At 43.7% G+C, this 144,179-nt stretch overlaps 6 protein-coding genes across 7 annotated transcripts in view; all 6 read left to right on the forward strand.

Moving 5' to 3' along the window:
• The first annotated feature begins 26,063 nt into the window (after positions 1-26,063).
• LOC116374874 (RNA-binding Raly-like protein) lies at positions 26,064-97,735 on the forward strand. Its single transcript, XM_031831022.1, has 7 exons — positions 26,064-26,368; positions 54,612-54,687; positions 86,744-86,794; positions 94,613-94,782; positions 95,094-95,207; positions 95,853-96,004; positions 96,601-97,735. Exons 1-7 carry the CDS (start codon positions 26,329-26,331, stop codon positions 96,637-96,639), a joined length of 642 nt encoding a protein of 213 aa, XP_031686882.1. The 5' UTR covers positions 26,064-26,328; the 3' UTR covers positions 96,640-97,735.
• A 3,647-nt stretch (positions 97,736-101,382) lies between these two features.
• Positions 101,383-103,624, forward strand: LOC109895369 (5-hydroxyisourate hydrolase). Its single transcript, XM_020489010.2, has 4 exons — positions 101,383-101,634; positions 101,960-102,099; positions 102,376-102,511; positions 102,743-103,624. The coding sequence occupies exons 1-4, from the start codon at positions 101,560-101,562 to the stop codon at positions 102,830-102,832; spliced, it is 441 nt and encodes a 146-aa protein (XP_020344599.1). The 5' UTR covers positions 101,383-101,559; the 3' UTR covers positions 102,833-103,624.
• Positions 103,625-103,756: 132 nt separating this feature from the next.
• On the forward strand, positions 103,757-111,703 carry LOC109895368 (programmed cell death protein 5-like). Of its 2 annotated transcripts, XM_020489008.2 has the most exons (7): positions 103,757-103,951; positions 108,264-108,293; positions 109,053-109,096; positions 109,400-109,461; positions 109,586-109,677; positions 110,477-110,548; positions 110,622-111,703. In XM_020489008.2, exons 1-7 carry the CDS (start codon positions 103,886-103,888, stop codon positions 110,664-110,666), a joined length of 411 nt encoding a protein of 136 aa, XP_020344597.1. In that variant the 5' UTR covers positions 103,757-103,885; the 3' UTR covers positions 110,667-111,703. The 2 variants fall into 2 exon arrangements, with proteins under 2 accessions (XP_020344597.1, XP_020344598.1); XM_020489009.2 differs by lacking the exon at positions 108,264-108,293 and having other exon boundaries at positions 103,758-103,951.
• Positions 111,704-112,071: 368 nt separating this feature from the next.
• On the forward strand, positions 112,072-115,750 carry LOC109894990 (diphosphomevalonate decarboxylase). The gene is made up of 10 exons (XM_020488646.2): positions 112,072-112,272; positions 112,552-112,622; positions 112,732-112,846; positions 112,961-113,107; positions 113,309-113,508; positions 113,631-113,705; positions 113,781-113,999; positions 114,765-114,880; positions 114,955-115,063; positions 115,351-115,750. The coding sequence occupies exons 1-10, from the start codon at positions 112,197-112,199 to the stop codon at positions 115,429-115,431; spliced, it is 1,209 nt and encodes a 402-aa protein (XP_020344235.2). The 5' UTR covers positions 112,072-112,196; the 3' UTR covers positions 115,432-115,750.
• A 3,979-nt stretch (positions 115,751-119,729) lies between these two features.
• On the forward strand, positions 119,730-122,703 carry cyba (cytochrome b-245, alpha polypeptide). The gene is made up of 6 exons (XM_020489007.2): positions 119,730-119,981; positions 120,405-120,474; positions 120,641-120,715; positions 120,883-120,966; positions 121,196-121,277; positions 121,687-122,703. The coding sequence occupies exons 1-6, from the start codon at positions 119,924-119,926 to the stop codon at positions 121,882-121,884; spliced, it is 567 nt and encodes a 188-aa protein (XP_020344596.1). The 5' UTR covers positions 119,730-119,923; the 3' UTR covers positions 121,885-122,703.
• An 834-nt stretch (positions 122,704-123,537) lies between these two features.
• The window catches only part of LOC109895233 (transcription factor 25-like), a 40,619-nt gene continuing 19,977 nt past the window's right edge, over positions 123,538-144,179 (forward strand). Inside the window, exons 1-14 of the mRNA XM_031831024.1 lie at positions 123,538-123,902; positions 124,327-124,464; positions 124,612-124,680; positions 124,890-125,011; positions 125,147-125,212; positions 125,298-125,380; positions 134,079-134,209; positions 134,896-134,995; positions 135,959-136,052; positions 136,196-136,288; positions 139,571-139,676; positions 139,822-139,981; positions 140,618-140,705; positions 140,882-141,040. Of these exons, the coding sequence (XP_031686884.1) occupies positions 123,681-123,902; positions 124,327-124,464; positions 124,612-124,680; positions 124,890-125,011; positions 125,147-125,212; positions 125,298-125,380; positions 134,079-134,209; positions 134,896-134,995; positions 135,959-136,052; positions 136,196-136,288; positions 139,571-139,676; positions 139,822-139,981; positions 140,618-140,705; positions 140,882-141,040 (1,631 nt within the window). The 5' untranslated portion in view covers positions 123,538-123,680. The remainder of the gene's footprint in view (positions 123,903-124,326; positions 124,465-124,611; positions 124,681-124,889; positions 125,012-125,146; positions 125,213-125,297; positions 125,381-134,078; positions 134,210-134,895; positions 134,996-135,958; positions 136,053-136,195; positions 136,289-139,570; positions 139,677-139,821; positions 139,982-140,617; positions 140,706-140,881; positions 141,041-144,179) is intronic.

A 144,179-nucleotide genomic window follows, 5' to 3' on the forward strand; every position in this document is an offset into this window, starting at 1 on the left:
TCCTCCTGTCACTCTTTCCATTACTCCTCATGTCACTCTTTCCATTACTCCTCCTGTCACTCTTTCCATTACTCCTCCTGTCACTCTTTCCATTACTCCTCCTGTCACTCTTTCCATTACTCCTCCTGTCACTCTTTCCATTACTCCTCCTGTCACTCTTTCCATTACTCCTCCTGTCACTATTTTCTCATTTTCATTTTTCATATTTTCAATACCCCTTATCCTTTTATCTGATTGTATGTTGATTCCTGTTATACTGTAGACACACTATTCTACAGCAAACATACAAACACTCACAACTCCCCATATTCATCCCACCACTCTCCTCATACATCCCTCTCTATTCAGACTGTTGCAGACTGATCACTAGAAACACACTGCGATTTCGGACGTCTGAAGAGGTCCTGAGAACGTCAATATATGCCTTCCTCGGCACTCACCCCAAAAAATGTAGGCGATTGTCCAGCACTGAGCAAACTGGTGATGCTCGGAGCCAGAGCACACTGTTTAGACCACTGCGCTATGGCAGTTCACAATGCTCTAGCAAGCCGCAAGAATACTGTAAATACTGGTGTTACCTGATAGTAATAGTGCATTGTTTTTAATGATTTTGTTTTAAGCCTTCACCAAACCATAGCCCTAACCGTAACCACTCAGAATGAAAACCTAAACGAAACCCTTTGAGTTGTTTCTGTTTTAACTCTGTTGCCACACGGAAATAATTAATAAAAAATAGACATTCATCCAATAATACGTCAAATATTGAAGGGAAACTATGAGATATTTTTGCTATATTCACCCTCCTTTACAGTGAGTTCTAGTAAGGGCTCCTCATGCGTAGTGTGGACACACTGCAGCTGACCTTGACAGTGCTGAGATCACTTACAGCAGGGAGAGAAGGAGTGGATCGTTAGGTTGTGGCGAGAATAGAGACGCGTCAGAGAGGATGACGGTGTAAAACTATTAAACCAGGCAGGTGGAAAAGCTTCGACAGTGGGCAGATGTAACTGAGCAACCTTCAACTTGATGAGAGACAAAAAGGGAGAGAGAGTGTGTGTGTGTGTGTGAGTGTGTGTGTGTGTGTGTGTGTGTGTGTGTGTGTGTGTGTGTGTGTGTGTGTGTGTGTGTGTGTGTGTGTGTGTGTGTGTGTGTGTGTGTGTGTGTGTGCGTGCGTGCATGCGTGCGTGTGTGCGTGCATGTGTGTGTGTGTGGTAAAGGACCATGTGTGTTTCATTGCCGTAGTTGCACTGTCAGGTCAACATAGACCTGGATCTCATTCACATTACATTCCTGTTCAGTTACTCTGCAGGCATTCTTATCCAGAGCAACTAACCGTATGAGTCATGCACAGAACAAGCAGCCAACACAAGCAGAAACCCTTGGGACAAACTTGATTAAATAAATGCAAAAACGCTATGCCTAAAAATGTGCAATACAAACACAAATGTTTAGGATATAGCTTGATGCGGTATATGGTTTTAATTTGATAAGTGTTAAAGCCAGTATCATACATGTAGTTTCCGTGTCCTTTCCGTGTGCTTTCACAAGTATGCTCTTTAGAACACACAAATCCCTCCATCCATAAGCATGTTCATTTCCAACATTGTTCGGCGACCGAGAGCCTCTTCCACATAATCAGCGCTTTGATTTATTTTGCATAGACAGAGATGATCATTAGTTTGTGATGGTGGCAGCAAATTGGACTTACAAGACACCTAATATCTTCCTCCCACTTAGAAAAACAATTTTCCTGCTTATTATATTAGTGGGCCGCACTTCTCCCCAGCTAATCATCCTTCTCTTCTTCTGCACAGAGAGAGTGAAAAAGAGAGAGATAAAGTGGGAAAGGAGAGAGATGAGCCGGCAGATTCAGATAATCACTTCTGCTACGAGGATTAGAGAGATTCTTCTCTTTCAGAGCTGCTGTCTCAGTGGATCAGTGTGTGTGTGTGTGTGTGTGTGTGTGTGTGTGTGTGTGTGTGTGTGTGTGTGTGTGTGTGTGTGTGTGTGTGTGTGTGTGTGTGTGTCTGCGTGTGTATGTGTGCCTCTGTGTATGTGTGCATCTGTGTGTGAGTTCCTCAGTGTGTGATTCCCTGTGAGCCACTGTGTAGGGACATATCCCTTACACTCTGAAAAACAACTCACTAATTGCATTTGACCTCTAATTGTCTGTGTATGCAGATGAAACCCATCAAATATCTATTCAATTTGGCTGTATATTGTTTTCCCTTTCTCCCACATAGTGTCTCTTTCTCTCTGTTCCTCTCCTCCTCTCTCCCTCCGTTCTGATTTTCATCAGGCTCTGTGGCCGTGGCGCTGGTTGTTAGAGATGTCTGGTTAGAGTGTTATCGTCCTGGCCGGGAGGGAGAGCCTACCAGGCTCTGGCGTGACAGAGAGAGAGACAGGGCTGCGGAGGATGATAAATGGGGGTGTCAGTGAACGCTACTCTGTTCTAAAGCGTTCTCCGCTGCCTCTGTCTCATTAGACCCAGCCAGCCCTCTGTCGCGACCAAGAAGGTGCTAATGCAAAGTTAACTGCCTCTCCTTCTCTCAAATCAAACCAAATCAAATTGTATTGGTCACATACACATATTTGCAGATGTTATCGCAGGTGCAGCAAAATAATTGTGTTTCTAACTCCAACTGTGCAGTAATACCTAGCAATACAAAACAATACACATAATTCCCCCCAAATTTTATTAAGAAATATCTCCATCTCTCTCCACGCCAAAACATAGTTTCATCTGCCTGCCTCCCCCTAGCTAACTTGTCATCACATTAAACAATTTTCTTTAAATGATGGATTCTACACTGAGGGACCTAGCTGGGTCTGGCTCGGCTGGAGCCAGACTTTGTTCAGCACATCATAAGTTTGGAAAGTGTTGTTGGACAGTCTGACTGTCCCATATCCCAGGGTGCATCACCACAATGCCTGCAGGACTCTGATCAAAATCACCTTGAACATTAACATGCATCCATCTATTCAGTATATAACCATATATACATGTCATGTGTTTGTAGCATAACTTCAGATGTCAGTCCCGCTGTGCTGCAGTGGGGTTTGTCCATATGCTATACTCTGTAACCCTGTTTATCTTACTTGAGTAATCACTGATCTAACATGATTGGATGGGTGAAAGGCAGAGTTCCATTACAGGTTTTACAGACCCAGTCTTGTCAGATCAGTGATCAGTCAAAGGAAGGGGGAAGGAATGATGCACTTAGGATGTATTCAAGAAGGGCCATTGTCTTATTAATGACAGTGTAGTGAGTGCTGCAGTATGGAGGGTGAAACAGCCCTACAGGACTGCAGTTAATATGCAGTGCAGGTTTGCGTGTACAGTGTAGTGGGCTGTACTGGAGGTACGGTAGTGTTGACTGTGGAGTGAATGGGAGGTTGGGTTGGATCACTTGGTTAGAGCTTTCTAGTGGAATGAAAGCTTGGCTGCAGTCCTTCTCCCATTAGCCCTTCCAACACTCACTGCTGCCACGGTTACCCAACATCCCGTCCCCCGCTCTTTGATCAAGTGGCGTCAATCTCAAACACACACACAGTCAAACACACATACGACCCTCTCGCCCAGACAAGTTTTAACAGATGGTTGGTCATGGCTTAGAGACCCAGACTCTGACTCTCTGTCCACTTGAGATGGCAACTCCACTTGAGATGGCAACCGGACATAATGAGACTCTCGCACACAGAACACCAGCCAGAGAGATGACAGAGGTTCACAGACAGAAAGTGGGGGGTGGAGGGAGAGAGAGAGAGAGAGAGAAAGAAAAAGCAGGAGACACAGGCAGACAGAGCGAGATAGAAACGGAGAGAATGTGTGAGAGAGCAGTAAAAGTTAATGGGTGAGGAAGAGAGAGAAAGAGAATGTAAGGAGGAGTGAAAGAGAGAGAAAGGGAAGAGAAATGAAAGAGAAAGGTAGTCAATGATAATGTATGAGCTGCCTTTTCTGATCTGTAGCAGCTGGGAGGGGAGTAGTGGTGCATTTAAAGAGAAGATTATTATGTCAAGACTCAGTAATACCTCTGTGAACACTCAACTTCAGTTTGTGTGTGTGGGGGGGGTGCATGTGATTACTTTTTTACTTCTGTGTGTGTGTGTGTGTGTGTGTGTGTGTGTGTGTGTGTGTGTGTGTGTGTGTGTGTGTGTGTGTGTGTGTGTGTGTGTGTGTGTGTGTGTGTGTGTGTGTGTGTGTGAGTGTGGGTATGTGTGACTGGCTCTGATTTCCCCTATGATGAGAATAGATGCGTCCAGACATAGCAAGCACCACTGCCCTCCCTTTTCTACTCCCTGGCCATATTACCTCCCTCAATCCCTCCCTTTCCCCTACTCTTTGGCCTTGTTCCTCAGTGCTCGCTCTCCTTCCCCCTCACTCCTCTATATTTTTCTCTTTCCCTTGTGCCTCTCTCTTTCTCTCCACTTTCTTTCTACTCCACACTACCTCTGAGTTAACATGCCAATTCTCCTCCTCTCTCCCTATCCTTCACCTTCCTCTCCCTCTATCTTTTAACTCTGTCTCACTGCCTCTCCAACTCTCTCCCCCACTCACACTCTGTCTCACCTTCTCCCAATGCCTGTTCCTTTTTTGCCTCTCTTCCTTTGTTTCCTACCCCTCTCTATTTCTTCCCCCACCACGCCCACCTCTCGCTCCAACCCCCCGATGCTCCAAGTCGATGTCACAAACTAAAATGTGTGTAACTGACCACTGAGGTTCTGAACAATAATTACTCTAGCTACCCTCACTGAGCCTCACTGAGTCAGATGTTGGGCTTGTAGGGCCTTGGATTTCACTGTTTGACTGACATGGAAAAGAAAGAAGTTAAAAACAATGACATACTGTCCTACTGTGTTATTTTGTTTTTCCATGTAAAATAGTGACCTCGTAGCAGTAATAAGGGCAGAAAAGTTGCAGGAGGCATGCAGGTTCAGGTGCAAAAGGGCTTTTTTTTACAGGTGACGATGCTGATCTAGCCTTTTAAATATATATATACTATCTTGTTAATAATACTTCAATGAAAATAAAATAAAAGCAGTGATCCACTATACCGATAGCAACGCTAGCTTCACCATCATGTTGGTGCTAGCAAGCAGGCTAAAGAGTGCTAGGTATCAACAACCAATCCAGTAGGGGCTGGAAACAGTGAGCTTTGATTGGTCAATAGCAACGCGATCTTGTGGAGTACACAACAAAAGTTCAGCTTTCCCCAACTTTGGTCCCGCCCTGTTCACACTACTGCCCAACTGCCCCCAGCCTGCTTCACTTCCCTTCTTTGAAAATCAATGGGGCTCCGTTGTTTCATCTCCTCCAACGTGCTAAATGGATTTCTGCCGTAACTTTTGGAACGTGCCATTGAACTTTGACTGGTGCCGGACATTTAACACTGAGGACACAGCAAACAAACACATTGGATGAAAAATTTATTATGCGAATGTTCTTGTGCGCTATAAATATTGCTCACACTCAGAGGAGAGGAAATTATATATTTATTTTTCCTTTATTTAACTAGGCAAGTCAGTTAAGAACAAATTCTTATTTTCAATGACGGTCTAAGAACACTGGGTTAACTGCCTGTTCAGGGGCAGAACAACAGATTTGTACCTTGTCAGCTCAGGGATTTGAACTTGCAAACTTTCAGTTACTAGTCCAACGTTCTAACCACTAGGCTACCCCTAACTTACAACAACATAGTGTTGGCCTACCAAACATGAAACAAAAATGTCTAAAATGTTGTAGTAAACAGTAAGGGAATGCGATGGTTTAATGTGATTATTGTAATATTATATGGAATATTTAACAAACAGCATAAAACATTTTCAATACGGAAACAAAGCACTCTCAATTGGCGGGAGATCGGAGAGTGCACTAGTGGAGAGACAGGTCTAGTGAGTCTTCACCACACTCCAGTGATGCAGTAGGCTATGGTTGTGCCTGTGTATGTGAAGAGAGAGTTTATTGAAGTGTGTGTGTGTGTGTGTGTGTGTGTGTGTGTGTGTGTGTGTGTGTGTGTGTGTGTGTGTGTGTGTGTGTGTGTGTGTGTGTGTGTGTGTGTGTGTGTGTGTGTGTGTGTGTGTGTTACTGCACAATGATTAGTGTGTCTTTGTTTGTTGAAGAGCATTATTTAGTCACCCATGTAAATCCTGATGGGTAATTACATGGATTAGAATGGCTCTTTCAGAGTGCTGGTGGAGATGGGCCTTAAAGGTAAGGTAGCATAAATGTAACAACATGTAACATATGGAGTTGCATTAGAATACTCATCAAAAGTCCCAATGCAAAGTTACACCTCACTTTTCTATTTTTCGAAGAATGTCGAAGTCATGCCGGAAAAAACATTTGCGGGGTGTAACGTAGTATGGAGGACCCAGCAAGCCAGCGTATTCGCTATAATGTAAACTCGGACAAAAATAACTTCAAACGTATAACTTCAAATTAAACCAAATCATTTGCACTCATGACTACTGGTTTCAATGACATTTTCTGACAACTTACAAGCAAACCAGAAGCTAGCCAGAAGCTAGCCAGTTTACTGGCTAACGTTAGTATTCAGCTAACCACGGATTGTGGTCAACAGTTATCCTTTAGCTCGAAAATCTATCGCCAGTTTTGTACAACGTGACCCTATTTTTCTCTCCATATCCCTGGATTTCAACCGCAAGCTCTGGACATTTACACCTGGATCTCGCAGCTAGCTAGCTGCAATTCCGTGTGACTATTGGCTTACGTCGTTCCCGGAGCAAACATCAATTATTCCGGAGCTAGCCAGCTGAAGAGTTCCATCAGCCACTCCTGGGCTACAATGACCTATCCGGACCCGTTTTACAGCCGATGCGGAGCCCCACCGGGCCTTCAGGCCTGGACTACCGACATTATCTGCCCGAGGGAGTTATCCAACTGGCCCCTCCGTCGCGACGTTACCTGAAAGCCCATCTGCGGCCCGCTAATCGTTAGCTGTCTTATCGGCTGCTATCTGAATAGATCTATTGGACAATTTTTCTTGGGTCACTATAACTATATCTATTTTGCCAATTGGATTGATCCCCTCTACCACACAGAACCGCACTAATCTACCGATGGAAACGCACGAGGTGGCTAAAAACATCCTATGCTAGCTTGCTTGCTACCGATGGCCCGACTAGCTGTCTGAACCGCCGTGACCCCAACCAACCTCACAACTCACTGGACCCTTATGATCACTAGGCTAAGCATGCCTTTCCTTAATGTCAATATGCCTTGTCCATTGCTGTTCTGGTAAGTGTTTATTGGCTTATTTCACTGTTGAGCCTCTAGCCCTGCTCATGATACCTTATCCAACCTTTCAGTTCCACCACCCACACATGCGATGACATCACCTGGTTTCAATGATGTTTCTAGAGACAATATCTCTCTCATCATCACTCAATACCTAGGTTTACCTCCACTGTATTCACATCCTACCATACCTTTGTCTGTACATTATACCTTGAAGCTATTTTATTGCCTCCAGAAACCTCCTTTTACTCTCTGTTCCGGACGTTCTAGACGACCAATTCTCATAGCTTTTAGCCGTACCCTTATCCTACTCCTCCCCTGTTCCTCTGGTGATGGAGAGGTGAATCCAGGCACTCCTATTCCCCAGGCGCTCTCTTTTGATGACTTCTGTAACTGTAATAGCCTTGGTTTCATGCATGTTAACATTAGAAGCCTCCTCCCTAAGTTAGATTTATTCACTGCTTTAGCACACTCTGCCAACCCGGATGTTCTAGCCGTGTCTGAATCCTGGCTCAGAAAGACCAGCCAAAATTCTGAAATCTTCATCCCTAACTACAACATTTTCAGACAAGATAGAACGGCCAAAGGGGGCAGTGTTGCAATCTACTGCAGAGATAGCCTGCAGAGTTCTGTCCTACTATCCAGGTCTGTACCCAAACAATTTGAACTTCTACTTTTAAAAATCCACCTCTCTAAAAACAAGTCTCTCACTGTTGCCGAATTCTGTAGACCACCCTCTGCCCCCAGCTGTGTTCTGGACACCATATGTGAACTGATTGCCCCTCATCTATCTTCAGAGCGGCAGCGTAGCCTAGTGGTTAGAGCATTGGACTAGTAACCGGAAGGTTGCGAGTTCAAACCCCCGAGCTGACATGGTACAAATCTGCCGTTCTGCCCCTGAACAGGCAGTTAACCCACTGTTCCCAGGCCGTCATTGAAAATAAGAATGTGTTCTTAACTGACTTGCCTGGTTAAATAAAGGTCAAATAAAAAAGAGCTCGTGCTGCTAGGCGACCTAAACTGGGATATGCTTAACACCCCAGCCATCCTACAATCTAAGCTTGATGCCCTAAATCTCACACACATTATCAATGAACCTACCAGGTACCACCCCAAAGCTGTAAACACGGGCACCCTCATAGATATCATCCTAACCAACTTGCTCTCTAAATACACCTCTGCTGTTTTCAACCAAGATCTCAGCGATCACTGCCTCATTGCCTGCATCCGTAATGGGTCAGCGGTCAAACGACCTCCACTCATCACTATCAAATGCTCCCTGAAACACTTCAGGGAGCAGGCCTTTCTAATCGACCTGGCCGTGGTACCCTGGAAGGATATTGACCTCATCCCGTCAGTAGAGGATGCCTAGTTTTTAAATGCCTTCCTCACCATAAATAAGCATGCCCCATTCTCTCCAGACCTGACTGCCCTTAACCAACACAAAAACATCATATGGCGTTCTGCATTAGCATCGAACAGCCCCCGTGATATGCAACTTTTCATGGAAAACCAATATACACAGGCAGTTAGAAAAGCCATGTCTACCTTTTCAAGCAGAAATTTGCTTCCTGCAACACAAACTCAAAAAAGTTCCGGGACACTGTAAAGTCCATGGAGAATAAGAACATCTCCTCCCAGCTGCCACCTGCACTGAGGATAGGAAACACTATCACTACCGATAAATCCACTATAATTGAGAATTTCAATAAGCATTTTTCTACGGCTGGCCATGCTTTCCACCTGGCTACCCCTACCCCGGTCAACAGCACTGCACCCCCCACAGCAACTCGCCCAAGCCTTCCCCATTTCTCCTTCTCCCAAATCCAGTCAGCTGATGTTCTGAAAGAGCTGGAAAATCTGGACCCCTACAAATCAGCTGGGCTAGACAATCTGGACCCTTTCTTTCTAAAATGATCTGCCGAAATTGTTGCAACCCCTATTACTAGTCTGTTCAACTTCTCTTTCGTGTCGTCTGAGATTCCCAAAGATTGGAAAGCAGCTGTGGTCATCCCCCTCTTCAAAGGGGGAGACACTCTTGACCCAAACTGCTTCAGACCTATATCTATCCTACGCTGCCTTTCTAAGGTCTTCGAAAGCCAAGTCAACAAACAGATTACCGATCATTTCGAATCCCACCATACCTTCTTCGCTATGCAATCTGGTTTCCGAGCTGGTCATTGGTGCACCTCAGCCACACTCAAGGTCCTAAATGATATCTTAACTGCCATCGATAAGAAACCGTGGCCAAGGCTTTCGACTGTGTCAATCACCACATCCTCATCGGCAGACTTGATAGCCTTGGTTTCTCAAATGATTGCCTCGCCTGGTTCACCAACTACTTCTCTGATAGAGTTCAGTGTTTCAAATCAGAGGGCCTGTTGTCCGGGCCTCTGGCAGTCTCTATGGGGGTGCCTCAGGGTTCAATTCTTGGACTGACTCTCGTCTCTGTATACATCAATGATGTCGCTCTTGCTGCTGGTGAGTCTCTGATCCACCTCTACACGGACAACACCATTCTGTATACTTTTGGCCCTTCTTTGGACACTGTGTTAACAACCCTGCAGACGAGCTTCAATGCCATACAACTCTCCTTCCGTGGCCTCCAATGGCTCTTAAATACAAGTAAAACTAAATGCATGCTCTTCAACCGATCGCTGCCTGCACCTGCCCGCCCGTCCAACATCACTACTCTGGACGGTTCTGACTTAGAATATGTAGACAACTACAAATACCTAGGTGTCTGGTTATACTGATAACTCTCCTTCCAGACTCACAAAAAACATCTCCAATCCAAAGTTAAATCTAGAATTGGCTTCCTATTTCGCAACACAGCATCTTTCACTCATGCTGCCAAACATACCCTTGTAAAATTGACCATCCTTACCGATCCTCGACTTCGGCGATGTCATTTACAAAATAGCCTCCAATACCCTACTCAATAAATTGGATGCAGTCTATCACAGTGCCATCCGTTTTGTCACCAAAGCCCCATATACTACCCACCACTGCGACCTGTACGCTCTCGTTGGCTGGCCCTCACTTCATACTCGGCGCCAAACCCACTGGCTCCAGGTCATCTACAAGACCCTGCTAGGTAAAGTCCCCCCTTATCTCAGCTCGCTGGTCACCATAGCAGCACCCACCTGTAGCACGCGCTCCAGCAGGTATATCTCTCTGGTCACCCCCAAAACCAATTCTTCCTTTGGCCGCCTCTCCTTCCAGTTCTCTGCTGCCAATGACTGGAACGAACTACAAACATCTCTGAAACTGGAAACACATCTCCCTCACTAGCTTTAAGCATCAGCTGTCAGAGCAGCTCACAGATTACTGCACCTGTACATAGCCCATCTATAATTTAGCCCAAAAAACTATCTCCCCCCTACTGTATTTATTTATTTATTTTGCTCATTTTCACCTGATTATTTATATCTCTATCTTGCACATTCTTCCACTGCAAATCTACCATTCCAGTGTTTTACTTGCTATATTGTATTTACTTCACCACCATGGCTTTTTTTGCCTTTACCTCCCTTATCTCACCTCATTTGCTCACATTGTATATAGACTTATTTTTCTACTGTATTATTGACTGTATGTTTGTGTCATGACGTTGGCCTGGGGGTAGGTTTATGACAGTCATAAATACCTCTTCCCCCCTTTTTCCTCTCTCTACTCTACTGATGTTACATTTGCAAAACGCTTGGTTAACATAGAGATTCTGGGAACGTCAGAAGGTGGGGGGAAATTAACTATATTCTGGTAATCCGACCAATTGAACATATGCGGTGGTACATAATGAATATGATGTCAGTTCGGTTGTCATCTGAGACATTCTCATCAATGATAAGATGACATAGACTCTACAGTGGAAAGTCTACACATCAGAGTTATCGGATTCACATGGAATTGTTGTTCAAATTAAATGTTTGAATATGAAATTATTCGTGATGGGATGAAATGTGATTTTAGCTTCTAAAATGTGAGATTTGGGTTTTCATAAGGTAGGGCTCTGCTCAATCAGTGGCCCGCCCCTGTGAAGGGACATGGGCTATAAAACTTTTCAAGCACGCCCTCCTCTCCCTTCCTATATAAAGCCTTGACGACAATATAAACTCCTGTTCCCATGATGTGAGGACGACGGTCCGATGTCAGAATGGTTCAGATAATAACTACAGAACGAAGCCAACATCAGCGTGAGCTTTGGTTGCGAATGGTATGAACTTTGAACTCTTATTCACTACAGAAGTGATACCTCCTAGCCGTTGAGTTAGCAACAGCAGCTGCAAACGCAGGTTAGGAAGGAACATAAAGAGTATACTGTCTATCACGCAAGGATATTACTACAACATATCCAATTACCAGTAGAGACATTATTCAAAGGACAAAGGACTCGGTTGGGCAACACAGCCTTCCATCTACCACCAACCTACCGAAGCGCAGCTCAGAGTAAATATTTATTGCATTTTCCTTTTCCAAATGGGCGTTCATTTAGAATGCATAAGATACTGTATTTACGATTGCACAGCTTCGCCCTTTGTTCCTCAGTCTTCCCGCTCTTTCACTCAAACCCCACCCCTTTTCTTTTGTGTAACAAGCTGTCATATCTGTTCCGCCCACTAGAGACGTTTTCCTTTATGATGTCATTTGTAATCAAGTTATGATTTAATTATGTGTATGTGTAATTCTGTGTGATTAGTTAGGTATTTAGTAAATAAATAATTAAACCCAATTTTGTATTGCTGATTCAACTTGTTAGCCAGGTTTCGTGCAGATAACCAAGAATTTACAACTTTCAGATGAGACTGAATTAAGATGACGATTAATATTGACTGCTATTGATGTAAAATATTACTAGGTCTTTAAGAGTTTATTCGGAAGATAACAGCTCTATAAATATTATTTTGTGGTGCCCCGACTCTCTAGTTAAATACATTTACATGATTAGCTCAATCGGGTAATATTAATTGGGGCGGCAGTGTAGCCTAGTGGTTAGAGCATTGGACTAGTAACCGAAAGGTTGCAAGTTCAAATCCCCGAGCTGACAAGGTACAAAATCTGTCGTTCTGCCCTTGAACAGGCAGTTAACCCACTGTTCCTAGGGCGTCATTGAAAATAAGAATTTGTTCTTAACTGACTTGCCTAGTAAAACAAAAGGTTACATTTTTTTTTTTTATAACGTAGAAATTATTTTATAGAATAGCATGTCATATCACTTAATCCGGCATAGCCAAAGACACAACATTTGTTTTACTCCATGTGTAACTCTGTGTTGTTGTATGTGTCGAACTGCTTTACTGTATCTTGGCCAGGTTGCAATTGTAAATGAGAACTTGTTCTCAACTTGCCTACCTGGTTAAATAAAGGTGAAATACATTATTATTATTTTTTAAAAACGTTATTAATTTATTGTTACAAATCAGCTTGGAAGGTTGCTAGCTAACTAGTCTGCCAGTGTTAGCCCTATTAGCTTAGCACTGTGTGAGTCAGCCAGTTGCTATCAACACCTAGCTTACAGCTACATTAAAGTAAAGTTTTGAAAATAAATTAATGCCATCTAACCAGTTATCAAATAATGTTACCAGTATATACAGTTATCTTAGCCAGCAAACCAGCCAGCTAAAGTTAGTTATTTTAGCCTGCTAGCTAGCCTAGCCAGCTAACTAGGCTAGCTAGCCAACCACCACAGTCGACATTGCTAAGTCGTTAGCCAGAGAACAACCACAGATGGGGTTAGCTATAAATATCTTGAAACAACTAGTCTAGCACAGGCAGGAACCCACAGAACACAACAAAAAAGCCAGCAGATATAAAGTACAGAGGGACTTCAGAAGGAGCATCTGCTAGCTGATCCAATAGCGATATTATGACGTAAATCCACATAGAATTTACCCGGTTTATCTCCGTCACTGCTGACACTCACAATGTACTGGTAGGTCTGTAGGATATAGAGGTTACAGGCTTCACATTCGTGATCGGCACAGCACCTGGTTTCAGTCAGAGTCTAATTCCGAATCCTGCCTTCCACTGGTTATACTAAGCCATCGAAAGTCCTCCGGGGTGAAATGAGCATTGCATACAGTAGATGTGTGCATGGTTCCCATTCTCCAATCTGCTCGTTTCAACCGGACAAACCATTCCGACTTCAAAGCTTGCTACTCGTTTTTGGGCCACAAATAAGTAGTAACCCAGTCCTTGTGGGTATAACTGCACTATGTGGGTATTACTGCACTAGTTACAAACAACAAAACTACTACAACACTCACTCGCTCGTCTTCCACTATCAAATGCACAGGAGAGAAAGTTGCAGTTTTCCTGCATTCATTTATATGGTTTCTTCTTTGTGGATGTACATTGTAGTTCACCAGCGCCAACACTTGGTTTGGAATGTAATTACATGCTAGCATGGCTAGTAGTGAACATTAGTCAGCTGGGATTAGCTAGTTAGCAACGGTTCTTCATATGACTTTGAGAATTAGTTATTTGTGGGTAGTTCCAACAATATCTACTACAAACTATGTTTGTAGTTATAGGTAACTATATAGATTGTGACTACAACTAAGTTACTAAGTCTTTGACCAAACTGTGTTGTTACATTGGTGAGTAAAAACTCCTGCTTCATACCCTTTAATACCTGTGTGTGTGTGTGTGTTTACCACTTCCCTCCCAAACCACAACCCCAAGTCATGAGCAAACAAACCCAACTGTTATCATACGGATCAGTAGAAATCAGAGGTTTTCTTACGGCTTTACAAAGTGTTATTAATTGTTGACAACAACAGCCTCTCTGCCTAAAGTCAGTCTACTCTGTGTTGACTTTTTAATAGACTAATTAAATACCTAGATGAAAGCCTCTACCCTGGGACCATCAGCGCTACATTCTACAGGCCTGTATACACAACAGTACACTAAACAAAGGAACAACTATTAACGATGCTGATGGTTACAGATGGATTCAGTTGATTTTGGTGTTAATGGTTATGATGATTGTAAACACAGGCCTAAGTGATATTAATGATGCAGGGAGCTACAGCAGAAGTATTTATCCTAGGCTCAGCCTCCATGGATTGATTTATACAGTATATGTATGTATGTGTGTGTGTGTGTGTGTGTGTGTGTGTGTGTGTGTGTGTGTGTGTGTGTGTGTGTGTGTGTGCACGTGTGCAAGATTGCTTGCCTATATCTGCATGGATGCATGTACATACAGTGCCTTCAGAAGGTATTTACACCCCTTGACTTTTTCCATATTTTGTTGTGTTACAAATTGGGATTAAAATTGATTTAATTGTGTATTTTTTTTCAATGATCTACACGAAATACTCTATAATGTCAAAGTGGAAGAAAAATTATATATATTTTTTAAGATGAATGAAACTGAAACACTAATATATCTTGATTAGATAAGTATTCAACCTCCTCAGTCAATACATGTTAGAATGACCTTTGACAGCGATTACAGCTGTGAGTCTTTTTGTGTAAGTCTCTAAGAGCTTTGCACATCTCGATTGTACAATATTTGTCTATTGTTTTTTTTTTATTGTTCAAGGTCTGTCAAGTTGGTTGTTGATCATTGCTAGACAGTCTTGCCATATATTTTCAAGATTTTAAGTCAAAACTGTAACTAGTCCACGCAGGAACATTCAATGTCGTCTTGGTAAGCAACTCCGGTGTATATTTGATCTTGTGTTTTAGGTTATTGTCCAACTGGTTGTCCTAGTGGTACTCAGTGATGTGTTGTGTTAGATTTGCCCTGAACATAATGCTTTGCATTCAGGATAAAAGTGTATTTCTTTGCCACATTTTTTGCAGTATTGCTTTAGTGCCTTATTGCAAACAGGATGCATGTTTTAGAATATTTTTTATTCTGTACATCCTCAATTTTCTCCTATCACAGCCATTAAACTCTGTAACTGTTTTAATGTCACCATTGGCCTCATGCTGAAATCCCTGAGCGGTTTCCTTCCTCTCCGGCAACTGAGTTAAGAAGGACACCTGTATCTTTGTAGTAACTGGGGATATTGATACACCAAGTCTAATTAATAACCTCACCATGATCAAAGGGATATTCAATGTCTGCTTTTTTACCCATCTACCAATAGGTTCCCTTCTTTGTGAAAACCTCCCTGGTCTTTGTGCGTGAATCTTGAAATACACTACTCGACTGAGGGACCTTACAGATAATTGTATACGGTGGGGTACAGTGATGGGGTAATCATTCAAAAATCATGTTAACCACTATTATTTCACACAGAGCAGTAGCAGTGTGTGGGTAAAATCACTGGGGAAGCCAAGCCAGTAAAAAGGCCATATTACACCCTCTATTGTGATAATTGTGTTGTTTGCTCTATAACCCATTCGTTCATACGCCACTGTGATACACCATAAGGCCGAGACAACAAAAAGACAGTCACACAGAGGAGGAATAGATGTGTTTCTTCACAAAACCGGAGAGCAACATCTGTCCGGGGATGTCCACAAAGCAATTGCCTGTAACAAACAGTTACAGTGGGGCAAAAAAGTATTTAGTCAGCCACCAATTGTGCAAGTTCTTCCACTTAAAAAGATGAGAGAGGCCTGTAATTTTCATCATAGGTACACTTCAACTATGACAGACAAAATGAGAAACAAAATCCAGAAAATCACATTGTAGGATTTTTAATGAATTTATTTGCAAGTTATGGTGGAAAATAAGTATTTAGTCAGCCACCGATTGTGCAAGTTCTCCCACAAGACATGGAGTGGTGGGCCACCAGAAAGCCGGTGATGTCCATCGCCGAATGCTGCCCGAACAAGGAGAGGAGCCGACTTCGATGGAAGTCATGACAGTACCCCCCCCTTGACACGCGGCTCCAGCGGCGCGCCGACACCGGCCTCAAGGACACCCCGGAGGACGAGGCGCAGGGCGATCCGGCCGGCGACGGTGAAACTCCCGTAGCAGTTCAGGATCCAAAACATCTGCAACCAGAACCCAGCACCTCTCCTCCGGACCATACCCCTCCCACTTCACAAGGTACTGAAGGCCCCCCACCCGACGCCTCGAATCCAGGATGGAATGAATGATGTACGTCCAGGGCCCTTCGATGTCCAAATGGGGTGGAGGAACCTCCCGCACCTCAGATTCCTGCAGCAGACCAGCCACCACAGGCCTGAGGAGAGACACATGGAACGAGGGGTTAATGCGATAATCAGAGGGCAGCTGTAATCTGTAACATACCTCGTTCCCCTCCTCAGGTGCGAACACTGGGGTCTCACTGCGGTGACGGTCCCCGCTGGCTTTCTGGGGACACCGCAGGAGTCTCGGTCTGACGCTGATGCCATAGTGCCAGTACCGGCTGGTACCCCAATACGCACTGAAAGGGGGAGAGGTTAGTGGAGGAGTGGCGAAGCGAGGTCTGTGCCATCTTGGCCCAGGGCACGAACGCTGCCCACTCCCCCAGCCGGTCCTGGCAATAGGACCCAGAAACCTGCCCACATCCTGGTTGACTCTCTACCTGCCCGTTGCTCTCGGGGTGAAAACCTGAGGTAAGGCTGATTGAGACCCCCAGACATTCCATGAACGCCTTCCAAACTCTCGACGTGAACTGGGGACCCCAATCCGACACTATCCTCAGGCACCCCGTAGTGCCGGAATACGTGTTTAAACAGGGCCTCCACAATCTGTAGGGCTGTTGGGAGACCAGGCAGAGGGAGGAGACGGCAGGACTTAGAAAAACGATCCACAACGACCAGGATCGTGGTGTTTCCCTGTGAAGGAGGAAGATCTGTTAGCAAATCCACTGACAGATGTGACCAAGGTTGTTGTGGAACGGGTAAGGGATGTAACTTACCTCTGGGCAGGTGTCTCGGAGCCTTACACTGGGCACACACCTTGCAGGAGAGACATAAACCCTCACTTCCTTAGCCAAAGTGGGCCACCAGTACTTCCCAGTCAGACAGTGCATCGCCCGACCAATCCCCGAATGACCAGAGGAGGGAGACATGTGGGCCCAATAGATCAACTGGTCACGGACAGCAGACGGAACATACATACGCCAAACGGGACACTGGAGGGGGCGGGCTCTGTACCCCACGCCTGCTCAATGTTCTCATCCAGATCCCACACGACCGGCGCTACCAGGCAGGAGGCCGGGAGTATGGGAGTCTGATCCATGGGCCGCTCCTCTGTGTCATACAGCTGGGACAGTGCGTCTGCCTTCTTGTTCTGGGAACCTGGTCTGTAGGACAGGGTAAACACAAAATGGGTAAAGAACATGGCCCACCTTGCCTGACGAGGATTCAGTCTTCTCGCTGCCCGGATGTACTCCAGGTTGCGGTGGTCAGTTCAGATGAGGAAAGGGTATTTAGCCCCCTCAAGCCAAGGTCTCTACGCTTTCAATGCCTTAACCACAGCCAACAACTCCTGGTCCCCCACATCATAGTTACGCTCCGCTGGGCTGAACTTCTTCGAGAAGAAAGCACAGGGGCAGAGTTTCGATGGCGTGCCAGAGCGCTGTGAGAGCACTGCTCCTATCCCAGCCTCGGATGCGTCCACCTCCACTATGAATGCCAAAGAGGGATCCGGATGGGCCAGCACAGGAGCTGAAGTAAACAGATCTCTTAGCTGCCCAAAAGCCCTGTCCGCCTCAGCTGACCACTGCAACCTTACAGGACCCCTTTCAGCAGTGAGGTAATGGGCGCAGCCACCTGGCCAAAACCCCAGATAAATCTCCGGTAGTAATTGGCAAACCCTAAAAATCGCTGCACCTCCTTAACCGTGGTGGGAGTTGGTCAATTACGCACAGCTGCAATGCGGTCACTCTCCATCTCCACCCCTGATGTGGAAATACGATGCCCTAGGAAGGAGACGGCCTGCTGAAAGAACAGGCATTTCTCAGCCTTGACATACATGTCATGCTCCATCAGTCGTCCAAGTACCTTGCGCACCAAGGACACATGCTAGGCGCGTGTAGCAGAGTAAATCTGAATGTCATCGATATACACCACTACACCCTGCCCGTGCAGGTCCCTGAAAATCTTGTCTACAAAGGATTGGAAGACTGATGGAGCATTCATCAACCCGTACTCATAATGCCCTGTGGTGGTACTGAACGCTGTCTTCCACTCGTTTCCCTCCCTGATACGCACCAGTTATAATTCTACGTTAAATGTATACATAATTTAGTCATTATTCATAAAAAATCCCATAACAATCCACACTTTGATTAAATATTAAAAATCACACCTATTTTTATTAGAAATTATCCAAAATCAAACTAATAGCTACCAATATATGTAATTACATTGACTGTTCTAGGCCTAAATCAGAATCATAACTCTTCTTATCAGGATTTTTGTTACAATCTTCATCAAAGAAACAGTCTAAACATCAAAACAAGGAAACCTAAACATCAAAAATTGTCTCATTAAACATAGGCTCCTCATAATTAAAAGACACAGAGCCTTCTCCTAGGCCTGGAAGTCTGTATTCTTCATCCCACTGGTCAGAGCTCGGAATCGGTCCGTATCTCACCATCTATTTCGTCATTGATTTCTTCAGAGTCCTAGAAATGAGAAGCTTTCTTACAACATCCGCACAAAACTAACACAGTCACACAGGTGAAGGTTGTGCAAAACACAGTGATCATGAAATGTTGTCGTTTCATAGACACACTATCAAACCTATTTGTTAGAGCATTATCTACTCCAGTTCTCTGCCAGGGCCCTGGTCACTGATCTGTCTGGAGTTGTGTTATCAGGGATGAAATTACAACATTCTGCTCCGAACCTCATACACCCCCCAACCTTTTCAGCCAGTAACATATCCAAGGCTATTCTATTCTGTCATCCCATCAACCTAGTTGCAGCTGTTATCGCCAGAAGATGCTTGATTCCAATCCAGAACCAATCAGGTAACCCCCTTGGAACTCCAATGCTATCAATGTAAACTCTAGGGTCAAAAGATCCTGACGGAGCACTCCTTCTCTATCTTCTACCTGGCTCTGGGTAAGGGTGAAGGGCATGCCTAACTGCACTAGTGCACAACTACCGGTCCAATTGGTGGGCAGGTTAGGCCAAAGCTTCATACCTCCACACTTTAAGCCTTTTCATCTGCCCGTCAAGTCCTTCATTGTCTTGTCGGTTGTAACATTCTCTGTCCTATTGCATGTTCTTACTTCCCCTACATCCCATCCGTGTGTGATGTAGCGAGCCATACAATAATAATGTCCTCCTGTAACTGTGAAATGGGGAATCTGGATCTCCTGGGTACATGGGGATATAGATAATGCAGATCAATGCAACTGTCATTGTCTGGCTTCCCTGCCTTCATGAACAGCTTTACCATTCAGGCCATTCCCCTCAGTGTATCAATTCCATCAGATGGAAAGGGAATGGTTATCAACTGAGGTTTTGCTGTGGCACAGGCCTAACATTCTTCTTTCGCTACTGATCTGGCTGTATACTGAATCCATTCTAACAATAGGTTAGATTCCCAATAACCCGTTTCCACCTCAATCACTTCCTTCAGATCTTTTGTCTGCAATATCCGCACCGGCCCTTGGCTTTGGACGACTCTGCTGTCAGTATCTGTTTTGTCTGGGACTCTGCTTGTATTCTGGCTGACTATAGTGCTATCATCTGCCTAACTTCTTCTACCCGGAATGGCACTAGGGTGTTAACTGAAACCTTTACCTTCACTACACTCCCTGTTTATCCAAATCAAGTGATCTTTTATGCTGTGTCCTATCCTAGGCCCCCCTAGGCCCCGTCCTATCCTAGACCACAACTTACCCATCCCCCCTTTGATACCTGGCTCTGCCCAGGTAACAACCTGGGCAACAATCTCTAAACAATGACTTAGGTAAGATTAGTAAATTATCCTTATCTCTAACATTATCATGTAGGAGCGCCCCTTTCATTCTCCACATGTCCAATTCTCCCTTGAGCGTCTGTTCATGTCTATCCTGTATCAATTCTTTGTCACTCCTATCTATCTCATTTCCTGGCCCCCCTTCTCCAACTTCTCCTCTCTGCTCTTAAACCTTCAAGGTCTCAGCAGTTCAGGGGAGGGCGCCTCCGTCTGCCTTTTCCCCTATCTGTCTGTAGCTCTTTCTCATAACAGTCAGTAACAACTATGTGTTGTTTCCAAATATTAACTAAGTGTCTCACTGTTTGGCTTTATCTGAACTCATGGAAAAAACATGTCTTTGGTGGTAATTTCTAAATCCTTACATAGGTTATTTAAGGTTATTTCGATCCTATCAATAATCCTGAATCACCACAGATGTCATATATCCCTGTCCATTTAAATAAAAATCTTCTAATGATCAAATGAAGCCAAAACGAATGCTAACCATATCATATCGTTTCTGTACTAATGAAATTTCTCCTTCAGGAGTCCACTGTATTTTATCTAACAATAACATCAATAATTTAATATATGTTGCATAGTGTGGGATACAGTATCTACAGTAATTTACCATCCCTAAGAACTGCAACTTATTTATTTTCATTAATAATTTTAATACTTATAAAATCACTATTTTTCTATCTCAATGTATTTTCCTGCCCCATTGGCTTAAAGTATGTCCTGTCGAAACCTCAAAAGGACCATATCTTTCCTATTTACTATATATTATAGGATTTCTGTTCCTGTTGTAATACCAAATCAACAGTAGCCAATTCGAAACCTTCACAGTCAGTGTTTACAACAGAATCCTGAACCTCTTCCTCTTCCTCACTAGAGTTTATTCCCCCGCTCCCCATAATTTGTCCTGCCTCAATTCCACTTTCTCCTCTGTGTTTCAAACTACAATTATGTCAAAGAGCTATAAACTCCATCATAATTCAGTTACCTTAAAACCAGTATCACAAATTCATTATCCAAATGGCCGTCCCCTGAGGCTGATCAGACCACAAGGGAAAGCCATGATAAAGGTCAAAGGTTATACTACCCTTTTACAGTCTTGTTCCATACTATATTAGACATATTAACCTTTTGCGTGTAGGGGGCAGTATTTTCGTTTTTGGCAAAAAAACGTACCCATTTGAAACTGCCTATTTCTCAGCCCCAGAAACGAGAATATGCATATAATTGTCTGATTAGGATAGAAAACACTCTAAAGTTTCCAAAACTGTCAAAATATTGTCTGTGAGTATAACAGAACTGATATTGCAGGCGAAAACCTGAGGAAAATGCAATCAGGAAGTGCCTCTTATATTGAAACCTCTCTGTTCCTATGCATGCCTATCCACAATTTAAAGGGATATCAACCAGATTCCTTTTTCTCTGGCTTCCCTAAGGTGTCAACAGTCTTTAGACATAGTTTCAGGCTTTTATTTAGAAAAATGAGCGAGAATGATCACATTGCGTAAGTGAATAGGTGGGGGCTCTCAGTTTGAGTTTTCTGCAACAGAGTAAAGCGGCCATTGTTTATCCCTGTCCTATTGAAAAACCTACCCTCCCGGTTGATATATTATCGATTATATATTTTAAAAACAACCCGAGGATTGATTATAAAAAACGTTTGACATGTTTCTGTGGACATTATGGATATTATTTGGAATTTTCGTCTGCGTTGTCATGACCGCTCTTTCCTGTGGATTTCTGAACATAACGCGACAAACACACAGAGGTATTTTGGATATAAAAAAATATTTATGGAACAAAAGGAACATTGAGACTCCCAGTTGTGTAACTGGGAGTCTCGTGAGTGAAAAAACCCGAAGATCATCAAAGGTAAACGATTCATTTGATTGCTTTTCTGATTTTCGTGACCTGATGCTAAGTGTACTTAATGTTTTGTCATGCGATCGATAAACTTACACAAACGCTTGGATTGCTTTCGCGGTAAAACATAATTTCAAAATCTGAGATGACAGGTGGATTAACAAAAGGCTAAGATGTGTTTTGCAATATTGCACTTGTGATTTCATGAATATGAATATTTTTAGTAATATTATTTGACCGGGACGCTATGCTATTCAGCGGTTGCTGATGACAATTATCCCGCTTAAAGGATGGGTAGCGTCAAGAAGTTAAAGAACCCTTTATCTAGAGAATTCACGTGTTTAATTAAAACTCAGGAAACAAAACTTCTAATATTTCCTATGTGAGTGTACCCCTTTAAGATATCATGTCTCTTAGAAAATGGAAATGTACTCCCTCCAATCATTAGTTTTAAATTTCCTCAATGTTTCATGTAACTCATTCAGTCTTTCTCCATATAGTCTCCCCAAAATGATTGATAGGAATACCCTGCCATTAGACACACACAACTGTGATAAATGTGCACTGTCCCTTTAAAATAAAATAAACTCAGCCTGCAATCGACTTTGCGGACCTTTCATTGTTCCCTCAGAGTGAATGGAAACAGATTATAATGTTAGTATATCTTAACTTCCTGTTAAATTTCACTGGTGTTACCTGAACAATCAAACCAAAATCAATAACCGGGAACTATTACAAAACTTTTACGATACATCTATTCAGACCTCCCTCTCTTATAGCCAAATATAGCACAGTGAGCGCCACCAACCAGTGATGCCCAGCTAGCAATTTTGTTGCTAAATTTAGCATCTTTTCAGACTCCCCCGACAAATGTAGCTACTTTTAAAAATGTGTTTGGAACTTTTAGCAACTTTTGAAGCGTGACTCAAAGCTATAATGCACACATTTTCCATCTAAATGACACAAACAATTTTGTCTGTCACCCTCAGTCACAACATCATTAATTGCCTGGCTGCAAAAGTGCATTGTTAGTGATGTCAGCAACAGGCGCTCAGCCGGTGCCCAGGCCGCAGCAACTTCAGCGAATTGCAAATCATTGTTGGCTGACTGCAGCAGCAGTAGTACGGGTTCGACAAGCCAAACCCAATGAATATAGTTGGTCACATATGTTTGATCTTGAACAGAACTTAGAACATCAACCAACATCTCTCCATCTAAATTGTACTGCCAAAAGTACAGAAAAGATTGGGAGTCTGTACCTGAACAACTGTCAAATCCATTTGACTAACGTTATTGTATATTCTATGTAATGACGCAGTTTTACATTATCAAGCAATGATATCACAACGTCATTTAGCAACAAATCAACCTTCCTCCAGCAATTTACCCTGAAAATTAGTTGACAACACTGCAACCAACCCTCTTGTTCCTGCCTCTAGGAAAAAATATACCCCCTACTCCAACTGAGTTCTGCTTTAATTCTATCGTAAGAGTAAAACCAAACTTTCCAACTTTCTCTACTCCAAAATTGAAAAGTACCATGTACTTCACTAAATGTATAATGTATGTGTCACGTTCTGACCTTAGTTCTTTTGTTATGTCTTTGTTTTAGTATGGTCAGGGCGTGAGTTGGGTGGGTTGTCTATGTCCTGAGCTGTCAGAGTCTCCCGCCTGTCCTGAGCTGCCAGAGTCTCCCGCCTGTCCTGAGCTGCCAGAGGCTTCCGCCCGTCCTGAGCTGCCAGAGTCTCTTGCCTGTCCTGAGCTGCCAGAGTCTCTCGCCTGTCCTGAGCTGCCAGAGTCTCCCGCCTGTCCTGAGCTGCCAAAGTCTCCCGCCTGTCCTGAGCTGCCAGAGTCTCCCGCCTGTCCTGAGCTACCAGAGTCGCCCGTCTGTCCTGAGCTGCCAGAGTCGCCTGTCTGTCCTGAGCTGCCAGAGTCGCCCGTCTCTCCTGAGATGCCAGAGTCTCCCGCCTGTACTGAGCTGCCAGAGTCACCCGTCTGTCCTGAGCTGCCAGAGTCTCCCGCCTGTCCTGAGCTGCCAGAGTCGCCCGTCTGTCCTGAGCTGCCAGAGTCGCCCGTCTGTCCTGAGCTGCCAGAGCCGTCCGTTACTCCGGTGCTGCCGGAATCGCCCTTCACTCCGGAGCTGCCGGAATCGCCCGTCACTCCGGCGCTGCCGGAATCGCCCTTCACTCCGGAGCTGCAGGAGTCTCCCGCCTGTCCGGTGCTGCCGGAATCTCCCGTCCATTCGGGACCCGTTCCAGTCTCCTCCAGATACTAGAGCTCGGGAGGGGCTCTCCCTGTCCTATCTTATCTCTCCAGAGTTACAGCCAGATCGGTTCAAACATAGGTTAATGCTACCTTTCATTCTCTTTCTACACCCACAAACATTCCTTTCTTCCTAGATCTATGCTATATAACCCCTTCCTAATGAACAAACATTATTTAACACTACTAGAAAGACAGGTTGGAATTCTGTTAGTTATAATTCTACGTTAAATGTATACATCATTTAGTCATTATTCATTAAAAAAATCCCATAACACGCGCTCAAAACACAGAACATAACAAAAGTAAAGCGCTTAATAAAACACCACAAAAACATGAAACAATTACACACAAACATGATGGGAAACAGAGGGTTAAATACAAGTAGATTGATTGGGGAAATGAAAAACCAGGTGTGTATGGAACAAAACAAAACAAATGGATATCTGAAAAATGGAGCGGTGATGGCTAGAAAGCCGGTGATGGCTAGAAAGCCGGTGATGGCTAGAAAGCCGGTGATGGCTAGAAAGCCAGTGATGTCCATCGCTGAACGACGCCCGAACAAGGAGAGGAGCCGACTTCGGCGGAAGTCGTGACAATCACTCCAGTGTTAATTTGCTAAATTGTAATTACTTCACTACTGTTGGCCTATTTATTTATTGCCTTACCTCCTTACTCCATTTGCAGACATTGTATATAGATTTATATATAGATTGTGTTATTGACAGTACTTTTGTTGATCCCATGTGTAACTCTGTGTTGTTGTTTTTTGTCACACTGCTTTGCTTTATCTTGGCCAGGTCGCAGTTGTAAATGAGAACTTGTTCACAACTGGTCTATCTGGTTAAATAAAGGTGAAATATTTGTTTTATTTGATTAAATTGTGTTTCTGTTGTTGAGTAAATGACTGGTTAATCAAGTGGAGGGAAACAAACACCAGAGGTCTGCTATACCTGTCTGTAATCTCTATCTCCTCACCCTAATCACATTGCACTCGAGGGACACTGCCTGTATTTATACTGTGTGTGTGTGAGTCTGTGTTCAGCATTTGATTGTGTGCATGTGTGTGTGTGTGTGTGTCTTAGCCTCAGTAGAATGACTCTGTCTTAGATAAGGCTTAATTAATGTTGCTTTCTCCACAACAGGGAGGTGAGTCCCCCCCCCCTCTCTCTATCGCTCCCTCTCCCCCTCTCTCTCCATCACTCTCTCTCCCCGCCCTCTCTCCCTCCCTCTTTCCCCTCGTACTCAAGGATCTCCACTGTTAACTCATCCAGTTGTCACCCACAACACCCACATTCTCTGAATGATGTGTGTGTGTTTGGTGCATGTGCGTGCCTGTGTATAATGCCATCCCTGTGTGATATGAGGTCAGTGCTGAGCTCCTCTCGTCATCTCTGTATTTGGCTCTGCTGTGTCCTCAGATTCATGCTCATCTCTTAGACCCCTGCTCTCCCCTGTCCCCCCTTCACTCCCTTAGCCCCCGGCTGTGGATAGAGTTACCCTCTCTTCACCACACCCTACACACACACACACACACACGCGAACACGCACACACGCACACACACACGCACACACACACACACACACACACACACACACACACACACACACACACACACACACACACACACACACACACACACACACACACACACACACACACACACACACACACTTCTTGGCAGCTCTCTCTTTGCCTGGGCAGACTCTATAAGCTCTGAGCCCCAGCCAGGCTCTTGTTGCTGTGAAAAATAAATTGACACACTCACACTAACCCCCCACCCCCCCTCCCCTGCCTGCTGGAGCTAATGGGCTAACCCAGTGCTTCCTCTCTCCACCCCCGCTGCAGAGGGACAGATGGTACATACTGTTGGTGCTGCTCTAACTGCTCTGTCATTGATTCAGTAGTAACACAGTCGTCAGTCCACAGCCTGCCTGCCTGCCTGCAGAGAGAGAGCCAAAACAGGAAGAGAGAAAGAGAGGACACAAGGAGAGAAGAAAAGAGAGTGATTGTGAGAGAGAGAAGCAGGGAAAGCGTCCAGCCATCTTTCTGTCTCCAGTCTGAAAGCCACAGACGCCCTCTTTGTTTGGCGTCCCTGATATGACCCTGTTTAAAAGTGAGCACCACCGCAGCCCACGATGTGAGTATGCCAGGCTATAGATACCACTCTATGTGTGTCTGTGTCTGTATGTTTCAGTGTGTATGTATGCATCTCCTACTCAATCTCTTTCTGCTTATACCTCCCTTCTACCTCCCTCCCTGTTTTCGTCTCTCCCCGTCTATCCCTTTCTTCACCCCCCTTTTTCTACTTTTCACTCCCCTTTCTTTCACATCTCTTTTCTCCTTCCTCTCTACTTTCTCTTGGTTTCTCTCCCACTGCCTCTCTATTCCCTAAATCCCTCCGTCCTTATTTCCCCTCTCCTTACTCTATCCCCCCTTTCTCTCTCCCTCTGGTATTTCCTCATGCCGACCCATACGCCTGGCCAGGGATAACCCTGTCTAATGGAACGAGAGACAGAAAAAGAGAGAGAGAAGGAGTGAGTGAGGCAGTGAAAGGATCCCGAGTTGAGGTGACAGGAACTCGGCTGTTTACTCTCCAAACACAGCTGAGCTTAGCCAAGGACTGGAGAGGTGTGTTTGAGAGGACGTGGGCATGATGAGAGTGTGTTATGGGTCTGTCATTTATCTGGGTGTGGGTGCTTGCGAGAGAGAGAGATAGACAGAGAGGTAGAAAGAGATCACTTATGTGTGTCCACATATATGTTATAATAATATGAGCATGGGTACATGAGATTGCATTATGACAGATGTCCGCAACTGTGATAGTGTGTTGGCCAACAGAGTGGTGTTGGATTTAGAATCTCTGAGGCATCCTGCTGTGTGCTTGACAGGCTCTCCTGCAGTGCTAGACTGTGTGAATCGATCCTGTGGTTCAGCCAAAACTAGAGCAGCCCAGTAGGAAGAATAAGGGCACAGGGTCAGCTCTCTCTCACTGGAGCAGAGAGGACAGAGCGAGAGAGTCTTCAGGACGCGAGGGCTAGAGCTGAACCTTCTACCCAGCTGAGCCTTCACTAGGGTTGTCAATAACTGTGGAGAGTGGGATTACATCGGTGCACAGGGAAAGATGCTATTTCTATTGCACGTCTTAGTAACTGCATGCGTATATGTAAAAAGAGAGAAAGGGCGAGGGGGGAGAAGACATTATTAAAAGACCACTGCAGTCAAAAACATGATTTACCTGTGTTTTATCCAGAAAATTATGTTATGGCTTTAGAAGCGTCTGATAGGCAAATTTACATAATTCGAGTCAATTGGAGGTGTAGCTGTGGATGTATTTCAAGGCCTACCTTCAAACTCTGTGCCTCTTTACTTGACATCATGGGAAAATCAAAAGAAATCAGCCAAGACCTCAGAAAAAAATTGTAAACCTCCACAAGTCTGGTTCATCCTTGGGAGCAATTTCCAAACGCCTGATAGTACCACATTCATCTGTACAAACAATAGTACACAGGTACAAACACCATGGGATCACACAGCCATCATACCGCTCAGGAAAGAGACGCGTTCTATCTCCTATAGATGAACATACTTTGGTGTGAAAATTGCAAATCAATCCCATAACAACAGCAAAGGACCATTTTTTATTTAACTAGGCAAATCAGTGAAGAACAAATTCTTATTTTCAATAACAACCTAGGAACAGTGGGTTTAACTGCCTTGTTCAGGGGCAGAGTGACAGATTTTTACCTTGTCAGCTTGGGGATTCAATCTAGCAACCTTCCAGTTACTAGTCCAACGCTCGAACCACTAGGCTACCCTGCTGACCTTGTGAAGATGCTGGAGGAAACAATTACAAAAGTATCCATATCCACAGTAAAACGAGTCCTATATCGACATAACCTGAAAGGCCGCTCTGCAAGGAAAAAGCCACTGCTCCAAAACCGCCATAAAAAAGCCAGATTGCAACTGCACATGGGTACGAATATCATACTTTTTGGAGAAATGTCCTCTGTTCTGATGAAACAAAAATATAACTGTTTGGCCATAATGACCATCATTATGTTTGGAGGAAAAACTGGGAGGCTTGCAAGCTTAAGAACACCATCCCAACCGTGAAGCACGGGGGTGGCAGAATCATGTTGTGAGGGTGCTTTGCTGCAGGAGGAACTGGTGCACTTCACAAAACAGATGGCATCATGAGAGATGGAAAATTATGTGGATATATTGAAGCAACATTTCAAGACATCAGTCAGGAAGTTAAAGCTTGGTCGCAAATGGGTCTTTCAAATGGACATGACCCCAAGCATACTTCCAAAGTTGTGGCAAAATGGCTCAAGGACAATAAAGTCAAGGTATTGGAGTGGCCATCACAAAGCCCTGACCTCAATCCTATAGAAAATTTGTGGGCAGAACTGAAAAAGCATGTGCAAGCAAGGAGGCCTACAAACCTGACTCAGTTACACCAGCTCTGTCAGGAGGAATGGACCAAAATTCACCCCACATATTGTGGGAAGCTTGTGGAAGGCTACCCGAAACGTTTGACCTAAGTTAAACAATTTAAATGCAATGCTACCAAATACTAATTGTAAACTTCTGACCCACTGGGAATGTGATGAAAGAAATAAAAGCTGAAATAAATCAATTTCTCTACTATTATTCTGACATTTCACATTCTTAAAATAAAGTGGTGATCCTAACTGACCTAAGACATGGACTTTTAACTAGGATTAAATGTCAGGAATTGTGACAAACTGAGTTTAAATGTATTTGGCTAAGGTGTATGTAAACTTCCGACTTCAACTGTATATATTTCCACACTATGATGTTGGAATGATACTGTGAAATTGTTAAAAATGATGATAATGCCATTTTAGTGTAAGAGCTGTTTGAACAGACAGTCTGCAATTTCAGCCTGTTTATGTGGGATGGCATTTTGGCCTTCCATGGTGACATCACGATGTGGTAAATTAGTTAATAGACCAATAAAAAAGATAATTCCAAACCTCTCTGCCAATAACAGCTAATTGTCAGTTTTCCCTTCCCCACTCAGACCATTCCCAGACAGTCCTAGAAAGATTCTTGCTTGAGAAATTGCCCTTTGCTAAGAAGCTATCTTTCCTTTTCACCATTTTAATTGAAAACCATCACAGTAACCAGGTTTCCATCTAACCATTTCATGCAGATGAATGACCTGATGCATAAATTCACGACAGGGATTATGGAAACAGCTCATTTCTGTGTAAAACTTCCAATGTCAACAAAACAAAATACGCTAGACAACGTGGGATATATATTTTTTGTCTGTGATATAGATTATGGACAGTTGCAGTGGAAAAGCTTTTATGCGCAAATATTGACAGAAAAGCCATAATGTCTCAGTAAACGTGCAGTCACGTGATGATGTTGTCGCCTACTACCACCACGACATGGAAAACAATGCAGTTTATAGGCAGATGAAATAATGAACATCAGAACTTCTTTCAGAACTTCGTAACTTATGGTGGATGAGCTTCGTGCAAATTTCCAAGAGATATTGAGGATAGGCTATCATTTAAATGATGCTGATGTCATGATGATCGGTGCTTGGCTGACAATTCTAAAAATAAAAAAGGATCTTGCTTTTATCCATATCATCATATTACCTACTCTGTCAAATATATCAGCTAACTTTTGTCCATAGAGCCTGCACCAAAACCAGATTGAGCAAGTATGCTATTTATCGCAACAGTTTTTGTGACAAAACCATATGTAGTGTTAAAAATGCAATGGAAACACATTCAACTAGTTTTTTCATCAGGACATGCAAACTTAGGGCTCGATTCAATTAGATCCGCTTTTTAAAAAAATACAGTTGAAGTCGGAAGCTAACATACACTTAGGTTGGAGTCATTAAAACTCGTGTTTCAACCACTCCACAACATTTTTGTCAACAAACTATATTTTTGGCAATTCGGTTAGTATGCATGAAACAAGTAATATTTCCAACAATTGTTTACAGACAGATTATTTAACTTATAATTCACTGTATCACAATTTCTTTCATTACATTCCCAGTAGGTCAGACGTTAACATACACTCAATTAGTATTTGGTAGCATTAATTTTAAATTGTTTAACTTGGGTCAAACATTTTGGGAAGCCTTCCACAAGCTTCCCAAATTATGTTGGGTGGATTTTTGCCCATTCCTCTTGACAGAGCTGGTGTAACTGAGTCAGGTTTGTAGGCCTCCTTGCTCGCACACACTTTTTCAGTTCTGCCAACACATTTCTATAGGATTGAGGTCAGGGCTTTGTGATGGCCACTCCAATACCTTGACTTTATTGTCCTTGAGCCATTTTGCCACAACTTTGGAAGTATGCTTGGGGTCATGTCCATTTGAAAGACCCATTTGCGACCAAGCTTTAACTTCCTGACTGATGTCTTGAAATGTTGCTTCAATATATCCACATAATTTTCCATCCCTCATGATGCCATCTATTTTTGTTTCATCAGACCAGAGGACATTTCTCCATGTGCAGTTGCAAACCATAGTCTGGCTTTATTATGGCGGTTTTGGAGCAGTGACTTCTTCTTTGCTGAGCGGCCTTTCCGGTTATGTCGATATAGGACTCGTTTTACTGTGGATATACATACTTTTGTACTTGTTTCCTCCAGCATCTTCACAACGTACTTTGCTGTTGTTATGGGATTGATTTGCACTTTTCACACCAAAGTACGTTCCTCTCTAGGAGACAGAACGCGTCTCCTTCCTGAGCGGTATGGTGGCTGCGTGGCCCAATGGTGTTTATACTTGCGTACTGTTTGTTCAGACGAACGTGGTACCTTCAGGCATTTGGAAATTGCTCCCAAGAATGAACCAGACTTGTAGAGGTCTACAAATTTGTCTTGGCTGATTGCTTTTGATTTTCCCATGATGTCAAGCAAAGAGGCACTGAGTTTGAAGGTAGGCCTTGATATACATCCACAGGTACACCTCCAATTGACTCAAATGATGTCAATTAGCCTATTAGAAGCTTCTAAAACTATGACATCATTTTATGAAATATTCCAAGCTGTTTAAAGGCACAGTCAACTTAGAGTCTGTGAACTTCTGATCCACTGGAATTGTGATACAGTGAATTATACGTGAAATAATCTGTCTGTAAACAATTGTTGGAAAAATTACTTGTGTCATGCACAAAGTAGATGTCCTAACCGACTTGCCAAAACTATAGTTTGTTCCAAGAAATTTGTGGAGTGGTTGAAACATGAGTTTTAATGACTCCAACCTAAGTGTATGTAAACTTCAGACTTCACATGTATTCGGCTAAGGTGTATGTTAACTTCCCGAATTCAACTGTATATACACTACCATTCAAAAGTTTGGGGTCACTTAGAAATGTCCTTGTTTTTGAAAGAGACGCATATTTTTTGTCCATTAAAATTACAGACGCCTCACTAGTCCTGAACTGGCATCTTCATTAAATTGTACCTGCAAAACACCAGTCTCAAAATCAACAGTGAAGAGGCAACTCCGGGATGCTGGCCTTCTAGGCAGAGTTGCAAAGAAGAATACATATCTCAGACTTGCCAATAAAAATAAAAGATTAAGATGGCCCGAAATAACACAGACACTGGACAGAGGAACAGCACACCTTAGTTGCCTCTTCACTGTTGACGTTGAGACTGGTGTTTTGTTCAGGACTTGTGAGGCGTCTCTTTCTCAAACTAGACACTCTAATGTACTTGTCCTCTTGCTCAGTTGTGCACCGGGGCCTCCCACTCCTCTTTCTGTTCTGGTTAGAGCCATTTTGCGCTGTTCTGTGAAGGGAATTGTACACAGCATTGTACGAGATCTTCAGTTTCTTGGCAATTTCTCCCATGGAATAGCCTTCATTTCTCAGAGCTAGAATAGACTGATGAGTTTCAGAAGAAAGTTATTTGTTTCTGGCCATTTTAAGCCTGTAATCGAACCCACAAATGCTGATGCTCCAGATACTCCTCTAGTCTATTGCTTCTTTAATTCTTTAGTGCGCGATGAGACAAGGATATCCCTACCTAGTTGTATTGCTTCTTTAATCAGGACAACAGTTTAAAACTGTGTTACCTTAATTACAAAAGGGCTTTCTTTTTTTTTTCTTTACCCCATTTTTCTCCCCAATTTCGTGGTATCCAATTGTTAGTAGTTACTGTCTTGTCTCATTGCTACAACTCCCGTACGGGCAGTCGGACTCACTATCAGACTCACAATCACAGCCAGGATTATAACCAGGGTGTCTGTAGTGATGCCTCAATCACTGGGATGCAGTGCCTTAAACCGCCGCGCCACTCTGGAGCTTTAGCCAACATCCACATGGCAGTTGTTTTGACGATGTCTTAGGTGGAACTTCATTACAGCTGTCAAATCCACAAGTGGCTCTCGGCATTATACCTAAAGCAGACATTACCATTGGCGGCACAGTGTCGAATTAACAGCCTTGTTTACAAGTTGGAACACAAGAATTTAAGATATAATCTACACCTTGATTAGGATTATAGAAATCCTCATTATTTAGTTGAATGTTTTTTTTTCAATTTAAAAGTAATTATTTCTATATATCCTATGCTTTATTATTCGAGTGGTCGCAAATGGGTCTTCCAAATGGACAATGACCTCAAGCATACTTCCAAAGTTGTGGCAACTTCTTATTCGAGTGATTTGACAGCCGACACCGCCAAAACATAGCTATACGGTCGTCCGCTACCGCAGGTTAACGCCTGATCTGATTGAATCTAGGCCTTAAGTGCAAAAGTGCCTTTATTTGGACTGTCATCACATTCAGCATTTTATCGCCTAAAAAGTCAGTTTGATTGAAACCTCTGGTGGGAAAATGCACATGTACTTTTTTTATATCCGCATTCAAATCTGTCGCCAATTGGAAGTCTAGCTAGTAAGGTACTTAATTGTTACCTAGAAATGATTCGAAATTGAGACAAAAAATAAACAGATGCATTGGACCTTTAAGGGTTGTAGAGCTTGGAACAGAGAAATACAATTGTTTAGTAAAATAACCAGAAAGCTAGAGGGGGACAGAGTGAGAGGATGAGGGAGGGAGGAAGAGTCCTCGGAGAGCGAGAAAGATAGAGAGAGATCCGGAATACCTTCGTATACTAAGCACCTGAATTTAGGACCCACTGGTCACAAACTGGTTGAATCAGCAATGTAATTTGTCAACATATTTTGACGTGGGATCTACTTGGATAATACATTGGATTTTTTTTTTTAAACATCAAGTTAAACTTGTTTTGAGGGTGATATTTCAACCACACCATTATACCATAATTGTAACCAATTTTCAACATAGACCAGCCTTGTGCCAAATATGTTGAACCTTTGAAACAACATTAGATCTTCAATGTTATATCCACTATCAGAAAAAAAACTGTAGGCTGGGCAGCACCTCCTACTGGAGAGTTGATCTACACCTATTCATTTGTTCTCCCATTCAGGGTTTTAACCAAATCCATATTTTATATTTATCACTGACTACTACCAATGTGCTAACGTGAAAATGATTATGGAGAGATCTCTTAATAGCTAAATACATTCACTGTTTGTCTATAAATTAATAATTGATATGTTAGATTCATGTCTCCACTAGAACCAGAAATATAAGACAAAGAATAGGACTAAATCAAATCAAGCTTTATTTCAAGTGCATTTAAAGTTTGATTAGATTTAGTCCTATTCTTTAACTTTTTGGTTGAGATGGAGACATGAATCCAACATATACATTATTCATCTGTAGACAAACTGGATATTGAATTGTGTTTGGTTGTCAGTGCAACCAAATATCAACATTTAAAGGAGATCTTCTGCTTGGATAGTTCCATCTGTGCCACTGACGTAGCTTTAATTCCAGTTGGTCTAATAATGTATTAACTGACATGTTTGATTCACAGCCCCATCTCAACCCAAAATCCGCAAAGTTAAAGAAAATGACTAAATTAAATCCAATCAAACTTTAAATGCAATTTAAATTAATTTAGTCATATTCTTTAAATTTGATTATTGGTTGAGATGGAAACATGAATCCAACATATAATTATTCATTAGTAGACAAACTGGAATTAAAGCCAGAATAAATCAGTGGTACAAAATACAAATCTCCTTCAAATGTTTATTTATAACCAAAAGCAATTCAATTACACTTTGAAATACTGTAAGTAGCCTATTAACATATCAACAAGTTAACAAATATGCCTATGTTGGATTCACATCTCCAACTAAACCAAAAATAAAAGTTAAGGAATAGGATTAAGCCAGTGGCCCAGAATAAACTATCCAAGCATTAGATATAATTCAAATGTTGATGTTTGGTTGCTTTGTCATCCTAACACAATTCAATATGACTTTTGTAATACAGTAAATAGTCTAAAGTTAAGACATCTTACAAACTAATGTAACAGTTTTTATTCAACCTTAAAATTAGTAACACATCCATGGTCTCATTTTAAAGTTACTGTAACTATAAATGTCTTCTTATGGCATCATATAAAGTGTGCATGTTCAAGATAGCATGCAAAGGTCGCAGGTCTGTTGAGATCTTCACAATTTCTATAATAATCTGTGCAGAGTTTTGAACAGCATTGATCACTTGCGTTAGGCCTATGTACTTTTAATGTAATCTCAACTCCAATCCAGGTCATTTGGTTGTGCTGTTAGATGAAGCACAGTGATAACACATTCATTAAGTTGCTGTATAAATACAAAACACCTGACACTGTATTCCCATTTGAACTTTGTAGTCCTTTGAAATGGTTGAAAGCGCAGTGATAACACATTTTGATAACAAGTAAACAAAAAACCTGTTTTTCCTTTGGAATTCAGTTGTGCTTTTAGATCAGGGGTAGGCAACCCTGTTCCTTGATTGCCGCAGGTACTGCAGGATTCTGTTCCAACTAGTCACCACACCAGACCAACTGAGCTAATTGATCAGTTCAGTGATTGCCTAAAATCAACACACCTTGTCGTCCAGGTCGGTTAAATCAAAAACATGAAGTGCCTGCAGAACTCCAGGACCAGGGTTGCCTACCTGTGTTTTAGATGGTTGAAAGCATAGTGATAACACATGGGGAATTCAACAAACTTCTGGCTGTCTTTTTGAGTGGGTGAATAAAGGTTGAAATCTCATTGATCAACGTCTCAACCAAATGTTACCCAAATGTTGACGTTGAAATGAGGTGGTGTGCCCTGTGGGGATACCACGTATTCTATTCTCTCCTCTTCTAATCATTTATGTTCAATGAGGTGGTGTGCCCAGTGGGGATACCACGTATTCTATTCTCTCCTCTTCTAATCATTTATGTTCAATGAGGTGGTGTGCCCAGTGGGGATACCACGTATTCTATTCTCTCCTCTTCTAATCATTTATGTTCAATGAGGTGGTGTGCCCAGTGGGGATACCACGTATTCTATTCTCTCCTCTTCTAATCATTTATGTTCAATGAGGTGGTGTGCCCAGTGGGGATACCACGTATTCTATTCTCTCCTCTTCTAATCATTTATGTTCAATGAGGTGGTGTGCCCAGTGGGGATACCACGTAATCTATTCTCTCCTCTTCTAATCATTTATGTTCAATGAGGTGGTGTGCCCAGTGGGGATACCACGTATTCTATTCTCTCCTCTTCTAATCATTTATGTTCAATGAGGTGGTGTGCCCAGTGGGGATACCACGTATTCTATTCTCTCCTCTTCTAATCATTTATGTTCAATGAGGTTTTCTTCCATTTTTAGGTTTTGGCATATTCATTCCAGCACCATACATCTCACTGCTGGTTTGCTTCTGAAGGTAAGCAGGGACAGTCCAGATGAAGCTGAAAATAAACGTGGGAAAATAAGTCATGAGGAAAAAATACATGAAAATGAACATGAAAATGATCATTAACATTAGCATCAATTGTGTGCCATGTTCATTTTTACACCACTTCCAGTCTCCCATCCAGGGACCAACCAGGACCAACTGTATAGCTTCAGAAGCAAACCAGCAGTGGGATGCAGGGTGCTATGTTGCTGGAATGAATGTGCCAAAACTTAAAAATGGAAAAAAAGCAGCAACTGAAAAAAGGCAGCAAAAGCGAAGGCCAGGGCAACATGACCAAACATAGGGGAAATTGTCAGGAAAAAGGGAGCCGTTTTATTGAATTGCGTTATCATAACAAATGTTTCACTGCAACTGTTTTTTTTGTATCCATTTACAATTCATTTTTTATTATTTCCTTGTAAAATTTTGTTTTGCTCTCAATATCATTGTTTGTGTTTGCATTACTAAGAATGTTGTTGTCGACTTCAGAAGTTTTGCTTGATATTAATGACACAAACGTAACTCACTCACTATAGTATTATACCATATAATAACACCATTAGTCTATTAAAGGTGTTTAAAGTGTCAGTCCTTAATTGAAACCTTAACAAAGTGTTCTCCCCCGCACAATTTCAGTGAAAGCTGAGGGATGGGGCTGGAGAAATGCAACCACTCTCAAATCCATAGAATACACTGTTGGGCGCAAGGACTGACCATCCATGATATCAACATATATCATTTTTAGGCTATACAGTGGTTGTTTACATTTACTTTGTTTACAAACGTTGGAGTATATCAAGCTTATATTTTGGGTTCAAATGGGGTACGATAGCTGAACTAAGAATGAATTTACAGTGCCTTCAAAAAGTATTCAAACCCCTTGACTTATTCCACATTTTGTTGTGTAACAGCCTGAATTCAAAATTGATTCAATATTTTAAAAAAGATCTGTCATATAATAACCTATGACCATAATGACAAAGTGAAAACATGTTTTTAGAAATATTTGCAAATGTATTGAAAATGAAATATAGAAATATCTAACTTACATAAGTATTCACACCCCATAATTATTCACACTGAGCCGATCCATGTCAAAATCAAATTCGGCAGTGATTACAGCTGTGAATTTTTCTGGGTAAGTCTCTAAGAGCTTTGCACACCTGGATTGTACCATTTTTGCACATTCTTCTTTTTTAAGTTCTTCAAGATCTGTCAAGTTGGGTGTTGATCTTTGCTAGACAGCCAAGTCTTGTCAGATATTTTCAAACCGATTTAAGTCAAGACTGTAACTACGCCACTCAGGAACATTCAATGCCGTCTTGGTAAGCAACTCCTGCGTATATTTGACCTTGTGTTTAAGGTTATTTTCCTGCTGAAAGGTGAATTTGTCTCTCAGTGTCTGTTGGAAAGCAGACTGAGACAGTTTTTCATCTACGATTCTGCTTGTGCTTAACTCTATTCCATTTCTTTTCATTCCCCCACAAAACTACCTAATCATTGCTGATGACAAGCATACCCATAACAGGATGCAACCACCACCATGTTTGAAAATATGAAGAGTTGTACTCAGTCATGTGTCGTGTTGCATTTGCCCAAAACATAACACTTTGTATTCAGGACATGAAGTTAATTTCTTTGACACAGTTTTTGAAGTTTTACTTTAGTGCCTTATTGCTAACAGAATGTATGTTTTGGAATATTTTCATTCTGTACAGGCTTCATTCTTTTCACTCTGTCATTTAGGTTAGTATTGTGGAGTTACTACAATGTTGTTGATCCATCCTCAGTTTTCTACTATCACAGCCATTCAACTCTGTAACTGTTTTCAAGTCACCATTGACCTAATGGTGAAATCCCTGAGCAGTTTCCTTCCTCTCCGGCAACTGAGTTAGGAAGGACGTATGTATCTTTGTAGTGACTGGGTGTATTGACACACCATCTAAAGTGTAATTTATAACTTCACCATATTCAAAGGGATGTTCAATGTCTGCTTTAAAATGTTTTACCCATTTACCAATAGGTGCCCTTCTTTATGAGGCATTGGACAACCTCCCTGGTCTTTGTTGGTGATTCTGTGTTTGAAAAGCACTAATCGACTGAGGGACCTTATAGATAATTGTATGTGTGCGGTACAGAGATGCGGTAGTCATTCAAAGGTCATGTTAAACACTATTATTGCACAAAGCGGGAGTCCATGCAACTTATTATGTGCACATTTTTATTCCTGAACTTTATTTAGGCTTGCCATAACCAGTGGTGTAAAGTACTTAAGTAAAAATACTTTAAAGTATTAATTAAGCAGTTGTTGGGTGGTATCTGTCTGTACTTTTCTTTACTATTAATATTTTTTACAACTTTTATTTTACTACATTCCTAAAGAAAATAATGTACTTTTACTCCATACATTTTCCCTGACACCCAAAAGTACTAATTAATATTTCAATGCTTAGCAGGACAGGATGGTCCAATTCACACACTTATCAAGAGAATATCCCTGGCCATCTCTACTGCCTCTGGTCTGACGGACTCACTAAATAAAAAAGTACTATGTTTGTAAATGATGTCTGAGTGTTAGAGTGTGCCCCTGGCTATCCGTAAATACAAATGAATTTTCAAAATCATGCAATCTGTTTTGCTTAATATAAGGAATTTGAAATTTGATACTTAATTCAATTTGAGCAATTACATTTACTTTTAATACTTAGGTATATTTAAAACCAAATACTTTTAGACTTTTAATCAAGTATTATTTTACTGGATAACTTTCGCTTTCGATTAAGGTATCTTTACCTTTACTTAAGTATTTTTCCACAACTGGCTATAACAATGGGGTTGAAAACTTATTGACTAAAGACATTTCAGCTTTAAATTAAAGCACATTTTTAAACATAATTCCACTGACATTTTGGGGTATTGTGTGAAGGCCAGTGACAAAAAGAATCTCAATTGAATCCATTTTAAATTCAGGCTGCAACACAACAAGATGTGGAAAAAGTCAAGGAATGTGAATACTTTCTGAAGGCTCTGTATACTCCTATATTCTTCAGGAATCAATGGGTACATATCATTCATTTATAAGTCCAAAAATGTATGTAGCAACTGTGGATTGCCCCTTTAATAGGAAGTGACCTTCATACAGCAGAACCATGGCGCAATTTCAATGTGATCCATTAACCTGCCCCCCCCCCCCCCCCCCATCTTTCCCTTGTCCCGCATTTGGGTTTTTAAGATTTGGTCACCCTAATTCCAACCGGTTAGAAACATTGCAAACAGAACAAATTCTTATTTTACAATGACGGCCTACCCCGGCTAAACCCTCCCCTAACCCGGACGACGCTTTTTTGTAAGGGTGTATGTAGTGAGAGCTGTTAGAGTAGATCCATTAGAGAAGAGGTGGTATGAATAAATAATCACAGCAGCACCAGCAGGCTCACCAGACAGACCACTGAGACTGGTCCACACCAGGGAGAGACCTACACAGCTAATATCTCTCTGAAGCTCTCAGAGGGCAGAGTGTGCGGTGTCCTTACAGCATACAGTATACATGTATATTACTAGAAAAAGTCATATGGAATGTTGAATGAAGTATGTCTAAGAATGCGGTGAGAGAGGTACGGCCAGGCAGCTTGTATCAGAAACTCAGCCGCTCCAGTGGTTCTGCTCTTTGTGTATGCTGCACTGCCATGCCCCTGAGCCAATGTGTGTGTGTGTGTGCCCATGGCTCCCTGTCTCTTTGTGAGCTGACTGACAGACTAACTGACTGATTGACTGACTGACTAATTGACTGACTGGTTGACTGACTGACTGACTGGTTGACTAACTGACTGACTGACTGACTGACTGACTCACTGACTGATTGATTGACTGACTGATTGATTGACTGACTGATTGACTACGTTCAACACTAGGGTTAATAGCTGGGGCTATTCTATGGAAAAATGGAAGTGTTATTTATTGAATCTCAATTAACATAAATGATTAAAAGAGGAGACAATAGAACAGAGGCACCACGTCGTATTTGGTTGAGACGTTGATCAATGAAATTTCAACCTTTATTTACCCACTAAAAAAGACAGGCTGAAGTTTGTTGAATTACATGTGTTATTACTATGCTTTCAACCATCTAAAGGCTCTAAAGGCTCAACCAAATTCCTGGTTTAGTTATCATCTAAATGTGTTATCACTGCGCTTTCAACCATTTAAAAGCACAACACAGTTCAAATGGGAATATAATGTCAGGTGTTTTGTATTTATACAACAACTTAATGTGTCATCACTGTGCTTCAACTAACAGCACAACCAAATGACCTGAATTGTAGTTGAGATTACATTAAAAGTGCATAGGCCTAGAGCCAGTGATCTGCACAGATTATTTTAGATTATTTTAGAAATTGTGAAGATCTCAACAGACCTGCGAACTTTGCATGCTATCTTGAACATGCACACTTTCTTTGATGACATAAGAAGACATTTATAGTTACAGTAGGCTAACCTGAAAATGTGGCCATCAATGTGTTACTCATGTCCGAAAACCATGAAAATGTCAAAATAATAAACAATTTGTGTGATTTGTTCACACGTGTCTGAAAATCATGTGGTTTATTTTATGTGATTTTTTAATGTGATGTTTTGTAAGGGCAATAAATGCAACTGTCAGGATCGCTGTGATATACCTTTCTAACCTATACTATACTATCGCTCTCTCTCTCTCTCTCTCTCTCTCTCTCTCCCCCTTTCTCTCTCTTTTAACTGTCAGGATTGCTGTGATGTACCTTCTCCACTGTCTTTCTAACCTATACTCTCTCTCTCTTTCTCTCTCCCTCTACTCCCCTTTCTCTCTCTTTCAACTGTCAGGATTGCTGTGATGTACCTTCTCTACTGTCTTTCTAACCTATACTCTCTCTCTCTCTCTCTCTCTCTCCCTCTACTCCCCTTTCTCTCTCTTTCAACTGTCAGGATTGCTGTGATGTACCTTCTCTACTGTCTTTCTAACCTATACTCTCTCTCTCTCTCCCTCTACTCCCCTTTCTCTCTCGTTCAACTGTCTCCCCCCCATCTTTTTCTCCATCCTCTCTCTCCCTCTCACGCCCACTCCCCGTCATGCTGCTTTGTTAGGCCTATTTTTATGACAGTGATGTTGGTGGTTGCTCAGCTTGTGATATCGTCAGTAAGAAACCTGTCAGCAGACTCTGATCTGAGATCAAATGGACCAGGACTCCTGTCAGAGAAAGCAGATGGGAGTGATCCAGGAAGTCAGATCTGAGAACAGCACGATGGTAGAGACTTTGCATTGTGTGTCAGCATGATATGAACAGGCAGGTGGGCTGTGCTTTAACAGTCTCGTTTGACAAACTACCCACTCTGCCACTGCAGAATGCCAGCCTCGTGTGTGTGATAGGCGGTGCCACTTGCCAAAAACACACAGGGCTCCACGCTGTGCAGGATCCCCCACAATTCATCTGTTCCTGGAGCGCACAAAACTGCCAAAATGTCACTCCACTCCACTCCACAGCTCATTGCTCTCGTTACATCATATTTTCCACATCGGGGGCTTGACTCCGGGTTTAAGAGGTCACAGTATTTGCCTGAGTAAAATACTAATAAAAAACAAAGCCTAATTCCAAGTAGGATGTTTTTGCTTATGCATATCTTCCTCTCTTCCAGGTAATGTGATTAAGCTGGCTTTAGATATGAGCATTTACCATAGCTGGTGGTGAGGCAGAGTAGAGGTCGGTGGGAGAGGCAGGAGCCAACAGTCAGTCAGAACACGGCAGTAGGGATTATGGATTTATAATCCTGTGGTTATGATTACAACTCATTTCATGTGACCTTGGTTTTGGTCACACTGACAGACAGTCACTGGCTGCAGCCGCTTGTTTGATGACGCATCTCTGTTTTAGTTTACTGGTTTCGTGGTTGATGGGATTCTATACCGAGTCCTCCACCCTTTCTGGCCTCTTTGTCATCATGTTCACAGACTTCAACACAGAGATTGTGGAGATAAACTCATGAACAAGGGATCATCAGAATCGAGGTCAATGCATTGTTCATTTTGTCAGATTAGGAACTGAATTGGAATTTGTGTGTTTTCCATGTTACATCAATAATGGGGTTGAAAAAGTGGAGTTAGTGTTTCTTACAATAGTTCTTTCCTACCCCTGCTGTTGTACTTTAATCAGAAATTCCATAAGGAATTAAATAGAAAAATATGCATAGAACATCTTGTCGATATGTAACGGCTTTCTTGTGGTGAAGGAGAGTCAGACCAAAATGCAGCGTTGTGATGATTCATGTTGTTTTTATAAAGGAAAACCTATACATGAAAAAACTACCAAAATAATGAAAATGTGAAAACCGAAACAGTCCTATCTGGTGCAAACACAGAGACAGGAACAATCACCCACAAACACACAGTGAAACCCAGGCTACCTAAATATGGTTCCCAATCAGAGACAATGACTAACACCTGCCTCTGATTGAGAACCATATCAGGCCAGACATAGAAATAGACAAACTAGACATGAAACATAGAATGCCCACTCAGCTCACACCCTGACCAACCAAAACATAGAAACATACAAAGCAAACTATGGTCAGGGTGTGACACGATGACTGTTTGTTTTTTACTGTAGACCTGTGTTCATGTTATGAAGTACCATCTCTGTAGGCTTGAAAAATCCTAGGAACTTTGCAAAAATTCACAGTTTTTTTTAGAAATCATGGTTGGAGGATTCCGGAATTTCTGCTTATTCTCTCCTGATTTCAGGAATCTTTCAACCGGAATTTCTGCAAAACCACAGAATTTTGGGGAAATTAGCGTAATTTTGCAACCCTACACGTGTTTGTGTGTCCTTCCCACATCCTGACTCTGGGTTGACTAATCTGCTTAGGGTGCCTGGCCAACTCGTGTGTGCACTGGCTGCACTGTGGTGATGGTCCTATAGCCTCATCCATGTATGTGTATGTGATCACTTTGAGTCCCTTTGAGTCTGTTAGCATCCTCCCTGGTTTTTCCTTAATAGACTCTCAATCTGTGTATGTCCTCTGTACAGGTGGGTCCTCTGTTCACAGACCCCTCAACACAAAATGCTCTTCCACCCCCATAGTGCTAATGCCCCCTCTGGAAGCCTGCCATTTAGACAACAACAACAGAACACATACGTGTCAAAAATGGACACTCTTGTCCTGTTCTATCCCCAGCAGACATTAAAAGCTTTGTGGTAGTGTTTTAGATGTTTTTAGTGTTAAGAGGCATCCTGGAATGTGTTTGGATTGAGATCACAGTGGGAAAGCTAATTGCATTGTATTGCTTTTGTTTCCTTTCATTTCTCCCTGTCATTGTTGTTGTTCCTTGAAACCAATTGAGTTTTATTGTCATATTGCATTTGACTGTGTTACAAGCCATTTATATATAGTACATGTTCTCATCGTAGCATTTGTTATGGAAGGCAAAAATACTCACATCATGTTTGACAAGCACACTTTGCATAACACCATTGTAGGTTGCCATCAGCTGAAAACATTGCAATGTCTGTTCTTACAAAATCAATAAAGATACAGAATATCTGAATAGCTAAATGCAGAGACGGAAGTGAGAAGGCGATCAGGGGCAACTTTTATCTTCAACAGGAAAAGTAAAATAAATCACTGGAGGACGTATTTTAAGAGACATGGTTTTTCTACAGTCAAAATATTACAATAGCCACAAGGCTGTTGACAACCAAAGCAGCCATGACTGCAGTTGTTTAACATAGCAGTCAATCTATTTCCTGTAGTTTTAAAATTATTAAATTTTTGTTTTATGTAATAAAGTTGTATGTAAAAAAGTATTTCTACTTCAAATGAAGCACACTTTGTTAAACTGCAGTGGGCTAAATCAGGCTCACAGTGTTTCTTGGCAAATCTACTTTGAAACAAAAGTATACACCTCACACAGATGGTTATGGTCTTAAAAGAAATAACACACCTGTACTATGTCAGATATACAGTTGAAGTGTATTACATTTTGAGATGCATCCCAATATTAGACTTTATATGCATCACAGAAGACTGAAATATAACAAAACTTTTTGATATAGAAACACCATATTAATTATGGATTTATGAAAAATATTAATAATATTCCACCCATGAAGCCGCTAGAGGGCGATTTGGTCATTTGACTGCAGGAAAGGGAAATAATGTCATTCAAATAAGTTGACTCACCCACATAAGTACACCTAGATGCACATACATTTTAAAGACATCCTCCAGAAATGTAGGAATGTTTACTGTTAAAGTGATATCCCTAGTATAAATACTGTAAAGTGCAGACACTAAAGGGTAAAACATTATTTTTTTAGTAAAATTGTGCTTTTTAGACACAACTGTAAACTTCAAGGAGTAGGGCATTCAATGAGTTGTTCTGATGGGAACCCTTGCTTGAGGAGCAGTAGAAACAAAAGAGGAATGCCCCACCCCACCACTGCAATGTCATGACTTACCTGGACCACCTATTGAGATGTGCATTTTGTTTTGTAAACATTAATGGATGCCAAGGGAAGCCAGGCTTCCCCTAAAAAAAAAAATTATCAAGAAAAAAAGATAGATCTTTCGTCTCTCTGTGTTTCATAATTTTCCTTCAATTCGCAAGAGGCTGAATGTATATCACAGGAGAAAGCGCGCCTATGTCTCTATATGTGTAGGCCATCTATCTGATGCTGTCTGGTCCAAACAAGTATGACATTGTTGCCTTCCGCAGCATTGAAGGCAAGGGAAGCCAGAGAGCGTCTGGCCTCCCCTTGACAAAAATAGTATACAAAATCTGCCAAACCGCATTGAGCTATACTGAGCGAGCTCAACTGTGAATGGTTCTGGCACACCAAAAAAAGTGTCAAGGGAAGCCAGCTTGGATTTGGCTTCCCTCCTATCAAATCCCATTGAAAGTAATTGACAGAAAATAGTTGTGTTTTTTTTATCTTCCAGTGGCTAGCTATCCAGCTAGCTAAATGTTTCTCTTTCTTAAATTAGCCTTGGATGGAGATAGGGATATGGACTTGTGGTTTTCAATAATTCTCCATACTGGCCAATGATTATAATGGTGATTCTGATCCAACCATTAATTCATACATTGTTGTACCCCTGGCCTGAGAGAATGGAAGTTCAACATGTAGCTAGTTGTAGAAGGTTAATGTTAACTAGCTAAAGTTGCCCATGAAAGGAAGTTAGGCTAGTGAGCAAGCATTTTAGCCAGGTAGCCTAGGACAACAAAAAATAAAAGCATGTACAGTCGTGGCCAAAAGTTTTGAGAATGACACAAATATAAATTTTCACAAAGTCTGCTGCCTCAGTTTGCATGATGGCAATTTGCATATACTCCAGAATGTTATGAAGAGTGATCAGATGAATTGCAATTAATTGCAATGTCCCTCTTTGTCATGCAAATTAACTGAATCTCAAAAAAACATTTCCACTGCATTTCAGCCCTGCCACAAAAGGACCAGCTGACATCATGTCAGTGATTCTCTCGTTAACACAGGTGTGAGTGTTGACGAGGCTGGAGATCACTCTGTCATGCTGATTGAGTTTGAATAACAAACTGGAAGCTTCCAAAGGAGGGTGGTGCTTGGAATCATTGTTCTTCCTCTGTCAACCAAGGTTGCCTGCAAGGAAACACGTGCCATCATCACTGCTTTGCACAAAAAGGGATTCACAGGCAAGGATATTGCTGCCAGTAAGATTGCACCTAAATCAACCATTTATCGGATCATGAAGAACTTCAAGGAGAGTGGTTCAATTGTTGTGAAGAAGGCTTCAGGGCGCCCAAGAAAGTCCAGCAAGTGCTAGGACCATCTCCTAAAGTTGATTCAGCTGCGGGATCGGGGCACCACCAGTACAGAGCTTGCTCAGGAATGGCAGCAGGCAGGTGTGAGTGTATCTGCACGCATAGTGTGGCGAAGACTTTTGGAGGATGGCCTGGTGTCAAGAAGGGCAGCAAAGAAGCCACTTCTCTCAAGGAAAAACATCAGGGACAGACTGATATTCTGAAAAAGGTACAGGGATTGGACTGCTGAGGACTGGGGTAAAGTCATTTTCTCTGATTAATCCCCTTTCCGATTGTTTGGGGCATCCGGAAAAAAGCTTGTCCGGAGAAGACAAGGTGAGCGCTACCATCAGTCCTGTGTCATGCCAACAGTAAAGCATCCTGAGACCATTCATGTGTGGGGTCACTTCTCAGCCAAGGGAGTGGACTCACTCACAATTTTGCCTAAGAACACAGCCATGAATAAAGAATGGTACCAACACATCCTCCGAGAGCAACTTCTCCCAACCATCCAGGAACAGTTTGGTGACGAACAATGCCTTTTCCAGCATGATGGAGCACCTTGCCATAAGGTAAAAGTGATAACTAAGTGGCTCGGGGTACAAAACATCAATATTTTGGGTCCATGGCCAGGAAACTCTCCAGACCTTAATCTCATTGAGAACATGTGGTCAATCCTCAAGAGGCGGGTGGACAAGCACAAACCCACAAATTCTGACAAACTCCAAGCATTGATTATGCAAGAATGGGCTGCCATCAGTCAGGATGTGGCACAGAAGTTAATTGACAGGATGCCAGGGCGGATTGCAGAGGTCTTGAAAAAGAAGGGTCAACACTGCAAATATTGACTCTTTGCACCAACTTCATGTAATTGTCAATAAAAGCCTTTGACACTTATGAAATACTTGTAATTATACTTCAGTATTCCATAGTAACATCTGACAAAAATATCTGAAGACACTGAAGCAGCAAACACTGTGAAAATTAATATTTGTGTCATTCTCAAAACCTTTGGCCATGACTGTACTGTATGACAGTCATAGACCATTCCTTCAACATGAAAGAGAGGAGGATGCCATTGGCGTTTCTCTACAAGTAGGGTGAGTCAACATGTTTCTCTACTTGCACGGATGCTCAATCACACAAACACACATGCACAGAAATCAGAACCATGGACAGCCACATCATATTGGACCAAATTATTTTTGGTATCTTTTTGTTGTCACTGTATTAGGCTAAGCATACTGTAGGTGATTTGATTATGTTGAAATGTTGAAGTTGAAATAGTGCAGGAATAGGGGAGGCAGCTTCTGTTTTCCTTGCGGCTTGCAGTAACTCTCTGTGGTTCTAAATCAATAGTTATTTAGTGGTCCGAAAATGTGGGAAACATTAACTTGCTTGACCATGCTGTAGATCATGTAACTGTCTGTTACTGTACATGCAATATGCTTTGTGGACTTCACTTGTCTTCTTATTGTCTCGGCCTTTAGGCCTATATATCACAGTCGCAAGGCATATGAATTAACAGGTTATGGGGGGGCGTGGCTTCCCTAGTTATTTTACCCAGACACCACTACTGTTTGTAAATCAGGTGATAAATGAGGTGAAAAGCTGACTGGAGTGCCACTTTAAAACATGGTTTTGTTTGTTTGGGCTAATAGCTACGGTTTCTATCTGAGCACATGGCACGTGGTAATTGTCTGCAATTCACACCTCCCGTGTAGATGCCGATTATTAGCACAACACTCCCCCAAACATTTATTTGTTCAATTTGAAGCCTTTTCCACTTCAGTCGGCAGTGTCCTTTTTTTTGTGGACAACTGTAACACTTTTGTTTAACCCAGCGTGAACTGGCAGGAATTCATCATTTGTTGATGCAATTTACCGACTTGGCAGCAGAACGCGCCCAGATAGTGCTCCCACTGATTGGCAGCTCCTGATGAGTGACAGTTGGTCTCGCTCGGAGGGAGGCGCATGCAGTGTGGTCTGCTGTATATGGCTCAGGAGTGGGGAGGACTTTTGGTATCTCAATTCAGATCCCCCCCCCCCTAATTGCTCTCTGGACTAATCAGATCAGCTCTGAAAAAGATCTGATATGAGAAGATCTGATGTGATTGGTCAAAAGACCAACCCCCAAAAATATCAGAACTGGGCTGCCTATGTAAGCACAGCCTTTTTGGTATTTTTGAGATGGCTGAGGAGTGGGTAAGATGGTTTGGTTGTCTGTAGATTGCTCAGGGGCGGGGAATATGGTTTGGTAATCTGTTAATGGTTCAGGAGCTGGGAATATAATAATATATGCCATTTTAGCAGACACTTTTATCCAAAGCGACTTACAGTTATGCGTGTATTTACCCAGTTCAGAGCCTGTCTCATTCCCCCAGCTCAGAGCCTGTCTCATTCCCCCAGCTCAGAGCCTGTCTCATTCCCCCAGCTCAGAGCCTGTCTCATTCCCCCAGCTCAGAGCCTGTCTCATTCCCCCAGCTCAGAGCCTGTCTCATTCACCCAGTTCAGAGCCTGTCTCATTCACCCAGTTCAGAGCCTGTCTCATTCCCCCAGCTCAGAGCCTGTCTCATTCCCCCATCTCAGAGCCTGTCTCATTCCCCCAGCTCAGAGCCTGTCTCATTCCCCCAGTTCAGAGCCTGTCTCATTTACCCAGTTCAGAGCCTGTCTCATTCACCCAGCTCAGAGCCTGTCTCATTCCCCAAGCTCAGAGCCTGTCTCATTCACCCAGTTCAGAGCCTGTCTCATTCACCCAGTTCAGAGCCTGTCTCATTCACCCAGTTCAGAGCATGTCTCATTCCCCAAGCTCAGAGCCTGTCTCATTCACCCAGCTCAGAGCCTGTCTCATTCCCCCAGCTCAGAGCCTGTCTCATTCCCCCAGCTCAGAGCCTGTCTCATTCCCCCAGCTCAGAGCCTGTCTCATTCACCCAGTTCAGAGCCTGTCTCATTCACCCAGTTCAGAGCCTGTCTCATTCCCCCAGCTCAGAGCCTGTCTCATTCCCCCATCTCAGAGCCTGTCTCATTCCCCCAGCTCAGAGCCTGTCTCATTCCCCCAGCTCAGAGCCTGTCTCTTTCCCCCAGCTCAGAGCCTGTCTCATTCCCCCAGTTCAGAGCCTGTCTCATTTACCCAGTTCAGAGCCTGTCTCATTCACCCAGCTCAGAGCCTGTCTCATTCCCCAAGCTCAGAGCCTGTCTCATTCACCCAGTTCAGAGCCTGTCTCATTCACCCAGTTCAGAGCCTGTCTCATTCACCCAGTTCAGAGCATGTCTCATTCCCCAAGCTCAGAGCCTGTCTCATTCACCCAGCTCAGAGCCTGTCTCATTCCCCCAGCTCAGAGCCTGTCTCATTCCCCCAGTTCAGAGCCTGTCTCATTCCCCCAGTTCAGAGCATGTCTCGTTCCCCCAGCTCAGAGCCTGTCTCATTAAACCCAGCTCAGAGCCTGTCTCGTTCCCCCAGCTCAGAGCCTGTCTCATTCCCCCAGTTCAGAGCCTGTCTCATTCCCCCAGTTCAGAGCCTGTCTCATTCCCCCAGCTCAGAGCCTGTCTCATTCCCCCAGCTCAGAGCCTGTCTCATTCCCCAAGCTCAGAGCCTGTCTCATTCCCCAAGCTCAGAGCCTGTCTCATTCACCCAGTTCAGAGCCTGTCTCATTCACCCAGTTCAGAGCCTGTCTCATTCACCCAGTTCAGAGCATGTCTCATTCACCCAGTTCAGAGCCTGTCTCATTCACCCAGTTCAGAGCCTGTCTCATTCACCCAGTTCAGAGCCTGTCTCATTCACCCAGCTCAGAGCCTGTCTCATTCCCCCAGTTCAGAGCCTGTCTCATTCACCCAGCTCAGAGCCTGTCTCATTCACCCAGCTCAGAGCCTGTCTCATTCCCCCAGCTCAGAGCCTGTCTCATTCACCCATCTCAGAGACATGAAGATCTTCTCCTCTTCTTCCCCATTCTGACTATTCTAGGTTTAACTATACGGAACCATGTGGCTTGGGAGCAGTCTTGCCCACTTAAAATGAGAACATTGAAATGATCAAAAACTATACAGGAGTTTTCTGTAGTGCAGAGTTATGGCGAGATGAGACACTGAGAGTTGCAAGATGTGAAATTGAATGAAAATGTAGCAACATACTGCTGGTTATTTGAACTTATACAACCAGGTTCATGAGAGTGATAGGTTTCCTCTAGGCGCCATGTTGGTCTACTGTACTTCAAACCACCCACTCACCACTGGTCAGGTTGCTTACGAGTCGAAAAGTATCTCAAACAGCCAAACATTGCCTGCATCCGTAATGGGTCAGCGGTCAAACGACCTCCACTCATCACTGTAAAACGCTCCCTGAAACACTTCAGCGAGCGGGCCTTTCTAATCGACCTGGCCGGGGTATCCTGGAAGGATATTGATCTCATCCCGTCAGTAGAGGATGCCTGGATATTTTTTTTAAATGCCTTCCTAACCATCTTAAATAAACATGCCCCATTCAAGAAATTTAGAACCAGGAACAGATATAGCCCTTGGTTCTCCCCAGACCTGACTGCCCTTAACCAACACAAAAACATCCTATGGCGTTCTGCATTAGCATCGAACAGCCCCCGTGATATGCAGCTGTTCAGGGAAGCTAGAAACCATTATACACAGGCAGTTAGAAAAGCCAAGGCTAGCCTTTTCAAGCAGAAATTTGCTTCCTGCAACACAAACTCAAAAAAGTTCTGGGACACTGTAAAGTCCATGGAGAATAAGAACACCTCCTCCCAGCTGCCCACTGCACTGAAGATAGGAAACACTGTCACCACTGATAAATCCACCATAATTGAGAATTTCAATAAGCATTTTTCTACGGCTGGCCATGCTTTCCACCTGGCTACTCCTACCCCGGTCAACAGCACTGCACCCCCAACAGCAACTCGCCCAAGCCTTCCCCATTTCTCCTTCTCCCAAATCCATTCAGCTGATGTTCTGAAAGAGCTGCAAAATCTGGACCCCTACAAATCAGCCGGGCTAGACAATCTGGACCCTTTCTTTCAAAAATTATCTGCCGAAATTGTTGCCACCCCTATTACTAGCCTGTTCAACCTCTCTTTCGTGTCGTCTGAGATTCCCAAAGATTGGAAAGCAGCTGCGGTCATCCCCCTCTTCAAAGGGGGGGACACTCTTGACCCAAACTGCTACAGACCTATATCTATCCTACCATGCCTTTCTAAGGTCTTCGAAAGCCAAGTCAACAAACAGATTACCGACCATTTCGAATCTCACCATACCTTCTCTGCTATGCAATCTGGTTTCAGAGCTGGTCATGGGTGCACCTCAGCCACGCTCAAGGTCCTAAACGATATCTTAACCGCCATCGATAAGAAACAATACTGTGCAGCCGTATTCATTGATCTGGCCAGGGCTTTCGACTCTGTCAATCACCACATCCTCATCGGCAGACTCGACAGCCTTGGTTTCTCAAATGATTGCCTCGCCTGGTTCACCAACTACTTCTCTGATAGAGTTCAGTGTGTCAAATCGGAGGGTCTGCTGTCCGGACCTCTGGCAGTCTCTATGGGGGTGCCACAGGGTTCAATTCTTGGACCGACTCTCTTCTCTGTATACATCAATGAGGTCGCTCTTGCTGCTGGTGAGTCTCTGATCCACCTCTACGCAGACGACACCATTCTGTATACTTCCGGCCCTTCTTTGGACACTGTGTTAACAACCCTCCAGGCAAGCTTCAATGCCATACAACTCTCCTTCCGTGGCCTCCAATTGCTCTTAAATACAAGTAAAACTAAATGCATGCTCTTCAACCGATCGCTACCTGCACCTATCCGCCTGTCCAACATCACTACTCTGGACGGCTCTGACTTAGAATACGTGGACAACTACAAATACTTAGGTGTCTGGTTAGACTGTAAACTCTCCTTCCAGACCCATATCAAACATCTCCAATCCAAAGTTAAATCTAGAATTGGCTTCCTATTTCGCAACAAAGCATCCTTCACTCATGCTGCCAAACATACCCTTGTAAAACTGACCATCCTACCAATCCTCGACTTTGGCGATGTCATTTACAAAATAGCCTCCAATACCCTACTCAACAAATTGGATGCAGTCTATCACAGTGCAATCCGTTTTGTCACCAAAGCCCCATATACTACCCACCACTGCGACCTGTATGCTCTCGTTGGCTGGCCCTCACTTCATACTCGTCGCCAAACCCACTGGCTCCATGTCATCTACAAGACCCTGCTAGGTAAAGTACCCCCTTATCTCAGCTCGCTGGTCACCATAGCATCTCCCACCTGTAGCACACGCTCCAGCAGGTATATCTCTCTAGTCACCCCCAAAACCAATTCTTTCTTTGGCCGCCTCTCCTTCCAGTTCTCTGCTGCCAATGACTGGAATGAACTACAAAAATCTCTGAAACTGGAAACACTTATCTCCCTCACTAGCTTTAAACACCAACTGTCAGAGCAGCTCACAGATTACTGCACCTGTACATAGCCCACCTATAATTTAGCCCAAACAACTACCTCTTTCCCAACTGTATTTAATTAATTTATTAATTTTACTCCTTTGCACCCCATTATTTTTATTTCTACTTTGCACATTCTTCCATTGCAAAACTACCACTCCAGTGTTTTACTTGCTATATTGTATTTACTTTGCCACCATGGCCTTTTTTGCCTTTACCTCCCTTCTCACCTCATTTGCTCACATTGTATATAGACTTGTTTATACTGTATTATTGACTGTATGTTTGTTTTACTCCATGTGTAACTCTGTGTCATTGTATCTGTCGAACTGCTTTGCTTTATCTTGGCCAGGTCGCAATTGTAAATGAGAACTTGTTCTCAACTTGCCTACCTGGTTAAATAAAGGTAAAATAAATAAATTAAAAAAAGAACACATCAACAGCCAAGTCAAAATTATTGGTACGCTAATCATGTTCTGTCCCCTGCAGACATTGAAAGCTTTGTAGTTGTATTTTTTAGCGTTGAGAGGCATCCTGCTTTGTGTTCCAATGGAGAAGGCAGTAGGGAAATCGAATTGCCATCCCTCTCTCCTGAGGCTGGTCCCCTGTAGAGCAGGATGCGTGGGCTCTGTCTGTCTGTCTGTCTGTCTGTCTGTCTGTCTGTCTGTCTGTCTGTCTGTCTGTCTGTAACGACTTTATCGTGTAATCGATTAGCTCAGTAAACAAAACATGAGGTACACTATTCCCACAGCCTTGTTCCCACAGTCACTACTGAAGCCTGTGGGGTTAATGTTATAGTGATGCATCTCAATGCTACTAATGGCTTATTCTGACTTAGTTTTGATAGGGTATAGCTGTGGGCTTGGGGGGTGGTTTCAAATGCTCTTCTAAATGTATCTTCAGAAGACATGAAATAGTTAGAAATGTCGTTCACCAAGGCATATTCCTACCAGCAGTGTGTATACTTTACTTGTTTGTGCATACTGTATCTGTCTGTAGGTGGTTGTTGACCCATGTGTGCCACTGGATGTGGACAGGAGGCAGTGGACAGCGGGGTGCCTTGTCAAAATTCTGCAGACTGAGAGCCCATACATTTCCCTGTGACAGACGGAGGGCAATTAGGCAACACAGCTCCGTTTATCAGACATGCTGTCACTGTGGGAGGCGAGGCCGGCCCTGGGCCTGAGCTCCAGAGTACTGCCACTTTGCCAGCCTGACCCACCCTGCCAACCCCACCAGGGAGAGCCCGATCCGGGCCATGAAGGTGGAGGAGACCTAGGTCACACCCAGACCCTGGAGGACAGGCAAATAGGCTTGGTCAGGATATAAAAAGGGGAGGGCAAACCTACACAAATGCGCACACACACACACACACACACACCATATGTTTCACTATCCTTGTGGGGACCTAAAATGTATTTTCATTTAAAATCCTAACCCTAAACCTTACCCCAAACCTAACCCTAACTACTAACCATAAATCTAACCCCTAACCATTATTCTAACCCTAATTGTAATCCTAACACTAAATCTAAAATAGCCTTTGTCCTCATGGGGACCTGGGAATTTTCCTTGTTTTACCATCCTTGTGGGTACTTTTGGGGTTTTCCAGTACCCACAATGATAATAATACAAGCCCACCACACACACAAAGATGCACTTCCCCATCACATCTCTCTCTCTGCAGCCAGCTCAGTCATGCTTTAGTCCCCTCTCCCATCTGTCCATATTAGAATGGCCTCTCTTCTCTTCCCTCTTCTCTGAACCACCATCCCCTCTCACACGCCATAGAGGGAGAGCTGCTCTGGCATGTGCAATAATCAAGATGGCTCCTGTATAATTGAGCCACGGGGATGGTGTGTTTGTGTGAGTGTGTATTTGTTTGTTTGTTTGTGTGTGTGTGTGTGTGTGTGTGCATGCGTGCGTGCGTGCGTGCGTGCGCAAATATGTGTGCAAGTCGGAATGACCAGTGCCATGTGTCTCAACGCCAGTGAGCTAATGTGCTGTGACAAGAGTCTCTTGATGTACAGACATGTTTGTTTCTGATGCTAAGTTGGTGCCAACAGAGACACAGTTAGTGTCAGTGTGTAGATAGACGGCATCGGTGCCAGTCTGTTTCTGCCAACCACTGTCGTTTTCATGCCACATGAAGACAACAACCAAGTCAATTGCTAGAGTAAAAACAGAAAAGATATGGTTGGTTAAAGCAGAAACAGCCTGGTATTCGTAGTGCTGGTGCGAGTTATGCCATACTGTGCCATGCCTTTTCACACCTGACTATGGTTGTGTTGTTCTTTACAGACATTAGCATGAGTGGAGAGCTGAAGTCCAGCCGTTCCAAGACCGGCAGCAAGAGACCCAGCAGCAATCCATACGGGTGAGTCTCATATCAGTTTATACACGTTCACATCACTTTAGACTGCCAACCTGCGTGTCACACACACACTCTTCTCTCTGTTATGTGTGCCCTACACCAGCACCCCTGTTGCTGTGGTAAATATCCCAGCTGGTGATTGGTTGTGGGTAAAGCATTAAGGTTGCTGCTGGGTGTGTTTGCCCCTGTTGAAAAATGGGGATAAACCAGAGACACACACACACACACATATTTGCCAATGCAATATCTGTTATCCTATATAATCATTTATACCACTCGTTTCTGATTGGCTTGAAGGATATTTTAGAGCGTGCATTATTTCCCTATAAGGCACGTTATATTTGCACGGTAGAATTAAATGGCTTTAGTTCATTCTTACATGTTCTATGTTTGAAAGCAAAAGTCGCTTTGAATACATTATTGGCATTGTTGATTTCGATTTTCCCAATAGCAAGCTAGGACTGATGGTTTAGTTGTAGCAGAATTTGGGGTGAGCTGTTGTTTACTTCTCAAGGAACATTTTCTGTTTTGAACTGTGATGTTATGCCTTGCGTAGCCTCCTGTTATGTCGACACCCTAACACAAGGCCATTGTGTTCTGGAACTGTTGCTCTTAGAAAAGATCTGTTAGGTAAACAGTATGATTGTATTATGACCTCCTATTAAGAGACATGTAGCCATTTATTCTTTGAGTTGTTCCCTGTGGAATCAGAGATGGATCTCCCATGCAGCTGCTTGATTGAAGATTTTTCTATTATACAATTAAATAGTCTCTACCTTAATCTTTGGATCAAATTTTCCACAAAAGTTTAGTTAGATAAACTAGCAAGTCTGTTTGTTTGGTTACCAAGGCAACTACTGTAGCTATCTAGTAAACTTGCTACCTACTGCAGTGGAGATTGAACACATTTCTACCTGCAAATGAACACATTTTTTAGCAGCAAATGTGTTAAATTATAGTCATGGTATAAAAGAGATAATCAAAGAGGGGCTATGCGTTCTCTGGAAAAGCATGCAACTCTGTGGAAGGTCAGTTCCACTCCGCTAACATGTTGTGGAGCACACCTTCTATCTGGGCTGTCTTAAATCAATCTGTTGATGAAGTGCATGCATGTGATTGGATCTGATTATGGTTAACTGTTAGCCATTGGATAGGCAGCGCTGCAGCTACACTAGAGTTACTGTGCTGAGATAGCTGGAGGAATATATGTCATATCAGGACAGCAATAGTATACAGTCATGTATACAGTCATGGTCAAATACTGAATATTGCCACCCTTCACAATAGAGTGAAATGAAGCAGGATGTTCTGTTTTCTCTTTTTAAAACTGTCTGGATACTATGGTGATGCCAGTATTCCCTGTCCATCCCAGGGAGCTCCAGGGATCCCCCCCAAGGATGGAAATCACCCTGGTGTATCGTTTGTGGTTATAGCAGGAATGTTCCGCCCACACCCTGCCCTTCAGGTGCCTTTAATCTGCATCACACCTCCCTCTTTCTGCACTCTACCACACCCTCTCTGTCTGACCAGCCCTGTCCCCTAACCGCTAACACTAGATTCAAGTCCACATCCCAGTTCAACCCTAGCCTCAACCACAACTCTAACCGTAACCGTAGCTTCTTGTCCAACTCCCCGTGCAACCTTAACCCTCAACCAAAACCCTTACCCTAGCTTCATGTCCACATCCTGGATTCAACCCTAACCATAGCCTCAATCACAACCCTAACCCTCAACCCGCTGTCCTCTCATACCAAAGGAGCCCCTTTTCTTCCCATGCCCACCCCCTCCCACACTACCCCAGTCCCCTCCCCCCTGCACATGTCACCCTCACCTCTCTCCAACAGAGTGGTCTCCATTGATATGGACAAGACATGTAACACACCTGGGATAACAGGCATAGACATGGCTTTGAACACAGCAAAGGCACACTTCAGTGATGGAATGTAGAAGAGAGTAAGATAGCAGAGAGACACCTGACATTCAGGCAGGCAGCATTCCCACCATGACACAGCTCATACATGTAGTCCAGTGTGACACTTCAAATAGAATGGACATCAAACACCTAGCAACACACCTGGTCACACACATCACATCATATTATAGCCTCTCTCTTTCTCTCTCTCTCTCTCTTTTAATTAAATTCAAGGGCTGTATTGGCAAAGCAATGGCTCTCTGTCTCGCTCTCTCTTGCTCTCCCTCGCTCTCTCTCATCTGTCTCACTGAAGACATTGCTCTTGAATGACCCTGACAGTGGATGGGTTTTGTCATCGTTTGTTTCCTCCAGGACTGCAGGCGGTGACAGGGGCTATGTGGCTCTGCGTGGCCCAGCTGTGGGATGAGGGATGGGGGCACAGTTTCACACTGTTTGAGGCAGAGATACAGCTGCCATTGCCCGTTCGCACCAGTGCACTGCTACAAAAGCTCACTGTACTGTTTGTCCTGTACACAGAGACTCAGGTGCTATGAAAGGCCAACAGTCTCTCTCTCTACACACATACGCTTGCACACACACACACACACACACACACACACACACACACACACACACACACACACACACACACACACACACACACACACACACACACACACACACACACACACCCACACCCACACCCACACACACACACATTCCCATGGCACACAGAGCTGGAAGTTTGAGGCAGCGCAGGGAGCATGTAAGCAGTAAATTATTGTATGAGCAAACAGCTCTTCTCTCTAATTGTGCTTTTATGGAACAGCAGATGATTTAGTTAATGAGTTTATAAAGGTTGAGGAATGTGGGCAGTATAATAAGACATCTCTGTAGTTCAGAGCCTTGAATCACTAGGATGAAACAACTGCCCAGGGGAGTGAAGACGAACTACACTCCAAATGTGTCCTTGTTTTTTGCATAGAGCCACAAATGTTGCTTATTACCTCTCCCTACTGGGAATTCACAAAATGAACATTTTCCATTTGCAATTCTAACATGTTCCATGGCATGTAACATGACTTGATAACTTGTTTCCAATACATTTGTAACGTCTTTAGGAACCACAAATGCTCCAAACTATAGCTTCTCATGTGTTTGGGAAAGCAAAGACATGTAGAATCAATTTGCATTACAATCACATTTGTTATTATGTAATTATTGTATATGCTATGAGTTTTAACATGGACATTTACAGTAATAATTCCCTGCCTTTTCATCTGAGCCCATAGGGAGTCACTGCAACTCTAAACCCTCAACACTCATCAGCACTCTTCTGTGGCCATGTAAGCATTCACTTATAAATATGAAGGTCCAGCTTGGACCCTGGAATTACACCGGCCATTACTGTCTGCTCCATTTTCCCTCAGTGGGGAGAATGAGATGAGGCAGGAGAGGAGGGTCTGACTGAATGCAGTGTGTGCTAGGCATCTGGTCATATATATTTTCACTCTGCTCTCTCTCTATGCGTTCCATTCCTCTAATGGGGCATCATCTGTGTTCATTACTAGGGGGGCTGGCCTTTGGATGGGGGGGGGGGGGTAATAATAGATCAGACCCATCTTTCACAGGCTCGGAAAGGGGAAGGGGGTCAGGGGGGTGGGCGCAAGGAGGGCATAGGGGCAGCTGCTGGGGCCGATGGCCCACTAAAATACTACACCGCCCTATTAGACTGGCTTGTTAGGGCCAGAGCTCTCTGGGAGGGCAGGGAGGGGGCACAGGGTAGGAAGGTGCCATGGGGGATTAGCGAGTGTGTTATTTGGGGATGGGGGGTGGCCAAAAAAGGGAAGTAGAGGGGGCAGAGGAGGGTAGGCATGTGGTGGGTATAATATAATATAATATCTAGTGTGATATTAGGGAGGTGAGGGTGGTCACTCCCGGGATGAGAGAGAATAAAACCTTTAGTGTAATGAGGTGTCACATAGCGCTGGGTCCTGTTACTGTTCAGCCCAGGCCTGGTGTCCAGGTTACAGTCTGATTAATAGAGTGGTGACAGGTTCTTATAGAGGCACCCAGGTGTGGAGGCTCCATTTCCCTGCAGGGACTCTGGCTGCATGGGCAACCCAGCCAAGGGCACACGCACTGGGCTACGGCTCATGACATCAGCCCCATTCCCTGGTGGTCCACAAGCCAGGGGTGTAAGGTTAATCTCTGGGATTTGTTGTCTCACTTCTCTCCCTGTGTTTGTCTAGATTATGTATGGTCCTGACTGCTAACAGGGTCAGGTTAATGGGTAAATGAGGGATCTCTGAGATCAGACAAGTGAACCATAGCAGGTGGCCCAAACATTGTACACTACACTGCTCGGACACTTGTCTTCCTCCTCCTCTGTTCCATAGATGCAGCCTTCCTACTGTAATGTTCCACATCCTTAGACTGACTGTTGTCTACAGTAACAGTCCCATTCAGTTTTGTGGGTACCAGATGTGGTAAGGAGATAAGGTCAGATAGAGGGTCTAGTTAGAGATACGGTCAGGGTCTAGTTAGAGATAAGGTCAGGGTCTAGATAGAGATAAGGTCAGGGTCTAGTTAGAGATAAGGTCAGGGTCTAGTTAGAGATAAGGTCAGGGTCAAGTTAGAGATAAGGTCAGGGTCTAGATAGAGATAAGGTCACGGTCAAGTTAGAGATAAGGTCAGGGTCTAGTTAGAGATAAGGTCAGGGTCTAGTTAGAGATAAGGTCAGGGTCTAGTTAGAGATAAGGTGAGGGTCTAGATAGAGATAAGGTGAGGGTCTAGATAGAGATAAGGTGAGGGTCTAGATAGAGATAAGGTCAGGGTCTAGATAGAGATAAGGTCAGGGTCAAGTTAGAGATAAGGTCAGGGTCTAGTTAGAGATACGGTCAGGGTCTAGTTAGAGATAAGGTCAGGGTCTAGTTAGAGATAAGGTCAGGGTCTAGATAGAGATAAGGTCAGGGTCTAGTTAGAGATAAGGTCATGGTCTAGATAGAGATAAGGTCAGGATGTAGATAGAGATAAGGTCAGGATGTAGATAGAGATAAGGTCAGGGTCAAGTTAGAGATAAGGTCAGGGTCTAGATAGAGATAAGGTCAGGATGTAGATAGAGATAAGGTCAGGGTCAAGTTAGAGATAAGGTCAGGGTCTAGTTAGAGATAAGGTCAGGGTCTAGTTAGAGATAAGGTGAGGGTCTAGTTAGAGATAAGGTCAGGGTCTAGTTAGAAATAAGGTCAGGGTCTAGATAGAGATAAGGTCAGGATCTAGTTAGAGATAAGGTCATGGTCTAGATAGAGATAAGGTCAGGATGTAGATATAGATAAGATGTGGGTCTAGTTAGAGATAAGGTCAGGGTCTAGATAGAGATAAGGTCAGGGTCGAGATAGAGATACGGTCAGGGTCTAGTTAGAGATAAGGTCAGGGTCTAGATAGAGATAGGGTCAGGATGTAGATAGTGATAAGGTCAGGGTCTAGTTAGAGATACGGTCAGGGTCTAGTTAGAGATAAGGTCAGGGTCTAGATAGAGATAAGGTCAGGGTCTAGATAGAGATAAGGTCAGGGTCTAGATAGAGATAAGGTCAGGGTCTATATAGTGATCAGGTCAGGGTCTATATAGTGCTCAGGTCAGGGTCTAGATAGAGATACGGTCAGGGTCTAGTTAGAGATAAGGCCAGGGTCTAGATAGAGATAGGGTCAGGATGTAGATAGTGATAAGGTGAGGGTCTAGATAGTGATAAGGTCAGGGTCTATATAGTGCTCAGGTCAGGGTCTAGATAGAGATACGGTCAGGGTCTAGTTAGAGATAGAGGAAGGAGGTTTCCATATGGTAATAACACTGGCCACTGGGCCAGAGAGTAGAGGCAGAGAGAGGGAATTAGAGGAACGGATGGGGTGAATGGATGGTGGGGTGGTAGGATGCAGAGATGGATGGGATGTATTGGTGGAAAGGATGGAGGAGTGGATATGGGGTGAAGGGAAGGAGGGATAAAGGGATGGAGATGGGTCTGTCCTGGGCCTGATGACTTAAGATAAGTTCAGAATGCAGTTGGGGTGACAGGCTAGGAGGTTGGCTGACCATGGTCACTTGGCTGGAGAGAATGGAACTGGCCTAAGCTATGTGTGTGTGTTTCCTTGTGCGTGTGTTTGTGAGGCCAGGGGGGTATCCATTCGTATTCTCTGTGGTCTGTGTGTGTGTACATTACCAATCCAGATGAGTTATCTGTGGTGGCCTGAGGCTTATCACTCCACAGGAGCTGGCCCTGAGCTAATGGAGTCATTCCTACCCCTACTGCTCCTCAGTCTGCCTGACACACTCATACACACCCCGGAAGAGGGAGAGGGGGAGAGGAGAGAGAGAGAGAGAGAGAGAGAGAGAGAGAGAGAGAAGAGCAATGTAGGAAATGGGGAGAGTGATAGAGGATGAGAAAAAGATAGATCAGAAGGGAGGGAGAGAGGGATGAGGAGAAAGGGGGGAGTGTGACGGGAGGTAAAGAAAGCAAGTAAGGGAGAGAGAGAGAGAGATAGAGAGAGAGAGGTGTGTGCCGTTTGCCCCCTGGCGTGAACAATCCATCTCAAATTGATCTCCCAGCTCGGCCCAGCAGGGCATTCCGAATCAATCTCAAATTGATCTCTGTGCCAGAGGTCTGGAAAACTGTCAGCGGAGCTTATCAGAAATATAGTGGTGCTGGGAGGATCTGACAGAGAAACTTATCACACTGCACAATGGGAAATGGGCTCTGAAGCCCCCAGGGCGGCAAGGGGACCCAACCAGCTCCCTGCTACACACACACTACACTGCATGCACACACACACACACACTTAAGTCAACGCGAGCACACACACACATGATACACGTTGCTAAATGTTTCTCCATACATACAGATGTATATCTTGGCCCCAAATACAAACACAAACACACACACAAACACACAGTACACTACACACTATAACCCAAAAACGCACACACCCAGGCGAAACAGACATAGAATCTCTCTCACGCACACTCCCTTTCCAACTCCACAAACCAACAGGCACATACACAACCCTGTCATCTGTACCCAACCAAAGACTACTTCCTGACAAGTTAGCAGGAGCGCTACATATGGATTTATGATGAGTCAGACAGGTGTGATTTGAGACCTGCGGGCCTTAGTGTTGCTCTGAGAGAGGCCCCGGGTGCTTCTATTGTAGTATAACATGGAATATCAAGGGAAGGCATTGCACATTAAAGCCTGAAGATGAATACGTTCATACATCTCTCATTCATCGTTATGTCAAGGACAAGAAAAGGAGAGAAAAGACAGTCTAACCTTCCTGGGTTATAACAGCTTCGGGAGACTACTTCTGCTCCTGTTTGAACACTGTCGCAACAGCACCAGAGGAGGCTGGAGGAGCTAGAGGAGGAGGAGGAGCTAGAGCTTGTTTTGTCTTTGTTGTCAGATGTGCTTAGGTCACCAGAGTGGAGCTGACATGCTTTTTAAGAGTGCATGATCAGAAACGATAACACACTGAAAATAATGTCCAGTTCAATCCAGTGAGGGAGAGAGTGATGGAGGAATTGAGTAAAAGGGCAATAGAGGGAGGGAGAGAGTGAGACAGAGGGAGTTTGAGTGTGTCAGCGTTTGAGCGGCCTGTCCTGTAAAAGCTCCCAGTCAGCACAGTGGGGTAATGGGGGTGAATGTATGTGTGTGTGTTGTTGTGTGGTGCCAGTGACCCCATCAGAGATGCCAGGACTACAGTACTGACACCAGGGAAAAATCTAACCCTACAGGCAGGCACACACACACTCACACGCTCACACACACACACACACACACACACACACACACACACACACACACACACACACACACACACACACACACACACACACACACACACACACACACACACACTCTGTCTTCTTTAATTACCAGATGCACACACAATTACCAGACGTGTGTGTGTGTGTGTGTGTGTGTGTGTGTGTGTGTGTGTGTGTGTGTGTGTGTGTGTGTGTGTGTGTGTGTGTGTGTGTGTGTGTGTGTGTGTGTGTGTGTGTGTGCATCTGGTAATTAATTCTGCAGGAAAATTAGGTTTGACCCCAGGTGATCTTTGGCCACCACAAAGGACACACACACACACACACACACACTCTGTCTCCTCAAAGTCCCCCCCCCCCCTCTCCTGCTTCACACTCCATTTATTCCCACTTACAGACCTGAGGTGCCTACCAATGAACACATAGCTGTCCTTCAGCTAACACACACACACTATGCACACTATCTGTATACCACTTGTACCCCCCGCAAAACCCCAAACACACACACTCATACACTCATATTTCTTCACAGTACATTTCCATATACAAAGGAAGAGCTGCAGTAGGGGTGGGCCATATCTGTGCCTTTAGTTCTGCTGCATTAGCCCTGAGACACTGTGCAGCTCTCTGTTAATGGCTGTTATTTGTTATCTGGCTCTGATAGCAGCAGGCCTCCTTGCTCCTCTGTATTCACAGCAGCTCTGTCTTTAAACCCACCCACCCCTTCTCTCTGTTGCTTTTTAGTCAGACTTCTCAGTGAAGGTGTGTTAGGACGTTTTGGCATTCAGTGGGTTTCTCTTAGCTCTAGGACTGCTTTTTCTCTTAGTTCTAGGACAGACTTGTGGTGTGTGTGTGTGTGTGTTCTGTGCTGTGCTGTGCGAAAGTGTATATGTATAAGACAGACAGACAGACAGACAGACAGACAGACAGACAGACAGACAGACAGACAGACAGACAGACAGACAGACAGACAGACAGACAGACAGACAGACAGACAGACAGACAGACAGACAGACAGACAGACAGATGCAGCTTAAGACCCACCCTATCAACGAATTGGCACGAGCACTAGAACAGTCTGCTGCACCCAGACTCAACCTACTAGAATCTGAAGTCAAATGTCTGCTGTTTGCTGATGATCTGGTGCTTCTATCTCCAACCAAGGAGGGCCTACAACAGCACCTAGATCTTCTGCACAGATTCTGTCAGACCTGGGCCCTGACAGTAAATCTCAGTCAGACCAAAATAATGGTGTTCCAAAAAAGGTTTCGTTCCCAGGACCACATACAAATTCCATCTAGACACCATTGCCCTAGAACACACAAACATCAGCGCCACAGGTAACTTCCACAAAGCTGTGAACAACCTGAGAGACAAGGCAAAAAGGGCCTCCTATGCCGTCAAAGGAACATAGAATTCGAAATAACAATTAGGATCTGGCAAAAAAACACTTGAATCAGTTATAGAACCCAGTGCCCTTTATGGTTGTGAGATCTGTGGTCCGCACAGCGTAAAACACCAAATAATGCATGCAGAGCAGAATTAGGCCGATACCCGCTAATTATCAAAATCCAGAAAAGAGACGTTAAATTCTTGACACATTGGAAAGAATTTACAAAAAACAGTGACTGACCCAAAATTAACCTTTAACTATGTACACTCAGTGAGCATAACCTTGCTACTGAGAAAGGCCGCCAAAGGCAGACTTGGCTCTCAAGAGAAGACAGGTTATGTGCACACTGCCCACAAAATGAGGTGGAATCTGAGCTGCACTTCCTAACCTCCTGTCAAATCTATGACCATATTAGAGACACATATTTCCCTCAGATTACACAGACCCACAAAGACTTAGAAAACAAACCCAGCCTTGATAAACTCCCATATCTATTAGGTGAAATACCACAGTGTGCCATCACCGCAACAAGATGTGTGACCTGTTGCCAGAAGAAAAGAGCAACCAGTGAAGAACAAACGTCATTATAAATACAGCCTGTATTTATGTTTATTTATTTTCCCTTTTGTACTTGAACTATTTGCACATCATTCCAACACTGTATATAGACATAACATGTCATTATTCTTTTGGAACTGTATAATGTTTACTGTGCATTTTTTATTGTTTATTTCACTTTTGTTTATTATGTATTTCACTTGCTTAGGAAATGTAAACATATGTTTCCCAGGCCAATAAAGCCCCTGAAATTAAATTAGAGAGAGAGAGAGAGAGTGTCAATAAGTTTTGGGGAGCTCTTGGCTCAGGTGGATGTCTCCTCCTGTGAGGATCTCAGACTGCAGTGTGGGGTCGACTCAGCAAATGTCACACCTGTCAATCACAGCTAAACCCCTGACAGCTCTCCTGAGGTTGCTCTGATTGACAGCTTATTATTTGCCCTAGATGTTTCCCCCCCCCTTTTTCTCCTCTAGTGTTGAGCTGATGCTTTACTGTCCTTCTTAAAGGGTCAGGAACGGAAGGAGCCGGGCTGGTTTCTGTCTTAAATAGGATGTGTCCTGTGTAGAGGGGTTCACAGATGGGCTCTCACCCTCAGCAGTTCACAGTTTTCATTCTGTGTGTGGTTAGTAAGTCAAGTTAGGAAGAGTTTTTCACTTTTCAAGTAGTGCTTTCATATTTTTGACTTGTAGTTCACTGTGACAGATTTGGACATGGTCATAGACTAGGGTTGCTAGATCATTTGAGAACAATTTAGAGTGACATGAAAAAGATAAACTCGCCTTTGTCTGGGTATGCCATATTAAAAGGGCTAGTTGGATTAATTACAGACGCCAGTTTCTGACAACCTTTTAATTTAGCGTTTTTACTTTTACAGTGACATTTTAAGGTGTCTCTAACAGAGAACATCCTGATCTCCCTGAACAGTATCCTCTGCTAGAGACAGAGATGTGGTGGGGGGAAGGACACACACACACACCCTCCACTGCCACCCCCTCTGTCACTCGTCACCTTACTACTGTCTAATGCTCCTAATTAACACTAACCATCCTAATGAATGCTGTTCATCTTTGAAACGTCCAATTACTGTTCTGCCCCTTGTTCCTGGGCTCAGACAGACCATAAAGGGACAAAGCTGTGACTGGGACTGGAGAGGAGGCTCACACACACACACTCATAATCTTCGCTGAAAATTATGAGGGTCGTGCGTCACCATGGTTACAGCGGGGTCATACTATACCTGATTATTAAAAGTCAGTTGAATGTATGATGGTTTTGGACTGAGAATGTGGTGGTTAGGAGAGAGAGGTGGGTTGTGGGGGGGGTTCTCGGGAACAAAGACCTTTAGGATGCCATCTGAGGTACATTGTTTAGGACAGACAAGCAGTCAGAGATGTTGTAGACTGTACTCCTCTTCCAGACATAGGGGGTGTTTTAGTGAGATGAATCTGGGGCTTTATCATTGTCAAATACAGTAATCATTCCACTTTCTCTTTCAGTGGAAGAGGGTACCGAAGCTCTGAGTGGCCAAAAAGCTCTCCTTCTTTGAATAAAGATGCCAACAAAGAGACTATAACTGGTCCCTCATTCGCTCTCTAGATTTAACTGTCTCTCTTCTGTGGCAATGAGCAAAAAATATTGGATTCTTTGCCAAAGTTAGATGAAATTTAGCTAAAAGTTAGATGAAATTTAGCTCAAAGTTAGATGAAATTTAGCTCAAAGTTAGCCCGAGGATGTTGTGGGTTCTGTCTGCAGATGTCCAGATGGTCTCTAGCCATGCAGTCTATACTGGCCCATCCCACACCAAACGGCCCTCCGCCTCCAGAAAGATGAATCTAGTCTGTGAAATACCAAAAGAGGAATGTCTCTGATACAAACACACACACACACATGCCTTAAGATGTACTTCCTTTGTTGCGAGTGTTTAGAGTAAAGCACCCTCTTGTTTGCAGCCTCCTGTCGGTCTCTCCTGTTTCACAAAGAGATTCGTTCAATCTATCATTTAATCTGATTACCTGCAGGTGTTTCCACCAGGAAAAGGCAGGATGGTATGCATATACCCCCCCCCCTCTCTCTCTTTCTCTTTCTCTTCCTCTCTCTCCCCCTCTGTCTCTCTCTGCCAGGAGCCTAAGTGAGTAATTATAATAATAGCGTTTGGTTGGTAATCACAGTAAACACCTGTAACCTGGGCTGATTTGAAAGGCAGATTAATGCTAATCTGTTGTTTAAACATGCCAGAGCTGTTGTTGCCCAGCATTCGTTCTCTCTCTCTAAAATATACTGTCATACACTGGACCACACTACTGCTTTGATACACACTATGGAGGGAGTCATTTGGACCTCCTGTTACCTCTTCTTCTCTCCTTTTTGATTGAATTGTTTCTCTCTTATCTTCTCTTATGTCCTCCTCTCTTCCTCATCTCCTGTTTTCTTTTTCTATTCCCCCGTTCTCTTAATATTTTACCTCTGTAAAAAGCATTTGTCACATTGATATCTCACAAATCATATTTTATTCTACTACAATTGCTCAGAGGAAGAGATTTTGTCTAACAAGTAATATGTTTTTTTCCTCAAAAAGATATGGGTCAAAATTATTGCCACCCCTGTTCCAATACCTTTCAATACCTCACCTTGCGGGGATAACGATACTGTTGTATGAGATTGGAGAACACATTGGGAGGGATCTTAGACCATTCCTCCATACAGAATCTTTACACATCCTTCATATCCTTTGCTCTTATGGACTGCCAGTTCAAACCACAGGTTTTCAATGGGGTTCATGTCCGGAGACTGAGATGGCCATTGTAAAAATGTTGATTTTACTTGGTAAAGTTCATGATATACCGTTGACCTTAACAAGGGCCCCAGGACCAGTGGAAGCAAAATAGTCCCATAACATCAAATATGAACCACCATATTTTACAGTAGGTACTGGTGTGTTTTATGTCGTCTGACCATAGCACCGGTTCCAAGTGCCAATCCCGTTTAGGCATTTACATTTGTTTGATTACATGAAAATAGAGCCCTTTGGCCACGCCCACCAGTGGTGGGTTTTACGTGGAAATAAGGATACATAAGCAGTAATAGTCCTGCTCCCTCACAACACAGTAGAGCACAGCAGTGAACGGGGAGTGACTGGTGAGATAGTAGCAGGTGAATGTCAGAGGAGCAGGGGGCTACCACTGTTAACCATCAATACTCAGACAGAGAGAGTGGACAAACACACACCCACACCACACTGGATGGTCAATCTCAGGAAACAGCAATAACCCCCCAGGGGGAGGTGTGTGTGTGCATGTGTGCACGTGTGCGTAGGTGTGTCATGTGTCCATGCTTGCTTACCTGTATTCTATGTTTAAGACCAAAACCCTACAGACAATCTCTTATCCTAAACTCTTTCCTTTGTTCCTATGTGTTCTGTCTGTCTTTCTGTCCCAGTCTCCTGTGTTCCAGTGCACAGCTGTCGGCCCTATCTGTGCTGCTCCAGGCCCAGCGTTTACTCTAGCTCCAATGCCTTATCAATGCAGCACACTCCCATTCCACTCTATCAACCTCTTTAACTTTTTTTTTTTTTTTTTTTTTTCCACCTTTATTTAACCAGGTAGGCTAGTTGAGAACAAGTTCTCATTTGCAACTGCGACCTGGCCAAGATAAAGCATAGCAGTGTGAGCATACAACAAAGAGTTACACATGGAGTAAACAATTAACAAGTCAATAACACAGTAGAAAACAAAGGGGGGGTCTATATACAATGTGTGCAAAAGGCATGAGGAGGTAGGCAAATAATTACAATTTTGCAGATTAACACTGGAGTGATAAAAGATCAGATGGTCATGTACAGGTAGAGATATTGGTGTGCAGAAGAGCAGAAAAGTAAATAAATAAAAACATTATGGGGATGAGGTAGGTGAAAAGGGTGGGCTATTTACCAATAGACTATGTACAGCTGCAGCGATCGGTTAGCTGCTCAGATAGCTGATGTTTGAAGTTGGTGAATGAGATAAAAGTCTCCAACTTCAGCGATTTTTGCAATTCGTTCCAGTCACAGGCAGCAGAGTACTGGAACGAAAGGCGTCCGAATGAGGTGTTGGCTTTAGGGATGATCAGTGAGATACACCTGCTGGAGCGCGTGCTACGGATGGGTGTTGCCATCGTGACCAGTGAGCTGAGATAAGGCGGAGCTTTACCTAGCATAGACTTGTAGATGACCTGGAGCCAGTGGGTCTGGCGACGAATATGTAGCGAGGGCCAGCCGACTAGAGCATACAAGTCGCAGTGGTGGGTGGTATAAGGTGCTTTAGTGACAAAACGGATGGCACTGTGATAGACTGCATCCAGTTTGCTGAGTAGAGTGTTGGAAGCCATTTTGTAGATGACATCGCCGAAGTCGAGGATCGGTAGGATAGTCAGTTTTACTAGGGTAAGCTTGGCGGCTTGAGTGAAGGAGGCTTTGTTGCGGAATAGAAAGCCGACTCTTGATTTGATTTTCGATTGGAGATGTTTGATATGAGTCTGGAAGGAGAGTTTGCAGTCTAGCCAGACACCTAGGTACTTATAGACGTCCACATATTCTAGGTCGGAACCATCCAGGGCGACCGGTTGAAAAGCATGCGTTTGGTTTTACTAGCGTTTAAGAGCAGTTGGAGGCCACGGAAGGAGTGTTGTATGGCATTGAAGCTTTTTTGGAGGTTAGATAGCACAGTGTCCAAAGACGGGCCGAAAGTATATAGAATGGTGTCGTCTGCGTAGAGGTGGATCAGGGAATCGCCCGCAGCAAGAGCAACATCATTGATATACACAGAGAAAAGAGTCGGCCCGAGAATTGAACCCTGTGGCACCCCCATAGAGACTGCCAGAGGACCGGACAGCATGCCCTCCGATTTGACACACTGAACTCTGTCTGCAAAGTAATTGGTGAACCAGGCAAGGCAGTCATCCGAAAAACCGAGGCTACTGAGTCTGCCGATAAGAATATGGTGATTGACAGAGTCGAAAGCCTTGGCAAGGTCGATGAAGACGGCTGCACAGTACTGTCTTTTATCGATGGCGGTTATGATGTCGTTTAGTACCTTGAGTGTGGCTGAGGTGCACCCATGACCGGCTCGGAAACCAGATTGCACAGCGGAGAAGGTACGGTGGGATTCGAGATGGTCAGTGACCTGTTTGTTGACTTGGCTTTCGAAGACCTTAGATAGGCAGGGCAGGATGGATATAGGTCTGTAACAGTTTGCTGGTCCTTCATTGAAATGGATATAGGTCTGTAACAACTTCTCTTTTAGTTGTGCTCTTCTAGTCAAACTGTGAAGAGGCATCAGTCAGGCCTACTCAGTACAGAGCAGCAGACACAGGGTGCCTTGAGGTTTCATTTCATTCACTCAGTCTGGCTCTGAGTAGCTAATGATGAATACTGCATTTATCCTGAATTAATACATCACTTGCCTCTTGTGGTGCACTCCCTTACTCTCTCAGGGATAAATTGTCTCTTCAGATCCATATCCGTGTCTCAGTCTTTTGCATCAATCATGCACTGATGTAACAGGGAGATTTGCACCATGTACTAGAAGATGCTGCTGTGATCGTCCAGACCATCCTGTATCCCTCTGCTACTGACCAGTGGGTCGGTCAGTAATGGATGTTGAGCACTAGATTACATGGCTCCCAACCCTTCCGGGTTAGGGTTTGGCTGGGGTAGGCCGTCATTGTAAATACGTATTTGTTCTTAACTGACTTGTCTAGTTAAACAAAGGTTAAATAAATAAAAACATTGTGGCGTGTTATTGATTAGGCTCTGTAGAGGTAGGTGCTGATAGCTGTCTGTTCAAGTAGTGCCTCTCTCACTGGGAGTGGCTCAGACAGAGAGATTGAAAGATTTAAGGTTATGTCTCTCTCAGGACCCAATGTCTAGAATTGTAGACATGCTGTGTCTCTGACTGTTCTCCTCAATATGGTGGGAAAATGTTTGTCTGGAGGAGGGAGGGATGAGAGAGAGTAAAGGAGAGAAGATGAGAGTGAGAGAGAGAGAGTGATTGAATGAGGGAGAGAGTAGATTAGCCTTGTCCGGAGGGTCTCCCCAGAGTGTGTCTGAAATCCCTTGCTCTTTCCCTCCTCCTCCACCCACGCCTCTCCACCTATGTCTGGGTCATACTGACCTGTAGCTACCAGTATTTAATTTTCAGTATTTAGTTTTTTCTTCCTTCTTTCTTTCGTGTTTAGTTCACATAATGTACCAGCCTTTCTGCAGCAGCATGTTTAGTTCACATAATGTACCAGCCTTTCTGCAGCAGCATGTTTAGTTCACATAATGTACCAGCCTTTCTCCAGCAGCATGTTTAGTTCACATAATGTACCAGCCTTTCTGCAGCAGCATGTTTAGTTCACATAATGTACCAGCCTTTCTGCAGCAGCATGTTTAGTTCACATAATGTACCAGCCTTTCTCCAGCAGCATGTTTAGTTCACATAATGTACCAGCCTTTCTCCAGCAACATGTTTAGTTCACATAATGTACCAGCCTTTCTCCAGCAGCATGTTTAGTTCACATAATGTACCAGCCTTTCTCCAGCAGCATGTTTAGTTCACATAATGTACCAGCCTTTCTCCAGCAGCATGTTTAGTTCACATAATGTACCAGCCTTTCTCCAGCAGCATGTTTAGTTCACATAATGTACCAGCCTTTCTCCAGCAGCATGTTTAGTCCACATAATGTACCAGCCTTTCTCCAGCAGCATGTTTAGTTCACATAATGTACCAGCCTTTCTCCAGCAGCATGTTTAGTTCACATAATGTACCAGCCTTTCTCCAGCAGCATGTTTAGTTCACATAATGTACCAGCCTTTCTCCAGCAGCATGTTTAGTTCACATAATGTACCAGCCTTTCTCCAGCAGCATGTTTAGTTCACATAATGTACCAGCCTTTCTCCAGCAGCATGTTTAGTTCACATAATGTACCAGCCTTTCTGCAGCAGCATGTTTAGTTCACATAATGTACCAGCCTTTCTGCAGCAGCATGTTTAGTTCACATAATGTACCAGCCTTTCTGCAGCAGCATGTTTAGTTCACATAATGTACCAGCCTTTCTCCAGCAGCATGTTTAGTTCACATAATGTACCAGCCTTTCTCCAGCAGCATGTTTAGTTCACATAATGTACCAGCCTTTCTCCAGCAGCATGTTTAGTTCACATAATGTACCAGCCTTTCTCCAGCAGCATGTTTAGTTCACATAATGTACCAGCCTTTCTCCAGCAGCATGTTTAGTTCACATAATGTACCAGCCTTTCTCCAGCAGCATGTTTACTTCACATAGTGTACCAGCCTTTCTCCAGCAGCATGTTTAGTTCCATCTCCTTTTACCCATTTCATCCTTCATTCTATTTCATCCTTCAGTCTATTTCATCCTTCATTGAAATAAATATCTAATTATTTTCTAAAGAGGGGACATTTATGTTCGCTTTGAGCAGGGATATCTCTTGGGTTGTGTCCACAATCCGTACTTGCATTCTAAATAGTAGGGTGATTCGGTGTTTGAAAATATTATGTTTTATTCTATGTCACATTTCGATTGAATATGCTTTAAATACAAGGATGCCGTACTCCTTTCAGGTTTGTATCTAGAATGAATTGCCTGCATGTTATTTGGGAAGAGAATCGTCTTTTCAGACCCACGTGTGTTTGACAACAGCTGATGATCAGGTAAGGGGAGTGGCTGTACCAAAATGAACATATGGCGATAAAACAATGTAATTGTACATTAGAATACACATTCTCAGTATAGATGAAGCTAGTAAGTTGATATTTGTTGCTTACTACATATATTTTTACTAAAAAGTACATTCTAAACACTATTTAGTACGATTAGTACAGTTTTAGTAAGTACAGTAGTAGGCAAGACAGATTTTGGACACGGACTGAAGTCACTCTGTAACTCAGACACAGTCAGACAGAAGCATTGAGGTTAGTGTAGTATTTAAGGAGGAATTCTTTATCCCTTAGCATGCACAGTGCCCACTGATGTTCATCTTTCTGTCTATGTTAGAGAAAGACACTGTGAGAGAGACTCTGTGAGAGAGACTCAGTGAGAGAGACTCTGTGAGAGAGACTCTGTGAGAGAGACTCAGTGAGACTCAGTGAGAAAGACTCAGTGAGAGAGACTCTGTGAGAGAGACAGTGCATATTACTATGATGACTATATGAGATACAGAGCCTCTCTGGGAGGTTTTTCTCTCTTACCATTATCAGTCCATTTCCCTTGTGGTTTGATGTATGGTGTTGGACGAGATGATGGAGATGGATAGAGGCTGAGGATATGACTGATAGAGAGAGAGCCAGGGGCAGATATACCATCTGAAAGAAGGCAGGAGAAATTGTAAGCTGCACTGGCAGCGCATGGATTCCTTTATGCTTTTTCTCTGAAATGGCAAAATAAGAGAGATATAGAGATATAACGATGAAAACAGAGATTGGAGGAAAGCCGAGAGAAAGGGGCATATGAGGTGGGGTGGGGGAGAAAGTGGTAGAGTTTAGAGAAAAACATTGAGTTGTTAAGAGGGAGAAAAATGGAGGGCATGACAAAAAGGAGAGAATTACACAGAAAGCCCAGACTGAAAACACCTTGCCTTGTATAGCTCTGCAGCTGCATGCTTAGTTTAGTTGCAGCATGGTACTGATAATAATAGTGCTGGGCAGGGTGCACAGCCAGCACCACACAGAGCACTACCAGCCTGGGCCGGTCTCTTTCCCAGGGCTCACAGTGGGGGATCAGGGGCTTATGAGGGACCATTCTTGGGCACATGGTGCAAAGTTGGAAAGGCCACAGCAGCAAAACAACAACTTAGTCCTCTGGCTGTGGCTGATGATGCGGAAATGCCCTCCCCTCCACGTTTGCTGTATCTCTGCAGCTGTCTATCTCTGTGTGTGTTTGCCTGGAGTCTCTGGCTAGAATCAACAGATTATCAGATGAGTCAGTGTGAAATAGTTTGACTCTATTAAATGTTCTGCTAATCCAACTAGAGTCCATTAGGCCTGTCCCACAGATAGATATGCTGCAGGGACCATACTTGGGGAGAGGACAGGAGCAGAGGAGAGGGGGACAAAATGAAAGGTGGATAGGAGAGGGAAAAGTAGGGAGAGAATAGGAAAGGGGAGGATTGAGAGGAGATCATAGAGAAGGGATAAGAGAGGGGAGATTCGTGGATGGGGGGCGGTGTTGGAGAGAGAAGGGTAGGGAGAAACAAACAGTGGCGAGCTCTTATCTTTGACACCCAACTCCATATAGCTCTCACTGTGCTAAATTTGGCTTTTATCATACACAGAAAATGTGTGGGTGTTAAAAAATCTTGGTTTTAAAAAAAGTGGTCAAAAGTGTTGTGAGTGTTATATATGAGGGATCCAGTGGGATTGAAATTGACACCACCTGCAGTGAATAAATGAAGTGTTATTTGAATCACAGTGGAATCAACACCACGTTACTTGAATGTGTTTACTTAATTTCCATTAACTCTCTCAGAGTGAAAAAGACATTGGATGGGCCTCATTATCTTAATTCCCAGCATGCTTTGTTGCATAGATTGTTTTGAATATTTTGTCTTAACATCAATGTTTCTGCATGCACATTGATTGATTAGTTGATCTTATACTACACAAACATAAATAATATACATTTTTATAAACTTTTCCAATCTGTGAGCGGTTGGACTTATTTCACCCGTTATTGAGATGGTTCTTCCAGTTTCGATAGTTTAGGTAGTTGTCATGACATTGGCCTGGGGGTTGGTTTATGACAGTCATAAATACTTCTTCCCCCTTTTTCCTCTCTCTACCCTACTAAGGTTACATTTGCAAAACCCTTGGTTAACATAGAGATTCTGGGAACATCAGAATGTGGGGGGGAATGAACTATATTCTGGTAATCCGAACAATTGAACATATGCAGTGGTACTTAATGAATATGATGTCAGTTCGGTTGTCATCTGAGACATTCTCATCAATGATAAGATGACATAAACACAGTGGAAAGTCTATACATCAGAGTTATCAGATTCACATTGTTGTTCAATTTAAATGTTTGAATTTGAAACTATTTGTGATGGGATGAAATGTGAGATTTGGATTTTCATAAAATAGGGCTGCTCAATCAGTGGCCCGCCCTTGTGAAGGGACAAAGGCTATAAAACTTTTCAAACACAGCCTCAACTTCCTTCCTATATAAGCTCTTGACTACAACATAACTATCTGTTCCCATGAGGTAGGATGACGATCCTATGTCAGAATGGTTCAGATAAAACTACAAGAACAAAGCCAACATCAGCATGAGCTTTGGTTGCGAATGGTATGAACTTTGAACTCTTATTCACGACAGTAGTGATACCTCCTAGCCGTTGAGTTAGCGATCGCAGCTGTAAACGCAGGTTAGGAAGCAACAGGCAGAGTATCCCATCTACCACACAACAACGTTACTACAACTTATCCAAGTGAACACCAGAGACATTCTTCAAAGGACAGAGGACTCGGTTTGGCAACACGGTCTCCCATCTACCACCAACCTACTGAAGCGCAGCTCAGAGTAAATTTTTATTGCATTTTCCTTTTCCAAATGGGCGGTAATTTAGAATGCATAAGATACTGTATTTACGATAGCACAGCTTCGCCTCTGTTCCAGTGTCCTGCTCTTTCACTCAAACACCGCCCCTTTCCCTTTGTGTAACAAGCTGTCATATCTGTTCCGCCCGCTAGGGACGTTTCCTATGACGTAAAGAATTATCCCGGTATAATTAATTATTTGTATATGTTATTCTGTGTGATTAGTTAGGTATTTAGTAAATAAATAATTAAACCCAATTTTGTATTGCTGATTCAACTTGTTAGCCAGGATTCTTGCAGATAACCAAGAATTTACAACTTTCAGAATATGAGACTGAAGTAAGATGACGAAAAATGTTGACTGCTATTGATGTAAAATATTGCTAAATCTTTAAGAGTTTATTTGGAAGATAACAGCTCTATAAATATTCTTTCGTGGTGCCCGACTCTCTAGTTAATTACATTTACCTGATTAGCTCAATCAGGTGATATTAACTATGGAGAAAGTATTTTTTAGAATAGCACGTCATAGAAATTAATCCGGCAGAGCCAAAGACACGCCAAAGACACGACATAGTCTAATTTCAAATCAAATCAAATTTTATTTGTCACATACACATGTTTAGCAGATGTTAGTGCGAGTGTAGCGAAATGCTTGTGCTTCTAGTTCCGACAATGCAGTAATAACCAACAAGTAAATCTAGCTAACAATTCCAAAACTACTACCTTATAGACACAAGTGTAAGGGGATAAAGAATATGTACATAAAGATATATGAATGAGTGATGGTACAGAGCGGCATAGGCAAGATACAGTAGATGGTATTGAGTGCAGTATATACATATGAGATGAGTATGTAAACAAAGTGGTATAGTTAAAGTGGCTAGTGATACATGTATTACATAAGGATGCAGTAGATGATATAGAGTACAGTATATACGTATACATATGAGATGAATAATGTAGGGTATGTAAACATTATATTAGGTAGCATTGTTTAAAGTGGCTAGTGATATATTTTACATCATTTCCCATCAATTCCCATTATTAAAGTGGCTGGAGTTGAGTCAGTGTGTTGGCAGCAGCCACTCAATGTTAGTGGTGGCTGTTTAACAGTCTGATGGCCTTGAGATAGAAGCTGTTTTTCAGTCTCTCGGTCCCAGCTTTGATGCACCTGTACTGACCTCGCCTTCTGGATGATAGCGGGGTGAACAGGCAGTGGCTCGGGTGGTTGTTGTCCTTGATGATCTTTATGGCCTTCCTGTGACATCGGGTGGTGTAGGTGTTCTGGAGGGCAGGTAGTTTGCCCCCGGTGATGCGTTGTGCATCACTACCCTCTGGAGAGCCTTACGGTTGTGGGCGGAGCAGTTGCCGTACCAGGCGGTGATACAGCCCGAAAGGATGCTCTCGATTGTGCATCTGTAGAAGTTTGTGAGTGCTTATGGTGACAAGCCGAATTTCTTCAGCCTCCTGAGGTTGAAAAGGCGCTGCTGCGCTTTCTTCACGATGCTGTCTGTGTGGGTGGACCAATTCAGTTTGTCTGTGATGTGTACGCCAAGGAACTTAAAACTTACTACCCTCTCCACTACTGTTCCATCGATGTGGATAGGGGGGTGTTCCCTCTGCTGTTTCCTGAAGTCCACAATCATCTCCTTAGTTTTGTTGATGTTGAGTGTGAGGTTATTTTCCTGACACCACACTCCGAGGGCCCTCACCTCCTCCCTGTAGGCCATCTCATCGTTGTTGGTAATCAAGCCTACCACTGTTGTGTCGTCCGCAAACTTGATGATTGAGTTGGAGGCGTGCGTGGCCACGCAGTCGTGGGTGAACAGGGAGTACAGGAGAGGGCTCAGAACGCACCCTTGTGGGGCCCCAGTGTTGAGGATCAGCGGGGTGGAGATGTTGTTGCCTACCCTCACCAACTGGGGGCGGCCCGTCAGGAAGTCCAGTACCCAGTTGCACAGGGCGGGGTCGAGACCCAGGGTCTCGAGCTTGATGACGAGCTTACAGGGCACTATGGTGTTAAATGCCGAGCTGTAGTCGATGAACAGCATTCTCACATAGGTATTCCTCTTGTCCAGATGGGTTAGGGCAGTGTGCAGTGTAATAATCTTCCTTGGCACTCATTCTAATGGCAGATTGTGGGTGATTAAAAGTTCCAATTGTTGGATATCTGAACTGGCTGGATTTCAATAGGAATTACAGTACCTTCAGAAAGTGTTCATACCCCTTGACTTATTCCACATTTTGTTGTGTTACAGCCTTGAAAGAATGTTTTTCCAAAATTAAAAACAGAAATATCTCATTTACATAGGTATTCACACCCCTGAGTCAATACTTTGTAGAAACACTTTCTGAAGGCACTGTGAATTACACAGCATAATATAACTTGCCAATGTGGCCTGCAAACCAGCAGTTTCAGACCACTGTGTTAGGGTAAAACTAGGCTGTCAAAGTATGATATTGTCAAAAAAAGTAATGTATTCTCATGAATAATAACATTTTTATGATAAAATATTAACTTAGGCACTCACCTGGTGAAGGCTACAGGACTGAAAGCCATCAAATGCTAAAATGATGTCTCTGTCACTAGCAAACACTGTCATGGGTGGTACTGGTCCCTAGAAAATTAACTTAATAGGCAGCCTGGGAAATTATTATACAAATAAGGCATAACCACAGGTGTTAGAATCAGCTCTTATAAAGTGTTAATTTCAGTTGGAATTTGCAACACCCATGGTGTTAGGGATCGAACACCCTCGGGGTGTTAGTTTATCAACACTCTGAAAAGTGTTACTTTAAAACTATTTTGGTGGGTTACATATACACACTAAGAAAGTGTTAAATGGAACACTGTGGGTGTTTAAAATTCTGATCTCAAATATTCTGTGTAGGAGCCTATAGAATGCACCCACTTGGACTGTGTTCAGTACTAAACTGTATACAGTGCAAAAATGTCAGTGTACTGTGCTTCACTGTGTGTACTGTGCTTCACTGTGTTTGACACTGCATGATACTCTGCCCCCTGCTGTGCACAGTCTAATCTCAGAGTGTACAGTACAGATAGTTGTGCCCCAGCCAGAGCGCAGAGGAGCCCTACTAAATCCCTCGTTTATCAACGCAGGAGCGGTCAGCACTTTTCTTTAATAGCCCTCTAAACACAGCCCCAGTGGAGAGAGAGAGAGGGACATGGGGGGGGGGGGGGTGTAAGAGAACACTCTCCCCGGTCTCTGAGGTAGTACTCAGGTAAACAGTCACACCGAAACAGTCAACAAGGGCATCACCCACCTCTCCCTTCTTCATATCCCTCTCTCCACCCCCCACCCCCCCCACCCCCCCCACCCGCCTTCTGGATTGGCACTGAGATGCCTTGACCACTCTTCTACTCTGAGATGCCTTGACCACCCTTCTACTCTGAGATGCCTTGACCACCCTTCTACTCTGAGATGCCTTGACCACCCTTCTACTCTGAGATGCCTTGACCACCCTTCTACTCTGAGATGCCTTGACCACCCTTCTACTCTGAGATGCCTTGACCACCGTTCTACTCTGAGAAACATGTGAATGTAGGAGTTTTTCCCCCCTTAAACAGCCAGCTGTAGTGTTTCCCCCAACTCTATAACCTAGCCTGCCCGTACAGCACTGGACAAGCCACGGCAGTGAGATTGATGTCTCTTACCTCCACTACATCCACGTTAGTAGCAAGAAGCGGAAATGTCCTGCACAGCCAGCAGGAAAGGCTCAGTACATCAAAGAGAAGTGTGAAGCTGGCAGAGAGCAGTGAGGAGCTACAAGCTCAGTAAAACACACCTGAGTTAAGGTTTCAGAGTGTTCCATTCCTCTATCACACTCTCCTATCTGTGTCAAACTAGAGACTTGGACTGGGCTCTCTGGACGTTCGCTTGTAAGAGTTGAGTGTGAGCATGATTGTACGTCTCTCTGACCGTGGGCAGTCATAACTCAGGGCTGATGCTCCTCCCCTGTGTTTAAGAGGCTAGTTTCATTCCCCTGCATTAGACTGATATGATTTACACCAGCACAGCACGGCTCAGGTCGGAGTGGGAACTTTATCAGAACATAAATCACCTTATACCTGCCTACTAGGGCCTCTGGGAGGAGAGGGACGAAGACAGCACTTCACAACTAATACACCAGGGAGGGAGGGGAGAGTGGGAATGAGAAAAGGGGAAGGAGAGAAGGAGGGAGGGAGGGAGAAGTGGAAGGAGGGGGAGGGAGGAGGAGGTTGAAGGAGAGAGGGAGGAAGAGGTGGGGGGAGGGAGGGAGGAGGAAGTGGAAGGAGAGAGGGAGGGAGGAGGAGGTTGAAAGAGAGAGGGAGGAAGAGGTGGAAGGTGGGGGGGAATGGAAGGAGGGAGGGAGGAGGAGGTTGAAGGAGAGAGGGAGGAAGAGGTGGGGGGAGGGAGGGAGGGAGGAGGAAGTGGAAGGAGAGAGGGAGGGAGGAGGAGGTTGAAAGAGAGAGGGAGGAAGAGGTGGAAGGTGGGGGGGGAATGGAAGGAGGGAGGGAGGAGGAGTTTGAAAGAGAGAGGGAGGATGTGGTGGAAGGTGGGGGGGTGGAAGGAGAGAGGGAGGGAGAGGTGGGAGGAAGAGAGCAAACAGTGGAAGTTCTAAGAAATTAGTCCCTTTTGGGTAGTGTCACTTGGTGGGGGTACATTTGTGTCACAATACAAATTAAATTGTTAAAACATTTCTAGCCTGTCTATGGGTAACAGGGTTGACGTGTTATGCCAGACCCACTCAGTTTTCCACCACATAACACCAGAAAATGGCCCAAAAGAGTAGAACCAGCTCACCTGCTTTTACACTAGGATCTGACTATTAGATGTTCAATGTTTCTTTAGATTTTTTTTTGAGGAATAGTTTCACCATGTTAAAACAAATAATTTCATGCAACTGTAAGGACCGACGCTGGAGATGAGAAGCAGGTACAGGGAGTCAACATTTAATATAGCACAGACATTAAACAAGACAGGAACAGCATCGGCACTGTGTAACATAACGACATACGAACATTAACCCTGAAGCATTTGTATTGTGTAGGGATATGTGAGTATATGATGTGTGTCAACAGGGGGAAGTCTCAATGCTTACCACAGACAACACCGCCACCTTCCACATCTGCACGCACACACACATGCTATGCGACCAGCAAGGGGAGATGATTTGTAGCTAGCCATGTCTAATGGATTGCCGGGGCACTCAAAAAATAATGAAAATAAATGAATCAGCCTTTAGTGACCCTGCACTGCCTTTTAACACACACACAGCTGTAACGATGTACAGTACAATGAGAGTCGGGAAGCAAGTTCAGGACGTGAATACATTTAATAAATAAACAAACCCAACAAGAAACACGAACATCGCGCCAACATGACAGAGGGAGTGACATATAAAGGGCGGGTAATCAAGGAGGTGATGGAGTCCAGGTGAGTGTCATTATGCGTAGATGCGCGTAACGATGGTGACAGGTGTGTGCCATAACTAGAGGCTGGAGGGGGAGCACACTGACAACAGCCCCTTCACTGAGCTTCCTCTCTTTCTCTTTCTCTCATGTTTCCACTCACAAACTCAGAGACCATTATGTCATTAAAGAGAACCAGTGTGTGATTGGTTTACTCAAGGTGGTTGTGTTGCTGTTGAACTAGGAAAAGAGACCCTTAATCTTAGACTTGGGACCACACAGCCACTCCACTGAATAGCAGGCTAATGATTGCTTTGCAATACTTGCAGTTAGCCACTGATTCCTTCCAAACCACTTATTGTTGAATTAGCGATTTCCAACTTGTTGTGTAATGTTTATGCCCAATGGCCGATGAGCACCGATACGTTGTATCTATAATTTCTCTTCATTATTTATCTTCATATGACAAGGATTGACAAGGATTAAAAAGGATTTGGCAGTAGTTTGTCGATTGGTTCATGATGATGACTGCTAGCTAAGATCAGTCCAATCAAAGCCACTGTAGATATAATGTGATTTGACGTCATTTTATCTGTGGCCAATGACCTTGACCCTTCTTGGATGGGCGAGCTCTCCCTTTAGACTTGGTGGTGACGTAGTGTCTCCATGAGTGACAGAACACTGAGCCAATCACGGCGCAACGCTCTGTATTTTCTGTTGGCTTGCCCCACCACCACAGAAAGCACTGAGCTAGGCTGAAACACCTGCATTTTAGAGCTGCCTCACTCAAGAAAACAAAAAAGAGACCATGTTTATTTTGCGGCTTTATTAACTAAATTATATATTTTTTGATGCTGCATTGTTGGCAAACTAATATGTGATACGTTCTTTTTTGTGCTAAATATGTGGGGCTCAAAACAGCCCCACCTGCCCTGAATGACGGGTCACCACTGTATGTGTAACAGGGTTGACGTGTTATGCTCGAACCACTCAGTTTTCACAAAACACCCAAAAATGTCCAAAAAGAGTGGAACCAGCTCACTTGCTTTTAAACTAGTATTTGACTATTAGATGTTCAATGTTACTTTTGATTAAATGATTTAGAAAGGAATAGTTTCACCATACAGTATTAAAACAAGAGTTCAGTTCACATAACAGGGTTGACATTTTTTACATTTTTACATTAACAAGAATCACTAATCACATGAAATAAATAATACTTTTCAGAAAGGACTTTGTCAGTGCAACAAAGCTTCCATTCCAGAGACCATTATGTCATTATAGAGACAATCCAGAGCGTGATTGGTTTACTCCAGTTGGTTGTGTTGCTGGATGAGTAGTGCTGAGCAATTAACCAACATTTTGCTAGGGATCTCTTTCTGAAAATACATGATATAAGTGAGTGATAGCTGGTATTCAGCAGTCATAAAAGTATGCCTTATTTACTTTGAAAAACTCCAAAATAGTGCTTTTGTCAGACAGCATAGGCAGCAGCTCTATGGAGATGAGAGGATGACTTGGAATTAAATAACAAAGTCATCAAATAAAACAAAAGTAATATGCACAACTGAAATATTTTATTAAAGTAATGTGAATAAATGATGGTTAATAAGTGATAAGCAGTAATTGGTCCTCACTACCATCATGGGACTTGTTTTATTATCTATTGTTACAGCATTCATCCCACATAACGCATAGTGCAATTAATGAAAAAATATATCATTTGAAACCGAAATCAAAAACTGTGATTTTTTTTCTTCTTCATAGAATCGAACCAAAACCAAACCGACCTCAAAAAGCACTAATCGCTCAACATTATGGTTCAGCGGGGATCCATTTTTCAGCCAGAATTTCTGGGGACCCCCCCCCCCCCCAAAATGCCGAGTGAACCCACCCACGCCAAATCTAACCTTAAACATTAAAACCTTAAAATTGGTACATTTAAAATTTTACATCAACAAATAACCTTCAATTCATTGCATAAAAAAATATATAAAAAATTGGCTACCCCATTGAAGTTCCCCCGTGACCCCACTAGGAGAATACCACTGATTTATGGTCTCACAGCAGTCATTTTGGTCATGGTGACCATTCTGGAGCAGGGAATCTGTCTTTTCACCAGGCAGGTGGTGTTGCAATCACAATGCCTCTCCGGAGTGCTCGGCTAAAAGGATGATGATACTGTAATGCACTATGTGGTCTCCTATGTTTTCAAACTGCAGAAAGGCACTAATACCTGACATGTCTGTCTGTTTGTCTCAGACTTGGTTGAAGAGTTTAGCCACTCTAATAACAGAAGATGGCTTGGATAATGGAAGAGGAAATGGAAATTGTTTTCCGTCCTGACTCTCTCTCTCTCCTCCCAGTGCTAAATGACACAGATTACCAACTAGAACATTGCTGCAGGGAGAGAAAATTATAGAGAGAAAGAGGGAGAAAGAGAGTTAGAGTGAGTCAGTCTGTCTTAGTTTTCCTGCTGTGAGAGTTTGGCAAATAGTTGTTATTTTCTTCCGCTCAAGTTCCCCATTAGGACACAGAGCCCCTCATCTGTGCCGGGGCCCGGGGCGCTGTTCTCTCTCCCGATTGCTCACGCCGTCTCTCCTCCCTGCCTGAGCACAGAACTTCTGTTGGCCGCCAGATCTGTTAGCTCATGGTGTTCTGCTGAGTACAGGGAATCTGCGGGTAGAGGTTGAGAGGTTGTGTTGTGTTCAGGTGGGTCCTATTAGCAGACTGAGTGGAAAGGTTCTGTTTGAGTTCAGTTTCAATGGTGGCTAAGTAGAACGGTTTTGTCAGGGTCTTGGAACTGGCTAAGTAGAGTGGTTTTGTTTTGGTTCAGTAGTACAATGCACATAAACCCTAATCCACACAGCCAACCCTGGACTGTGCAGACCCACACACACATTTGGACATGGAAAGAAACCTTCAACCAGAGTGTGCTCCCCTGCAGGGGATTGAGTTTCCATCATGTTGTCGTGTCTTTGGCTATGCCGGATCAAGTGATATGACATGCTATTCTATAAAATAATTTCTCCGTAATTGATATTACCTGATTGAGCTAATCATGTAAATGTAATTAACTAGAGAGTCAGGGCACCACGAAAGAATATCTATAGAGCTGTTATCTTCCGAATAAACTCTTAAAGACCTAGTAATATTTTACATCAATAGCAGTCAATATTAATCGTCATCTTAATTCAGTCTCATCTGAAAGTTGTAAATTCTTGGTTATCTGCACGAACCCTGGCTAACAAGTTGAATCAGCAATACAAAATTGGGTTTAATTATTTATTTACTAAATACCTAACTAATCACACAGAATTACACATAAACATAATTAAATCATAACTTGATTACAAATTACGTCATAAAGGAAAACGTCCCTAGCAGGCGGAACAGATATGACAGCGTGTTACACAAAAGAAAAGGGCTAGATTTGAGTGAAAGAGCGGGAAGACTGATGAACAAAGGGCGAAGCTGTGCTATCGTAAATACAGTATCTTATGCATTCTAAATTACCGCCCATTTGGAAAAGGAAAATGCAATAAATATTTACTCTGAGCTGCGCTTCGGTAGGTTGGTGGTAGATGGAAGGCCATGTTGCCCAACCGAGTCCTTTGAAGAATGCCTCCGGTTGTCAATTGGATACATTGTAGTAACGTCGTTGTGTGATAGACGGAATACTCTGTCTGTTCCTTCCTAACCCTCGTTTGCAACGGCTGTTGCTAACTCAACGGCTAGGAGGTATCACTTCTGTAGTGAATAAGAGTTCAAAGTTCATACCATTCGCAACCAAAGCTCAGGCTGATGTTGACTTCGTTCTGTAGTTATTATCTGAACCATTCTGACATCGGACCGTCGTCCTCACCTCCTCGGAACAGGAGGTTATATTGTCGTCAAGGCTTTATATAGGAAGGGAGAGGAGGGCGTGTTTGAAAAGTTTTAAAGCCCATGTCCCTTCACAGGGGCGGGCCACTGATTGAGCAGAGCCCTACCTTATGAAAACCCAAACCTCTCATTTTAGAAGCTAAAATCACATTTCATCCCATCACGAATAATTTCATATTCAAACATTTAAATTGAACAACAATTCCATGTGAAGCCGATAACTCGGATGTGTAGACTTTCCACAGTAGAGTTTATGTCATCTTATCATTGATGAGAATGTCTCAGATGACAACCGAACTGACATCATATTCATTAAGTACCACCACATATGTTCAATTGGTCGGATTACCAGAATATAGTTCATTTCCCCCCACCTTCTGATGTTCCCAGAATCTGTATGTTAACCAAGGGTTTTGCAAATGTAACATCAGTAGGGTAGAGAGAGGAAAAAGGAAGGAAGAGGTATTTATGACTGTCATAAACCTAGCCCCAGGCCAACGTCATGACAATGTTAAATAGGGATAGCTGGAAACATAGATGTCTTCCATTTCACATGAAAGGCCTACCGGTATTTAGAATAATAGAAGCCTTTCTGCAAATTGATCAGACCTCGAGCTAAATCATAAAACACAGTTGGGGAAGAGCGTGATGAGATGTAAATGTTGACACTTATTACAGATTATTTGAAGATGGCAGAATATGGAGCTCAGAAAATCCAACTGTCTTCAGACGAGGGGAGAAAACCAGAAACAGTTTGGCTGCGGGTAGCTGGAGGAGAATTCATTAGGAATTCACACACACCTCAGGTACACAAACACACACTTTTATACCAACACTGCTAGCTATCTCAACACTTCAGAGACAGGGTTGCTACATTCTGAATCACATTTACATACAGAGTGAGCAAAAGAAAGTGTGTGTGTATGAGTGTGCAGCACATCTGTCTGTGTGTCTGCGCTCATGCATGTGTGTACTGTATGTTTTTAGCTGTGAAAAAGTGTTACGTTTAGTCTCCTGCTGTACTTCCTGACATGTTTACTGATACATCACTTTCCTCCAGTCAACAGCATGATTACAGCACTGAGACTCACCAGCCCCCTGCAGAGACAGATAGGACAGAGGGGCTTTAGGTGTGTGTGTGTGTGTGTGTGTGTACGTGGGTGTGATTTTGTTTATGTGTGTCATGTGTATGTCATGCATCTGTGTGTCTGTGTGTGTCTGGTTTGATCCATCTGTTTGAGAGAATGATGAACCATGCTGATACGATCTGTATCGCCCACGTACTGTATGCTACTCACCTTGAGGTGATCATGTATTACATTTAGTAGAGGCTATGCTGATCGTTCTATTTATGCAGTGTATTCATATACGAATTAGAATGGGTACATGAGTCACCTTTCAGGCACCTATAAATACAGTTCTTCTCTGGTTTAAAGTTTTACAGAAAGCATAAGTGGAGGGTATCTGCTGTTTGTGTGTGTGTGTGTGTGTGTGTGTGTGTGTGTGTGTGTGTATGTGTGTGTGTGTGTGTGTGCGTAGACTTCAGGGCTGGGGTATCAGTGGTCAGGCAGGGATTAAACACACAGAGAAATGCTGAGCTCTATTTAACTACACACCAGCGTATGAGCTACTTACCATCAGGCTTAGTGTCACTCCTCTCTCTGCCCTGGTCTGCTCTACACACCAAACCGTATAGGGTAATCTATAAACTACAACCTACAGCAAACTCTGCCCATATATTGTAGGCAAAGGTGTGAGCAATTCGAGTCTAATCAAACACACACAGAGATGCACAAACACACACACACACACACACACACACACACACACACACACACACACACACACACAGGCACATACACAGGTGGGTGCATACACACCAACAACTGACAGTCCAACTTCACAGTAAATGAGCTGGAATATGTAGAAGCACATAGAGTGCGCAGCCTGTGGGCATTGGTGCATAACACAGGACAATTTCTATGGATTTTCCACCTTGGGTGCTGTGGCACAACAATTCCAATGTCTTTTTCCAGCTGGCTAGAAATCATGAATAGCATATTCCTTCCAGTTGCCAGAGCCCTGCTCTAACTATGTACACACTATTCCAGCAGCCTGCTTACAGAGTGGAATATCTCTGATGGCACAGTATATTTAGCTCACCTAATAAGGAACAGATCTGAAAGGCTGCTTGTATCATAGATAGATGTTGTTTGATCTCTCAGTTTTTCATCAGCCTGTCTTAACGTTCTGCTCTCACAGGGGATGGATGACTTTGTGTGTGTGTGTGTGTGTGTGTGCACGCGCATATGTGTGTGTGCCGTGCGTGTGTGCACCATGCATGCGTGTGCATGTGTGTCAGTAACACCTGTCAGTCAGCTGTGAAGATAGTTGTTAGGCTTTGTGTCATGCCACTGTCAACTCACTGTCTCTCTCACTCTCTCCATCCCCCCTCCTCTCTCTCACTCTCTCCATCCCCCCCTCCTCTCTCTATCACCCTCTCTCTCTGCAGATCTGATTATGACCTGGACTATGAGTGCTATCAGGAGGACCTCTATGACAGGTACTGTCAGCCCGCTCTGCACAGCGCCTCTCACACAAACCCTGAATGTTCAGAGTCGGACAGAGGAAAAGTCTAAAAAACACACTTAACCTTCCTTGTCTCCCCTGTCTCCTGCTGGCCCTCTCCCTCCTCCCCCTCCCCCTGTCTGTCACTGAGCTGTCAGTCATGTGTCTCTGCTAACAGAGCTGCCTGTTACTGCCCACTAATCGTACCTTGGTAAATCTTCACTCCACTCGGCCTGGCAGGTGTTTGAGGCACATGTATATGAACGAACAAACATACACACACACACATACACTACTGTTCAAAAGTTTGGGGTCACTTAGAAATGTCCTTGTTTTTGAAAGAAAATGTAAAAGATTGTCCATTAAAATAACATGAAATTGATCAGAAATACAGTGTAGACATTGTTAATGTTGTAAATGACTATTGGAGCTGGAAACGGCTGATTTTTAATGGAATATCTACATAGGCGTACAGAGGCCCATTATCAGCAACCATCACTGCTGTGTTCCAATGGCACATTGTGTTAGCTAATCAAAGTTTATCATTGTAAAAGGCTAATTGATCATTAGAAAACCATTTTGCAATTATGTTAGCACAGCTGAAAACTGTTGTGCTGATTAAAGAAGCAATAAAACTGGCCTTCTTTAGACTAGTTGAGTATTTGGAGCATCAGCATTTGTGGGTTCTATTACAGGCTCAAAATGGCCAGAAACAAATAACTTTCTTCTGGAACTCGTCAGTCGATTCTTGTTTTGAGAAATGAAGGCTACTATATGCAATAAATTACCAAGAAACTGAAGATCTCATACAACGCTGTGTACTACTCCCTTCACAGAACAGCGCAAACTGGCACTAACCAGAATAGAAAGAGGAGTGGGAGGCCCCGGTGCACAACTGAGCAAGAGGACAAGTACATTAGAGTGTCTAGTTTGAGAAACAGACTCCTCACAAGTCCTCAACTGGCAGCTTCATTAAATAGTACCCGCAAAACACCAGTCTCAATGTCAACAGTGAAGAGGCGACTCCGGGATGCTGGCCTTCTAGGCAGAGTTCCTCTGTCCAGTGTCTGTGTTATTTTGCCCATCTTAATCTTTTCTTTTTATCGGCCAGTCTGAGATCTTTTTCTTTGCAACTCTGCCTCAATGAGGGTCCCCAGTCCAGGGCCCGCTACGAGGGTCCCCAGTCCGGGGCCTGCTACGAGGATCCCCAGTCCGGGGTCGGCGGCGAGGGTCCCCGCTCCAGAGGTGCCACCAAAGTGGGGTGAGCCAGCGGTGGAGCGGGGTCTGCGTCCCGCACCTGAGGTCCCGCCGCGGATAGATGCCCACCCAGACCCTCCCCAATAGGTTTAGGTTTTGCGGCCGGAGTCCGCACCTTTGGGGGGGGATACTGTCACACCCTGATCATAGAGATCCTTTTTATGTCTCTATTTTGGTTTGGTCAGGGCGTGAGATGGGGGGGGTTCTTATTCTTATTTTCTATTTCTATGTTTTGGCCGGGGATGGTTCTTATTCAGGGACAGCTGTCTATCTATGTCTCTGATTGGGAACCATACTTAGGTACCCTATTCCCCACCTGTGTTTGTGGGAAGTTTACTTTGTTTAGGGCACATAGCCTTTGAGCTTGACAATTTGTTTTTGTATGGTTTATTGTTTTTTGTCGGCATCATTTTTATAATAAAAGAAAATGTACGCTCACGACCCTGCACCTTGGTCCTCCTCCTTCAACATCCGTGACACACACAGAGAGTTGCTGTGTGGCCTCTATAATGAAACCAGTCAGGTTGTAAGCCACTCTAACCCTAGCTGAATCTCTAATAATTATGAGTCAGCTTAAACTGTTCTAAGTGCAGCAGCTTATATTACAAGTTCCATTAAAGCTCAGGTTAGTTTTCTGTGGCTCACAGCAGAGGTTGGGCCATGGGTCAGGGTGGCTACATTACAGTAACTGAAGCATATAGAGAATTAACTGTAGGCTGGAAAACTGTCATTAAGTACCTGTTCACTTTCCAGCGGTACTGTACTGTAGATGGTACTGTGTTTTGACATGGAGCTGTGGGGTGTTTTCACTACAGCTCCAGCCGAGAGATCATGACCTCAGTTCAGATTCCAAGACAGAATTTGACAGTCAGTCCGGTTCAATACAATTAATTCAAGTTTAGTACGGCCCTGCCCAGTTCACAGTTGAATCCTGTTCAGTCCACTCCAGTCTTGCTCAATATCTTTCAGTCTAATGATCTCTGATCCTGTCTGATTCTGTCCATATCAGTCCGTTTTAGTCCAGTTCCGCATGGCTTAACCCAGGTCAGTCCTGTTCAGTCTGACTCAGTTTTGCCAAGTCCAGTTGAGTTCGGTTCTATCTGGTTCAGCATGGCTTAACCCAGCTCAGTCCCATTCAGTCTGACTCAGTTATGCCATGTCCAGTTGAGTCCGGTTCTGTCTGGTTCGTCACCCAGGTCAGTCACTCAGGTAATTGCTGTGGGAGCTCTCCACCTCCCTCAGGCACACTGAAGGTGACATGGCTCATTCATAAACACAGCACTCAGCAAATCTGAATAAAGAGTGCGCTCTCTCACACACACAAACACACACTGAACAACCTTGTTGTCCTCTGTGTGAATGCACTCTGTGTGAGGCACTCCGATGCTGTAGATGTGAGCATGCACTGAAGAGTTGAGGACGTCCTCTGTGTTTGTGTTTCTATCTTCAGTTTAAACAAACATGCAGAAAGAAAATAAGAGAGTGTAAGGAGGGTGGTTAGAGAAACAGGCTGTCAAACATAGAGATTACACCTCCATCTCTCTCTCTCTCTCTCTCTCTCTCTCTCTCACTCACACAGTATTGTACAGCTAACCTTGTGGGGACACACAATTCAGTTCCATTGAAAATCCTACTTTCCCTAACCCCTATCTCTAAACCTAACCATAACCCTAACCTGTACTCTTACCATAACCCAAAAACCTAACCTTAATCCTAACCCTAAACCTTATCTCCTGACCCTAAAACTAACCATAGCTCCTAACCCTAATCCTTAACGTAATTCTAACCCTAACTCTAATTCTAACCTTAACCCTAAACCCCCTAGAAATAGCATTTGACCTCATGGACGAACAAGGGACGAACAAAATGTCCCAAGTTGGTCAAATATTTGTTTGTTTACTATTCTTGTGGGGACTTCAAGTTAAACATGTACACACACACACACACACACACACACACACACACACACACACACACACACACACACACACACACACACACACACACACACACACACACACACACACACACACACAGTACTGTAGCTGTGAGTTGACACTGTCATCCTTTCCTTGCATTTTGTTGTTTTGCCACGCTCTGCATTTTTCTGTCTTCACAAAGGAAAAAACCCTCACCACTGATTTTCAATTTGCCTCAAACACGGTACATGATTTTGCCCTACGTGGCTGGCTAGCTCCATCGACCGCTTGTGTGTGTTAGTGTGTGTGTGTCTGCATCTGTTTGTGCGCATATGAGAAAATGTCTGCCTCTACACACACAGATAACAGCTCTAGCAGAGACAAAGCCTCTCTTATAATATCTCTTCTAATCCACACACAAACACATGCACACGCACACACACTTACACAAACACTTAAACACACTCTCGCTCTGTTTTCTCTAATCCTCACACATCCATAGTCTCTCGTTGCGTTTCACGAGCTCCTATTCTCTGAAACTACACTTCAAAGTAGTTGTAGCAGCACGCTGTCTATCTCCCTCTGCAAACTCCACTAAAGGACTTTAAACTCCCATAGGTCTTTAGTCTCCCAGCGTCTCTGCTGAAAGGCAACGGTCCCAGCCCTCTCACTACGTTGGTGGCCAGTTGATATACTTCATGCACAGTGAAGTGGCTGTATCTGGTTATATACTGGTAATACATTCTCCTGAGACAAGGGAACTGAAGTGTGAGATAGATTTCAGTAAAAGGGTAACACACGTTCCTCAACTGAACACTAAAGTATTATCTCTCTCAGCGACTTACAGCTCAATCACTGAACCCAAACTGACATCACACCTCAAGGCTTCCCAACTGGCATCCTGTTTGCAGGTGGATTAACGTGTGTTTCTCTCTCCTCAGCAGTCTACCTGGAGCCTTACTGCAGAGACGGTGGCTATCTCCACACAGCCCTGCCTGTGTAAAGGCCATTCAGGCTTACTTAGACCTGTAAATAAACACTAACCAATATGTTAATGAGTCTCTGAGCCCTGCTCTGCTGTAGGCTACACTCAGGGCACAGGAGAACAGGGCTATGGTTCCTGGGGTGGGTTTTTGGTGGTGCAGGATCTTCTTGGTGTGTATGGAGGGTGATGTGTCCTTCTCTCTCTCTTGCTTTCTTTCTTACTTTTTTTTCTCGAAACCTCCTTTTCCCCCTCCTCCTCCCTCTCAGTTTTTAAGAGCTGGAGCCAGTGCCCAGGTCTCTGTCTGTCTGGCTCTCAGCCCTAATTGCTCTCTGATGCTATAAGCAGATGCCATGTGAAAGGCATTCAGGTTGGAATGTGACTCAGTCAGTCCCACAGGATTGAATTAGGTGGCAGAGCTTATTAAGAGGTTAGGATGAAAGCCCTTAAATACTGCAGACAGGAGCCAGGTAGGCAGTCCTTAAATACTGCAGACAGGAGTCAGGTAGGCAGTCCTTAAATACTGCAGACAGGAGTCAGGTAGGCAGTCCTTAAATACTGCAGACAGGAGTCAGGTAGGCAGTCCTTAAATACTGCAGACAGGAGTCAGGTAGGCAGTCCTTAAATACTGCAGACAGGTGTCAGGTAGGCAGTCCTTAAATACTGCAGACAGGAGCCAGGTAGGCAGTCCTTAAATACTGCAGACAGGAGCCAGGTAGGCAGTCCTTGTATAAAAGTTCCTGTACTTCATTTCAGAGTGGAAGACTTTCATTAAAGCTGTGGTTATAGGGCCTACAGGTTAACATAGGTCCCAGTCAAGCCGAGACTAAATTGACTTATGGTTGTTATCTGATTGGAGTGCTGACTGTGTGGTGTGTGTGATTGGCTAGCTCTGACCCCTCGGAGGAATCTGATTGGCTGACTGTGCTCCTGTGACCCTTTTCGGGGGTCTTATTGGTTAGTTTTTAGCCTTTACCAGTAGGTTGACATGTGTCCTTCCCTCTGGCTGATGATGGATGACCAGTGAGTGGTCAGGTCTCTCCAGGGAGGTAGTGGGGGAGGAGATCAATGACTCTCTTAATCAACATGATTAAAACACCACATCTCTCTGTCACAGCCTCTGGCCTCTCCACACACACACACACACACACACATAACATACACACACACACACACATAATATACACTCTCCCATGTTTCTGTAACTGCTAAAAAGCGAGTGTGTGATACACTCTCTCCTGTCACCTGCTCCGCTGTGCTGCCAGAGAGCTTTTGATTGGCCCTGACAGAACCAATTAGATTTAGCTGTTGATAGGGATACGGAGCTAGGCGATGGGGGAACGAGGGAGGAGAGAGGGGGACTGACAGTGGAGACTGATCCAAATCTAACTTCTGTCACATAGTAGATCTCTCCCCTCCTCCTCATCTCATCTCCTTTCCCATTTTCTCCTTCAATCCCTCCATGCCTCTCCTCTCCTTCAATCACTCCATACCTCTCCTCTCCTTCCATCCCTCCATACCTCTCCTCTCCTTCCATCCCTCCCCTATCCTTCAATCCCTCCATACCTCTCCTCTCCTTCAATCCCTCCATACCTCTCCTCTCCTTCCATCCCTCCATACCTCTCCTTTAATCCCCCCATACCTCTCCTCTCCTTCAATCCCTCCATACCTCTCCTCTCCTTCCATCCCTCCATACCTCTCCTCTCCTTCAATCCCTCCATACCTCTCCTCTCCTTCAATCCCTCCATACCTCTCCTCTCCTTCAATCCCTCCATACCTCTCCTCTCCTTCAATCCCTCCATACCTCTCCTCTCCTTCAATCCCTCCATACCTCTCCTCTCCTTCAATCCCTCCCCTCTCCTTCAATCCCTCCCCTCTCCTTCAATCCCTTCATACCTCTCCTCTCCTTCAATCCCTCCATACCTCTCCTCTCCTTCAATCCCTCCATACCTCTCCTCTCCTTCAATCCCTCCCCTCTCCTTCAATCCCATCATACCTCTCCTCTCCTTCAATCCCTTCATACCTCTCCTCTCCTTCAATCCCTTCGTACCTCTCCTCTCCTTCAAACCCTCCGTACCTCTCCTCTCCTTCAAACCCTCCGTACCTCTCCTCTCTTTCAAAACCTTCGTACCTCTCCTTCAAACCCTCCGTACCTCACCTCTTCTTCTAACACTCCGTACCTCTCCTCTCCTTCAAACCATCCGTACCTCTCCTCTCCTTCAGTATGTTCAGTCATTAGTAGTCATTACACTCATTAGTCATTTGTAGTTTGTTTGTGTTTTGTCACATGATGTGGTGAGACTTCTATATCCAGTGGCACTGTTTTCTTGTAGGGTAATACTATAATGGTTGTGTGAGGAGTACCAGGGGTCTACAACCTGTAGGGTAATACTATAATGGTTGTGTGAGGAGTACCAGGGGTCTACAACCTGTAGGGTAATACTATAATGGTTGTGTGAGGAGTACCAGGGGTCTACAACCTGTAGGGTAATACTATAATGGTTGTGTGAGGTGTACCAGGGGTCTTCAACCTGTAGGGTAATACTATAATGGTTGTGTGAGGAGTACCAGGGGTCTACAACCTGTAGGGTAATACTATAATGGTTGTGTGAGGAGTACCAGGGGTCTACAACCTGTAGGGTAATACTATAATGGTTGTGTGAGGAGTACCAGGGGTCTACAACCTGTAGGGTAATACTATAATGGTTGTGTGAGGAGTACCAGGGGTCTACAACCTGTAGGGTAATACTATAATGGTTGTGTGAGGAGTACCAGGGGTCTACAACCTGTAGGGTAATACTATAATGGTTGTGTGAGGAGTACCAGGGGTCTACAACCTGTAGGGTAATACTATAATGGTTGTGTGAGGAGTACCAGGGGACTTCAACCTGTAGGGTAATACTATAATGGTTGTGTGAGGAGTACCAGGGGTCTACAACCTGTAGGGTAATACTATAATGGTTGTGTGAGGAGTACCAGGGGTCTACAACCTGTAGGGTAATACTATAATGGTTGTGTGAGGAGTACCAGGGGTCTTCAACCTGTAGGGTAATACTATAATGGTTGTGTGAGGAGTACCAGGGGTCTACAACCTGTAGGGTAATACTATAATGGTTGTGTGAGGAGTACCAGGGGTCTACAACCTGTAGGGTAATACTATAATGGTTGTGTGAGGAGTACCAGGGGTCTACAACCTGTAGGGTAATACTATAATGGTTGTGTGAGGAGTACCAGGGGTCTTCAACTTGCTCAATTTCATTCCCTATCTGAGAAATCCTCTGCCTCACCTTATCAGATACTATTTCTTATTATTTTCTCACTTGTGTACACATTCTGTATGTGTGTGTATATTTCCTCTGCTTGTCAGATCGTATTACACCATCCTGTCAACCCTCTCCCTCTGTGTCCTTCATCATAGGAGACATACATTCACAAATACACACACCCACGGACACATCCATCCAACCAGGTGATAGACATCACTGTCCATACACGCAAACACACACACATGCTTGCCTGCTCACACACTCACTCACAAACATCCTGCCACTGTACTTTTCTGACATGCGTACACATACACATCTAGTCACACTGACAATACTACACTAAGTACTAGTAGTTGGATGACAGTGTGTGTGGATGTTTCCCTCTTCAGGATGTATGACTACCAGCGCGTGCCAGCTTCCCTACCTCCCCTGTCCCAGGGACCTAGCCTGGCCAAACGACCCCGCTCCTCCTCCACTTCCTCTGGGCACAGACGCAGCCGAGACAGGCCCCCCTCCAAGAGCTCCAGAGCCCACTCCACCAGCTCCAACAGGGCCAAGTGTGAGTAAAACACACACACTCACACACTACACTCAAGATGGTTCTTTCATTACAACACTTCAATAGCAGCCTCTTTCCTTAATGGATCCTAGCCAATCAGGTCTCATTATTAGCCCAAATCAACAGAGCAGAACCAATAGGCAGTGTGTATGCTGTTCTAATACCCACCCTCATCACCTTGATAGTCCTTATTACCAACACACTCACAGAAACTTGCCTTGGATCCTTTCCTTCCTTCTCTCCCCCTCTCTCATTCTCTATATCTCTCCTCCCCCTTCTCGCTCCCTCCCTCAACCTCTCCCTACTTGTAGTGAGAATGGAGGAGCTGCAGGTCATTAAGAGGGAGCTGACTCTGATAAAGACACAGATTGACGGGCTGCTTGACAACCTGGACAGGATGGACACACAGAGGCAGGACCACACAGGTGAGACAACCAATCAGAGAAAGAGACAGAGGAGTGGACAGGTGAAATAGGAGTAAAGCATGATAGGGGAAGCCACAGTGTGTGCTTTCACCTGTCCGGTTCTTACGAATCAGTGAAGAAGAATGACAGTGAGAAGTACAGAGACGGCGAAAGAAGGCTTATAGGAGAATAAATACAAAGTCCTACAGGGAAGTGTTGTAGCTGCTGCTCTCATGTGGCCACATGGACAAACTGCACCTTTGTCCTTTCTACGACACACATACTGTACCGACAAATAAAAAAAGAAATGTGTGTGTCATCTCATCCTTTCTATATCTTATCTGTACACGTTGCCTTTGGGTGGTTGACTGATCTCATCTCCGCATTCATTTATTCCAACGTAAATTATGATCCTCCTCCACTACTGTACCTCATCTCTCCTTTCTGTCTCCCTCTCCCCTCTCCTATTTCTTTCTCTATCGCCACATCTCTCCCTCATCCTGTCATTCTTGTTCTCTCCTCTCGTCTGTCAAATCATGCATTGCAGTTGACCATCAATGGTTTAGATTGAAAGTGAGAACAGGCACACCAACACTGATCTGTCCTATAGAGGGAACTTAGTGAAAGTTCACTCCTATTCACTCCCTCTCTCTCCGTGTTTTTTAGGGTCTCCCGTGAGGGAGGGCAGCCTGGCCGGGTCACCGTACTCCCCCTCCGCCAGCAGTGGTGAGCGCTCACCCTCCCCCCTGTCCCCCCCACGCCGCTGCATCCAGAGAGAGAGCCCCGAACTGGGGGAGGCCAGCGACGATGATCACACGGTAACTGGCTTGATGTCTGTGTGTGGAGAATCTCTGAATGTGAGTGGGAGTTCTTTCTCCTTGTCTCTGAGCGACATGAGGGCCTAAGCATGTCCTATGGTTGGCTGTGATTTAGCAGCTGTCAGTGTGATTTGGCATGCAACAGAAATAGTGCTTATCTCCACACACAGAAACACACACAAACAGACACACAAACATAAATACACACAAAGAGAACACTGACAAGAGCATCAAATCCATAGCCATTTTGAGTAATAAAAACAAATCAATAGCATGACACTTGAAGATCTCATTCTGGGTTCATCTCACCCACACACAGTTCACAATCATAACTGACATTCAACTCAAACACACAAAGAAAATCTGAGAGTAAAAGCAAGAGAGAGAAAGAAAGAGAGATTGAAAATAGGACAAATGAAAGCTGGACAGGATGCTCTTACCCTGACAGATGAGTGGGTGTTTATATAGAAGACTATTATCCTCCAGACCTTCCTCATCATTGTGTATAATCACCCTGGAGAGGGGAGCCTTACCTGAACAAAACACTCTTTGGTGTTTTGACACACTGTTGCTGATTGAGCGTGTGTGTGTTACAGATGAATAACCACAGCTCTGACCCTGAGGACGAGATGTGAGGATGGAAACAGAGAAGAAACGGAGGAGCGTCAGACATAGAGGAAGAGAATATCTGTCTTGTCAAGAAGTTACCATGCCAACAACTGATTCAGAGGCCCCACTCCTGTCGAACCAACCAGTTACATTGTATTCTACATCCACATATACATCAAACAGAAATACACTACTACACACACCACTTTGTGTTCAGAGTTAGCCTCTTTAGGTTCTAAATCATCTATTCCTCCTCTCTCTGTCTGGTAAGGGCAGATATTGTATGTGTGAACAGCACACACACACAGACACACAGGCACACACACACACACACACTGTAATTACAGTTTATCAGAAATCAACTCCATGTATCTCCCTTGGCTATTCCCCACTGAGATCAGCTCACCACACACACACACACACACATTTTATCTGTAGAGTGTAATTATTAACCAGAAGAGGAAGGTGAAATAATTTCCATATTTATAATTTTCTTACGCTCTTTTTAGCACGTCTTCATATTTTCCTGAATAACATTCTGATTACCAATCCGTATAAATTTTACCTGCATATTGAGAGACTGTTTTAAAAAAAAATGAGCATACTATAGATGTCGCAATCATAGTTTTTCAGTGAGTTGAGTTATTTTGTTATCTGTATATCATATCACTACCAGAGCATGAATTCATCAGTTTATACTTGTCCATCAGTTAAACCCCCCCCCCCTTATGTCTGTGTAATGTTATCTCCCTGCTGTATTACTACCTGTCTGTATTAGGTATGAGGAGACAGTAGCCCATCTCTTCCTCTATGTACCTGGCGCTATGAGCTGAGGAGAGGCCCCAGCCCGGTCCATGTGTAATATTGTGTATTACTGTAAAACTTTACTGTATTAGGTCAGCTGTACGATTTTAATCCATCATTTTGTTTTAGTTTTTTTAATTTAATGTTTTTTAAAGCGAGAAGAAAACGATAATTGTTTTATTATAATTCTAGTGGTGTTAAATGTTTTGTTAGTTCTGTTTGTATTCATGAAGAAGCCAAGTGGAAACACTACTCACACTGTCACAGTAGTAAAGGTATTTTCATATTGATTAAAAACACCTCTGGGAGTGTTTTCTTTATCATTGTTTGTATGTGTGTGTGTGTGTGTGTGTGTGTGTGTTTGGTTTTACTATCCTTGTGGGGACCAGAAGGAAAATTTGGACAAGTGGGAACATTTCGCCAGTCCCCGCAAGAAAATAGGTTATTTTAGACATGGGGGTTAGGAGTCAGGTTTAAGTTTATGGTTTGGGGTTAAGGGTTAGGGAAAATAGGAATCAGTTGCTTGGTTCCCGTGTCTGTGTGTGTAATAAAGGGAAACAGGATCAAAGGCAATGCTGTAGTGTGTGTAACTAATGCTGACTGAACAACAAACATTGTAAAGCTCAACATCAGACACAGTGGAACGTGTAAACTGTGTGTGTACAGTATGTGAGTGTTACAGAGAGGATGGGGAGAGCAAGATGCTTTTTATCTCTCAGAATCACCTTTAGTCGCCAAGTACATTTACACAAACTCAGAATTTTACTTGATGATATGGTGCTGCAGCTGCAAGTGATAGACAACATTTAGAGACAGAATACAGACAGTGTGGTTTCAACAAGGTTTTACATACAGTACAATTGGAAAGTATTCAGACCCCTTGACTTTTTCCACATTGTGTTACTGTAACGGTTTTCTTGTGTCGAAGGAGAGGCGGACCAAAATGCGGCGTGGTTATTATTCATGCTTCTTTAATAAATAAACTATACATGAATAGACTAACAAAACCAAGAAATGTGAAAAACCAGAACAGCCCTATCTGGTGCAAACACAGAGACAGGAACAATCACCCACAAAACCCAACACCAAACAGGCTACCTAAATATGGTTCCCAATCAGAGACAATGACTAACACCTGCCTCTGATTGAGAACCATATCAGGCCAAACACAGAAACTAGACACACAACATAGAATGCCCACTCAGCTCACACCCTGACCAAACAAAACATAGAAACATACAAAGCAAACTATGGTCAGGGTGTGACAGTACCCCCCCAAGGTGCAGACTCCGGCCGCAAAAAACCTGAACCTATTGGGGAGGGTCTGGGTGGGCATCTGTCCGCGGTGGCGGCTCTGGTGCTGGACGTGGCCCCCATTGTCCGCTTCTGAGGCCTCCTAACCACGGCGACCCTTCTAAATGACCCCACTGGACAGAGGGGCGGAAGCTCGGGAGACAGAGGGGCGGAAGCTCGGGACAGAGGGGCGGAAGCTCGGGACAGAGGGGCTCTGGGCTGAGGGGCACTGGCGGCACTGGCGGATCCTGGCTGACTGGCGGATCCTGGCTGACTGGCGGCACTGGCGGATCCTGGCTGACTGGCGGCACTGGCGGATCCTGGCTGACTGGCGGCACTGGCGGATCCTGGCTGACTGGCGGCTCCTGGCTGACTGGCGGCACTGGCAGATCCTGGCGGCTCCTGGCTGACTGGCGGCTCCTGGCTGACTGGCGGCTCCTGGCTGACTGGCGGCTCCTGGCTGACTGGCAGATCCTGGCTGACTGGCGGCACTGGCAGATCCTGGCTGACTGGCGGCTCCTGGCTGACTGGCGGCACTGGCAGATCCTGGCTGACTGGCGGCTCCTGGCTGACTGGCGGCTCCTGGCTGACTGGCGGCGCTGGGCAGACGGGAGGCTCTGGCAACGCTGGAGAGGAAGGCTCTGGCAGCGCTGGACTGAGTAGCTCTGGCGCCTCTGGAATGAGGGGCTCTAGCGCCTCTGGACTGAGGGGCGGGAGCTCTGGCAGCGCCGAACAGGCGGGAGACTCCGGCTGCGCTGGAGAGGAGGAAGGCTCCGGCAGCGCTGGACAGGCGAGGCGCACTGCAGGCCTGATGCGTGGTGCTGGCACTGGTGGTACTGGGCCGAGGACACGCATGGGAAGCCTGGTGCGGGGAGCTGCCATCGGAGGGCTGGTGTGTGGAGGTGGTACTGGATAGACCGGACCGTGCAGGCGCACTGGAGCTCTTGAGCACCGAGCCTTCCCAACCTTACCCGGTTGAACTCCCTGCCAGTGCGGCGAGGTGGAATAGCCCGCACTGGGCTATGCAGGCGAACCGGGGACACCGTGCACAAGGCTGGTGCCATGTAAGCCAGCCCAAGGAGATGCACTGGGGACCAGATGCGTAGAGCCGGCTTCATGGCACTTGGCTCGATGCTCACTCTAGCCCGGGCGATACGCGGAGCTGGTATGTACCGCACCGGGCTATGCACCCGCACTGGGGACACCGTGCGCTCCACCGCATAACACGGTGCCTGCCCGGTCTCTCTCGCCCCCGGTAAGCACAGGAAGTTGGCGCAGGTCTCCTACCTGGCTTCGCCACACTTCCTGTGTGCCTCCCCCCAATACATTTTTTGGGGCTGACTCTCGGGCTTCCATCCACGCCGCCGTGCTGCCTCCTCATACCAGCGCCTCTCCACCTTCTTCGCCTCCAGCTCTTCTTTGGGGCGGCGATATTCTCCTGGCTGTGCCCAGGGTCCTTTTCCATCCTCCCATGTCCATTCCTCCTCGCACTGCACCTTGGGGCGGCGACACTCCCCTGGCTTTGCCCAGGGTCCTCTCCCTTCGACGATTTCTTCCCAAGTCCAGAAGTCTTTATATCGCTGCTCCTGCTGCCGCTGCCTGTCACCATGCCGCTTGGTCCTGTTGTGGTGGGTGATTCTGTAACGGTTTTCTTGAGTCGAAGAAGAGGCGGACCAAAACGCAGCGTGGTTATTATTCATGGTTCTTTAATAAAGAAACTATACACAAATAGACTAACAAAACCAAGAAATTTGAAAAACCTGAACAGCCCTATCTGGTGCAAACACAGAAACAGGAACAATCACCCACAAAACCCAACACCAAACAGGCTACCTAAATATGGTTCCCAATCAGAGACAATGACTAACACCTGCCTCTGATTGAGAACCATATCAGGCCAAACACAGAAACAGACAAACTAGACACACAACATAGAATGCCCACTCAGATCACACCCTGACCAAACAAAACATAGAAACATACAAAGCAAACTATGGTCAGGGTGTGACAGTTACATTACAGCCTTATTCAAAAATGGATTAAATAAAACATTTCCCTCATCACTCTACACGCAATACCCCATAACGACAAAGCAAAAACAAATGTTTGTAGTGTCAAAGCTTGTAGTGTCATACCCAAGAAGACTCGAGGCTGTAATCACTGTCAAAGGAGCTTCAACAAAGTACTGAGTAAAGCGTCTGAATAGTTATGTAAATGAAATGTTTTCGTTTTTATTTATTTTTGCTAACATTTTACAAAAACTGTTTTTGCTTTGTCATTATAGGGTATTGTGTGTTGATTGATGAGGGGAAATCTAGGTAATCAATTTTAGAATAAGGCATAACAAAATGTGGAAAAAGTCATGGGATCTGAATTCCTCTGAATGCACTGTACATTATATACATCTAGCTTCTAAACTGGATTGAAAGGGAAATAAAGCAACTCATAGAGCAGATGTTTTTAAGCTCCCCTGTGTAGAGCAGTAGGCATATGTTATTCACCCTGACTGAAACGATGTTAGGCTACACAAGTATGCTAATAATGACATTTAGGCCTACAATCCTCACTTTTATCATTATTAAGGACTTATCTAAAGTGTGCTAAAACGCACTTTGACCCAAGCCTGTTTCCAAAAATGTTAAAAGGCCAATTGTTACTGGGATGTTTGCATACTCTTAACCATTAACAAATGCTGATGTCCCTCCCAACGAGACATGTAAATTGCAACAGCAAACAGCAGCCCTAGTCATATGAATATCCTCGTGAGTTTTGAACTTGTGCTTAAAATCTGTTACAGTTAATTCACCGTAAATGCCATACTTTTCACTAGAGGGGGAAACTGGTTTGGGATGACTTTGAAAGCAGCGCACATGAGTACCAGCCGATTACAGCACATAAAGGATCATATTTTGGACGAATACACGGTAGGCTAATATATTGCTTTTGATTTTCATAAATAGTGTTTTAACCGAAATTATTGACATGTGACATTCGTTTGTCTGCAGGATTGTAATGAAATTCATGAAAATAATAAAGCGAAAGTAAAAGATGGGAAAATATAACAAATGTTGGGTTAGTTCATCTCATAGACATTAAGCGTTCAGCTAGGCCTAACTTCTATTTTAACCCAAATAATAAATAATTTATAGGCTACAGTTAGCATACAGCTTTCTGTATATAGTGTGCAAAATTACAGTAGCCAAATGTCCATAATGTTTACTCACTATGCTGTCGGTGTATACGCTGTAGTGTGCAGAGATGGCAGCTCCATACAGCCCCCTGACCACTCACGTCCTGAACACCGGGATGGGCGTCCCTGGAGCCCACATGGCCCTCAGCCTGCATCGCATGGATCCCTCCACTTCACTCTGGAACCTTCTCACCACAGGGTAACCTCACCACAGAGAGTGCTGTAGCACAAATTAACACAATAATTTCTTAGCAGCTCCATAATAATCAATATAATAGACAAATACACATTTAGTATTTGTTTGATCAATTTCAGATTCACCCCTACAGCCTCTTTCAGTAGGGCTGCATAATATTATCAAATATGAATATATACCGGTAGTAATGTTAATGAGCCAAGGCTTATTTCAGGATCACATCAAACCAATGTCCACTGTATTCAGTATTGTATATCATTTTAAATAATTTCTTCTCAGGACTACTAATGATGATGGGCGCTGCCCAGGGCTCATCACCAGAGAAACTTTCACTCCAGCAGTGTACAAGATACGCTTTGAGACGGGCCAATACTGGGGGAGTCTGGGAGAGACCTCTTTCTACCCATACGTTGAGGTTAGTTGAAGACAGTCTTCAATGCTTTTATCATAAAGAATGTGTGCATTTAAATGTATGATGGCTGGACATATAAAGTTAGACATGAATGTGTCTTTATGTCTACAGAATCAGCTTCTGTTTATTTCCATGTCAGCTCTGCGAGTGCTAACTGAACGCTAAATGTTTCGGTAGCTCCGATTGATCGGCTGAGTGGTTACTAACACATTGGTGGTCTGTGTTTATCTGCAGATAGTCTTCACCATAACGGACCACAGTCAGAAGTTCCATGTTCCTCTGCTCTGCAGCCGCTTCTCCTACACTACCTACCGGGGGAGCTAGAGAGTCTGTCACTCACCCCCACTCACCATCTCTCATCTGGGCCACATTCAGTTGTCAAACGTTGTCTAATCTCGGTTAACCCAGAACTAATGTCTTGGTAATTGTCAGATGCTTGTTCCGGGTCCATATGTGTTAAGGGAAGAGATCGGAACCGGAACGAAGAGCTCCACCCTTCTCTCTTTGCAAGTTACGGGCAAGTCTATGGTTCAAATATCCCCCTCCCCTGCTAACACCTGTGAAATCGTCATTAATCCAAATCACCTGAACTAATGCTGCTCATTATCTCACTCATCCCGTTTTATCATGCCAGATCTACAGAACCATTTATGTTTATGTAGTCTGTCCATGAGAGCGTGCCCCTGGCTGACTGTGACCCGAGACCTGTCACCTGGGCCTATTCAGGTGGTTTAAAGTCATCCTTCAGTTATTGTAGGTAGAAATGTACCTAAGAAAGCACTCTTGTGTAATACTAGTTATACTGTTATAGTTATTGAGTACAGAACACAAGAACAGTATCCTTTATGTGGTACATTTCTACCAGTAACAGTTGTTATCCTGTCATCCAAGGCTCTCAGAGATCCCAGTCATTTGTTTCACTTGCCTTTTTGGACCAATCGATGACAGCAAGCACTTAAAAAAAAATTTTGATCTGATATTAACAAAATGTCTAAGCTTTATTGGACAGTGGGGTTGTGATGTGCGCCATTTCCTTCAGAATATTGATTACCCATTTTTGTGTCCTGAAATTCATTTTGGAAAATCTAGATAGCAAAATAAACAATTACAATCTTATGTTTATGTATGACTAATTTAATTATATTTTATGTTGTAAGTGTGACTGGTTGATAGGCAGGCCTAAACCTCATTTCTACGATATCATCCTTTTGTGGCTCGATTGCTTTATTCTGGATGTATATTGGATTATTCTGAGATCGATTACATTATACTGAAGCAGGGCCCGGCCCCTAACGAAACAGTTCCACAAGACTCGTGAAGTGACAGATTTTCTTATTTTACCATTGATAAGACCTATTTTCTATCTATTCGAACACAATGGCAGACGACGAATTGGAGGCTATCAGGCGGCAACGCATGGCCGAACTGCAGTCAAAACACGGGGTAAGGAGAGCCTGAGGGGACCAAAAATGCATAGTTCCGACCATATATGAAGATCCACTGTTCAGTCTGTCGCTAGCTAGCTAGTGTTAGCCTTATAGCTCAAGTTTAGAGTATTTTAACCTATCACCATCTTTAACGAATTTTCTAATACTGTTCATTGCATGTTTGCATAGCAGCCAGATAATTCAGTACCTAGTTTACTAGCTAACGTAGTTACTTATAAGATACTGTAGATTGCTAGCTAGCTAACGTTAGCTAGTAAACTCATGCCATAGTGAGACACGAGTTATACTACCAGTAGCTAGTAAGCTATGTGATGTGATTTAATCAACATTTATGAATAGGCGAAACATACATTTAATTTATGAACAGGACAATGACTTCGGCGCTCGCGTCTCCCACTCCTCTGGGGTTGAGAATCTTGTGCCCGCTCTACCGCTCCCCTGGTGCGCGTGCATGTGCCCAGGTGTTTTGGTGCACATGTGCGAGAGTAGTGTGAATGTCCGTTTTTCAGACCTAGTTTGAAGCAATCACTGAACATCATTGTTAGTAGCCCCACCCTCTGTCTGGATTATCTAGCAAACCTGCTTGGCACTGATTTCTAAAGCTTCATTAAGCAAAACACTTTACTGAATAGATATACCTAGATTAGCCCAATATTGGACTAAATGAGCCTAAAATCACTCCTTTTAGTCCAAGGACCTTACATGTTCTATTTAGAGGCGAGTTGGCTCTGGCAGCCAAAACAGCCATCAAATCAAATTTCAAATCAAATCAAATGTATTTATATAGCCCTTCTTACATCAGCTGATATATCAAAGTGCTGTACAGAAACCCAGCCTAAAACCCCAAACAGCAAGCAATGCAGGTGTAGAAGCACAGTGGCTAGGAAAAACTCCCTAGAAATGCCAAAACCTACGAAGAAGCCTAGAGAGGAACCAGGCTATGAGGGGTGGCCAGTCCTCTTCTGGCTGTGCCGGGTGGAGATTATAACAGGACATGGCCAAGATGTTCAAATGTTTATAAATGACCAGCATTGTCAAATAATAATAATCACAGTAGTTGTTGAGAGTACAACAAGTCAGCACCTCGGGAGTAAATGTAATCTGGCTTTTCATAGATAATCATTGAGAGTATCTCTACCGCTCATGCTGTCTCTAGAGAGTTGAAAACAGCAGGTCTGGGACAGGTAGCACGTCCGGTGAACAGGTCAGGGTTCCATAGCCGCAGGCAGAACAGTTGAAACTGGAGCAGCAGCACGGCCAGGTGGACTGGGGACAGCAAGGAGTCATCATGCCAGGTAGTCCTGAGGCATGGTCCTAGGGCTCAGGTCCTCCGAGAGAGAGAGAGAATTAGAGAGAGCATACTTAAATTATTTTTTTCTCCAGGTGTTGTAAAATTGATTTTAAAGACCTTGAGAGGAGCCCAAATTATGCTAGTTCTCCATTTATAAGTAGCTAGGCATTTGGATTGATGATAAGTTGGCCTTTAAAAAAACAAAAAGTTGCAAGAAAAGACTGATTTCCTTTATAACAGTGGCGATTTTAGCATGTAAATCTTTGTGGGGCAAACTCATTATTAGAGGTTGACCGATTATGATTTTTCAACGCCGATACTGGATTATTGGAGGACCAAAAAAAGCCAATACCGATAAATCGGCAGATAAAAGAAAATATATATATATTTTTTTTTTTTCTTAAATAGATTTGAAATAATAATAATAATAATTTAAAAATATATATATATATTTTTTTTTATCTATATTTGTAATAATGACAATTATAACAATACTGAATGAACAATGGACACTTATTTTAACTTAATATAATACATCAATAAAATCAATTTAGTCTCAAATAAATAATGAAACATGTTCAATTTGGTTTAAATAATGCAAAGTGTTGGAGAAGAAAGCTGCTGCATACCACCGCTCAGTCAGACTGCTCTATCAATTCATAGACTTAATTATAATAACACACTGAAATACGAGCCTTAGGTCATTAATATGGTCAAATCCATAAACTATCATTTCGAAAACAAAACGTTTATTCTTTCAGTGAAATACGGAACCGTTCTGTATTTTATCTAACGGGTGGCATCCATTAGTCTAAATATTCCTGTTACATTGCACAACCTTCAATGTTATGTCATAATTACATAAAATTCTGCCAATTAGTTTGCAACGAGCCAGGCGGCCCAAACTGTTTCATATACCCTGACTCTGCGTGCAATGAACGCAAGAGAAGTGACACAATTTCCCTAGTTTAATATTGCCTGTTAACCTGGATTTCTTTTAACTAAATATGCCGGTTTAAAAATATATACTTTGTGTATTGATTTTAAGAAAGGCATCGATGTTTATGGTTAGGTACATTCGTACAATGATTGTGCTTTTTTTTCCCGCAAATGTGCTTTTGTTAAATCATCCCCCGTTTGGCAAAGTTAACTGTCTTTGTTAGGAAGAAATAGTCTTCACACAGTTTGCAACGAGCCAGGCGGCCCAAACTGCTGCACCTACCCTGACTCTGTTGCACAGAACGCAAGAGAAGTGACACAATTTCCCTAGTTAAAAGAAATTCATGTTACCAGGCAATATTAACTAAATATGCAGGTTTAAAAATCTATACTTGAGTATAGATTTTAAGAAAGACGTTGATGTTTATGGTTAGGTTCACATTGGTGCAACGACAGTGCTTTTTTTCCTCGAATGCTCCTGTTAAATTACCCGTTTGGTGAGGTAGGCTATGATTCAATGATAAATTAATATGCAACCTAGGACAAGCTAGATAACTACACATGGTTGATGATATTACTAGTTTAACTAGTGATTATGTTAAGATAGATTTGTTTTTTATAAGATAAGTTTAATGCTAGCTAGCAACTGACATTGGCTTCTTGCTGCACTCACATAACAGGTCAGCCTGCCACACAGTCTCCTCGTGGAGTGCAATGTAATCGGCCACAATCGGTGTCCAAAAATGGTGATTACCAATTGTTATGAAAACTTTAAATCGGCCCTAGTTAATTGGCCATTCCGATTAATCGGTCGACCTCTATTACCAACCCCTATGCTCAATATTTTCTGCTGGCTGCCCTTCCACTACAGAAAGCACTGAGCTAGGCTGAAACACCTGCATTTTGGAGCTGCCTTAGTCAAGAAAGCAGAAAAGGGACCATGTTTGTATGCAGCTTTATTAAGTCAATTTTTTTTAACATTGTTTCCAAACTGATATGTGACAAGTATAAATGCCACTGCCTGTATAGAAATAAATTGTCTCACTTTTGAAGATAGGGGGAAGATTGTTCAAGCAACACTTCCCAGTAATTGACTATGGCGACTCAATCTTCATGCATATGGCAGCCTCTGTTAAAACCTCTAGATACAGTCTACCACTAAGCCTTTCGTTTTATCATTGGTGATCATTTCTGTACACATCATTTTCTCTTATATAGTTGGGAGTCTCTGAGTAACAGAAGGACCCAACATTGGCTAATATTAATAAATAAAGCACTTCTCCAGAAACTCCCATACTACCTCATCTCACTTCTAAATAGGAAATCTGGTAAGTATAATACTCTCTCTCAAGACTGGTTGGTACTAGAGATTCCATGGGTCTCCTCTGAGTTAGGGAAGACTGATTTTAGTTACTATGCCCCTCCGTCCTGGAATGTCCTACAGGTCACTCTAAAACTTGATTCTTTGGTCCCAAAAGGTGAATTTATGGCTATAATAAAAAATGTGACAATGAAAACTGCACTGGTTTTGATTGATTGTATATATTTGTTTCTACTAACCTTTTGAATGTAACGATTGATTTGAAATGTTATAACTAACTTTGTAGTGATCATGCTGGAATTGTTGTTCACATTACTTAAACTGTTGTTCTCAGGGCACCATTGGAAATGAGACCATGGTCTCAATGAGTTCCCCTGGTTAAATAAAGGTTGATAATAAAAACATTAATTAAGGTGTGTAGTAATTTAACCTTTTATTTTTGGGGGGATTTATTATTGTTTCTCGCATATATGAAAGACACGTGACTTATGTTTCCAAAACCGTACCGCAAGTAATGCGTATTAACATCCGCAACGAGTGTCTGGGCTCTTAACAAAACTCCACCAGCCAGAAGATACTATTGTCAATAGGCGCTAAAAGTAGTTAGTGTTTATGAATGAGTTATACCTCAATATGAGTGACATGATGACAGAGATTATCAATCAAAAGATTGGGAATGGGATGGACATAGACACACTAGGAATCCTTTCATCCAACAGAGATATTGTCATTGAGTTTGAGTTGCTAATTTTTCAGAGTCTGTCTTGGAACCAAATGAGTCTGGGGGTAAGCTGCTGTACAGCTACTGTGCTGCACATTCTGTGATGGCGGTGACATGGCAAAAGGCTGTGTAATTAATGACCTGGACTGAGCAATGCAGCATGTCTGGCAGTTGTGTCTGTGCTCCTTGAGTAATGTGACCCAAGTATGTTTGCAATAAAGGAATAGCAAAATGTTTGAATGCCAGAACCATGATGTATTGTGAATGGTTTGGGACATGGTTATCAAGCTTGAGTGAAGCTTATATGTTAAACTTAAAATAAAATAAAATAAAAAGTAATATTTTGTAAGCTTTGTATAAAAATATTTTCCAGAAATCTGTAAATATTCACTTTGTATTCTACTATACTACAGTTAATTGTGTCCCACTCCCTATCCCTGTCCCTCTTGAGGTAGGCTAGGTTTGAAGGAACTGGGCAGATGTAATCAATATGGGGATGGCTCCACCCAGTCTACCAATAGGCTCTTTCAGATCAGCAAACTCCAAAGGAGTAGGGATAGGGGAGGGGGCAACGAGTTGTTTTCTGAACCACATTTTGGTTTAAACTGTTGTTCAAAGATCTAGTCTCTTCGCCAAGGGTGTGAAAAATTCACATCAATATTAGGCTGCACTTCAAGAGAGAGCAGATGTGTGCGCTCAGCATGGCTGTGTGATACAGTAGCCTGTTGGCTGGTCTGTTCTCGTGTTGTTTAAAAAGAAACATGTTTAAACAACTAAAGAAAGGAGTGGAATTTGACTGTCTCTTTTCTACCCTCCCTTCCCAGGACTCCTCAAATGACCAGCAAGGGCAGCAGGATGCCAAACAGAAGTTGGTCTTCATTATTTATCCATCTAAACTTTTATTCCCGTCATGCATTCACAACTCAGCGCTGAGTATAGCTACATTTCAGAGACACAGATGTCTCCCCTGTTGTTGGTTTAGTTCACAGTAGTTTGCTAATGTTGCATGTCTTGACCTGCACTATGTGACAGACTATGTGACAGACTATTTATAAAGCTAGTCAATGTGATAAAACAATTGGCTTCATTTACACAGGCAGCCCAATTGGGCTACATGTGTAAACGTAGCCATTGTGGCCTAACTATAATCTTCTGTACTGTCTTTTCACAGGGAAACAGAGATGAGGAACTCCATACTGGCTCAGGTTCTAGACCAGTCCGCCCGCGCCAGATGTAGGTCTTTCATATCCCCCTGGTTTGAATGAATCGTTGATCTGATATTGGAACCTTCAGCACCTACGCCTGGTTTAGCAATAGGTGACTCCATTGCCTAAAAGCCTGCTATGTTTTGTTGCAGTGAGTAACTTGGCTCTGGTGAAGCCAGAGAAGGCCAAAGCAGTGGAGAATTACCTCATACAGATGGCCCGCATGGGCCAGCTGGGAGGAAAGGTGAGAGAACTGGACCTAAAGCATATGTGGACATATCATTGAACGTACGTTTAAACAAAATAACATTTTAGAGGCCCCCATCTTGGCGGTGTAGAGAAATTTGTCAATTTTTAAGCCAATTTCCTGCAATTCTACAAAGTTCTCCATGGAGCTGAAATAACTTTTTGCAGTTTTAAAGCTAATTTCCTGCGATTTTATTTGTAAGTTTACATACACTTATGTTGGAGTCATTAAAACTTGTTTTTCAACCATTCCAGAAATGTCTTGTTAACAAACTAAACTTTTGGCAAGTCGGTTAGGACATCTACTTTGTCCATGACACAAGGGGCAAGAAGGTAGAGACAACAATACAACATAGGGACTGCGTCCCCTCTCATATGAATAGCACACCTACACAATCCATGTCTCAATTGTCTCAAGGCTTAAAAATCCTTCTTTAACCTGTCTCCTCCTCTTCGTCTACACTGATTGACGTGGATTTAACAAGTGACATCAATAAGGGATCATAGCTTTCACCTGGATTCACCTAGTCAGTCAGTTATGGAAAGAGCAGCTATTCCTAATGTTTTTACACTCAGTGTATACTATATATATATTTTTTACACTGTTTGGACTTACCCGACCCGAAAAAAACCCACTTAGACAGCCTGACGGTTCTTTCTCTTCGCTAGTGACTGCATTGCCCCCGAGCAGTCATACGCAGGACCATATTTTGTCCTGTGAATTCACATGCAATTTTCAGATTTTTTTGACCCATCTGCTATTGGCTCTTCCTTACATTTGGATTGTCTCTTTTCAGATTTCAGAGACTGGTTTGATCGACATCCTAGAAAAAGTTAGTCAGCAAACAGAAAAAAAGACAACTGTCAAGGTGAGTCCACGGATCAAATACAGTATCACATTCTCAGACTTTTAACTGACTGCATCCCCTTTCCTCCCCTCAGTTCAACCGACGAAAGGTGATGGACTCCGATGAGGATGATGATTGATGCGTTGAAAGGAGCTCAGGAACCAGTCAGACGGCTGGCTTAGGGCGGGATTCAGGACTGGATAGGTTGGAGCAGGGCTCTGTTCGTTGGCGGCCGTCTTTGACTTGCCAAAGGCCCTGCCTTAGTGATGCACCCAGGGGTATCACATCAGCCCCCGTGTGCATCTGGAACTCATTACTATATTCTCTCTTATATCCATTTTCACCACGTTTTACTTTTTCTCCACCACAAGAAGCAGAACAAAATTCAGCTTAGGGTATATTGCTGCTGATGCATTTTTCTAGAGACTGCTTTGTGAATACTGTCTGCTGCTACTCAGTAAATAGTTAAAACATCAAATTGGACAGAGCACATGGGTATATTCATTCTTTTTTGTAAAATTTTGCTGACCTGTATCCAACAGTTTACATTTAAAAATAAAAAAGCCTTACATTTGAATGCTTATTCCACAAATAATCAACAGCTTTATCATGATGATAATTTGTCTGTGAGCTGAGTGCTTGAAGACTCATTGATTGGTCATATGGGTTTGCACTACATTTGCTTTCATTAAAAAAGTATAATCACTTAAGATCAATGGTGTAAGAAAAATATAGTTTGTATTAAAATGTAGTCAATCTTCTTTACAAGGCCTCCTAGGTAGTGTCTTAGGCTATCCTAATGTATAGGCTGGCAATAGATAGTTGCTTTGACTCACTAGGTTCAAATACTCTGCTGAAATGTATGCAGTATGTGCATTAAGAGGCTGAGACATGTATTTGTAGCAGGATTTGTTAAATTATCTCAATCGTTAGTTTACAACAGCACTTAAAGAACTTCCTGCTTCACTCACATTGAACAGGTGTCTGGTGAGACCACAGATATATGAATGGTTGATTCTATTGTTCACCTGCCACAGGTAATACTCAATATCTGACAGTACATTGATGTCCTTACAAGCATGATGTTACTAAATATCTGGAGATAAATTCATGGGAGATTTGGTTTCATGTTCAAAGCATTCACCCCAATAAATCAATGTCAGCATTGATAAAGCAGACAAGGAGTCATTCTTCTTGATCATAAAACAAGTGTTCCTCTTATAATAACAATAATTATACACTAGATTACTGGGTTTTTTCTTTCCTCTGAAACCATAATTTCATATAAAAGAAGAAGAACATAGCACAAGAGCTGTTAATATACGGTATATGGTCAAATATACCCGGCACTATCATTCGTAATATCCAGTCACTACTGCATTTCTGCCTGCGATCAAGATACGCCCCGTAAATATGGCTCTGGCCTCATTTTCGGACGACCGTGGTCTGATCAAAAGGATTGGCTGCCCTGTTTCAGTCACGGTACATGAGTGGCGCTGATTGGTGGGAGGTTTAGTCACGTGCTCTACCCCCTCCAATCCACAGACACGTTTTGTAAAGCTCTATGGTTGTACAGACATTACTATATCAGTGGATCTCAAAATATTAGACAGTCTCGCGTTTATAGTATTTTTTGTTATTTTATTGCTCCTGATTTTACTTTATCAAAATGTCCGAGGACAGCGGCAAAAAGCTCACCATGGTAACATGCAGTGCGCCTGTGAATATCGCTGTCATCAAATACTGTGAGTATTGTATTTTCGTATAATCCACTACAGACATGTCAACCAAAGAACACTGTCAACCACATCTAGCTTAATGTAATGTAAAACTGTAACATTGATTGAATCAATGAAATGCTTGCTTGCAACACTGTAGCCACTTCTAGCCACGCTTTGGTGTGTGTGCATTGGTACATGACAAATGTATTGCCACAATGATGTGAAAGGAATGTTCTCTGTACAATCTTTGAAAATAACTCTGTATTGAATTGTAAATGGTTTGTTGTTATTGCTGTTTCAAAGGGGGGAAGAGGGATGAGGAGTTGATTCTACCTATAAATTCATCTTTGAGTGTCACATTACATCAAGACCAGGTAAGACTGTAATACTGTACACCAGACACTCAGCAAGTTGCAAAATATTACTGTTTTGTTAAAACAACAAAAACTAACGATTTCTGCCTTGTTTCCTTATTCCTCCCAGCTCAAAACAACCACAACAGTGGCGTGCAGCAGGTCGTTCCAGGAGGATCGTATCTGGCTCAACGGCAAAGAGGAGGACATAACCCAGCCCAGACTACAGTCCTGCCTTAGGGAGAGTGAGTCACTATATGCAATGATATGATAGAGGGAGAGAGTAGAGGGGGAAGAGTAAGAGAGCAAAGGGGGAGGACAAGAAATGATGTGTTGTTGTTGGTGGTTTCCTTCCTCAGTTCGGCGCCTGGCCCGTAAGCGACGTAGTGATGGGGAGGCTGATGTAGACACGGCCGGTTTGTCCCATAAAGTCCACATCTGCTCTGTCAACAACTTCCCAACTGCAGCCGGACTTGCCTCTTCTGCTGCCGGCTATGCCTGTCTGGGTAAGAGACTGTGTCCCGTCATAATGGTTTGTACCCAACACAGCATTAAATAGATCAAATGAAGTAAATGCTTGTGTGAAACTAGTTTTATGCTTTTTAAATGTTGGGAATTTAAGTACCGTCTCCATCTCCTCATCCCTCTTCTCCTTACTTTCCTTTTGTCTCTCCATCTTGTCTCCTCACTCCACTCTCCTGTTCCAGTGTACACGCTGTCCCGGGTGATGGGAGTGGAGGGGGAGTTGTCTGAGGTTTCTAGGCAGGGTTCAGGCAGTGCCTGTAGGAGTATGTATGGGGGCTTCGTCCAGTGGATTATGGGCCAGCAAGGAGATGGCAAGGACAGTCTGGCCCAGCAGGTGGAGCCAGAGACTCACTGGCCTGAGCTCAGGGTCCTTGTACTGGTGGTAGGTCTCTCTGATCATTACTAAAGATGGCTTTTTCTGGAGCAAATGTTGGCATATACATTTCTCCCATGTCTTTAATAATCTCAACACCCCCATCTCTCTGTCTCCCTCTCTCTTTTTAGGTCAGTGCTGAGCGGAAACCAGTTGGCAGCACTTCCGGCATGCAAACTAGTGTAGAGACGAGCAGTCTCCTGAAGGTACACACACACACACACACACACACACACAAAGTTATTAACCCTTACCCTTAACCCTTGTGCTCTCCCCCTCAGCACCGGGCAGACTCTGTGGTCCCAGCCAGGATGAAGGAGATGATTGAGGCTGTACATAAGAGGGACTTTACTGCGTTCGCTGAGCTGACCATGAAGGATAGCAATCAGTTCCATGCCACCTGCCTGGACACCTACCCACCCATCTTCTACCTCAACGACGTGTCGCGCCGTGTTATCAACCTTGTGCACCGCTATAACCATCACTACAGGGAAACAAAGGTGAGCACCATCAGGGAGTTAGTTCTTTCTTTTAGTCATGGAAATGTGCGAGTCATATGGAACATTGACAGTTCTACAAGGGGTCTAAGCTAAGAAGCAGAACAAGGTGCAGTAATTGTTTATATTCTGAGATTATGAAATAGAGATATGAAACTGGTAGTATTTCTACAGTTCAAGAGGAATAGAAAATGTGTTAACAAGCCCAAGTATGGATGTGGTAAAGAAGTCAATGGATCCTGACCAAAACAGTGGAAATGCCATGGAAAGATCCAGAATCTCCTTATTTCCCCTAAGCGAAATTATCCTACATTTAGGCTGTTGTTTATGTGTATTTCACACAATGTCACACAAATTCTCTATGCTACCAGCTTATATGAATGGGAGTTAGCATTTAGCAGTCACTTCTTCTAAACCTGAAATGTTATGCAGCGAAAACAGTATATCCAAATCAGACTTTGTAAACACGTTGTGAGCCTGTTACAATACATTGATCAGGACGGATTTGACGAATATCCACTTTGCTAGATCAGATTTGTTGTGCACCGATCTGGCATCCTTCTTCTATCCCCCATGGTCTGCGTTCTATTGACCTCTTTGCCGCGTCTATGACCTAGTACTTCTTCATGAGTCTCAGAGGACTAGTGCAGCATCACATCCCTCCTTCTGCTGACACTGTTATAACACTGCTGTAACAAAGCTATAACTTTGGTTCAGAGTTCTTTTCATGAGTATAAGCAGTGACCGGTGTTTTCTCTTCTCCACCAGGTGGCATACACATTTGATGCAGGTCCCAATGCAGTGATCTACACTCTTCAGCAGAATGTGGAAGAGTTTGTCCAGGTGGTCAAACATTTATTCCCACCAGAGACCAACGGAGGACAGTGAGTTTCTCACAAACACACACTCAGACAGTCAGACAACACTTCCTCCTGTGACTTTACCTGTCCCACGTCAGGTTTCTAAAGGGTGTTCCGGTTGCCCCAACAACACTATCTGAGGAGCTGAAGCAGGCCATTGGTATGGAGCCCATGGTGAAGGGAATCAGCTATATAATCAGCACCAAGGTACATACACACACACATACATACATACATACATACACACACACACACACATACACACATACACATAGGCAGCACCCTCCGGGTCCTTTGCCCGTTTCCTGTGCATCTCTGCGGGTTGGCGTAGTGGAAGGTTTTGGGGAGCGAGCTTGATGCTCTCTCCAACCGGCTTACGGGAAATCAGCAGGAATGCAGATCCTATAAACGCACACATTATGTATGGGTCTGATACATTTTGATGTGATATTAAGTTGGTTTGTCTGAGGGATTATTTCTGATTTGTGTATAAGGCTGGACCTGGACCTCGCGTGGTGGAGGACCCTAGTGAGCATCTGCTTGGATCTGACGGGCTGCCCAAGGAGAGTGCATGATACAAGCCAGCCTCCCAGCTGGGCAGAGACAGAACACTTTGGTGAAAAGAAAGACCAGACATATTAACAATCAACTATTCCAATTCAATCAATTGGATACAAATGCAAATACTTATTCATTGAAGGGGCAATCTGCAGTTGCTATATCAATTTTTTGACTGATAAATTAATTATATGTAACCATTGATTCTTGAAGAATATAACTTGTTAATACCTCATGAGCTTAGTTAAACTGTTATACCCCATCAGAACTCAAAATATCAGCTTGTTTTACTACAATGTTTGTAAACAAAGTAAATATAACCATGTTTTAAATGTTTGTTTATGTTTGGTTATAACTATAATTTTGATATCATGCATGGTCAGTCCTTGTATCCATAGTTCTGTCTATAATTTTGAGTGGTTACATTTCTCCTGCCCCATCCCTCAGCTTTTTACCAAAACTAAGGATTGCCCCTTTAACTGGAGCGAAACAACCACACACAACTGAATACCTCTAACACTGTTGACTAGTGCTTCATTTGGACAATTTTCCTATTGCAAATTTGGATGTTTTGTAATGTTAAAGATGTAGCGATGCCTTGTGAGAACGATCAAAAATATTCTAGTACTTTGATAACTGTAGAAAAATATTTCAAATATTTCAAAGTAGATGATGTACATTTTACATAATAGTTTAACAGTCACCTTTAGAGTGAGTGAATCACAAGACAATCTAATTAAAATGAAATCCCTTAAAGGATTATAAATGACAGTATTGAGAACAATGTAGGTGCTTTAGTATAAGAGCTGGATATATAGCCTACATGTCATCTTCAAAGGTGGCACCACAGGTCCCAGAGTGGTGGGGACATTTTTCTTCTCTCCTGACGGTAACCAGGTAAAACTACAAAAACTCTACAACCTAGTTGTAGCAGGGACCTTAAGGGTTGCCCTGTTGCCTGGGGCAAATGAACTGAGCAGTCGGGCAAGTTGAGTCTGCTCTAAAATTGGCCCAGCTAAAATTATTTTACTGAAAACAACAATACCGCAAGGAATTCCAAAAGGCATAGCCTAAAACTGATCTTTCTGGTTCATCCCCCATTGTTTAAGTCAGGGTTTCCAAACATGGTCCTGTGCCCCTCTCCCCCAGCACTACACAGCTGATTCAAATAACTAACTCATCATCAAGCTTTGATTATTTGAATCCGCTGTGTAGCAGATTCAAATAATTTTCACCCAGTGGGGGCCCCAAGACCCAGTTTGGGAAACCCTGTTTTAAGTGCAAGTTGGACAATTTATATCAGCCGGGCAAGTTGAGCCTGCTCTATATTACAACAGCTGAACATTTCCCCCTTTGACCAAATCATGTCAGGCAGCAAAGTTAGTTAAAGCAAAGATTATGGATAGACTAACAAGGGTGGCAGTCCAAACACTTAAAAGACACACCCTCGTCCACTTACCCTCGCCTTATGCCCTTGGGGGAATCCCTGTCGCCATCTTGGAGGGCGGTCCAAATGATTAGCCAAGCAAGGGACGTTTGCAACGTAAGCCCATCAGCCCTCGTTTTAATCGGCTTTGCGAGTGTACAATTATGTTCACTCCGGGGCCTGAAAAACCCCATAATTAAATTTGCGACGATTGTACGTCCGCTAAGAAAAGTCAGTGAAAACTTAAAAACAACATCAATGAAGAAGTTAACATACAAGTGTAAGTAAAAACGAATGCAAATAAGTTAGAAATTGTGCTACTTTTTTATATTGCACCTTAATTTAACCAGGTAGGCCAGTTGAGAACAAGTTCTCAACAAGCACCCCCATAGAGACTGCAAGAGATCTGGACAACAGGCCCTCTGATTTGACACCCTGAACTCTATCTGAGAAGTAGTTGGTGAACCAGGCAAGGCAGTCATTTGAGAAACCAAGGCTGTTGAGTCTGCCGATAAGAATGCGGAGATTGACAGAGTCGAAAGCCTTGGCTAGGTCGATGAAGATGGCTGCACAGTACTGTCTTTTATTGATGGTGGTTATGATATCGTTTAGGACCTTGAGCGTGGCTGAGGTGCACCCATGACCAGCTTAGAAACCAGATTGCATAGCGGAGAAGGTACGGTGGGATTCGAAATGGTCGGTGATCTGTTTGTTAACTAGGCTTTCGAAGACTTTAGAAAGGCAGGGTAGGATAGATATAGGTCTGTAAAAGTTTGGGTCTAGAGTGTCCCCCCCCTTTGAAGAGGGAGGTGACCGCAGCAGCTTTTCAATCTTTAGGGATCTCAGATAATACGAAAGAGAAGTTGAACAGGCTAGTAATAGGGGTTGCAACAATTGTGGCAGATAATTTAAGAAAGAGAGGGTCCAGATTGTCTAGCCCAGCTGATTTGTAGGGGTCCAGATTTCGCAGCTCTTTCAGAACATCAGCTATCTGGATTTGGTGAAGGAGAAATGGGGGAGGCTTGGGAAAGTTGCTGTGGGAGGTGCAGAGCTGTTGATCGGGGTAGGGGTAGCCAGGTGGAAAGCATGGCCAGCTTTAGAAAAATGCTTATTGAAATTCTCGATTATCGTAGATTTATCTGTGGTGAAAGTGTTTCCCAGCCTCAGTATAGTGGGCAGCTGGGAGGAGGTGCTCTTATTCTCCATGGACTTTACAGTGTAACAGAACCTTTTGGAGTTTGTGCTACAGGTTGCAAATTTCTGTTTGAAAAAGCTAGCCTTTGCTTTCCTAATAGCCTGTGTATATTGGTTCCTAACTTCCCTGAAAAGTTGCATATCGTGAGGGCTATTCAATGCTAATGCAGTACCCCACAGGATGTTTTTGTGCTGGTCAAGGGCAATCAAGTCTGGAGTGAACCCAGGGCTAAATCTGTTCTTAGTTCAACATTTTTTGAATATGGCATGCTTATTTAAGATGGTGAGGAAAGCACCTTTAAAGAACAACCAGGCATCCTCTACTGACGGAATTAGGTCAATATCCTTCCAGGATTCCCAAGCCAGGTCAATTAGAAAGGCCTGCTCGCTGAAATGTTTTAGGGAGCGTTTGAGAGTGATGAGGGGTGGTCGTTTGACCGTGGACCCATTACGGACGCAGGCAAAGAAGCAGTGGTCGCTGAGATCCTGGTTGAAGCAGAGCAGTGGTGCATTTAGAGGGCAGGTTGGTCAGGATGATATCTATGGGGGTGCCCGTGTTTACTGATTTAGGGTTGTACCTGGTAGGTTCCATGATAATTTGTGTGAGATTGAGGGCATCTATCTTAGATTGTAGGAAGGTCGGGGTGTTAAACATATCCCTACAGGGCCTGGGTTAACCTCTACATCACCAGAGGAACAGAGGAGGAGTAGGATAAGGGTATACGAACTGGTCATCAAGTGCATTGGGGGACAGAGAATAAAAGGAGCAGATTTCTGGGTGTGGTAGAATAGATTCAAGGCATAATGTACAGACAAGGGTATGGTAGGATGTGAGTAGTGGAGTTAAACCTAGGCGTTGAGTGACGATGAGAGAGATTTCGTCTCTGGAGGCACCAGTTAAGCCAGGTGAGGTCTTCGCATGTGCGTGGGGTGGGACAAAAGAGCTATATAAGGCATTTTGAGCGGGACTGAGGGCTCTACAGTGAAATAAAACAATAAGAACTAGCCAAGACCGCAGTAGACAAGGCATATGCACATGACGGCACAAATAAACTTAAAAAGTAAATCTGTTTTTGTTTGGTTATCTTTTGGAAATTGTAGAAAATAAAATACGTCATCAGAAGTGTCCACTTAATTTGAGGGCTGAGGGGATAGGGTGTGTCTTTTTAGTGTTTGGACCGTACTCGAGATACTTGTCTCTCTGCCCTAACAATGGAGTCGTTGTCCACAAAGTGGTACAGATTAATACGCATAGTTGGCTGTCTAGTTTCTGCCTATCCTCTCTTTGGATTGGTGGATACATCTCATAATTTAAAAAATGTTTGAATATTAGATTAGGGTTGTTGACGTAAACCGCCTTTATTCAATGGAGAGAGAGATGCTGCTTGCTTCATGCATAACCATCTCGATACAACTCTGATATAAAGTTGCCGGGATGTCCTACTTATATCAGTACACTCATAACTTAAGCATTACGACATTTCTATTTGATCAAATAAACCTCACGTAGCAAATAAGTCATTACATTTTTTTGTGGACCAAATTCAACACGCTTATTGGCCTCCAAACAACAATTTGGTGAGCGATAGAAACGAAACAACGTCACCTGCTTGTATAATACAGATTTTTGGCCGAGTTGGTGCTCTCGCTTTGCCTCTTCCTCTCTGGTTAATGTTACTCCTCCCAGGTCACATCCCCAATCTTTTTTCCTCTCGCTCCGCTCAGACGTTACGAGACCGAGGGCCAGACCAGGCGGCTGCTACCACCCACCTTTGTTCCTCCAAAACTTATACATTTTCACTTTCCATAATAATCGAACGTGACAACCGCGATCATTTGGATAACTTCCAAGCACAGAGAGGAGTTCTGTCGGTCCGAACGAAGACAGAATGGGGAAAATAGAATGGGCTATGTGGGCCAATGAACAGGCTCTGGCGGCGGGGCTCAGTGAGTAGAGAACTTTTGCCAAGTTTAGACATCTGAGTTTGGTATTTGTATAATGGTATCAACTGTTAAAGGAATGTGTAATCCCATTAGTTATGCGTTATTACTGTATATTAATATATGTGCTTTTCCAGTATGGTATGCCTAACAAACATTGGTCATTAAAACCGACCAAAAACAAAATGTATAAATTGTTCCAGACAAAAATATTATTAAATTGTATTGGTAGTGAGAATATTTGAAAACATATCTGTATAAAACACTAAGTCAAATCAACTTGGGGGGGGTGGGGGGGGTACAAATTATTTGGGTCTTGGCACATTTCGATTTGAAAGTTACAGGATACTAAAAAAAGTGTCTTCATCTGTGACTTGCAGGAACTGTTGATAAACGAAATATTTTCTTCTTCCTACTTCCTCATTTCAGTTCTCCTTACTGGTGGTATAGTGGGGGTGGCAGGCCAGTTCAGGGACTGGGAGTTTGCTGCTTATGCTATGTATCCTTTCACTGGCGGCAGAGCTGTCTCTTACAGTATAATTCCATGTACAAAATTGTATCTATTGTCGTGATTAAATGGGGTTTGACCCAGCTGTATATTTGCATTGTATAGTGAGGTCCACGTGTGCCTGTTGTTGTTGAGTAACCTTGACTGATGTGCCCAGAGCTGCAGGGGTGTTTGTCTGTCTACTAGAGTACCCGAGGGGCAAGAGAAACAAGGGCACCAGCGTAGAAAGGACGTGAGTACCCACATATACCATACCAAGCTAAAGTTTCTGTACAGTCACTCTAACAGTGATGCAACAGATATGATTGCACCAGTTGAAAGCAAGTCATAAGCAAGTCTTCATCACTGAAAGTTCTCAATAAATAACTCTTAATATTGTGATTATTGTGATTCTTCCAGGGGTCAGTACTGTTTCACTGTCTGTGTGAAGTCATTCGGCCCACTGACCAGGAACTACTATGTCAGAGCGTTTCTACATGCAGCGTGAGTACATTCTGTGTCAGTCTAGTCAGATCTCTGGGCTGAGACAACATTCTTTCCCTTCACTGTCTCCTTCCAGCTGTAGCAGAGACAGGTTGTGTCATTGTGCACAGTCATTCTTGACACCATCTTCATTGTTTAAAAATCACATTGCATGTTATCAGTGCCTTGCCTTTGTAACACTCTTTTTCTGTGTGTGTGTGTGTGTGTGTCTGTGTCTGTGTGTTTATAGGATCTGCGTTCCTGGTGGTTTCATCCTTGCAACTGTTCTTGGCTGTGTCTGCCTCGGCATAGCTAGCCTCATCTACCTTGCGGTTAGTATTTCAAGTATTCGAAAGTATTTGACTCAAGTTAGGTGGTCAGACAACAACAAGGTAGTGTTGTTGTCTGACTGCCATATGAAGGTAGTGTGATAAATCTAATTGGTGCAATATCAACTGATGCTATCAGTTGATGCAACACTTAAGTTTCCTGTATGAACCTACTGCCCTTGATTTACAAGGAAGCGTTTGTTTGCCCTCTGGTATTTATCATTATTAGCTAGTTAAGAAACCCAGGCTGTCAGGGGAGTGATTTGGCTGTTATCACCTATTGTTGTTGGGAATTCACTGCATGCATGTCTGCATGCATGCTTCTAGAGATCAGCACCAAAGCAACCCATTTATCTATGTTATTGAGGGAGCCTGAATGATCTTTCGTCTATTGTGTCTGTATGTCTTCCAGGCGGCCATCCGAGGGGAGCAGTGGGAGCCCATCCTGCCCAGGAAGGAGAGTGCCCGTAAGCCGGTGGGAGAGAGCATCAAGCTCCCTCCCCAGAACCCTCCACCACGCCCACCCGCAGAGATGCGCAGGAAACGGGCAGAGGACCTGGAGGCGGCTGCCTATGTCAACCCCATCGCTGTCACTGCCAATGATGACTAGATCCCCTTACTTTCCTTCCTTCAGGCCTGTTGGGATAAGCTCACTCAGGTTTGCTTATGGTTCCACTGAGCCCCAACCGAAACAGATCTACAGTGGAGCCCCACCCAGGCCATGCTCTGTTCCGACTGCCATCGGCTGAGGGCTGAATCCTAAATTGAGATAGATAAGCTTGCATAACTTAAGTTTTGTGTAAATTGGGCATTGGCGTCAATGGGAATTTGTTATGGATTGGTATCAAGTTAGGAATCAGGCCTCGGAGAGTAGAGGGTTGTGGAGAGGACACACTGCTGCTGATGTTTGATGATGTATAAGGGATTGTATTGAACTGAGATGTGGCTGTGCCTTAGTTACTGCAAAAGGTTTGTGTCCTATGTCTCTGCACCACCTGCTACAACTCTTTCAGTTACAATAATTTTGGTCCCCAAAAGGCTTTGGAATGTAAGTGGCAAAGTTTGTATTCTTGTTGTGACAGTAACTTATTTTGTGAGTAATTGGATGAATAGATGTGGATGAGAATCAACCACATTTACTGGCACAGACATAATGAAATTATTTTAAAAGAGAATGAAGAGCTATTTATACATTTTGTATCCTCAAAATATACTGTAGTCTTTTACACTGGAATGTTAATTGTTTATAAGCAAGCAGTGTTTTGCATTATCTCTTTTTGGACGGTTTACTATGTCAGTGGTCAACTAGCTGTATTATGGACAGTTGTGTATTCACCTCTCTACAAAATAATGTATGTCTATGTTTTATGCTCGTTATGCTTTTGATACAATCTGAAAATAAACAGTTATTCTAGTTATTTAAAATGTGCATGTTTACCATATAACTACAATTAATGTTTCTGTCTTTTTCATCATTGATGAACTGTGGGTTTGGAATGACAATTACGTGTCATGTCTCAAGTTGTACATTTCCTCTTTTCTAATAGTTCCTATGAACCCTATGCATTTAACCGTTCCTTCTCACAGCGCAACACAAAGACGCTCACACACTTTATTACGACACATTGGAAATTCCTGCACTAATCAGATCATACACAGCCACAGACATGTCATACATTAGTTATAACAGATTATACAGATTATGTTTATACACCCTAATGACATTTACAGTTGTTGTGACATACACATACATTTCTTTTCTCCATATGAAGCACCTTCTTCATTCCTATGGTCATAGGTGACCTTTACCTCAAGAATGAGGAATACAATGTGTGTTTCCTTGAGTGCTCTGGGTTTGGCAACCATTACATCATAACAGCAGCAGGAACAGGTGCAACTTCCTTATTTGTTTATCTGTGTTATACTCAGTCTAATTTATTAGTTATAATGGCCATTTCTTGACACCATAACACATAAATGTTATTGATAGACCCAGGGCAACCCTTGTTAACAACACAATTATGCATTGGTCATAGGCTTTGAAACCATTAACTGACTTTACAGCAACAGCCTTGACAGTGGTTGCCGCTCCTCCACTATGCAAATAATAGTTTGTTGAAAGATGTTGAAAGTTGTTAGTTCCCTTTTGTGTTAACTTAATTTCAGGCATTTCCAGAGCCTTTGTCCTTACGCACTACTGCTCCCTAGTGGTACAAAGGTTAACGGCAGCGAACTGTGATTATCAAAACGAAAATAGTTGGCATGCACCAAGATTGTCTACATGGAGTACCCGTAGAATAAGCTCTTTGGCATGCGGATTTTGCTCTCATGTTGTTTATGGCTGTAGCTGGGTCAAACCCCAAATTAAACCATAACCCATCTTCGTGACAACTCTTTCCCGGGAAGATGTCGAGTCGTGCTCTGAGGAGGTTGAAGGGAAAACAGCGGGGGCAGGAGGCCCTGGACCTCGGTGATCTTGTCCCAGGTGAAGGGCCAGAGCCAGAGGAGCAGGCTGCGGATGTTGAGGAAGAAGAAGAGGAACTGGAAGAAGCTGTTCTCCAGCCTGTTAAGAGCAGCATCAGAAAAACTAAGAAGAATAAGAAAAACTTGAGCAACATTTACGAACTGGTGGAGTGTTTCTCCTTTTCTAACACACATTGCAAAATGTTTACGAAATGTCTTGTTAACTGCCACGTAGCTCCACCCCCTAGGCTACATAACTGTGACATAGCTAGCTAGCTTGTTATGCTAGTCAATGAAAAAGCAGCAGGGCACATTGACATATGTAGACAGTGTAAACAAATCAAACCAGCATGATACTGACTAACCGATTTTGGCCAGACAGGACTCATACAGTACACCCCCTTGCCTTGACCATATGAATGTCACTTGGATGGGTTGGAATCCCAATGGCTCCCGCAAGAACGTGAAAAAAAGGCAGAGACTGACCAAAGATTAATTAAAACTATGTGCCATTGTTGAGATTTAGTCTCTGATAGACAACCTTAACCCGAGCCTTTCTGTCCTTCTTGCTGGAACCATGTCGCTGCAGATATGTGATGCAGAGAAAGCCACAACGGATGAAGACACAGTGAAGCCAGAAGAACAGAATGGTGATGAAAGCAAGGAGAAGAGTGACAGCGGGGAAACAGAGAAGAGAGATGCACAGCCTGAGACGGGTGCTGCGAAGGTGAGGAGAGAGACGGACGCCCCTGATACACTGTAGCCTCCACAGTATTATGGGGTATTGTGAGCCTCTTCAGTCTTGTTGTTATTATGCATGATTGATCTAGTCAAAATGTTTTGAAGAGTTGTTTAATAGTTTTTATGATGTCAGTCCGGAGATAAAGCGAGCAAGAAAAAGAAGAAAAAGAAGAAGAAAAAGAACACTACAGGAGAGAAACAGGTATAAAGCATCAGTCCATCTTGACAAATCACTTCCACATATGTCCCCCAATGTGAGGGCACTGTTGTGCACATTGCCATATTAACCACTGTTGTGCACATATTAAGTGCTTAAGCAGCATTTTATTGTGTATTGATGCTATGGGGGTGCTGCCCTTACGCCATCTCACTTGGTCACATAGGCTGCTCTGTCTTATGTGTGGTTGTCAGGAGGGAGCTGGGGATGACATTGACGCGTTGCTGGAGACCATAGAGCAGTCTAATGGACTGACCCTGCAGAGTGAGGGCTGTGGAGCCTCGGACAACAGGCCTGTGCTCTATGTGGAACACAGGTGAGTAGGGGCACAGCACAGCACAACATCAGGACTCTCAGTGGGGTGACGTCATCCAATCAGAATAAACATCATTTATGGCAGTCATTTATCAGTGATAGATTTTACTGGGACTTACCCTCTTTTGTTTGTTAGGAACCTGAATCCTGAGACGGAGTTGAAGAGATACTTTGGAGCTCGAGCAGTTCTTGGAGATCAAAGGTAAGATCTTCACAGAACTCCTTTTCAGTGGGACTACTACTATTAAAGGTTACAGTGTAAGGCCATCTCTTCATTCTTTCCTCAGACCTCGTCAGAGACAGAGACAGTTCCATCGCAGCACCTGGATGACCATCCCTAAAGACACCTGGCCACGCTTCAGTCGCCCAGGTCAGACCTACACTCAACCTCTCACACTCGGGCATCGCTCAGAATGCTGAAAGCCTTGTGAATATACAGTGGGGCAAAAAAGTATTTAGTCAGCCACCAATTGTGCAAGTTCTCCCACTTAAAAAGATGAGAGAGGCCTGTAATTTTCATCATAGGTACACTTCAACTATGACAGACAAAATGAGGGAAAAAATCCAGAAAATCACATTGTAGGATTTTTGATGAATTTATTCATGTTTATTAACTGAAGTACCTAGTTAAATAAATGTTAAAATATACACTGCTCAAAAAAATAAAGGGAACACTAAAATATCCTAGATCTGAATGAATGAAATATTCTTATTAAATACTTTTTTCTTTACATAGTTGAATGTGCTGACAACAAAATCACACAAAAATTATCAATGGAAATCAAATTTATCAACCCATGCAGGTCTGGATTTGGAGTCACACTCAAAATTAAAGTGGAAAACCACACTACAGGCCGATCCAACTTTGATGTAATGTCCTTAAAACAAGTCAATATTAGGCTCAGTAGTGTGTGTGGCCTCCCCGTGCCTGTATGACCTCCCTACAACGCCTGGGCATGCTCCTGATGAGGTGGTGGATGGTCTCCTGAGGGATCTCCTCCCAGACCTGGACTAAAGCATCCGCCAACTCCTGGACAGTCTGTGGTGCAACGTGGCGTTGGTGGATGGAGCGAGACATGATGTCCCAGATGTGCTCAATTGGATTCAGGTCTGGGGAACGGGCGGGCCAGTCCATAGCATCAATGCCTTCCTCTTGCAGGAACTGCTGACACACTCCAGCCACATGAGGTCTATCATTGTCTTGCATTAGGGTGGAACCCAGGGCCAACCGCACCAGCATATGGTCTCACAAGGGGTCTGAGGATCTCATCTCGGTACCTAATGGCAGTCAAGCTACCTCTGGCGAGCATATGGAGGGCTGTGCGGCCCCCAAAGAAATGCCACCCCACACCATGACTGACCCACCGCCAAACCGGTCATGCTGGGGGATGTTGCAAGCAGCAGAACGTTCTCCACGGCGTCTCCAGACTCTGTCACGTCTGTCACGTGCTCAGTGTGAACCTGCTTTCATCTGTGAAGAGCACAGGGCGCCAGTGGCGAATTTGCCAATCTTGGTGTTCTCTGGCAAATGCCAAACGTCCTGCACGGTGTTGGGCTGTAAGCACAACCCCCACCTGTGGACGTCGGGCCCTCATACCACCCTCATGGAGTCTGTTTCTGACCGTTTGAGCAGACACATGCACATTTGTGGCCTGCTGGAGGTAATTTTGCAGGGCTCTGGCAGTGCCTCTCCTGCTCCTCCTTGCACAAAGGTGGAGGTAGCGGTCCTGCTGCTGGGTTGTTGCCCTCCTACGGCCTCCTCCACGTCTCCTGATGTACTGGCCTGTCTCCTGGTAGCGCCTCCATGCTCTGGACACTACGCTGACAGACACAGCAAACCTTCTTGCCACAGCTCGCATTGATGTGCCATCCTGGATGAGCTGCACTACCTGAGCCACTTGTGTGGGTTGTAGACTCCATCTCATGCTACCACTAGAGTGAAAGCACCGCCAGCTTTCAAAAGTGACTAAAACATCAGCCAGGAAGCATAGGAACTGAGAAGTGGTCTGTGGTCACCACCTGCAGAACCACTCCTTTATTGGGGGTGTCTTGCTAATTGCCTATAATTTCCAGCTGTTGTCTATTCCATTTGCACAACAGCATGTGAAATGTATTGTCAATCAGTGTTGCTTCCTAAGTGGACAGTTTGATTTCACAGACGTGTGATTGACTTGGAGTTACATTGTGTTGTTTAAGTGTTCCCTTTATTTTTTTGAGCAGTATATATATATATATATATATATTATAGACACATCTTATGTGTTTTAATCAAATCAACTATATGCACTGAGCTTGTCTGATGCTTTAAGCCAACTGTTTCATGAAATATTTAAAACACACAAAAGACACACATCAACAGTGTGCTGCTGAAGCCATTTCTGACTGAAAAGTTATGTTACAGAAATCCCTAATTTGTTTCGGGAAAAACATTCCCTATTCCCTCAACCCTTTCTATCTCTAAGTGACACATGTATGCTTCGCATGCACGTGACCAATAGAGCCTGACCTGTAGCATATCATCATCCATATATCCGTGAAGCACGTTGGCTAGGAAAAACTCCCTAGAAAGGCCAAAACCTAGGAAGAAACTTAGAGAGGAACCAGGGTATGGGGTGGTCAGAGGCTGTGCCGGGTGGAGATAATAACAGAACATGGCCAAGATGTTCAAATGTTCATAAATGACCAGCATGGTCAAATAATAATAATCACAGGCAGAACAGTTGAAACTGGAGCAGCAGCGTGGCCAGGTGGACTGGGGACAGCAAGGAGTCATCATGTCAGGTAGTCCTGAGGCATGGTCCTAGGGCTCAGGTCCTCCAAGAGAGAGAAAGAAAGAGAGAATTAGAGAGCATACTTAAATTCACACAGGACACCGGATAGGACAGGAGAAGTACTCCAGATATAACAAACTGACCCTAGCCCCCCGACACAAACTACTGCGGCATAAATACTGGAGGCTGAGACAGAAGGGGTCAGGAGACACTGTGGCCCCATCCGATGACACCACCGGACAGGGCCAAACAGGAAGGATATAACCCAAACAATACAATATTACAATGTGTGTGTGTGTGTGTGTGTGTCTCTTCGCAGTCCACGTTGTGCTGGGAGGTGTTGTTTTATGTTTTTGAAATCTGATTTTACTGCTAGTTTGGGTTACCTGATGTGAGAGAGTTCAATGTAGTCTTGGCTCTATGAAGTACTGTGCGTTTCCCAACCTCTGTTCTGAACTTAATCACGACTCTACAACCCTGTTCCTGGAGAGCTAACGTCTTGCAGGTTTTCACTCCAGCCCTAATCTATAACCTGATTCTAATAATTAGCTGGTTGGTAAACTGAACCATCTTATTTACAACTGGAGTTGGAATGAAAACCTACAGGAGGGTAGATCTCCAGGAACAGGGTTGGAGACCCCTGCCTTAGGGACTGTGAAGAGACCCCTGGTGGCATGTCTTGTAGGATATGTATAGGTATCTGAGCTGTGTTAGCTGTTGAACAGACAGTTTGGTGCTTTCAACACATCCATACCTCTCACAAAGACAAGTAGTGATGCAGCCAGTCTCTCCTCTGCTTTGAGCTAGGAGTGATTGACAGGCATGTTTTTGAAATGAGCTCTCTGTGTAATGTACATTTAAGGGCCAGACACGCTATAGTGTAGCTCCAGTTCTCTGAAATACATTTTGAATGGCCAGTTTCTATTTATTAGGATTTAATCAATTATGCTAAATTTAACCCCCGTCTCCCCGGGCTGGCGCCTCTGTGTTGAACAACAAGGCAACAGTGTCTCTCCATTATCACATTTGGAATTCTCATCGGACTCTAAGAATCCTGGTTCAGTTTGGATAGCATGTAACCAATCAAGACTTGCAGCAGAAAAAAAGTGCATGTTAACAGCAGTGGGCAGCCTGAAGCCTTGTTGACAGAGACAGCTTTTCTGGGTAGGATCACACTAAAGGCTGTGTTCTGTGGCTTTAAACGTTGCCCTATGACGTCTTGTTAAAAAAACAGTCCAATCACCACATATCGTTAATCAAATGCTGCCTAGCCCTCTGGCTCAAAGACTCTATTGATGTTTGGGAAAGACTCCATTGATGTTTGGGTCCATAGTGCCCCTGGTGTTGTGGGATACTGGGCTGTTTAACCCAGAGCTGAAGTTGGAGAAGAATCAGAGTCTCTGTTATGTCAGTGTTAGCTACTCCTCAGGGTGTTAAAGCTCCCCCAAACTCAAGGCTTATGCAATCACCTGACTGGAGATTTGGTCTGGGAAATATCATTTCCCTCCCAAAATATAGATGGGTCATTTAAAAAAGATATTTTCCCTCTCACTTTTTGAGTAGTCTCGATGCCTTAGTTTGTATGTGGTACACCATGACTGCTGTGTCACCATGAAATGCTTCCCTCTGAATCCACTTCTCCTTAGCCCAAAGTGTGTTCATTCAAATTCTAGGGTGCTATACTGTACTTGGGCATAGAATGAGTGGGACAGATTGCAATTTTTATTCCACTTAAATATCTACAGTGCATTCGGAAAGTATTCCGACCCCTTGACTTTTTCCACATTTTGTTACGTTACAACCTTTTTCTCGTCAATCTTCACACAATACCCCATAATGACAAAGCGAAAACAGATTTTTTGAAATGTATTGAAAATAAAAAACTGAAATACCTTATTCACATAAGTATTCAGACCCTTTGCTATGAGACTCGAAATTGAGCTCAGGTGCATCCTGTTTCCATCGATAATCCTTGAGATGTTTCTACAACATGATTGGAGTCCACCTGTGGTAAATTCAATTGATTGGACATGATTTGGAAAGGCACACACCTGTCTATATAAGGTCCCACAGTTGACAGTGCATGTCAGAGAAAAACCAAGTCATGAGGATGAAGGAATTGTCCATAGAGCTCAGAGACAGGATTGTGTCGAGGCACAGATCTGGGGAAGGGTACCAAAACATTTCTACAATCAGGCTTTTATGGTAGAGTGGCCAAATGGAAGTACATGATAGCCCACTTGGAGTTTGCCAAAAGCCAAGTAAAGACTCTCAGTCCATGAGAAACAAGATTCTCTGGTCTGATGAAACTAAGATTGGCCTGAATGCCAAGTGTCATGTCTGGAGGAAACCTGGCACCATTCCTATGGTGAAGCATTCTGGTGGCAGCATTCTCCGTTCTGGGGATGTTTTTCAGTGGCAAGGACTGGAAGGCTAGCCACCGGAAAAATGAACGGAGCAAAGTACAGAGAGATGCTTGATGCTCCAGAGCACTCAGGACCTCAGACTAGGGTGAAGGTTCACCTTCCAACAGGTCAACAACCATAAGCACACAGACAAGACAACACAGGAGTGGCTTCGGGGGCAAGTCTCTGAATGTCCTGTAGTGGCCCAGCCAGAGCCTGGTCTTGAACCCAATCAAACTTTTCTGGAGAGACCTAAAATTAGCTGTGCAGTGACGCTCCCCATCCAACTTGACAGAGCTTGAGAGGATCTGCAGAGAAGAATGGGAGAAACTCCCCAAATACAGGTGTACCAAGCTTGTAGCATCATACCCTAGAAGACTCGGCTGTAATCGCTGCCAAAGGTGCTTCAACAAAGTACTGAGTAAAGGGTCTGAATACTTATGTAAATGTGATATTTCTAAAAACCCTGTTTTTGCTTTGTCATTATGTGGTATTGTGTGTAGATTGATGAGGGGGAAAAACAATTTAATCCGTTTTAGAATAAGTCTGTAATGTAACTAAATATGGAAAAAGTCAAGGGGTCTGAATACTTTCCGAATGCACTGAATATATATATCGATATTAACTTGTATTGAAGTCTTGTATTGACTGTATTGAAGTCACCACACAGCCATCTTGGTACTCCTCCTCAATTGTAAAAATGTTGGATTTTGGAAGCTATAGAAATGCATTTATTATTGTGTATATTCATTTCTGATTTATTCTAATACAGACACTTTAATGCATACTTTTAAGTTGTATTATGTGAGCTAATACATAAAAATGTAAAAAATATATAACATTTTCCTTAAAGCATTTTTTTTAGGGAACAAATGTTAATGTCTCCACTACAACAAGCAAATATTTAAATACATGTAATTTTGTCCTTTTAATTGAAATAGTGTAGAATTCCATTCATTCCTGTGGAGGACTGCTCCTACTAGGGAAGGCCAATATGGCTGACTGGTGGCTTCAAATCACATTTTATTGGTCACATACACATGTTTAGCAGATGTTATTGCAGGTGTAGCGAAATGCTTGTGTTTCTAGCTCCAACAGTGTAATAATATCTAACAAGTATATATAACAATTTCACAACAATACAAACAAATTAAAGGAATGGAATTAAGAATATATAAATGTCAGAGCGGCATAGACTAAGATACAGTAGAATAGAATACAGTATATACATATGAGATTAGTAAAATATGTAAACATTATTAAAAGTGGCCAGTGATTTCAAGTCTATGTACAGTGCCTTGCGAAAGTATTCGGCCCCATTGAACTTTGCGACCTTTTGCCACATTTCAGGCTTCAAACATAAAGATATAAAACTGTATTTTTTTGTGAAGAATCACCAACAAGTGGGACACAATCATGAAGTGGAACGACATTTATTGGATATTTCAAACTTTTTTAACAAATCAAAAACTGAAGAATTGGGCATGCAAAATTATTCAGCCCCTTTACTTTCAGTGCAGCAAACTCTCTCCAGAAGTTCAGTGAGGATCTCTGAATGATCCAATGTTGACCTAAATGACTAATGATGATAAATACAATCCACCTGTGTGTAATCAAGTCTCCGTATAAATGCACCTGCACTGTGATAGTCTCAGAGGTCCGTTAAAAGCGCAGAGAGCATCATGAAGAACAAGGAACACGCCAGGCAGGTCCGAGATACTGTTGTGAAGAAGTTTAAAGCCGGATTTGGATACAAAAAGATTTCCCAAGCTTTAAACATCCCAAGGAGCACTGTGCAAGCGATAATATTGAAATGGAAGGAGTATCAGACCACTGCAAATCTACCAAGACCTGGCCGTCCCTCTAAACTTTCAGCTCATACAAGGAGAAAACTGATCAGAGATGCAGCCAAGAGGCCCATGATCACTCTGGATGAACTGCAGAGATCTACAGCTGAGGTGGGAGACTCTGTCCATAGGACAACAATCATCGTATATTGCACAAATCTGGCCTTTATGGAAGAGTGGCAAGAAGAAAGCCATTTCTTAAAGATATCCATAAAAAGTGTCATTTAAAGTTTGCCACAAGCCACCTGGGAGACACACCAAACATGTGGAAGAAGGTGCTCTGGTCAGATGAAACCAAAATTGAACTTTTTGGCAACAATGCAAAACGTTATGTTTGGTGTAAAAGCAACACAGCCCACCACCCTGAACATACCATCCCCACTGTCAAACATGGTGGTGGCAGCATCATGGTTTGGGCCTGCTTTTCTTCAGCAGGGACAGGGAAGATGGTTAAAATTGATGGGAAGATGGATGGAGCCAAATACAGGACCATTCTGGAACAAAACCTGATGGAGTCTGCAAAAGACCTGAGACTGGGACGGAGATTTGTCTTCCAACAAGACAATGATCCAAAACATAAAGCAAAATCTTCAATGGAATGGTTCAAAAATAAACATATCCAGGTGTTAGAATGGCCAAGTCAAAGTCCAGACCTGAATCCAATCGAGAATCTGTGGAAAGAACTGAAAACTGCTGTTCACAAATGCTCTCCATCCAACCTCACTGAGCTCGAGCTGTTTTGCAAGGAGGAATGGGAAAAAATTTCAGTCTCTCGATGTGCAAAACTGATAGAGACATACCCCAAGCGACTTACAGCTGTAATCGTAGCAAATGTTGGCGCTACAAAGTATTAACTTAAGGGGGCTGAATAATTTTGCACGCCCAATTTTTAAGTTTTGGATTTGTTGAAAAAGTTTGAAATATCCAATAAATGTCGTTCCACTTCATGATTGTGTCCCACTTGTTGTTGATTCTTCACAAAAAAATACAGTTTTATATCTTTATGTTTGATGCCTGAAATGTGGCAAAAGGTCGCAAAGTTCAAGGGGGCCGAATACTTTCGCAAGGCACTGTATATAGGCACCAGCCTCTAATGTGCTAGTGATGGCTATTTAACAGTCTGATGGCCTTGAGATTGAAGCTGTTTTTCAGTCTCTCGGTCCCAGCTTTGATGCACCTGTACTGACCTCGCCTTCTGGATGATAGCGGGGTGAACTGGCCGTGGCTCAGGTGGTTGTTGTCATTGATGATCTTTTTAGCCTTCCTGTGACATTGTGTGCTGTAGGTGTCCTGGAGGGCAGGTCGTTTGCCCCCGGTGATGCATTGGGCAGACCGCACCACCCTCTGTAGAGCCCTGAGGCTGCGGGCGGTGTAGTTGCCGTAGCAGGCGGTGATACAGCCCGACGGGATGCTCTCAATTGTGCCAAGCCAAATTTCTTCACCCTCCTGAGGTTGAAGAGGTGCTGTTGTGCCTTCTTCACCACACTGCCTGTGTAGTAGGTGGACCATTTCAGTTTGTCAGTGATGTGTATGCCGAGGAACTTGAAGCTTTCCACCTTTACCACTGCGGTCCTGTCTGTGGATAGGGAGGGTGCTCCCTCCGCTGTTTCCTGAAGTCCATGATCAGCTGCTTTTGTTTTGTTGACGTTGAGTGAGAGATGATTTTCCTGGCACCATACTCCCAGAGCCCTCACCTCCTCCCTGTAAGCTGTCTCGTCACTGTTTGTAATCAAGCCTACTGCTGTTGTGTCGTCCGCAAACTTGATGATTGAGTTGGAGGCGTGCATGGCCACGCAGTCATGGGTGAACAGGGAGTACAGGAGGGGGCTGTGCACGCACCCTTGTGGGGCCCCAGTGTTGACGATTAGCGAAGTGTTGTTTCCTACCTTCACCACCTGGGGCCGGCCTTTCAGGAAGTCCAGGACCCAGTTGTAGAAACTTAGCCTCTGAATGGGCAATACATAGCATCAGTAATCCAGGGTTTATATACGTCATTGCATGTAACTCACATAGAATAATACTGTCCGTAATATTTCCTCCTTCAGGTATCTCAATGACCCTACTGGAGTCCAGGGATGGTCTACAGTACTTCACCTTCGAGCACAGCCGAGACTACCAGCAGATTCAGTTCAAATTCCTGAACTCAGTGGAGTCCATGGATCCCAACAACATTGTGGTAAGGCTACACCCACGGTCTCAGGGAGATTGATCAGCAAAGCCGTGATGCGCGTCTCAAATATCTAGGACAACTGATATGCATGAATTTAGATTCTAGATAAATCCTGACTAAGATTATAGGTCACGGCATGAGAAACTAGAGGTAAATTCAGTTGAAATTTCAGGTTGAGGACATACATGGTTTCTAATGTTTAGACAAACGGTGATCCTCCCCCCTGTGCCCCCCATAACTCCCCCACCCGTCTCCCTGTCTTCCCTACCTGTCCCCCCACCCTTCTTCCATCACCCCCACCCACCCTGCCCCTGTCCATCCCAACCTCCCCTTCTCCCCCACCGTCCCCCATCTCCATCACCCTCCCCGTCTCCCCTACCCTCTCCCTGTTTCCCCCATCCCTCCCCCATGTCCCCCTGCTCTCCCCAACCTCCCCGTCTCCACAACCCCCCCTCTCCCTGTCTCCCCCTCCCTCTCCCTTTCTCCCCCACCCTCCCCCATCTCCCCCTGTCTACCTCAAACTCCCCTTGTCCACCCCACTCCCTCCCTGTCTCCACCACCTTGTCTCCCTCTCCCACTGTCTTCCCCACCCCCTCGCTGTCTCCCCCACCCTGTCCACCCCACCCTACCCTCTCCCACTGTCTTCCCCACCCCACCCCTGCCCTGTCCACCCCACCCTACCCTCTCCCCAGGCCCTGCTACAGATGAATCCCTACCACATTGACTCCCTGCTGCAGCTCTCTGATGTCTGCCGCATACAGGAGGACCAGGAAATGGCCAGGGACCTGATTGGTGAGTGGGACTCCTGTCTTTGCTCTGGTTGGCAAGGAGGGTCATTCTCAAAGCTCTGATTGGTTAGTTGGGGATCCTCTCTGCTGTATCCTCTTGCTCAAGGTTTGTAAATGTGTCATGAGACCCCTTTGGTATGTTTCCTTGGACCCATATACAATTTAATCTAGGTCCCAGATAAATAGTTGGAATAAGTTTATGCAACATTATTCTTGATAAACATTGGTGTCCTCTGGGCAGTACATGTTTAATAGGTGATTTCATACACAATACCTATACCACACACTGCTCTAGTATGTCATATATTACCTGATGCCAGGTTTTCTTCAACTAAGCTTTGGAACCCGAAGTAGGCCCTGAGCATTTCTCGTTTGGATCTCGAGCTGAAAATGCTTAAGAACCTCTGCCTTATGCAATTGATCTAGATAAGGTTTAATAGTTAAATTGAGTCCGCTGTATCCACAGCATGTTTATTCTCTGAAAAACTCTAAATTGGAGAAGAAAAAAAGAACAACAAGGGGCCAGCATGCAAAGTAGTGTATTTCAGATTCCTCAGGTAATGCATTTAGGCAGGAAATGTTACCATACTGTTACTCCAAGCCTGTCGCTACTAGCCTGCTAACATCATCTATAAATGAGTTGATAAATACAGTTGAGGTTTGAGCAGAGCTTTGGTCAGGGCTAAATCACATCAATACAGAGGGCAAGCAAAAGCAGCTTCCATTTACAGTGACTTCTCTCTGACGTGAGTGGTTTCAATTAAAGCTGTTTTCATGCCTTCCAGCAGAGGGAGACATTTATGTTTTTACAAAAGACAAACAGACAGGTGGAAGGAGCCTGGAGGAGGGTATGGTGATCTACCAATTGAGAAACACTGAGACTGTTGAGCAGCCAGGTAGTGCTGGCCAAAGTTAGATATTTTCACTTGTCTTTGATAAATGACTGTGTGGTGTGTGTGTGTTTCAGAGCGCGCCCTGTACAGCTTTGAGTGTGCATTCCACCCTGTGTGCAGCCTGACGTCAGGAACCAGCAGACTGGACTACCTGCGACCAGAAAACAGGTTAGATAATACATCTCTGCTATACAGGTCAATCCACAAACGCTGTTATGCAAGGGCCTTTCTCTTAAATTTCCTTTGAATTTATAATTTTACAGGGTTTATAATAAGTCTCTCCTTTGTCTGTATATTTATCCTCTCTGCAGGGCATTCTACTTGGCTGTTTATAAGCACATGATGTTCCTGGAGAGGAGGGGATGCCCCCGGACAGCCCTGGAGTACTGCAGACTCATCCTGAGGTACATGGGAGACTGTGTGTGTATGTGTGCGCACAGTGTGCACCCCAGGTGTCCGGGGTAGAGGGAAGGTGTGAATCGCATAATGGAAAGAGGTATAGCGATGGACTGTTTTTATTTATTCGCACAAGAAAGATGAATAGGGCAGATAAAGACAAAAAGTGTGTGCATTTAATTATTTTAATTTTTTTATGTATGTAGATTAGGGCCTAATACATTTATTTCAATTGACTGATTTCCTTATATGAACTGCAACTCAGTAAAATCTTTGAAATTGTTGCATGTTGCAACAGGTGTATAAAACTGAGCACACAGCCATGCAATCTCCATAGACAAACATTGACAGTAGAATGGCCTTACTGAAGAGCTCAGTGACTTCAACATGACACTGTCATAGGATGCCACTTTTCCAACAAGTCAGTTTATAAAATTTCTGCCCTGCTAGAGCGGCCCCGGTCAACTGTAAGTGCTGTTCTTGTGAAGTGGAAATGTCTAGGAGCAACAACAGCTCAGACTCAAAGTGGTAGGCCACACAAGCTCACAGAACAGGTCCGCCAAGTGCTGAAGCTGCTATGGGTTTCCATAGCAGAGCAGCCGCACACAAGCCTAAGATCACCATGTGCCAAGCGTCGGCTGGAGTGGAGTAAAGCTCATGCCATTGGAGCAGTGGAAATGCGTTCTCCGGAGTGATGAATCATGCTTTACCATTTGGCAGTCCAACAGACAAATCTGGGTTTGGCGGATGCCAGGAGAACGCTACCTGCACCAATGCATAGTGCCAACTGTAAAGTTTGGGGAAGGAGGAATGATGGTCTGGGGTTGTTTTTCATGGTTCGGGCTAGGCCGCTTAGTTCCAGTGAAGGGAAATCTTAACTTGCTTCCAACTTTGTGGCAACAGTTTGGGGAAGGCCCTTTCCTGTTTCAGCATGACAATATCCCTGTGCACAAAGCGAGGTCCTTACGTAAATGGTTTGTCGAGATCGGTGTGGAAGAACTTGACTGACCTGCACAAAGCCCTGACCTCAACTCCATCGAATACCTTTGGGATGAATTGGAATGCTGACTGCGAGCCAGGACTAATAGACCAACATCAGTGTACAATCTTACTAATGCTCTTGTGGATGAATGGAAGCAAGTCCCTGCAGCAATGTTCCAACATCTAGTGGAAAACCTTCTTAGAAGAGTAGAGGCTGTTATAACAGTGAAGGGGGGACCAACTCCATATTAATTCCCATGATATTGGAATGGGATGTTTGACAAGCAGGTATCCACATACTTTTGGTCATGTAGTGTGTTATATTATAATAATAAAGGTGTTACCACACTTCACATGAACTAAACAGACATAACAGTCAGATGTCCATATCGTACCCAGGAATGACTCTTCGAAATGGACCAGGGTGACTGCATTCCATTACTTGTCATTAAACCTGTCTAAGCAGTATGACAGAACAACACCCATGGGACAGGCCACACACTATTATTACACATTCACCTGCCTTCACCCTGTGTCTTAGACCTTTAGCCTTTATCTTATCTAGGATGTGGTGGTCATGGTGTACAAAACTCTTTCCATGACATAGACTGACCAGGTGAAAGCTATGACCCCTTATTGATGTCATTTATTGAAGGGGAGTAGACAGGTTAAATAATGATTTTTAAGCCTTGAGACAATTGAGACATGACTTGTGTGTGTGCCATTCAGAGGGTGAATGGGCAAGACCATATATTTAAGTGCCTTTGAATGGGGTATCATAGTAGGTGCCAGGTGCACCTGTTTGAGTGTGTGAAGAACTGCAACACTGCTGGGTTTTTCACGTTCAACAGTTTCCTATGTGTATCAAGAATGGTCCAACACCCAAATGACATCTAGCCAACTTGACAAAACTGTGGGAGAATTGGAGTCAACATGGGCCAGCATCCCTGTGGAACACTTTCAGCAAAAGCGGGTGCAACTCAATATTAGCAAGGTGTTTCTACTGTTTTGTATACCCAGTGTATATCTCTGATTTCCGTCAAACACTGGCTTCCTCCCCTCATGGTGGTGTGTGTCTGCTCTGTATAAGCATCCAGGGTGGAACACGTTGTGACGGCTGTCCCTCTCAGGCCTGCTGTGTTATGATCAGGAGGACCTTATCTCTGCTTCAGTAGATGACTGATAGGAATACCAGATGAACAGCCCTGCCGCCCGCAGCAGCTCTGTCATATACCACATAGAGGGCCCTGCTTTTTGTTGCGGAAATGGACGCACTGTGCTTTTACCGATATTTCCAGTGTTATCCAATAGTGTTGGAGGTAGAAAATCTTAGGAAATGTTATTTAATTGACACAAGCTGTCTCCAATCAATATCTGAATGGGACTCGAACCCGGGTCCAGCGACTGCCAAGCCAACCCCTTCACCTGTTACTCCCAAGATGTCCGAACCCCGAACCTCTTGATGAGCTCGCTAGGTGTTGGGTTATTGTTGCTTCACTACCCCCTTCCTTCGGGAGAGCGTGTCCCCAAGCTATACCAACTCCCTCACGAGTACATGCCACTCGGATGGCCTCATGGGCACCATCCCACTTCTGACACCAATGTAGTGAATTTGGATGGTAGCCCCGACCGGGACTCAAACGCAGATCCACAAACCCAGATCCAGTGACTGTCAAGCCAACAGGTGTTGATTTTATAGTCGCTGGATTCGGGTTTGAATCTGTTGGGGCTACTACCCCCCGAATTACATACAGTGTATTTCAATGGTTGGTTTCATTTAATCAACCCTTTAACTGCACCCAATTTACCAATTTTTAGCTACAACTTCCAAGTCTGTTGGAGAGGATCAGCTTGAGCAAAATAAGGTGTAGAATCACTGATCTACAAATGGAATTCCCTGCTTAATGATAGTAAATAATAATATCACACGTACAACCAGACATTGATTGATTGGAGACGGTGTCAATTAAATTACATTTCCTAGGATCTTCTACCTGCAGCAACACTAGTGGATAAAGCTTGAAATACCAGTAAAAGCACAGTGCCTCCACAGTACTTCCATTTCCATTATGTATAGTGTCACTGTATTTAGGATCCCCAGGATATTGAGTGTTTCCAGCAATGGCACAGATTCTGGTCACGGGTTGTCATGGGTCCACTTTTAATAAAGAAACCATTTATTTTATTTCTGTAATGTTTATTTATATAATAGTTATGTGGTCTTTAGTTATGTAGGCGAAACTGAATGTATTCATTGAAGAAGAGGAGCTGTTGTGTGCTTTATTCCGTCATCTCCTTTCTCTCCCAAGTCTGGACCCCGACAGCGATCCCCTCTGTATGCTACTGCTCATTGACTTCCTCTCCCTGCGCTCACGAGAGTACAACTTCCTCCTCCGGCTATACCAGGATTGGGAGGTGAGACGAGTGTGTGCGCCAGATATTCCCTGTGTGTGTGACCTCATACCAGTGTGTGTGTGACCTCATACCAGTGTGTGTGTGATTTCTGTGTGTGTGTGTGTGTGTGTGTGTATTGTCTGATTCCTGTGTGTGTGTTTCCCAGGTGCACAGGAACCTGTCCCAGTTGCCAAACTTTGCCTTCTCTGTGGCTCTGAGCCACTTCCACCTGAGTCAGGAGGATCAGACTGAGTCAGAGGAGAGGGAACGGCTCAAACACAAGGCTGCCCTGCTGCTGCAGGACGCTCTCATCATGTTCCCTGGAGGTTAAAGTCACACACACACACACACACACACACACACACACACACACACACACACACACACACACACACACACACACACACACACACACACACACACACACAGGCCTGAGAGGGACAGCCATCAGAATGTGTTCCACCATGGATGCTTATATAGAACACACACACACAGGCCTGAGAGGGACAGCCACCAGAATGTGTTCCACCATGGATGCTTATATAGAACACACACACATACACACACACAGGCCTGAGAGGGACAGCCACCAGAATGTGTTCCACCATGGATGCTTATATAGAACACATACACAGGCCTGAGAGGGACAGCCACCAGAATGTGTTCCACCATGGATGCTTATATAGAACACACACACATACACAGGCCTGAGAGGGACAGCCACCAGAATGTGTTCCACCATGGATGCTTATATAGAACACACACACACACACAGGCCCGAGAGGGACAGCCACCAGAATGTGTTCCACCATGGATGCTTATATAGAACACACACACATACACAGGCCTGAGAGGGACAGTCATCAGAATGTGTTCCACCATGGATGCTTATATAGAACACACACAGACAGACAGACAGAAAAGAGACCTATGCCTGATATCTGTTTGTTTGTGTTCCCCAGTGTTGATGCCTCTGTTGGACCTGTGCACAGTGCAGCCAGACGCTGCTGTATCGTCACATGACTTCTTTGGACCCAGAAGCCAGTTGGGGTAAAACATCTGCTTCAACCGAGGCATCATGTCTTCCTGTCTGTCATGTCTTCCCTTTATGCACATCTTCTGTGTCAGTCAGCCTAATGGAATTGAATCATGATTTATTGGCATGAAATTGTATTAGAGTGACAAATGTAATTGTTCCTTCCTCCCATCTCTTTCCCTCTTTCTAGGCAGTCTCCTGCCCTGGCTGAACTGGTGTCTCTGTACGTGGGGCGGACGCACACCCTGTGGAGGGAGGGAGGGGTCCTGCTGTGGCTGGAGGAGTGTGTGAGGGAGGTGTTACGACGAGTCGACGCTAAAGACCCTCTGGTGGAGGACTGCCAAAACAAGTAAGAGCCCCATGGACTCTAGATCACTGGCATTATTACCTTTCCAACCGGGCAAACTGTTCCTCATTAACCCATTCGCCTCTATCCTCAAATTATTTCTGTTCAATAAGTAATATTCATTGATTCAGTGGAGCAATGTTCAGTGTGGATTCCAGGCTAGTTCACCTCCAACATTCCGTGCCTAGTGAAGGTCTACTTACCCTTTACACAGTTTACAAATTTTGCAGCCTTAAAATTAAATACAAAAATAGATTACATGGTTTTTCTACCATTGTTCACAACCTACTCTACACATCCAACGTGAAGGAAAAATTATAGAACATTTTCCAAATTAATAAAATAAAAATAAGATGTCTGGATTGCATATGTCTTCACACCCCAGGGTTAATACTTGGTGGAAGCACATTTGGCAGCCATTACAGCTGAAAAAAAAAATTTGGAATAGGAATCTACCAACTTTGCACAGATGTTAGAGCAACATACAGTGGGGCAAAAAATTATTTAGTCAGCCACCAATTGTGCAAGTTCTCCCACTTAAAAAGATGAGAGAGGCATGTAATTTTCATCATAGGTACACTTCAACTATGACAGACAAAATGAGAGAGAAAAAAATATAGAAAATCACATTGTAGGATTTTTAATGAATTTATTTGCAAATTATGGTGGAAAATAAGTATTTGGTCAATAACAAAAGTTTATCTCAATACTTTGTTATATACCCTTTGTTGGCAATGACAGAGGTCAAACATTTTCTGTAAGTCTTCACAAGGTTTTCACACACTGTTGCTGGTATTTTGGCCGATTCCTCCATGCAGATCTCCTCTAGAGCAGTGATGTTTTGGGGCTGTTGCTGGGCAACACGGACTTTCAACTCCCTCCAAAGATTTTCTATGGGGTTGAGATCTGGAGACTGGCTACGACACTCCAGGACCTTGAAATGCTTCTTACGAAGCCACTGCTTCGTTGCCTGGGCGGTGTGTTTGGGATCATTGTCATGCTGAAAGACCCAGCCACGTTTCATCTTCAATGCCCTTGCTGATGGAAGGAGGTTTTCACTCAAAATCTCACGATACATGGCCCCATTCATTCTTTCCTTTACACGGATCAGTCGTCCTGGTCCCTTTGCAGAAAAACAGCCCCAAAGCATGATTTTTCCACCCCCATGCTTCACAGTAGGTATGGTGTTCTTTGGATGCAACTCAGCATTCTTTGTCCTCCAAACACGACGAGGTGAGTTTTTACCAAAAAAGTTATATTTTGGTTTCATCTGACCATATGACGTTCTCCCAATCTTCTTCTGGATCATCCAAATGCTCTCTAGCAAACTTCAGACGGGCCTGGCTTAAGCAGGGGGACACGTCTGGCACTGCAGGATTTGAGTCCCTGGCGGCGTAGTGTGTTACTGATGGTAGGCTTTGTTACTTTGGTCCCAGCTCTCTGCAGGTCATTCACTAGGTCCCCCCGTGTGGTTCTGGGATTTTTGCTCACCGTTCTTGTGATCATTTTGACCCCACGGGTTGAGATCTTGCGTGGAGCCCCAGATCGAGGGAGATTATCAGTGGTCTTGTATGTCTTCCATTTCCTAATAATTGCTCCCACAGTTGATTTCTTCTAACCAAGCTGCTTACCTATTGCAGATTCAGTCTTCCCAGCCTGGTGCAGGTTTACAATTTTGTTTCTGGTGTCCTTTGACAGCTCTTTGGTCTTGGCCATAGTGGAGTTTGGAGTGTGACTATTTGAGGTTGTGGACAGGTGTCTTTTATACTGATAACAAGTTCAAACAGGTGCCATTAATACAGGTAACGAGTGGAGGACAGAGGAGCCTCTTAAAGAAGAAGTTACAGGTCTGTGAGAGCCAGAAAACTTGCTTGTTTGTAGGTGACCAAATACTTATTTTCCAACATAATTTGCAAATATATATTTTTTAAATCCTACAATGTGATTTTCTGGAAATTTTTTTCTCTCATTTTGTCTGTCATAGTTGAAGTGTACCTATGATGAAAATTACAGGCCTCTCTCATCTTTTAAAGTGGGAGAACTTGCACAATTGGTGGCTGACTAAATACTTTTTTGCCCCACTGTATATCCACAGTATTTTTTCCAAATTTGCTCAAGCTCAGTAAATTTGGTTGGAAGTCATTCATGGACAGCAATATTCAAACCTTGTCTGATTTTCAAGCAAATTTAAATTAGGACTGAGACTGGACCATTCAGGAACACTCAACACCTCTTGGAAAGCCATTCTGGTGTGTCTTTGGCATTCCACATACGGCATTACAATTTGTGTAATTGTCCTGCTGTAATATAAAACTCTATCCCAGGGTTATGTGTTCAGAAGACTGAGACAGGGTTTCCTCTAACTTTTTATCTGGGCTTTGCTCCTTTCATATTTCTTTTGATCCTGACAAACTCCCCAGTCCCTGCAGGTGACAAGCATAACCATAACATGATGCTGCAAGCACATAACTTTGAAAATACAGAGGATAAACCACATTTTATTCACTCCACATATCTGACATGTGAAAAGAATTAAGCCTGTGGTACAGTCCACTTCAAATCATTCATTCTGTTTGCAACAAGGCCGTTAAGTAGTACTGGGAGACAACAAGGCAAAGTATTGCGCTTGGGTCCAATACAACACAACACAGAGTGAAACCCACTCTTTTTTAAAGTATTGTGGTGGCAGCATCATGTTAAGGGTATGCTTGTCACGGCAGGGCTTGGAGAGTTTGTTAGGATCAAAAGTAAATATGAAAGGAGCAAAGCCCAGGTAAAAAGTCTGAAAACCTAACCCTGGAATAAAATGTACATCCCCAGGCTCTCTAAGCCTACCCCTCATCTCCACCACTCAGTAGGATCCACTATTGTAGTCCAATCAATCATCTACCTTTGCCTCAAATGGGCCTTATCCCCCAACCTTTACTCTTAACCCCTCTTAACCCTTTCTCCTTCCCCTCGCTCATCCCTACTTAACCCTCTCCCACGTTGTCTCTCCTTTTCCTTCTCTCACCTGACATATCCCTTTATTTTTTTCCCCCTCTCTCACCCTGCTTAACGGTCTCTCAATCGATTTCTCCGTTTCCCACTTGCACCTCAGGCTGTCGAGGTTAGGGTCAGTGTTTGTACTGTATGTCTGTTA

The sequence above is a fragment of the Oncorhynchus kisutch genome, linkage group LG8 (genome assembly GCF_002021735.2).
Source record: "Oncorhynchus kisutch isolate 150728-3 linkage group LG8, Okis_V2, whole genome shotgun sequence".
NCBI lineage: Eukaryota > Metazoa > Chordata > Actinopteri > Salmoniformes > Salmonidae > Oncorhynchus > Oncorhynchus kisutch.

What these genes read in the sequence shown, in the direction of transcription:
- LOC116374874 (XM_031831022.1), top strand. Translation starts at nt 26,329, where the DNA reads ATGACCCTGTTTAAAAGTGAGCACCACCGCAGCCCACGAT. An exon ending in CCCAGCAGCAATCCATACGG is followed by an intron (nt 54,688 to 86,743) that starts GTGAGTCTCATA and finishes CTCTCTCTGCAG; the next exon opens with ATCTGATTATGACCTGGACT. An exon ending in ACAGAGGCAGGACCACACAG is followed by an intron (nt 95,208 to 95,852) that starts GTGAGACAACCA and finishes CGTGTTTTTTAG; the next exon opens with GGTCTCCCGTGAGGGAGGGC.
- LOC109895369 (XM_020489010.2), top strand. Translation starts at nt 101,560, where the DNA reads ATGACTTTGAAAGCAGCGCACATGAGTACCAGCCGATTACAGCACATA. An exon ending in ATATTTTGGACGAATACACG is followed by an intron (nt 101,635 to 101,959) that starts GTAGGCTAATAT and finishes TATACGCTGTAG; the next exon opens with TGTGCAGAGATGGCAGCTCC. An exon ending in CTTTCTACCCATACGTTGAG is followed by an intron (nt 102,512 to 102,742) that starts GTTAGTTGAAGA and finishes GTTTATCTGCAG; the next exon opens with ATAGTCTTCACCATAACGGA.
- LOC109895368 (XM_020489008.2), top strand. Translation starts at nt 103,886, where the DNA reads ATGGCAGACGACGAATTGGAGGCTATCAGGCGGCAACGCATGGCCGAA. An exon ending in CCAGTCCGCCCGCGCCAGAT is followed by an intron (nt 109,462 to 109,585) that starts GTAGGTCTTTCA and finishes GTTTTGTTGCAG; the next exon opens with TGAGTAACTTGGCTCTGGTG. An exon ending in TGGGCCAGCTGGGAGGAAAG is followed by an intron (nt 109,678 to 110,476) that starts GTGAGAGAACTG and finishes GTCTCTTTTCAG; the next exon opens with ATTTCAGAGACTGGTTTGAT.
- LOC109894990 (XM_020488646.2), top strand. Translation starts at nt 112,197, where the DNA reads ATGTCCGAGGACAGCGGCAAAAAGCTCACCATGGTAACATGCAGTGCG. An exon ending in TCAGGGTCCTTGTACTGGTG is followed by an intron (nt 113,509 to 113,630) that starts GTAGGTCTCTCT and finishes CTCTCTTTTTAG; the next exon opens with GTCAGTGCTGAGCGGAAACC. An exon ending in ATCACTACAGGGAAACAAAG is followed by an intron (nt 114,000 to 114,764) that starts GTGAGCACCATC and finishes CTTCTCCACCAG; the next exon opens with GTGGCATACACATTTGATGC.
- cyba (XM_020489007.2), top strand. Translation starts at nt 119,924, where the DNA reads ATGGGGAAAATAGAATGGGCTATGTGGGCCAATGAACAGGCTCTGGCG. An exon ending in GAGTTTGCTGCTTATGCTAT is followed by an intron (nt 120,475 to 120,640) that starts GTATCCTTTCAC and finishes TGATGTGCCCAG; the next exon opens with AGCTGCAGGGGTGTTTGTCT. An exon ending in CTAGCCTCATCTACCTTGCG is followed by an intron (nt 121,278 to 121,686) that starts GTTAGTATTTCA and finishes TATGTCTTCCAG; the next exon opens with GCGGCCATCCGAGGGGAGCA.